The sequence below is a fragment of the Euphorbia lathyris genome, chromosome 3 (assembly GCF_963576675.1).
Source record: "Euphorbia lathyris chromosome 3, ddEupLath1.1, whole genome shotgun sequence".
In the NCBI taxonomy this organism is placed as follows: Eukaryota; Viridiplantae; Streptophyta; class Magnoliopsida; order Malpighiales; family Euphorbiaceae; genus Euphorbia; species Euphorbia lathyris.
The window spans coordinates 24,429,932-24,574,110 of record NC_088912.1 but is presented as its reverse complement, the minus strand read 5'-3'; the positions used below and the strand labels follow the sequence as shown (position 1 = coordinate 24,574,110).

Genomic DNA, 144,179 nt, shown 5'->3' with positions numbered 1-144,179 from the left:
AATCGAAATAATCAGAGAGTCCGATAACGCTTTTTTACCAAATTATATCTTGTTTAGAATCATTGAGATCTCCAATGGTTAGCCATTTCAAAGCCATTTCTACTCAAATGATAATCAGTAATAGTCTGTTCAATTTCCTCTTGAGTGTTCATAACAAAAGGACCATACTGAACCACTGGTTCATTAATAGGCTCTCCTGCAATCAGAACAAATCTGAGTGTCTTCTTTGATGATTTATTCCACACTGTAATTCCTTCTCCAGGGCTCAAAACCACCATATGATTAGCAGAAACAGGTGAGGTTTCTTTAATGGAAAAAGTTGCTTCTCCTTCAATTATGTATGCAAAAGCAGTCCATGATTCAGGTATGTTTTGGTCTACTTGGGTTTTGGGTTTGAGAGTGAAATCAAGATACATTGCTGGTGTTCTTGTGTAGACTGGTGATCTTATTCCCATTGATTCTCCTGCTATGATTCTTACTTCTACTCCTTCTTGTTCTGCTCTTTTTATGTCTTGGTTCATTATTTCTTGGTATCTTGGCTTCATCCTGCATTTTGGATTGTTGTACTAACTATTAAATAACTCTAAACAAGTTTAATAGTTATCTGTTATCTGATGATAGGTAAAGAGATAATTAACAACAATTATCTCCAACATGGTCTAAAAATACCAGCACCCTTAACCGTCAAAAGCGATTTTACTCTGAATGTTTTAAAAAATTGTGCAATTTTATGTTAAGCAAGTTAATGGGTATTTTTGAAAATTCTTACATTTTGTCTTGAGAGGAAAGATTAATCCAAAGCTGCAAGCCCCTTTGTGTTCCTTCTCCTGCTGGCATTTCTGAGTGGATTATCCCTCTTCCTGCTGTCATCCACTGTATCCCAAATATACAACTAAATATTACTAGTCATTTTTATTTTTTGAATAACTGTCAAATTTTCTCCCAAGTTATTGGAGAAGTTCATTTTTATCCTCTTCATATAAAATTAATAGTTTAATTTTAGGGTAAATAATTTATTACTTCCCGTCCTTTTACTTAATACACTGTTTAGTTCATCTATTTTAAAAAACATATTTTAAGGTCCATATCTTTTATTAATATTAACAATTTGGCCTTCTATCTAGTTTTTTTTAGATTTTTAACTGAAAATATCTTAACTTTCAGGACAACCATAGTCGATATAAAATGGTCATGTTAAATGGTTAATATTGATAAAACATAGAGACTTTAAAATGTGATTTTCAAAGTAGATAGACTAAACAGAGTGTGAGATAAAAGGACAGAGACTAATAAATTATTTAGCCTAATTTCATTCTCATATAGAAATTTCAGCTAAATTTTACTTTTATAGCAAAAAAGCTATAGTTCAATAAAAAAAAAAAAAGCGATGGAATTCGTTTGAAAAGGGTAATACTGAGTGACAAGTTTTATTAAGGGGCAAAATTAAGTTAATTTATATAATAAGGACAAAATTGAACTTTCCCAATAATTTTGGGGCCAAAATTGACTCTTATACTTTTTTTTTTTAATTTTTTTTTGAAAGAAAATGGAGGAGGGCAATTATGAGTTGAAGTGTTGTCCAATGATGTCAGATTTGTACTTTGACTCCAGAAATGAATAAAGAATTGAGGATTGAAAATGAAGTTTACCTGCACATCTCCAGTATAGATTGTGCCTTTATGCCCAGCAAAGTCTTGATGAGTTATCCCTCCCTATATTTTATAAAATTTCACACTTTTAGTTTCTTTTTTTTTTGAAGTAACACTTTTAGTTTCTTATAAATCAGATTTTGCAACTCAATTTTGACACCAAAATCTCCCTTTACCTCAAGCATGTATGTAACAGTCTCAAACCCTGTCAAAAATAACAGATTTTGTTATTAGAATACTAAATCCCAGATCGTCAAATTAATAGATTCAAATGGCTGCAAAATATATTACAAGTACCTCTGTGTGGATGATCAGGAAATCCAGCAGGATGAGCAACTGCAGAGAGAACAGAATATGACTAATTAGGGGACTAATAATAAATTCAGGGGCCAATTGGATTGTTTCCTAAAGTAAAGGGATCCCTAATAAAATTGATACCAAAAACAGTACCTGAAAAATCATCCAACATAAGAAAAGGATCCAATGACTTGAGTTCCCTACTGAAAACAGCAAAATTATATTTTTTTTATCAGTACCCACATAATATTTGTTCAAGAAAACAAGAACCCAATAACCAAAATCAAGAATTAAAATTTAGGCGGGATTCTTGTTTTATCCCGATTGGCTCTATAAACTTTGTAGACATCTCATTAGCGCCTGAAAGTTTAGACATCTTATTAGCCCTTGAACTTTGAGACTTCAAAGTTCAAAAAGCCCGCGCCAATCCAATCCGATAATCTAGACAAGTATAAAACCCGTGACGAAGAATTAGAAGAGAAGAAGTAAAATTGAAGAACCTTCCAATGGCTCTTCTAACAACAGCTCCATCACCCTCATGTTGGGGGAGAGCCAAGAATTTCTTGGAAACAAATCTTGGATTTTGAAATGAAGTGGTGGAATTAGAAGAAGACATGATATTAAAGGAGGAAACTTTGGTGCTTTTAGTAATTAATTTGCAGAAAGTAGCTAACATATAAAATTGAAGAAAAGAATAAATGAAAAGAGGGGGTTTGTTTGTTATTTTGTTGGTTGGAAATGGGGGGTTTTAGGAATTAATAGAAACTTATGTGTGTGTGAAGGGGTATTTATAGGAATTGGAATTTCAAGAAAATGAATAGTTGTTTTTTTAGAAGGAAGGAAGGAAGGAGTTAGTTGGGGCTGGGGAGATGAGATTCACTTTTTCTATTCATATGACCAATCATCATGATGATGTCAACATATTGTCATCATGATAAAACCAAAGGATATGAGTTTTTTCACTTTCTATATTTCATATCAAATCTTTCCTATTATCTTAATTTTCTATCTATACTTTTTTTTTTTTTACCATAATGACGTGGTTGAAGAATAAAGGCTTAATACATATTGGGTCCTGAATTTTCAAAGTGTTCCGATAACCACTGAACTTGTATAAAATATTCAGTTAAACGATCAAAAATCAGGATATGCGGTTCTTATATTAGAGAAGACAAGTTTTATAGTTGAGCAAGTAATAACTTAATTTTTAATCTATTTTTGAATTATGTAAAAACATTCTAAGATGCGTTATATCTTCCGCATTTAACTTAATTTTTTTGCAACCGAGTGATCAGTTGATTACATTTCACACAGGTTCAAGAAGCTAATTGAATATTTTATATAGATTGAGGAGATTATCGGAACATTTTGAAAGTTCAAAACGCCAATCAAGCTTTTGGACAAATTCACTATACAAAATGATATATTAAACCAAGAATAAATAGAAAATTTTATGAAAAATAGAATTTTGTACAAATTCAGTGTACAAATTAAACCAAGAATAAATAGAGAATTTTATGAAAAATAGAATTTTGGACAAATTCAGTGTACAAATTATATATTAAACCAAGAGTAATATATTTTGGGAATTAATTACATTCTCTTTTTTGTTTTAATTTAGTATTAATTATAATTAATTTCGTATTAATTGTAATTTACTGTTTTTTTTTTGCTATATCAATTGCAATTTATTATTTTTTAGGAAGAATATTAATTACAATGAATCTAATATTAATGGTAATTTACTATTTTTTTAGGGTTTTCTGTATTTTCGTTTCCTATTCAGTTTCTGTTTTACATTTGGATTTAAATTTGTGTATGTTTAAAGACTTATTTTCATTGTAAGAAGAAGTTTTTGATTGAATGAGAAATTGATTTCAATTTTCTAAAGTTCTGTTGAATTTTCAAGGTTCATTAACAGGTATTCATGCGATGAATCAACGTTCTTTAACGTCTTCTTGTTATTCCTATATCCATGGTATTCGTAGAATCAACAAGTTTATAGAACTGTAGCTTTTTGATATTCAACCAAATCAACAGACTGCTATTAAAACTGATTAATTCCACCGCGTCACATAACCTTGGTAGTTAAGAGCAATTTTTCTCTTGACAACCAAGAACAATTTTTACTCTAATATTGATAAGTTATATGAATCTGAAACGTAATTTCTCAAATTGTGTCTTCTCAGTCATGAACCTTATCAGCTCCACTATATATGTACGTTATTTTTATCACTCATTAGTAACAAATTACAACATTATATATATGTGGACAAAAATAAAAAATAATAATATGTTTTATAAGAGTTGGATAAAAAAATTCAAATATTTTATCGAATTTAAAAATATTAATTTTTAATTCGATTATGAAATTATAAAACATAAAAAATATATTTTAATAATATCTTGAATTGACCCGACTTATTCACATTAAAAGAATAATTACATCATTTTAAACTTTAAAGTTTTTTTTTTGAGAAATGCTTGTAGTTTCATTATATAAAACATGAAGAAGTACAACAAGCAAAATGTAAGGAATAAAACCTCACATGATTACAGACTAAAGCAAATATAATATCCACGAAGGGATGTAAATAACTACAAAGAGCAAAAAGAGCCCATAAAATGCACAAAAAACACAAAACAATAATATTTTTTTTTGTTAATCCAAATCTGTAGAAAGACATCTGCAATCCAAACTTTATCCTTTAGATCATTCCGAACTATATTAATAAAAACGGGAAGCTGTAAATTTTGCTAAAAAAAATTAACAAAAATTCAAGGTAATTGGTGACGAGCCCTAGATATTTGGCTTCATAATGGATTCCATTTTTTTTTAATTTTTATGTTTTAAAATATAAAAATTATCATTTTATAAATAAAAATTAAGGTGAGAGTTAACTATATATTGTTAAAAAAAAAGAAGGAAATTTAGAGCTAAAACTGAAAGTTTTTTTTTTTTTTTTATAGAAATTGGGACGAGACAGAACTTGGGCGGAGTGAACATCCATGGCCCAAGAACTGACAAACCCACAATATATAAATAAAAGAAAAGTGAGTGTTTGAACAAGAGAAGAGGAATGAGAACAAACAAAAAACAAAAGAAGGGGAGAAGAAAAGATCGGAAAGTTAGTCCAAAGATAAGGATTAAATATTGGAAAAATTATAAAACTGGGTCAAATGGGAGACCCATTTACATATTAAACTCATTTACTAATTCTACTACATATCTAGACTGATTTTGTGTGTTCCAAAAATACCCCTGACCTTCCCACTTCCACCACTTGCGAATCGCCGCTCCCTCTATCTCCTTGGTTATGCGAAAAGTTGCTCCAGCATTAATGATTTCAAGACTTTTGATCTTCCTTTCTTCCTTTAAATTGCACGAAATCTGCACCATTTAGTCAAAATCACAATGAATTTCTATTTTTCCCCTCTTCATCTCTTGATTCTGCAACTTCCCAACCCTAGAAAACGAAGTCATGGTTTTTCATCTTCTTGTTCGCTGCTTGGTTTCTTTCTTCTTATTACCATCAAAGAAATGGTTTTTCTACGTTATTTCCTTCGTTCTTCCCATGTTATCATATTGTTATTGTCGCTTTTGGGGGTGAAAGGGGCAAAAAATGTAAGTATCTGTTTTTTTTTCTGCGTTTTTTCATGAATTCACTTCGCAATCGATGGTTTCGCTAAACTTTGCGAAGAGAACGAGTCTGGAAAGTGATGATCTACTTCGTGAATTGATGATTTCGCGGAGTTCTGCGAAGAGAAAGAGTCTGAAACGTATGGATCTACCTCGCGAATCGATTAGTTCGCGAAGTCTGCGAATAGATCCTCACGTTTCAGACCTCGCAGACTTCTCGAAAGCATCGATATGCGACGTAGATAGTCACATTTCAGACCTCGCAGACTTCGCGAAAAAATCGATATGCGAAGTAAAATCACCTCTTCCGTTGCACATTTACATTCGCATGCTTCGCTAATTTTCATTTCGCGAAGCCAAAATCGTCCTTTTTCATAACTAACACGGTTAATTTTTTCTGTAGATGGTTGAATACGTGACATCCCTTTCTGGAAGGCGGCGTACTGGGCTGCAGGGAAGATGATTTTCCTTCCTGTATAGGGATGAACTTCCCCAAGATTGACACATTCACTCCTGAAATGATTCGTTAGGAGAGGTTGTGTCAATCTCGGGGTGCACCATGGGACACGTCCATCCCATGGTGCCAATCTTCAAAGTGGACCTAACTTAATCCGGTGCCAATTTTGAAGCGGATGAGTAATCTTGGTACCGGATTAGTTAGTTTCACTTTAAAATGATTGGTTAAAATGATTGGTTAGTAGAGTTCATTGTGGCAATCTTGTTGTAAATTTTGATAATGTTATGATTTTAATGTTCGAATCCGTTGTTGTTTGCCAATTTTTGTTATATACCACTTCGCGTATTAGCTTCAACTCATATCCAGCATTCGCATATGCGAACTAAATTCATCAAGCAAAACAAACTTCAGCTTCGCAGGCTTCGCATATGCGAACTAAATTCATTAAGTAAATCAAAACATTAACTTCGCAGGCTTCGCATATGGGTGAATATGCGAAGTCAGACGGGATGGGACGAGCTCCGCGTAAATATTGAGGATATTTTTGGAAAGTCACACAAAATCAGTCTAGATACGTAGTAGAATTAGTAAATGGGTTTAATATATAAATGGACCTCCCATTTGATCCAGATTTGTAATTTTCTAAATATTCCCTTAAATTAATTTGTTCACATGATGCAAATTTTTAATATTTATTACTTTTAGCCTTTTAATTTTTACTGTTTAATCTTTTCTAATAATGATTACTCATGACATGATTAGAATATTGACAAAAATAAAATTATTTCTTCTTGAATTAATAGTTTATTTTAGATTTTCTATATATTTTATCTAATAAGTAGTATACTAACAAACAAATTTCACCGTAGTTGAAATTTTGAAAAAGGGTTTAACTACAGATCAGATATCAATCATATTTAAGATATTCTGTGTTGTTAAAAACCTATTAAAATACTAACAACTAGAGAAAAATACTAACAACTATTCGTATATGTTAATGATAAATTTTTTTTTATCAAAGTGTCATAAAATGTTAATTTTGTTATTAGTATAATTATAAATAACCAATAAAAATATACGAAATTGTTTTAATTATTGATAAATATATTTAGAAGATCCGATATAACAGTTAAATAACTGTCGAATTAGTCCATTTTTCATTAAATAAGGATAAAATTAATTTATTATAAAAACGATAGGGTTATATTTGTATCATTTCAAATGTTATAACTGAATTTATGTCCGGCAATCTTCTCTTCCGAATTTTTTTTTTTTTTGGATAAAGTACCAAAGTAAACCTAAAGTTTTTAATGAAGTATTAATTTAGGTTTCATCTGTAAAATAGCACCAATATATGTTTAACTTTTACTAATTTATGTTTCGATAATAAAACGTAACAAGTCATTTATATTACTCCGTTATATTCTGATTTCTCTCTACGTACAATTGGCAGAACTTAAAACGATCATGTTCTATCATCAGAATCTAAATTGACACTCTTTTATAAATGTTAAACCTACGTTAATGTTATTCTGTACGTGGAGACTAAATTGATATTCTCAAAATCTTTATACATTTATCCCTCCTTTTTTCATTAAAAAAAGGTACAAACAAAACAACTAATTATAAAAATAGGAAAAGAGAAGTTGATGACATCTCATCAGCAATTAACTAATTTAATTATTTTAATTAATTGGGTTTTGGGTCAAACCTTATAATGTTTTTAAAATACTTTGCCTTCAAAACTAGCTCTCTTCTTTTAGGAAAAAAAAAAAAAACTAAAAATACCCAAAAAACGACCTGAAGTCACTTATTATTCCAATTTTTAGTGGATTAACTCTCATATTTTATTTCAATAAATCAGATTTCATACTTGTGTTAATTGTGTAACTCACTCTTATTATAATGATGTGAGATCATCTAATTCAAGCTCTTTTTTACAATATTGTCAGAACGGATCAGATCGACCGGTCGGATCAGGAACCAACCAAATCTTTGATCTCTGAGTTAGACTACGACTCAGAAAGAATGTTATTCCGTCCTACCAATCACGGGATTGAGGGCATGTTTGGTTCAGCTGTTAGCTAATAGCTGTTGCGGTTGCTGTTAGCTGTTTGCAGTTGCAGTAAGCTGTTAGCTGTTGCTGTTGGCTGTTTGTTATTAGTTGTTTAATTACTAGTGTTTGGTAAAATTATATTGAACTATTGCTGTTCGGATTTAAAATGTCTAAAATGGACATGTTTTAAATTAATCAACGATGAAATTATAAAAGGAAAAATGTGAAAAAATGCACATAACGTTTACAACTAGAAATAATTTTACTCTTAATGTCTAAAATGATGCAATTTTACCCATAACGCTAGCAGTTAAGAGCAATTTTACCTCTAACATTGACAAGTTGGGTCGATTTTAGATATTATTAGAAAACATAGATATTTTATTTCTTATTATACACCAATTGCACATACCAGCAGTTCTAAAAAGATATTTCATATTTTTTTTTGTGATTTAATAATAAAATTGAAAATTAATATTTATAAATTCGATGAAAATATCAGAATTTTTTTGACCAACTTGTGCAAAAGACAATATTGGGGTATTTTCGCACCTTATCCTATTATAAAATAAAAGATGTGTTACACAAATTAATAAAAATAATCTATATAAAAAATAAAAAATTTATTGAACGCAACAAAATCTTGTTTTCCGATAATTATGTTGTAGAAATATAAATAATGTTAAAGAATAAATATATTTTGTGGAAATAAGAAGGATAATTATGTCAATAACAATTAACTGCAAACAACTGTTTATGAAAAGCTCCAAATATGAGCTTTTCGTGAAACGCTTCAAAACGCTGCAGTTTCCAGAGAAAATGCTAAACGCTGCGGTTATATAAACCTAACCAAACACTATATTTCCTGCGGTTTTAGAGTGAAACGCTAAACGCTCATCCGAAAAGCTGAAATAAACACCCTCTGAATCAAGTGATCTATATCTAATTATAAATTCGATTTGACGTCGGATTCAGTTTTTACAATATTTTTTTATGTTTTGATTTTCTATTTTATCACATTCAACTTTTAAACATTTAGGAACTAAAAATAAATAAAATTACAACTGAGAGCTTAAATATGACTAAAACTAAATGATAAATTTTTTTAATATAAATGAAAAATCAAGATTTCAATCATCAAAATTAAATAATCATTAGCTTGAGGAATTTTTTTTTCCCATTAAAATAAGCAAATCTTACGCCTCCTTTGAACATTGAACTTGAGCAATTTCATCAAGAACATAAACATGTACTTAATTCAAGTCAATTTTATGGTGCTTTAATGCAAAACCTTATAATAAAATAACATTTTTACAATAATAATATGTAAATATAATTAGAAGGTGTTTGTTTCAACTTTTTGGAAGAGCGTGTAACGTTTCACTCCAAACCGTAAGAAATATAGAGTTTGGTTATGTTTATATAACGGCTGCGTTTAACATTTTCTTTAAAAACTGCAGTGTTTTGGAGCTTTTCACGTGGAATTTTTCATGAACAAATGTTTATAGTTATTCGTTATTAACAAAACTATCATTCTTATTTCCACAAAATATGTTTACTCTTTAACATTATTTACATTTCTATAACATAATTACCGAAAGAACAAAGTTTTGTTGCGTTCAATAAATTTTTTATTAATTTGCGTAATACATTTTTTATTTTATAATTTATTTATTGATTAATGTAAAACATGTCCATATTAGACATTTTAAATATTAATAGCAACAGTTTAATATAATTTTACAAAACACTAATAACGAACAACTTACTGCAACCACAAACAGCTAACAATAACCGCTATTAGCTAACAGTTGAACCAAACAAATCCCGGTATTTAGCTAATTAGTTTCGAATCTAGTAAAATAAATATGTATTATTTTAAAATTAGCATTTATTTGTATCCTAATAAATATTATTATCTAGATCCACATTCAAATAATATTGGACAACAGAATCTTCAAATTGGATCTATTAACTTGTCCACAAACCTAAAATATGCTAAATTCTAATTAGCTTGCAGTATGAATACTTGGACAAAGATTCTGTTTTGTTCAAATTTGGGAGTCTAAGTATGAACTCAAATTATTATTCAATATTATACCTAAGATTATAAAGAGTTTAATAAATTAGGGCTCCAATCCAAAGCTTTTAGTTTGAATAATTAATCCAAAGTTTATTTTTATTGACAATAAAATAATTATTGAGATCACAATTATTAAAATTTATCTATATAATTAATTATTATCTCATACCTGAATTTAATAATAATTATATATAGAAAACAAGAGTGCGATTATAGAGTTGCGACTGCTTCTCACTCATCTTACCTACTCTTCCAGTCATGGAACCCTATGCTGGTCTACCTTCTCTGAAGTTGGATCTTAGGATAGAAAAAGAGAGTCCGCTATCCCGGAACTGGTTGCCACCTTTTTTGGTCCCATCCTCCCTTTCTTCTTCTAATAACAGACAACAAAAGACGCTAGGCAAACTCTTTTTTATTAAAACCTTTCCTTCTCTTTCAATAGTTTCCAATCCCTGGTCAGCTTCAGATCGAAATCCTTGCTAAAATCAAATTGAAAATCAACAACACACGTTTTTTTCAATCACCGTCTCTCAGGAGTAGAAACACAGTAGGGGGGTCTCCAAAATTTATTTCACAACCTCTCTCTCAACAATAAGTGTAAAGTATAAGAAAAACTTATGTAGTTTGTATGATTTGCAAACACAGTCTCGTGGTTTAAAAACTGTAAGAAAGAATAAACTAAACTAGTCGTTAACCCATAAACAACTAGTTAGAAGTATATTAATCTTTTTATTATGCATTTCTCATATTTTCTATATTCTTCTTTTTGTTCTTCAGTCTATAAATATAGCGTACACATTGTATTTTTCCTTTGATGATATATGAAAGAGCATCAAGTTTTCACATGTTCTTCATGGTATTAAAGGTTTAGATCTAAAACTCTAGCGTTTTATTCTTCTTCATCAGCAACTACATTATTTAGAAACTACTTAGAAGCTCTTCAAGAAAGCGGCATTAAAGAAGACAACGACAAAAATACAAAAGTTTCTTCACATGACGCATAAGATCAAAATCAATAAATGCTACTATGTCTATTTTTCATAGTTCAATAGATGTTATAAATGTGGTTATAACTTATGTAGATGCATAGTTATAACATCTTAAATTAGGTCAGATGTCTAAGGATAGAAAACATGTTCATTTCCTTAATTCTATAGAGAATTTACTTGATTGTGATGCGTGTCACCAATCAAAACAAGTAAGACAATCTTTTAGTACTCGTTCTATTCAGTCCAAACATTGTTTTGTAATAATATTGCATTTGGATTATTGGGGTTCTTATAAGAGATCTTTTTGTAATAGGTTCATGTTGACTATAGTGGAAGATTTTAGTGGAGTTATTTAGACTATTTTGTTTGAACACAAGACACAAGTTCCTTTGCATCTTGAAAGTTCTATCAAATTGATAAATACTCAATTTGATGCAAAGATTAAGTTCATTCCCATATATAATGATAATGAGTTTGTTGGCAAGGATACATAAAAGTTTTTAAAGATTTTGGTGTTGTCATTAAAAGAATTATATATACACCCCTAAACAAATGAGGTTAGAGAGAAGCCATATGTTTCTAGTAACTATAGCTCAAACTTTGCTCAATCAAGCTAATTTGTCTACTAAGTTTTAAGGGTAAGCCTTACTTCATGCAACAACTTTGTTGAATGTTGCTCTTGCTAAGATTTTACATTGGATTACTCCTTATCAAACAATAAACTACCCGATTATTTAGCTTTTTAAGGTGTTTGGCTGCAAAAATTTCATTTCACATGTTCAACCTCATAAGAATAAGTTTGTTATTGCAGCAAATCCAGGAGTTTAGGAGGTTCACCTGGTCAAAAGGGTTAGAAATTATACAATCTAGTTACTTCAGTTGTGTGTTTCTAGAGAAGTGGTATTTTGCGAAGATGTTTTCCCTTTTAAGCATCTAGATTCTCCTTAATGTCAAGCAATTGAGCTTCCATCTTCATCTACTAATGTAATCATGCCTTTTGTGTTTGATGAATTTGATCCTAGTGTTCTTGTATTATTAGTTCTATAAGAATGAGAATAATATATATTTTTGTAGTCTATTTCTCTTAATGCTTCTCCTGGTTCTTCATCTGTTGTACCAGAAGTTAGTGCTACAAAGTATGTCTAATAACTACTGAAACTCAGACTCATGAAACATCTGAGTTAAGGAAGTCTATTTGTGTTATTAAACAACCGGTCTGGATGAATATTTTTGTAATTAATCCAGTTCATTATTTTATTGATCATTTAGTGCATGTTTTTTCTTTTACAACATCTCACAATGCTTTCCTAACCAATATTACTAAAGTACACGAGCCTCGTACTTATAGAAAATAACTCAAGATCTAAATTGGATTCAAGCAATGGCTTAAGATACATACTTTAAAAGTTAATAACGCATGGGAATTAGTTGCTTTAGTACAAGGAAAACAATTTATTTCATCCAAGTGGGTGTTCAAGGTTAAATATGCTCTTGATGGTAGTGCGTCTCACTACAAAGCTAGGTTAATGGTCAAGAGTTATGACTAGATATGTGTTATTGGTTAACATGGTAGTTTTTTTACTGTCGCTAAGGTAGTCTTTCTCTCTATTACAACATCTAAGGATTGGCCTATATATCAATGTGACATAACAATTGAGGAATAGTTATATATGCAACCACCTACATGTTGGAAAAATAGGTTAAGGTATAGCAGCGGAAATATAAAATTTTTAACCTATTTCCATTTAACCACAAGATCTGTTAACCGTTATTTCAATAAAGAAGGATAAGAAGAAATACCTTTTAGAAGTTCTATCTACCGTTGCAAACGAAGTGCCCACAACTTCAAAAGAGATAGAAACTGTCTACCAATCTGCCCCCATCCGAAACAGACCTTCCAGACCACCGAACGACAATCCATTCGGTGGAAACGTGGAAGAATATGTCTAGAAGCTCCTGTCCAAATATCGCGACAATCCGACGGTTCAATCTCCGGGAATCCGCGAAATCGTGAACTGACCTGATGTAGGAGTAGTAAAACGAATTTCTCCCTTTTGTTTGTTTTTCTTCTTCGAGTTCCCAAACACGAAATAAAACATGGGAGGATTAATTTGGAATCAACCGTTGAATAGCAACCAAAGTAGATTGCCTCTAACTAATCAACACAAGATCAAGGACAAAACAAATAGATGAAAATCAATTGATCAAACGAAGCCGTAGAGAAATCTCGTCCTCGAACTAGGGGTGTCGAATTGTCTCTCTCTTGGACTAGGTGAATTTCGAAAATCACAAGTAGGATATGGCTTTCATGGGATTTCAAAAATCTCAAGGGAAGGGGTATTTATAATCTCTTGTATCTAATCCCTAGTTAGATAGAATTAGGTTACTGAATAGGAATTCCATTCGGAATAGAATTCCTAATTATTATCTCACTATATATCTAAGATATTAAGGATAATAATAATAACCTTATTGGATAATAATAGGAGTATATTAATCTAATTAAAACTCCTAACTTAATTATCTCTTAATTAATTTAATTCATATTCCTAATCTAATTAGGATTAACAAAATCAAATTAATTATTCATGTATATCACTACATGAATTTCGACCCCCTTATGTCCATGGATCTTATTGGGCTAAATTGGGCTTCTATCAATTAATTAACATCTATCTCTCTTTTAGGTTCCAAGTCTTATGTGTGATCCATTAGGTTCTTATTGCTTCTAGCCGTATGCAACGTTATTAAATTAATTTTCAAAGAATTATATTTAATCTTTGCATAACGGAATGATGTACAGAGTATGTGATTAGCAAGTCCGTAATCATTCCCCCAGAGCTATAAGAAGACAGGTTGATTCTGTCGTTAACCTTTCCGTATTAGTTACAGTATAATTCGATCCTTTATCAACTACATCCTTGAACTGAATCTTATGACTATGGGTGATGTCAAGTCACATATAGCGAGACGTTCGTTTTACTTGTACAGGCCGAGTCAACTCAAAAAGATAGGTTAAGTGAAATCTGTATTTCTTACTCTTAAGCTATCACCTTGCAAGGATTTAGAGTTGAGTCTTCCACAAGCGATCCATGGATGTATCTCCCATTTATCGGGAGTGATAAATGCTCAATCCAATATATAACGACTCCGCAATTACTTCATGTGATACCCAACGTCTACTGTTCACACTCCAGAGTCATCTCTGTTAAGGATCGTGTTACACCAGAGTCAAAGCATCACATTCTGCAATCCAGAATACCAATTAATATTCCTTTGAGTCTGAGGATTAGTTATACCTATTAATACCGATGAGATGAACAGGTGACAAGGATGAATCTATCCATCCTGTTATCTCAAATCGGATCCCCAATCCTAATGAACAACGTTTCATCAGATCTATGTAACTGTCCAGATATCTGTATATATGAAGCTTGTGAGATCAGCTTTCTGTCGAACAGAAGACATTGTTACATACAAGTCTCAACAGTGATATGTCAATCCCAAACATATCACTTGACTTGGGGTGGTTTTAAGTTTATCAGTTTACTATAAAGTTTTGTCTCACTTCATGCTTGTATGAACACTTTATAATCACTTTAAATAAACTTACGGATTTCCTTTTATTAGACTTTATTTAGTGCTTAAAAGGGATTGCCTTTATATAGTTATAAAACATATATTTCATTAAACAAATGATATAAAGAACAATTCATTTATATTAAGTTTGTATCCTAGAACAATTGTCTATAGGACACTAAACCCCAACATACTCCCACTTGGACTAAAGCCAATTGTTTCTAAAACTTATCCCAGTAGAAGTTAAATGACGATCATGTATTCTCTGGGTTAAAGGCTTTGTCAACGGATCTGCAACGTTGTCCTTTGTAGGTACTCTTTCTATTCTCACATCTCCTCTAGCCACAATCTCTCTAATGATGTGGTATCGCTTAAGGTAATGCTTGGATGCATTATGAGACCGTGGTTCCTTTGCTTGCGCAATGGCTCCATTGTTATCACAGTACAGTGTAATGGGATTGACAATGTCAGGCACCACACCTAGTTCTGTAATGAACTTTCTAATCCAAACCGCTTCCTTTGCTGCTTCCGCAGCTGCGATATACTCTGACTCGGTCGTAGAGAAAGCTACGCTTCCCTGCTTGGAACTCTTCCAACTGACCGCGCCCCCATTCAAGATAAACAGGTATCCTGATTGAGATTTATAATCATTCTCATATGTGAGATGACTTGCATCTGAAAATCCTTCTATTTTCAGATCACCTTCTCCGTACACTAGGAACATATCTTTAGTTCTTCTCAAGTACTTAAGAATGTTCTTGACGGCAATCCAATGCTCGTCTCCCGGATTCCCTTGGTAACGACTCATTACAGATAACGCGAACGCTACGTCAGGTCTAGTGCATAGCATAGCATACATAATCGAACCGATTGCGCTGGCGTACAGGACTACAGCCATACGTCGTTTATCATCATCGGTTTTAGGACATTGATGATTGTTTAACTTTACTCCATGTAACATGGGTAAGTTACCTCGTTTCGATTCAAGCATGCTAAACCGATTTAGCACCTTTTCAATGTATGTAGCCTGTGAAAGACCAAGCAGTCTTCTCGGTCTATCTCTATAGATCTTTATACCAAGTATATAAGATGCTTCACCAAGGTCTTTCATTGAGAAGTTACCAGATAACCATACTTTCACTGATTGTGAGAGAGCAACGTCATTTCCTATTAATAATATATCGTCCACATATAGTATGAGAAATGCTATAGAGCTCCCACTTGCTTTCTTGTAAATGCAAGCTTCTTCGCAATTTTGTTCGAAACCAAATTGTTTTATGGTTTCGTCAAAACGCTTATTCCAGCTTCTCGATGCTTGCTTGAGTCCATAAATGGATCTCTGAAGTTTGCAAACTTTGTTTTCATCCTTTGATATGAAACCTTCAGGTTGCATCATATATACATCCTCAAGCAGGTTTCCGTTTAGGAAAGCTGTTTTCACATCCATTTGCCAAATCTCATAATCGTAGTGAGCGACAATAGCAAGCATGATTCTGATTGATTTGGACATAGCCACAGGAGAGAAAATTTCGTCATAATCAATTCCTTGCTTCTGACGATATCCTTTCGCTACTAACCTAGCTTTGTAGGTGCTAACCTTTCCATCCACGTCAGTCTTCTTTTTGAAGATCCACCTGCACCCAATGGGTTTTATCCCTTCAGGTGGATCAACCAAAGTCCACACTTGGTTAGTATACATGGAATCCATTTCAGAATCCATGGCCTCAAGCCATGCTTTAGAATCTGGACTAGTAAGAGCCTCTTCGTAGTTTTCGGGTTCGTCGTCTAACACGGGAACCTCATTATCATCTCCCACTAGAAAACCATATCTAACTGGGAGTTCACGAACTCTTTGTGATCTACGAATAGGTGGCACTGGAGTCTCATCTAATGGGACTCCTTCGGGTACCTCAACCGCCTCTGTTGTTTCAGTCGGTGTTTCTTCTTCTTGAACTTCGTCAAGTTCAATCATGCTTCCCTTTTGTGTTTCTTCGAGAAACTCTTTCTCTAAGAAGGTTGCGTGCTTGGATACGATTACTTTATGATCATCTGGATGATAGAAGTAATATCCCATAGTTTCCTTAGGGTATCCAATGAAGAAACATTTATCAGATTTCGAATCTAGTTTGTCGGACGCAATGCGTTTGACAAAGGCTGAACAACCCCATACTCTCATAAATGAAAACACGGGTTTCCTACCAACGAACAATTCATATGGTGTGGAACTAGCGGATTTAGTTGGTACTCGATTTAGGGTGAGGAGGGCAGTTTCTAAGGCATAGCCCCAGAACATCTTTGGAAGTAAGGTCATGCTCATCATGGATCGTACCATATCTAATAGGGTACGGTTTCTCCTCTCGGACACACCATTGTGTTGTTGTGTATAGGGAGGTGTCAATTGTGAGCATATCCCACATTCAGTTAGATAATTCAGAAAATCATCTGAAAGATATTCGCCACCTTGATCAGATCGAAGCGTCTTTATTTTCTTTCCTAATTGATTTTCTACTTCATTGTTGAAGCATTTGAATTTCTCAAAAGCTTCTGACTTGTGCTTCATCAAGTAGATGTAACCATATCGGGTATGGTCATCTATGAAGCTTATGAAGAATCTGAATCCTCCTCTTGCTTGGACTGACATAGGACCACATACATCTGAATGAATGAGTCCTAGAGTGTCTGATACACGCTCACCTTTATTGCTAAAGGGTGTCTTTGTCATTTTACCTTTTAAACATGATTCACATGTTTCCAATGATTCGGGATCGATTGGATCTATAAGCCCATCTGAATGTAGCTTTAGCATGCGTCTCTTGTTTATATGGCCTAAACGACAATGCCACAAGTAAGTTGAATTATCTAGCTTATGTCTTTTGGTATCAATTGCAAAAGCAGGAATTTTGTTATCTAACACATAAATCCCATTTTGTGAAATTGCTGAAAAATAAAAGATCGAATCTTTATAAAAATTGCAACTCTTGTCTTTTATTGAAATATGAAAACCGTCGTCAACAAGGCGGCTAATAGAAATAATGTTGCGAGACATTTGAGGAACGTATAAACAATTCTTTAATTCTATTACAAGCCCAGAGGGCAAATTTAAAACATAATCTCCAATTGCGAGGGCGGCAACTCTTGCTCCATTTCCTACTCGCAAGCTTATGCTTTCTTTCTTTAGTTCCCTAGTCTGTTTTAGCTCCTGCATATTTGTACAAATATGAGATCCACATCTGGTATCTAATACCCAAGATTCAGACAGTGAAACTGTATTTATTTCAATATAAAACATACCAGATGTTGAAGCACCGCCATTTCCCTTCTTGAGGGAGGCTAGGTACTCCTTGCAGTTCCTCTTCCAATGCCCATCTTTACCACAGAAGTGGCACTCTCCTTTGGGCTTCTTCACTTCCTTTCCCTTAGCTTTGTAGGGCACGGCTTTCTTACCTTTCTTGGGATAATTAAGATTGGGATAGCTCCCTTTCCTTTTCTTTGATCCCTCAATGACAAGAGCCGGTATGGCTTTGTCTTTCTTCATATTGGGCTCAACTGACTTGAGCATATTTGCAAGCTCTTCAAGAGAGGTTTGCAAGTCATTCATCTGATAGTTCATAATGAACTGTGAATAACTTTCTGGGAGGGATTGAAGAATTAAGTCTATACTTAATTCGTTATCCATCGCAAATCCAATACTAGAAAGTTTGATAATGTAGCCAATCATCTTGACACAATGTGTCATGACAGATGTGCCCTCTTGCATCCTACTACGATATAGCAACTTGGATATCTCGTAGCATTCGCACCTGGTTTGTTTCCCAAACAATTCCTTTAGGTGCATGATGATGGAATATGCATCCATTTCCTCATGTTGCCTTTGTAATTTCGGTGTCATCGATGCAAGTATGATGCATCCGACATGATCATCATCAGCCTTATGCTTCTGGTAAGCATCAATTTCCTCAATGGGAGCATCATCAGCAGGGAGAGGGGGTATCGATGTATCAAGTACATACCCTATTTTATCGAACTTCAAAACAATTTTGAGGTTACGAAACCAGTCGGTGAAGTTTGAACCATTCAATTTGTTATCGGTAAGAATGTTTTGCAGATTGGTTTTAGTCATGATTATAAGAGTGGGTTTAATTAAACCTGAGAGTGAGAAAGAGTAAACATATGTTATTCATTTGCTTAAAGTATATCAATCTAAAATTATAGGCCTTTTAGTTTATTTTAGATTGCTCCCACTATTTTGCCAAATTAATAGCCCTCCATATTAATTCGAAGAATTTCACAAATCCTTTAGTGAGCTAGGATCCTAACTCCTGAGATTTCGCCTTGAGTTTACTCAACAAGCTAGTCTCATTCATTAGGTAGATTCATGTAATCAATCACATCTTTAATGTGATTCCTAGGTTATTGGGTTACTAACCACATTAGTAACTAATATGTTATTCATATTAATCCCAACCGTCTTGCCCATTAGTTTATGACAACATGAGTTTACTCATCCAATTATCATAATTTAATTTAAGTATTACCCCATATTCATGAAAAATTATTTTTGATAATTCAGGTGTTACCGAAAGGACCCCGAGCTTGAGTTTACTCAACAACCCAAAGGCCCTCAGCACTGCCGGCTGAATTATAATATTAGGAAGGGGAAACCGATTTTAATAACTTGTTTATTTACTTAACTTTTTAATGAGGGATTTTATTTTAGGTCTCATAATCTAACTTAGTCTTGATTTGCTTTAGCATACATCAGACACATACATTCACATACATTGGCGTTATGGATGTATCATCTAAATTATTCCGTCGAGCCAGAGACGGAATAAAAGGGCAAACCTAAGGAAATACTAACTATTACATATTTCTCTTTAGTTCCTCCGTCTTCTCCATGGCGCCTTGAAATTACATATTAATTTCTATACTACTAAAGAAAACTTCAATTGAATTGAAGGGAATCAGATGAGAGGAGAAATTACAATAGATAGTAGAAAGGCAGGACTCGCAGACCCTATTTCAAAAATACCAAAAGACTAAAGAGGGTCCAAATATGTCCATAACTCCAAACATGCATAGACTCAATTAAATAAATTTAATTGGTTGATTACATAACTATCTTATGTAATATTTATGTTAATCACATTAACATATCAAATTAACTTTCATCCAATTTTACTTCTAATAGTTTCGTATCTTTTATATTAATCTTTAGATTAATATAACTATACAAAACTTTAATTATGCACGTCCCAATTATTTTGATTTTAATTCATTTAACATTTTGATTTACAAATTGGTAAAACAAACTTTTAAACAAATTTTCATTCGATAATCAAAACAGAAAACAATCAATTTCTGAAACATATATATTTAAATATAAAAACGATTTTAAATATATATATATATATCAGTTTTAAAACGATTTTCAGAAAATAGGAAAAACTACTATAAATTTCCGTTTTATCTTTAGAATTAATAAGACTGATTTTATCAATCTAACTATAAAACTAATAGATTTCGTTATCATGATTATCAACCAAAATAATTAAGAACATACGCATAATCTATTTTAATTAACAATTAATTAAAACTTATTTATCCTTAGAATTAATTAATCAAAACAATTTGTTAATTAATCCTAACTATAAATATTTATTCAATCCTATTGAAAAACTTCTAAATTTTCATATATGAAATAACGGATTTAACGATGGCTCTGATACCACTGTTGAAAAAATAGGCTAAGGTATAGCAGCGGAAATATAAAATTTTTAACATATTTCCATTTAACCACAAGATCCGTTAACCGTTATTTCATATAAAGAAGGATAAGAAGAAATACCTTTTAGAAGTTCTATCTACCGTTGCAAACGAAGTGCCCACAACTTCAAAAGAGATAGAAACTGTCTACCAATCTGCCCTTATCCGAAACAGACATTCCAGACCTCCGAACGACAATCCCTTCGGTGGAAACGTGGAAGAATATGTCTAGAAGCTCCTGTCTAAAAATCGCGACGATCCGACGGTTCAATCTCCGGGAATCCGCGAAATCGTGAACTGACCTGATGTAGGAGTAGTAAAACGAATTTCTCCCTTTTGTTTGTTTTTCTTCTTCGAGTTCCCAAACACGAAATAAAACACGGGAGGATTAATTTGGAATCAACCGTTGAATAGCAACCAAAGTAGATTGCCTCTAACTAATCAACACAAGATCAAGGATAAAAGAAATAGATGAAAATCAATTAATCAAACGAAGCCGTAGAGAAATCTCGTCCTCGAACTAGGGGTGTCGAATTTTCTCTCTCTTAGACTAGGTGAATTTCGAAAATCACAAGTAGGGTATGGCTTTCTTGGGATTTCAAAAATCTCAAGGGAAGGGGTATTTATAATCTCTTGTATCTAATCCCTAGTTAGATAGAATTAGGTTACTGAATAGGAATTCCATTCGGAATAGAATTCCTAATTATTATCTCACTATATATCTAATATATTAAGGATAATAATAATAACCTTATTGGATAATAATAGAAGTATATTAATCTAATTAAAACTCCTAACTTAATTATCTCTTAATTAATTTAATTCATATTTCTAATCTAATTAGGATTAACAAAATCAAATTAATTATTCATGTATATCACTACATGAATTTCGACCCCCTTATGTCCATGGGCCTTTGGGCTCAATTGGGCTTCTATCAATTAATTAACATCTATCTCTCTTCTAGGTTCCAAGTCTTATGTGTGATCCATTAGGTTCTTATTGCTTCTAGCCGTATGCAACGTTATTAAATTAATTTTCAAAGAATTATATTTAATCTTTGCATAACGGAATGATGTACAGAGTATGTGATTAGCAAGTCCGTAATCATTCCCCCAGAGCTATAAGAAGACAGGTTGATTCTGTCGTTAACCTTTCCGTATTAGTTACAGTATAATTCGATCCTTTATCAACTACATCCTTGAACTGAATCTTATGACTATGGGTGATGTCAAGTCACATATAGCGAGACGTTCGTTTTACTTGTACAGGCCGAGTCAACTCAAAAAGATAGGTTAAGTGAAATCTGTATTTCTTACTCTTAAGCTATCACCTTGCAAGGATTTAGAGTCGAGTCTTCCACAAACGATCCATGGATGTATCTCCCATTTATCGGGAGTGATAAATGCTCAATCCAATATATAACGACTCCGCAATTACTTCTTGTGATACCCAACGTCTATTGTTCACACCCCAGAGTCATCTCTGTTAAGGATCGTGTTACACCAGAGTCAAAGCATCACATTCCGTAATCCAGAATACCAATTAATATTCCTTTGAGTCTGAGGATTAGTTATACCTATTAATACCATTGAGATGAACAGGTGACAATGATGAATCTACCCATCCTGTTATCTCAAATCGGATCCCCAATCCTAATGAACAATGTTTCATCAGATCTATGTAACTGTCCAGATATCTGTATATATGAAGCTTGTGAGATCAGCTTTCTGTCGGACAGAAGACATTGTTACATACAAGTCTCAACAGTGATATGTCAATCCCAAACATATCACTTGACTTTGGGTGGTTTTAAGTTTATCAGTTTACTATAAAGTTTTGTCTCACTTCATGCTTGTATAAACACTTTATAATCACTTTAAATAAACTTACGGATTTCCTTTTATTAGACTTTATTTAGTGCTTAAAAGGGATTGCCTTTATATAGTTATAAAACATATATTTCATTAAACAAATGATATAAAGAACAATTCATTTACATTAAGTTTGTGTCCTAGAACAATTGTCTATAGGACACTAAACCCCAACACTACATGTTATACAAAAGCTAAAAAAGGTGAAGTGCGTAGAGTGGTCAAGTCTTTGTATGCACTTAAACAAGATGGAAGACAGTGGAATAAAACCTTAATTGAGAAATTCCTCCAGTTAGGCTTTGTCGAGTCCATTCATGATTATTGCCTTTTTACCTGGACCATTACAAATGATTTTATGGCTCCCATTCTGATGTTGATGGTGTCTTGCTGATAGGAACTATAATGACTTTAATTCAACATGTGAATGATGAATTACATTCTAGTTTACCATAAAGAATACGGGAGAGGTCAAATATTTCTTGGGCGTTTAATTGGAACCGTCATAAGAAGGTTTGACTTTTTTTTCTCAAACCAAGTATTTAACTAGCCTATCAATAGATACATAAATGCATGTCACTCATTCACTTGTAAATCCTTGCTTTTCATAGATTAATTTACAAGATTTATCTCCACCATGTCAAGATGCCGAGAGATACACAAGGTTGGTGGGCAGACTAAATCTTGATTTTACTCGACCATATATTGAAGTTATTACTAAGAAGTTGATTCAATATATGCAAAGACCTACATAACTTCACATTGAAGCATCTCAAATGAACTGTTACACTTGGCATTTTTTTTTTATCAATACAAGAATGATTTATTTGCGTTTACAACCTTTTGTGACTCAGACTGTGTAAGGTGTAAAATCACATGTTTTTTTCTGCCATTGGGGTTTCTATCTTTTGGGAGGATCACTTATTTCTTGGAAATCCAAGAAGCAAAACAAAGTTAACAAAAGTTATGTAGAAACACAATATCTTGTCATGCCACAACTTTGTGTGAATTAAAATGATTGTCCTATTTACAACCAAGGTACTAACTCCTTAAAGCTTCCATCTCGACTTGCGTGACTTATAGTTGGTAAATACCAAATCTGAGTGGTCCTTTAGAGAATATGCTTCTAACATCATTTCTACACATGTTCCAAACATCATTCCTACCCATGTTCCAAACATTTTTGAAAATACTTTTAAACCTTATAAATATAAAAGGAAGTTCCGCGGACAAATACAACATTTTTTTTAAACAACCAAATACAACATTCTTAAATCCTAGAATTCTACTATATTTTTGTCTTCATCCTCAAAAATTCTATTAACTTAGAGCATCTACAATGGTTCATACCCACAACCACTCAATAGGCATACTACATCATTTTTCCAATGGTTAAACACTACAACCACTCAATCACATGAAACCCATTATCAAATTATATTTTTTATTATTATTTAATAATATATATTTTACATATTTTAGAAAATCATATTTAATTATATTATTTTTGACACAATTAAATGTAATAAAAATATATCATAAAATTATGTTACTGTTGTTGTATTTATTATAGTTTAAAAAAATTAATTTTTTTCAATGGATAATATACCTTTATTATAATTTAAAATAAAAAAAACCAAACTTTTGGGCTCTCCAGCGGTAACACAGTTGTTACCTTTGGAGAGCCCACTCTATATTATTGAGTAAAGGGCGGCCCGGTGCACTACGTGTTCTCGCTGAACGAGGGTCCGGGGAGGGGTCCCACCACAAGGGTGTACTGGAGGCAAGCCTTTCCCTGCCAATTTATTTGGTAAGAGGTTGCTCCTAAGATTCGAACTCGTGACCTCTTGGTCACACGATAACAACGTTTACCATTGCGCCAAGTCTAACTGCTCTTCGTAAACGATGAGCTCATTTGCGCCACCCGCAGAATGGGCTCTATTTTCTTCGCCCAACGCAACCAATTCGTAGGGCTCTCCGAGTCGGTACACCACAGATATCGCTGGCAGGTCTGCTGAGACGATTATACTATAGGCATCTTCGACCGAAAGGGATTCCGGCCTCTTAGGATGCTCGGCTCTCTCAAAGCGCTTACCATCGATACTAGAAGTCCCAAGAGATCGAGTCCACACCCTCTCGTGCATTTCCTCATAAATCGCGGCAAGGGGCCGCTCCGCAGTAATCAGACCCTCCGGCACAACCACTACCACCTCTAGAACGCGGGCAGCAACGCCTCCGGCAGGACGCTCAACGGTAGGCGGTGGGCGAACAACGGATTTCTTCCTTTTCTTCGCCGCACCGGCCACTGCGCTATTTTCACTATCCTTTTCCGCTCGCCTTTTTCGCGATACCGTTCACGTCCGCGAAGAGTCTCGAAGCGTGAAGTCACCAGGGGCAACCGACGGCAGTCTGCTTAGGGCTCCCCGTGAAGAACCCTCTGACATAATACCCCTCCCCAGAAAAGTCGAAATAAAGCAAAGAAAAACGCAAAAGCCAAGGCCAAGAGATTATACGACTAACCTTAGCAAAAGTTACGACAAACTCTGACGCAAGGAATCTCCCGAAGAGCAACAATTATCGGGTGACCGCCAAATATTCAGTGCACGGGCAAATGAGGGCAGGCCGACACGATCGCAGAAGAAAGACAGAGCCCACAGGAAGCAAAAGCAGACAGAAAATTTTTTCTCAGAGAAAATTGGAGAATGAAATAAAGAGATTTCATCTTACCTCTTCTGGTATTTATAGCTGGGGGGGGGGGGGTAAAAGGCGCCGGCACAGCTCATCTTTTCAATAAATTCTTACGGCGCACGCGGGGGATTTAATTACAGACGCAATCAATGCGGCGCTATAAACAAAAAACGCATGCAGTAATCCCAAAGGTTTCTTCCAGATTAGTCCGAAGAACCCTTCTTACGGTTGTCCACCATTTATCTGGGCGAGAAACAGATGCAGTCCCGTATCTTCTCGCATTAAATACTCGACTTAACTCTTCGGTGGGGGGATTACTTGATTCGGGATATGAATCAGGTCCTAAAGGCCCAGGAGGGCCCAAGGCCCAAGCACCCTCTATAAATACACAGCTCATATTGGGAATCGAGGCGGGTAACTCTTTCTATCTCTTACACAATTGATTAATAAACGCTCTTGAGCTACTAATTGTCTTGCTCGTCGGAGTATCCGCAGAGACCTTTCCCGGCGCAGGGACGAGCAATCGGCGAGCCAGACATCGTCACCGAAGGCCAGGATCACTGTGTTCGCATTCCCAGATTAAGTAGTTTTTTACAAAAATAAGGACTTCATGTTTTTTGAAAATGCGGTTTTTTCTAACAGGGAACAGCAAACCGTAATAGCAAACAATAACAAATAACAAATAGTAGGTAAACTAAATGTACTCTAAATCCATAAAAAAAAAAAAAAAAAAACACATACATGTTAAAATTGTGTCATCTATGGAATAAATTAGAAGCCATATTATCAAATAATACTATATAGACAAATTACCATAATTCGGATAGCATTGGAAGCATTATTTAATCTAAAAATTAATAAGCATGGGGGCAAATCATTATCCAAAAACAAAGTGTGGTTTATCCTTTCTAAGAGTATTACTTACTTGGCACTAATTAAACTCATTAGGACCTATTTTTTCCCAATTTGAAAAGGAAGTTCATATTTGTTTTTTAGTTGAAAAAAATGAAGAAATTTGGTCCTACACAGCATAAAAACAAGACAAGAGACAATTTCGAATGATTGTGGCATGCCAAACATTTGCTTCTTTGTCCGACTTTCGAACTTCCATACTACAAATCAGCAGCAATTTATGACTCATATTTCCTCGATATTATTCTTTCCATTTCAAAATAATTATTATTTATATATTAAATTGAATAATATTTTGTATAATGAAAATTTAAAATAATAAAATATATATTTTTTTTGGGTAAAAAAGGAAAGGAAAAAAAACAAAACCAACAAAAAACCTACACCGGGATCAGTCTAGGAAGGCTGACCCCAATCCTATCCTCTAGGAGAGAAGGCAAAAGAAAAGAAGGAGTAACAGAGAGGGTAGAAACACCTAACATTCTCCCATGCCCAGCAGCTGCTAAGCGATCCGCCACGCGGTTTTGCTCCCTAAAAATATGGGAGAAATTAAGATACTCAAAGGCAGGACGAAGCCTCAAAATAGCTTTGATGAGATTCTGGCTCTTCAGACAAACAGCCTGGCTATCTGAAATCCTGTTAATAGCCTCCAGATTATCAGATTCCACCGAGAACTTTTTAACACTCATAAAATATATAATTAATATTAAACTCATTAATAAAAGTAAAACAAAAAAAATTTATTTAAAAAATTAAATCTAATAAATAATATATGAAATAAAAAATATCAAATTTGACAATTATTTTAAAATTATTTAACATTTATTATTTATTTCAGTTCTATACTATCTACCGCTATATATAGAAGGCTTTATATCTAACCCTAATCAAGGGAATTCATTATATCTCTATACGTCTCTCTGTATCTTCATTAGACTTATATTCTCACTATATACTTATCACATGATCAACAGTACAAGACTTGAGAATTAGTATGATCTAGTTCGATCGAGTATGATATAAATATAATATAGATTTGACTAGATTTGAATAAGATTTAAGTATGAAGCGCAATTACTTATGATTCAATTCATTCCATAAATAGGTCTTATAAGGTCTTATATTATATTTTTTTATGAAACTTATTTTATATATTTTATTATTTAATCAAAACTATGTTAAAGTTAATGAAATTTGATTCTAAGTTAAAAAAAATATTATCTCTTTAATTATTATTTTCAACTATAAATTAAGGTGCAAATTATATCTTTATTCAAATCATCTCCAGAATTGACCGTAAAATGAAAAATAAGAAATTTAATTGATGAATTAGATATATATATAGCATTCACATTTGGCATCCTACAATTATTAATTCAAATGTTATTTTAATAAAAACCAACTCAATGTGAATGAAGTTTATAGAAAGAACAAGTGAGAACCCTATTATTTTATTCTTTCCAAAAAGCTGCAATTCAATCAATTACAGAGTAAAAACAAAGGATTATAATTCCACCTTGGCCATGTGACTTATCATTCTATAATTTTCTTTTTCCCGAGGGATTCTATAAATTCATTTAGTCATTGCTATTTTATTATTTTTAATTTGGAAAATATGCGGAAAAAATACCTAACATTTACATACAGAAGTAATTTTATCCTTAACGTCTAAAATAGTGTCATTTTACCTCTAACATTGATAGTTAAGAGCGAATTAACCCCTAACGCTAGCAAATTAGGTAAATTTCAAACACTTTTATAATAAAACACATATATTTTATTTCTTATTTTGCACCAATTGCACGTAAATTGATTCTAAAAAAAGATTTCACATTTTTATGATTTAATAATAAAATTTGATATTAATATTTTTAAATTCATTGAAATATTTAAATTTTTTTATTCAACTCGTATAAAATACACTATATATTTTTTTAAAATTTTTGTCACGTTTAATCATATGTTTGTGATCTGTTACTAATGAGTGATAAAATGACGCATATATAAAATATAGATGATAATATTCATGACTAAGAAGACAGTTGGATGAATAATTTCTCCAATTGACCCAACTTGTCAATGTTAGCGGTAAAATTGCTCTTTATTATCAACGTTAAAGATAAAATTGCACCATTTTAGATGTGTTATGATATGTCAAGAAAACCCACTATGATTTAAGGAATTCAGATGGGCCCTAATCAACGCAAGAGAAAGAAGAGTGATAGTCTAGGCCGAAGCTTTGACCTTAGTCAATGATTCGGTCATCTTCATGTTACCGAAGACAACTTCTAGATGAGCATTTGTGAAAGACACGTGGACCAATCAAAACGCTGGACTCCAAATGCACAAATATATTGGCATGTAAAGATAGGGTCCATTGACTTATCATAAGTCACCACGTGTCCAAAGAATCCACTTTAATTATCTATAAATAGTAGAAAGGTCTTCCGTCGGATAAGGATCACAAGCAGGATGTAGATGAGTTAGTTCGTCATTTCCTGGCCGCCGGTTACTACATTTGGAATCGATGGCGGATGGCTCAACTTAGAGGGTGGTCGGCTGCGGATTTTGAGAAATGGAAACGGGGATATAACTTCAAAGCTGGAGAATTGGCAGAATTGGAGGCGATCTCCGTGAATGTTGCCGTTGTAGGTGAGGGGCTGGGATTTTATTTTGCCTTGTGAATTATGTCGCACGTAATATGTTGTTGTGTATTCGGAATGTCTTATTCTTTCTCCCTTCTGTATGTGCAGGTCCAGGAGATCCCCGTGTCAGCATGGACTTTGACCCCAATGAATTCAGTGTTGGTCTGGAGACCGCTGATGAGGCGTTCGGAGGAGCTTCGGGTTCATTGGCTTCATTTTCCTCGCTCGAGGATGCGAACCAAGTGGTGCAAAGCATGGGAGGGGTTATCGATGTGCGAGAAGATGCTGACGGGATAGTTGATGTTCCGCAAGGAAAACCCGTGAATGATCCAGCTGCCAAGGAGCCTGAGGGCGATGTGGGGATGATAGTCCTTGAAGAAGAAACAGGCGGCAGTCCGAATCATGGGGTGCTTGCTCGGACGTGAAAAAGGGATACGGGGAAAGCTGTTGATGAATATGTGGCCGGGGAAGAGCCTGCTGGGGAAAATGCAGCTGGGGCCAGCGAGGGTACCAAGAAACCATGTTCTGACAGCGGGACCGAGCTGTCTGCTGATGTACCGGATCGAGTAGGAGATCATCCGGAAATGGTTAAGAGGCTGGAAATGAAAATCTCCAAGTTCAGGGATTATGTTATGAACTTGTCAGTGCACTCGGATATGATGACTTCCGATCTAGCTCGCGCGATGGCTCGCATTGCCAGGGTACCCGGGGAGCATCAGCGGATGGAGAGGGCTTCAAAAATGAACCTGGGCCTGGAGACCTTATCGGCCCTTGGTGTGGTGGGTTCTCCTATCCGCACTGTTAGCCTTGGTTTGCCTTTCATGATTTTCGTCTTCTAACTTGTGTTATTTTATGTAGGCTATCCAGAATGCAACCAGGGTTTTCGACATGTGCATTAATGACGATCAAGTTTTTCGTGATATGGAAGATAGTTTGCGGAGATCTGTCGGCGATCTCGAGGAGGCAAATAAGAACTTGGTGGCTGCGCGGGAGCTTCTGGATCGTCGTGCGGCTGAGATTACCGTTTTGTCCGAGAAGCTGAAAGTAGAGACGGCCGGTCGAGTGGAGCTCTCCCAGAGGTTGAAACAAGATGTCGAGGAGATTTGTGTGTACAGGGTGTTGCTCAGGATGGCTGTTGGGTGGACTCGTCGAGTAGCGGAGACTTTGAAGGAGAAAACGGGACGGGCGACAGTGCTAGCCGAGGAGAACGACTCTCTTAGGCAACAACTGGAAGCTGCGCGGAAAGAGGCTGCTGATCTTCGTGCTTTCGCTGGTCAGCGCGAGGAGAAACTCATAAAGCTGGATCGTATGATGCTGATCACCGCTGCTCATTCCGCAGGTTACAAAGTTCCCCCGGAGGTGATCTTTGCTCCGAATGTGTATGACAAAGCTGCCCAGGCGAAGGCTGTCGAATTTTGTGGTCGTTTCAAGAAGCAGTAGGTAGTTTGTACTTTGTCCATTTTGTTTTCAAAGATGTAATGATGATTCGTACAATCTGAATCTTTTTTGTGATATTGTATTGTTCTAATTATGTCCTGCATGTTGATTTGATTGTAGTTCATTGTGATGTCTTTCATGTCTTTTCTCCATTGCGCTATAAATAGGAGCCGGATTTTTCGTTGTGGACTTGCAATTTCTCTTTCACCCTTTCCTTTTCTTCTTTAGCTGATTTTCTCGGGGAAATGTCGCTTCAGGACGTCGTCGATCCAGCCCACGTGTTGGAGGTGCAAAAGGCAATATCGGCGATGCCACATCCCTATGTTTATTGTCCCCCGTCTGAGGAGAACGATCTGGAAAGGAAGGTGAGGTATTCGTCCCCTGTTTGGATGAACCGGGACTGGGCCTCTCAAAGGAGGAAAGTGGAGAGTGAGAATTCCGTTCCTTATACCGGATCTGTCACCGATTCCTGTGAGGTTGTTGTCAGTGCGCTTTCTTCAACAGAAAAGAAAATATGGTCTCATGAGGGCATCGGGTATCTCCACCCCAATGAAACCGTCGCTCCGGTGCTCAATCCGCATCCTTTCTGGATAAAGAGGCTTCTAGCCGATGAGATGGAAAGGGTGATAAACTTGCCTCATGAGATGGAGTACCGGCGAGTAGGGCGCCATGCCTCGCCAACGCGTCCATATGGACCGACGTTTGTCGATCCCATCAAACTTCGAAGTGTGGTTTTCTTGGAGTTTGTGAGGCAGGGTAGTCTTGGTCCCGTTCCTGCTAATCCTAACCATCGTGTGACCCATGTGGGCAAAGCCTGTTTGTATCATAGGCAGAACGGCCATAATACCGATGAGTGCGTGGACTGGAGAGCGATGCATCAAGATTTGATGGATGAGGAGGCTATCCCGAACCCTGATGGTCCTCAATCTACCTGAATGTGTTAGGGTTGCTTATCCGTTTGCTGTAGCCATAGGAATGTTTGTAATGGCTCTTTGTAGCAGGAGTGACCTTGTTTGTAGTTTTAATATCGTAGTTGACCTTGTAGTTTGCGAGTTTATTTTAATCTATGCGCCTTTCATGCGATAAGACTTGAATGTTGTGGAGAGACTCGAACGATAACATTCGGATGTTATACTCAGATGCTCGAGGAGTTTTATTATTTTATTTATAAATGAAATGGAGCGAAGAAAGGGGCAGAGTTCTGCGTACTCCAAATCGTTTATAATGTGGGATTGTGAGATGACGTATTAGGCGTTCGACATGTTCGAAGAGCCTGATGTTAACATTTGAATGATTGTTTAGTGGAGAACGCTATAGGGTTCTGCTCGCTCAAAATCGTTAACAAAATGATAGTTAGACGATGTAGGAGGCGTTCGATATGATCGAAGAGCCTCATGCTAGCATTTGAATGCTTAGTTGGCGGAGAACGCGATAAAGTTCTGCTCGCTCAAAATCGTTAACAAAATGATAGTTAGACGATGTAGGAGGCGTTCGATATGATCGAAGAGCCTGATGCTAGCATTTGAATGCTTAGTTGGCGGAGAACGCGATAGGGTTCTGCTCGCTCAAAATCATTAACAAAATGATAGTTAGACGATGTATAGGAGGCGTTCGATATGATCGAAGAGCCTGATGCTAGCATTTGAATGCTTAGTTGGCGGAGAACGCGATAGGGTTCTGCTCGCTCAAAATCATTAACAAAATGATAGTTAGACGATGTAGGAGGCGTTCGATATGATCGAAGAGCCTGGCGCTAGCATTTGAATGCTTAGTTGGCGGAGAACGCGATAGGGTTCTGCTCGCTCAAAATCATTAACAAAATGATAGTTAGACGATGTAGGAGGCGTTCGATATGATCGAAGAGCCTGATGCTAGCATTTGAATGCTTAGTTGGCGGAGAACGCGATAGGGTTCTGCTCGCTCAAAATCGTTAACAAAATGATAGTTAGACGATGTAGGAGGCGTTCGATATGATCGAAGAGCCTGGCGCTAGCATTTGAATGCTTAGTTGGTGAAGAACGCGATAGGGTTCTGCTCGCTCAAAATCATTAACAAAATGATAGTTAGACGATGTAGGAGGCGTTCGATATGATCGAAGAGCCTGGCGCTAGCATTTGAATGCTTAGTTGGCGGAGAACGCGATAAAGTTCTGCTCGCTCAAAATCGTTAACAAAATGATAGTTAGACGATGTAACCAAAACATTATGAATCGTGATTCGTGTACAAGTTATTGATAATATCTCTTTAACGTTTGGATATTCCAGCTATTGTCATAAACCATCCCGTCTAAAGAGGCGATTTTGTAAGCTCCATTATGGAGAACAGTTTCAATCTTGTACGGTCCCTCCCATGATTGGCCGAGCTTTCCTTGAGCTAAAGGGGATTGCGCAGCCGCGGCGTCTCTGAGCACAAGGTCTCCGACCTGAAAAGTGCGAGGGCGAACTCTTCTATCGTGATAGCACGCGACGTTCTGCTTATGGGCCGTGATATGCAAAAGAGCATTAAGTCGCTCTTCCTCGAGTCGGTCGCTGGCTTCCCTGAGCTCCGCGCTGTTGTCGACCTCTTCGAAACTGGTCTGTCGGGGGGAGCGAAGAATGACTTCAGATGGTGCCATTGCTTCTGCCCCATAGGCGAGGAAAAAGGGGGTACGTCCTGTTCCCGTATGAGGGGTGGTGCGGTATGACCATAAGATTGCCGCAATGTGATCGGGCCATGCCCTGCCTTGGTCGGATAAACGTGCTTTGATCCCTCGAAGGAGCGTTTGGTTGCTTACCTCCGTGAGGCCGTTGCTCTGAGGGTGAGCTACCGACGTGTACCGTCCTTTGATACCCCAGTCTGCGCAGAAATCGCGAAACTGACTGCAGTCGAACTGTTTCCCATTATCAGTGATAAAGGAGTGAGGGACCCCGAATCGGTAAATAATTGTTCATTTGAGAAAACTGATAACGTTGTCAGCGGTTATCTTGGCAAGGGCTTCAGCTTCAATCCACTTGGTAAAGTGATCGACTGCCACGACCACGAAACGCTTTTGTGCTAAAGCCATTGGGAAAGGGCCTAGCAGGTCGATACCCCATACCGCGAATGGCCATGGTGTGATGATAACTTTGAATGGAGCCATCGAGGCGTGATGGGTATTGGCGTGTAGTTGACATGCCTGACAACTGCGGACCAGACGCGTTGCGTCGGAATCCATGGTCTGCCAGTAGAACCCCTGGAGCCCGGCCTTCTTTGCAATTGTTCGGGCGCCCTGATGCGAGCTACATACGCCCTGGTGAATTTCCTTAAGATAGTGATCTCCCTCTTCCTCGGATACACAACGCAACCAGGGATGCGTGGCGGATTTGCTATAAAGTAAGCCATCATGTAATGCATAACGACAAGAACGCCGGACCACGAGGGATGCCGCTGTTCGATCTGCTGGGAGTGTCCCATCCTGAAGATATCTGATAATTGGGCTTCTCCATCCTCCTGCCGCGGTGTCTGCTGAGTCGATCTGCAGCGAACTCTCGGTGCGAATAGCTGGGGCACTTGCAATTAATTAAGGTGAGCGGGTCACTAGACTGTTCGCCTGCTGCAAGAGTAGCGATAGCGTCTGCTTCCTCGTTCTCCTCTCGCGGCACTAACACCAGGTCAAGGGTTACTCCTTTTGTTTTGAGATCATTGAGTAGGGATGTGGCGAGGGCCAGGTATTGGCACATTGTCGGGACCTTTGCCTGGTAAGCGTCGCTGACATGGCTGACGACAAGCTTCGAGTCCGAGCATATTATCAGCCATCCGCTCACTATTGTTTTCGATAGCCGAAGGGCGGCGATCAAGGCCTCATACTCGGCCTAATTATTAGTGCTTGGGAAATTTAGCCGGACGGCGTACCGCATGTGGAGATTGCCGGGTCCTTGAATGGCTATACCAGCGCCTGCCCATCCTGGAGCGCAGGACCCGTCAATGCTCATAATCCAGATGTCGTCAATGCAAGCTGCCGTTGTCGTAGGCTTGGTGTTAGCACATCCAGTAAATTCGACAATAAAATCAGATAACGCCTGAGCCTTGATCGTCGTGTGGGGCTCAAAACGGACGTCAAACTGGAAGAGACGAACGGACCAGTTGGTGATACGCCCGGAAACCTCTGGTCTCTAGACGGCCTTTTTTAGTGGATAATTGGTCCTGACCACGATCGTGTGCGCTTGGAAATATGGTCTCAGACGTTCTAAAGCTTGAGTGATGGCGAATAGGGCTTTTTCCACCTCGGAGTATCGGATTTCGGCTCCCTTCAGCACTTTGCTTAGGAAGTAGATTGGAAAAAGCTCCGTCCCCTCTTCTTGAGTTAAAACGACCCCTACTGTTTCATCCGTGATGGTGAAATATAAGTGAATGTACTGCTCTAGTTTTGGCACCGAGAGCAGAGGGGGTGTTGCGAGGAAAGTTTTTATGGCGTTGAACGCGGCCTGGCAATCTGTAGACCACCTAAAGGGGTGCTCTTTCTTGATTGCTTTATAGAAGGGGAGACATCGCTGCGCCGAGCAGGAGATGAAACGTCCCAGAGCGATGATTCTTCCATTGAGCCTTTGTACCCCTTGCAGATCGCGCGGTGGTTCCATTGCTAGAATTGCTTCGATTTTTGCGGGGTTAGGCTCGATGCCCTTTTCTGATACCACGCAACCCAGGAATTTGCCACTGCGAATTCCGAAGAAACATTTTTCCGGATTCAGCTTGAGGTTATAGGCTCTGAAGATTTTAAATACTTCTACTAAATCTTGCGAATGGTCGCCCTCTTCGGTGCTTAGGACCACCATGTCGTCGATGTACACATGTACTGTCTTACCAATGAGATGGGCGAACATCTTATCTACCAAACGCTAGTATGTGGCCCCTGCATTCTTTAACCCGAAAGGCATGACATTGTAACAATATGCGGCGTCGGCCGGGTCCAAAGGGATCTACTGGAAACCGGCGATGGCGTCAAACTGAGACAAGATCTTGCGACCGGCAGTTTGATCGAGGAGTTGATCTATATTAGGCAGTGGATAAGAATCCTTGGGGCAAGCTTTATTGACATTCGTGAAATCTACACACATGCGGTACTTTCCGCTGGCTTTCTTTACAAGTACAACGTTAGAAAGCCAGTCCGGATAGTTAACCTCGCGGATAAATTTTACAGCTAGGAGTTTGTCGATCTCTGCTTTTACTGCTGCCTGCTTGTCTTTCACCTGCACTCGCATCCTTTGCTTCATTGGTTCGACAGAGGGGTCGATATTCAGCTTGTGCATTGCTTTCTCAGGTGCGACCCCCGTGATGTCCCCGGTGCACCAGGCGAACACATCCGAATGCTCTGCTAGGACAGCCTTGATCTCTTCGGCCAGCGGGGAAGCGAGTTTCGTTCCCATTTTCACTATCTTGTTATCCCTGAGGATACAGTCATCGACTGGTTCAATAGGCACGGGATTGTAACCCCTCATGTCCATCAGACCATCCTCTAGGTAGAGCACTGTTCGAGGCTGAGTCGCCTCCCATTGCAACTTTTTGGCCAGCATACGATCTCCCTGGATGGTGATCTTTCCACGCGGAAGGGGCAAAGTCAAGCATAGTCCGGAGATATCCACCGTGGCCCTCAGGGCGGCCAGAAGAGGCCTTCCGATAATAGCATTGTAAGCTAGGGGGATATCGACCACCACCCACTCTGCGGTATCCTCGATTTCCTCGACCCCTTCGGCGAAAATAGTCGGTAGTGTAATAACTACTTTTACCGGCACTTCGATTTCTGAGAGGCCGACCAAGGGGAAAGTCCCGGCCCGGAGGGCAGTGCGAGTATTCTTCATTGCGCGGAGTGCTGCCCAGGAGAGCAAGTTCACCGAACTTCTGGTGTCTACAAGCACTCGGTGTGTTTTAAAACCTGCGATGCTAATGGTGACAACAAGGGCCTCCGAGTGGCTGGTACGGAGTGGAGGTTGCACCGTTAGTGTCTTCCCGATCGCCTTTCTCTTACGGGAGCACTCGGGCGCTGCGGAAAGTGCCGGTGCTCCTTCCCTTATGACGTGTATTTCCCCATGGTACCTTGGCCTCTTTGGCTCCTCTGCTTGCCCCGCTTCCCTCTGCTTCGGGCTTTGCTCCCTTTGCCTGCTCGCCTTTGGTGGCGCTCCCTGCTCCGTGATCCGCTCGATCTCCTTTTGTAGTTGATAGCAGTTCTCCGTGGAATGTCCGGAGGATCTGTGATACTTGCAGTATTCCTTTTCTGCCCGGGTTTTGCCCTTGTCTCCGGCCGGAACCTGCTGTGTGAATCGGCGAGGTTGACTCTGAATAGCGTAATGCACTTCCTTACCCCGGGATCGATCTCCCCTTCGCTTCGGATTGGCGCGCTCGGCTCGGGCCGGAAAGGGCATCGGAGCCTCCTTACGGACTCGGGCCTCCTCACGTGGTTCCGGGATCGTCCTGCCTCTATCCTGCTTGTGCGTGTCACCTTTGGCCTTGTCCCTTTCTGTCTCCTCGTAGCCGGCGGGATGGTCACAATCATCGTATCGGACAAACGTCTGTGCCATGGTCATCAGCTCTTCGAAAGATCTCGACATCTTTCGGAAACACTTCTGCTTTAGAGGCTCGCAAGTGGTCCCTTTCGCTAAGGCGTCGTGGGCCACCTCCAGGTTGAGGCCTTTAACTTGCGAGGCCATGTGATGAAACCTTGAGAGGAAATTGCGCAGAGGCTCGGTTGTTCGCTGCTTGAGCCCGTTGAGGTCCGAACTGATTTCCCTGACCTTTGCCGCTACGGTAAAGCGGGAGAGGAAAAGATCTTTTAGGAGATCAAAAGAATCAATGGATTCTGAGGCAAGTCCCCGATACCATTCCTGCACACTGGATGAGAGAGTGGTAGGGAAGACCTTGCACATGATGTCCTCATCCTTTGAGTATAAATTGATGGTGCTCATGAACGATGCCACATGGTCGTTGGGATCCTCAGTCCCTGAATATTGGGTTAGTCGAGGAGCTTTCCAGTCGCGCGGGAACCTCTTCTCGATGATCCTTTGCACCAGTGGTGTTTTGCTGGAGGTGATGCTTCTTCCCATTACGCCCCCGAGGGCTCTTTTGTCGAGAAAACGTTGAATCTTCAGTTCCAACAACTCTTCGCTATTCGCGACTATAGTCCCCTCTCGCCGCTCCTCGCCCTTTCTGGTCGCAACGGCCCCGGCTCCTCTTCCCGCGATGACCACCGCTTCTGGGGCTTGCTCTGGTAAGGTTCCCTCCTTCTGTAACTCTGCCGCCTCTTAAGGTATTGCCATATTTTGGCATTCTCCTCCTGCAGGCTTATATGCTGGTCTATGATCTTCATCTGAGACGCCGTGTGTACGGCCTGGGTCGTTTGAAAACCTTGGATTGCGCTGAGGAGTTGAGTGGTGTTAAAGGTCTCCTCCTCTTCAGGGCTTACCTCCTCCATCAAAGGCCCAAGGTTTCTGGGGGAGATCGGAAGGTTTGGGATCATGCCTCCGGCGTGCGGCATGGAGTTGGTTGCTCCAGCTTCGGGTACTACAGTTGGAGCCGAGTCATTAGGGGTTTGCATCTCGTTTGAAGCTCTAGAGTCACTTGTAGTCCACGCTCACCGTACCAAATAATCTGGGAATGCGAACATAGTGATCCTGGCCTTCGGTGATGATGTTTGGCTCGCCGATTGCTCGTCCCTGCGTCGGGAAAGGTCCCTGCGGATACTCCGACGAGCAAGACAATTAGTAGCTCAAGAGCGTTTATTAATCAATTGTGTAAGAGATAGAAAGAGTTACCCGCCTCGATTCCCAATATGAGCTGTGTATTTATAGAGGGTGCTTGGGTCTTGGGCCTTCAGGCCCTGATTCATATCCCGAATCACTACTTTTCATGTATAAAAGACGAACATAATAGGGTTGTGTATCAGTTCGGTTTAAACCACATACCGAACCGAACCGATTGAGTTCGGTTTTCGGTTCAGTTTTTTTAACATTTCGGTTCGGTATCGTTTTAATTTTAAGTGTATTTTAGTATTCAGTTCGGTTCAGTTTGATAAAAAAATGTAAAAACACCGAACCGCACCGAATTATACATATTTTACATTCTTATATATATACACATATATTTGATTTTACAAGTTTAATTTTTTTATTGATGAGATAATAACACTATATATATATATATATATATTTTGAAAGTATTTCAATTTTTGTTGTTTTTGAGATAAATTTAATGAAAAAATATAGTGGTTTTTATTTGTTTTTATTTTTAACTTAATTCGGTTTGTTTGGTTTAAACCGAATCGAATCACGTATTTCAGTTCGGTTTTAATTTGGTTTTATCTATTATTTGGTTTGGTATCAGTGTGGATTATTTTGATCATTTCGGTATTCTGCTTTTTCGGTCCGGTTCGGTTTTGTACCGATTCACACCCCTAAAACACTAGCTTCCTAATCAAATACCTAAAACTCTTATTTTTAAAGTGAAAAGGCAAATGTAAAAAGAAAAAAAGCTAAGCAAACATCCTCTTAATATGTGGATAAATAAGTGCTTAATTTTTTTTTAATAAAAGCTGAGAGCAGACTAGGCAATGGAGAAGGAACATGCCAACTAGGTTGGCACTCTCACACCGAGCCAACAACCAAGCCCAATATTATTAAAAGAAATAGAAGAATACAGAGGAAATGAAACTAAACAAAAGGAAGTTGATCAAAGGCAAAAATCATAAAAAAATGAAAGAATTACAGAAAGCACGAGCTGAGCTCCACCAAACAATTTGATCTGCGATGGCACTAAAACCAGTCAGAGTATCAGCTACTTTATTGCCTTCACAATAGATACGAGAGACGATCACTTCCATACTATTACAGTTATCAATACACATTAACTAATTTTGTCAGAGAGACTAGGGGACCTCAGCTGACCGATTCTTCAACAAATTACCATATAACCCTAGTCACACTCAATCCATAACGTCAACCAACCTTTCTCCCAAGTAATCCAAAGAACAAAAACCACAGCTTTGAGCTTTGTGTGCGTAAGAAAAAGGCAGCGGGAAAGCAAAATAACCACGATCGAAGCCCCATGAGGAGTGAAAAATACCTCTTGCACGAGCATCACCCTAGAAACCAAGCGTGTAACTATCTGTATTGACATTTAACCAACCCAAAAGGGGTTCTTATGAAAGGTGCTTCCGGAAGATGCGAAGGAATATGCAATTGCCTTAAAATCTTAAGCTCATTACAACAATTCTTTATAAAACCTTTATAAGAAAAACTTGCCTTTCCCATAAACGATGAAGAACACGGTGGAAGTTCGAGATTTCTCCCTCAAAAATAGCCAAGTTGCTCATCCCCCAAGTCAACCAAACGGTATGTTGTCCAAAGAACCCCAACTTGCCAACCGAAGCTAAAAATCAAGTAACTGTAAAGAAAAAGATCAATGAATGAGACATTACAGTTAATCATTTTCCCGACCAACAAAGCAACAACATTCCAAATTGAGCTAGTAAACGAACAATTAACAAATAAATGATTAATTTTCTAGCAATCGATACCATAAAGAGGACACTAGGACACCAAGTTGACACCGCGGACCTAAAGTTGCTCGTGCATCGACATGTAATCTAGAAGAACATGCAAGAAAATGAAGGAGCGAGGAGGTAAAAACCATTCCAAAATAAATTTCTGTCAGGGGACAACAACTAATCATAGGCTTAAAGAATAATAAAACTCCTTGACCGAGAAGCGATCGTCCTTCAAAATAGTAATGATCTTCCTCGTCCAACCAGCGCTTCACCAAGTAGATTCACTAGCGAACATTAGCTGGTAAATTCTCCAAATGAGCGCATAAATCACCAATTAAATGATTCGAAACACAAGAATAAATTGAATATTTGTCGTGCCTCTTATATTTATCTATATATTAAGTCTATATAGAAAAAAATAAATGTCATGTGTACATGTCACATGTCAAAAATTATACCATGTGGCAAGCGTTAACAAATCAGTTAACTTTTCATCTAAAATTGGTTAAACCTTACCTATAAAAAATACTTTAAAAGGAAAATATTACCAAATGATATAAAAAAAATGATAAAATTTTGGATACAACAAGGATCAAATATACGTTTATTTCTTAAATTTTTAAGTGGATTTTGTTGTTGATAATTAATCTAATCATTCAATTCAAACCCAATCAAATACGTTTTTATAGACACTTTTCAATTAAAGTTTATTACGTATAGTAATATTTAATTTGAAATCTGTAATTTAAAAGACTTAAGATTAACATATGTGGTATGTGTCTCTTTTTATTCCACATTTCTTGTTTAAAACATTTATCTTTACTATTTTTCCAATCACAACACTCAATTTTTGCATTCTCCTTCTTATTAAAAACGTGGTAGATGAAATTGGATTTGGACTTAATCTCAAGAATGTAATTTTCCTTTATTACTATAGACTACTAGGTTTTCTACACTTGGACTCATTTATTTTGACCAATTAACTACTAACGAGGTCTAACATATTCTCCCGAATCGAGTATCTTGAGTCTACTCCATAGCAACCGTATATTCGTGACTTATTTTGTTATATACAAGGATTCCAACACTGATAATGATAGTTTCCTTCCCAACTTCCTTCAATAATTTGTTCGATAGAAAAAAAAAACAGAGTTGAATGAAAATGACAACGTCTTTTGGTACTATTCTTCTCATTGCTCTTCCATTATTCTAGTAGGATTTGTACTTTTCTCCAACAACGTCTTCTCCTATCCGTTTTGAATGAAAATGACCACACTTAAATTTTCATAGACCAAAGTTTGTTGAGCATTAAATAATATCAAATTTCATTGAAAAACTATATTGTTCCTACATCTTGGAATCACCAATATTGAAACTAGGCTCAAATACCATTTGTTAGAATTTGGATCGTTTGTTAATTATATAAGCTTGATATGTGCACAAAAAACAAAATCAAATATGCAAACAAGACTAAGAGATTTATGTGTTCAACTATTCTTTTCCTACATCCACTAGCGAGTGACATAATTTATCAGTAACGACAAGTTGGTACAACAATAAGGAAATCACATCTTTTACTCAAATTCTAACTCTTGAATTCCATGTGACTCGATGATAGTCAAATCTCACAAATATACACATCCTATGAGCTCAAATTCCAAAACTCTCGGCGTAAATAAGAAAAGAAAAAACCTTACTTGTATAGGCTTGTATAACACATTTGCATAATTAAATAGATTAAAGTAAAAAAAAATGTGGGTTGAATTTTACAAATATAGTCTCGCGGTTTAAAAACTTGTATACAAGAGTCATGAGGTTCACACTTTTAGCAAATAGAGGAAAACATGAGATGACATTAGCCTGGGATGACATGTCACTTTGATAAGGGTTGGACATTTTTATCCATACCTTATCCAATTCAATATAAAAGGCTCAAAATCCGTTCAAACAAAAATTCAAATATCTAAATCTAATTTTTCTGAAATCCCTAAAATTGATATCAATTTCTCTAAAACCTCTAAAAATCCTATTTTTATTTCAATTCGAAAAACCAAAATCATCCAATCTACAATGGATTCAAGCAACTATTCCGATGGATAGAAGAACAAAAGAATAATCAAAAGTGATGAGGTGTCGATATGGTTTCATTATACTAGTGTAGACTACTTTAACAAACGCAGATATAAGAGAAGTTTTTTCGATTGTATGAAGTGAGAGAGACAAAAACATGCAACTGCTTTATATGAATTAACGCACCAACATGTAGTAAATGAAAAGAGGTGATTCAAGAGATGAGGCGGAAAATGGAGGATTTAGAGGATGAGATAGTTGAATATTGAACAAAAGGGGTAGAGATGGAAATAGTACTAGTTTTAGACCTTATTTATTTTCTTAAAATTTTGAGTTAAATAGGTTTATGGCATGATATGTTATCCTCGATCATAAAAAAATAAAATATTCTATTTGTTTTAATTTATGGTTATTTCTTCTTCTGATTATCATTTTATGGTTGTTTCTTCCTAAACAAAAGGAAGTTGTTCAAAGGCAAAAATCATAAAAAAAATGAAAGAATTACAGAAAGCATAAGCTGAGCTCCACCAAACAATTTGATCTGCGATGACACTGAAACGAGTCAGAGTATCAGCTACTTTATTGCCTTCACAATAGATACGAGAGACGATCACTTCCATACTATTACAGTTATTAATACACATTAACTAATTTTGTCTGAGAGACTAGAGGACCTCAGCCGATCGATTCTTCAACAAATTACCATATAACCTTAGTCACACTCAATCTATAACGTCAACCAACCTTTCTCCCAAGCAATTCGAAGAGCAAAAACCACAGCTTTGAGCTTTGTGTGCGTAAGAAGAAGGCAGCGGGAAAGCAAAATAACCACGATCGAAGCCCCATGAGGAGTGAAAAATACCTCTTGCACGAGCATCACCCGAGAAACCAAGCGCGTAACTATCTATATTGACATTTAACCAACCCAAAATGGGTTCCTTATGAAAGGTGCTTCCGGAGGATGCGAAGGAATATGTAATTGCCTTAAAATCTTAAGCTCATTACAACAATTCTTTATAAAACCTTTATAAGAAAACTTGCCTTTCCCATAAACGATGAAGAACACGATGGAAGTTCGAGATTTCCCCCTCAAAAATAGCCAAATTGCTCATCCCCCAAGTCAACCAAACGGTCAACAATGTTGTCCAAAGAACCCCAACTTGCCAACCGAAGCTAAAAATCAAGTAACTGTAAAGAAAAAGATCAATGAATGAGACGTTACAGTTAATCCTTTTCCCGACCAACAAAGCAACAACATTCCAAATTGAGCTAGTAAACGAACAATTAACAAATAAATGATTAATTGTCTAGCAATCAATACCATAAAGAGGTCAGTAGGACACCAAGTTGACACCGCGGACCTAAAGTTGCTCGTGCGTCGACATGTAATCTAGAAGAACATGCAAGAAAATGAAGGAGCGAGAAGGAGGTAAAAACCATTCCAAAATAAATTTCTGTCAAGGGACAACAACTAATCTTAGGCTTAAAGAATAGTAAAACTCCTTGACCGAGAAGCGATCGTCCTTCAAAATAGTAATGATCTTCCTCGTCCAACCAACGCTTCACCAAGTAGATTCACTAGCGAACATTAGCTAGTAAATTCTCCAAATGAGCGCATAAATCGCCAATTAAATGATTCGAAACACAAGAATAAACTGAACATTTGTTGTGCCCCTTATATTTATCTATATATTAAGTCTATATAGAAAAAAATAAATGTCATGTGTATATGTCACATGTCAAAAATTATGCCATGTGGCAAGCGCTAACAAATCAGTTAACTTTTCATCTAAAATTGGTTAAATTTTACCTGTAAAAATATCTTAAGAGGAAAATATTACCAAATGATATAAAAAAATGATAAAATTTTGGATACAACAAGGATCAAATATACGTTTATTTCTTAAATTTTTAAGTGGATTTTGTTGTTGATAATTAGTCTAATCATTCAATTCGAACCCAATCAAATACGTTTTTATAGACACTTTTCAATTAAAGTTTGTTACGTTGGTATGTATCTCTTTTTATTTCACATTTCTTGTTTAAAACATTTATCTTTACTGTTTTTCCAATCACAAAACTCAATTTTTGCATTCTCCTTCTTATTAAAAACATGGTAGATGAAATTGGATTTGGACTTAATCTCAGTATGTAATTTTCCTTTATTACTATAGACTACTAGGTTTTCAACACTTGGACTCATTTATTTTGACCAATTAACTACTAACGAGGTCTAACATATTCTCCCGAATCGAGTTTCTTGAGTCTACTCCTTAGCAACCGTATATTCGTGATTTATTTTGTCATATACAAGGATTCCAACACTGATAATGATAGTTTCCTTCCCAACTTCCTTCAATAATTTGTTCGATAGAAAAAAAAATAGAGTTGAATGAAAATGACAGCGTCTTTTGGTATTATTCTTCTCATTGATCTTCCATCATTCTAGTGTAGGACTTGTACTTTTCTCCAACAACGTCTTCTCCTATCCGTTTTGAATGAAAATGACCACACTTAAATTTTGATAACCAAAGTTTGTTGAGCATTAAATAATATCAATTTTCATTGAAAAACTATATTGTTCCTACATCTTGGAATCACCAATATTGAAACAAGGCTCAAATACCATTTATTAGGATTTGGATCGTTTGTTGATTATATAAGCTTGATATGTGCACACAAAAAAAAAAAAAAAACAAATAAGCAAACAAGACTAAGAGATTTATGTGTTCAACTATTTTTTTCCTACATCCATTAGCGAGTGGCATAATTCATTAGTAACGACAAGTTGGAATCACATCCTTTACTCAAATCCTAACTCTTGAATTCCATGTGACTCGATCATAGTCAAAGCTCACAAATATACACATCCTAAGAGCTCAAACTCCAAAACTCTCGGCGCAAATAAATAAATAAATAACCTTACTTGTATAAGCTTAAGTATAACACATTTGCATAATTAAATAGATTAAAGTAAAAAAAAATGTGGGTTGAATTTTACAAATATAGTCTCGTGGTTTAAAAACTTGCATACAAGAGTCATGAGGTTCACACTTTTAGCAAATAGAGGAAAACATGAGATGACATTAGCCTGGGATGACATGACACTTTGACAAGGGTTGGACATTTTTATCCATACCTTATCCAATTCAATATAAAAGGGTCAAAATCCGTTCAAACAAAAATTCAAATATCTAAATCTAGTTTCTCTGAAATCCCTAAAATCGATAACAATTTCTCTAAAATCTCTAAAAATCCTCTCTTTATTTCAATTCGAAAAACCAAAATCATCCAATCTACAATGGATTCAAGCAACTATTCCGATGGATAGAAAAACAAAAGAATAATCAAAAGTGATGAGGTGTCGATATGGTTTCATTACACTAGTGTAGACTACTTTAACAAACGCAGATATAAGAGAAGTTTTTTCGATTGTATGAAGTGAGGGAGACAAAAACATGCAACTGTTTTATATGAATTAACTCACCAACATGTAGTAAATGAAAAGAGGTGATTCAAGAGATGAAGCGGAAAATGGAGGATTTAGAGGATGAGATAGTTGAATATTGAACAAACGGGGTAGAAATGAAAATAGTACTATTTTTAGGCCTTATTTATTTAATTTTGAGTTAAATAGGTTTATGACATGATAAATGCTATCCTCGATAATAAAAAATAAAATATTCTATTTGTTTTAATTTATGGTTATTCTTCTTCTGATTATGATTGATTAATTGATTTTGTTAGAATTTAAGTGAATATAGATGATATTATATTGCGAAAGTTATTGATTTGGGTATTTGGTTATTGGATTGGTTATCATTTTATAGATAGACTTGATCACTTCATGTTTGAGTTCTCTAAATGCAACGATATTTGATTTAGTGAATGGAAGAGAGATTAATCACGTATTTGTTCATGAGATAATGATATAAATGAGTTTGTATACTGGGGGTTTCCATAATTATTGGGCAAATTAATCCAATGACCAATAAATTTTGTTCATTTTTACAATATGACAATTGAACTTCAAAATGTAACATGAGTTTTATATTTTGTTAACATAAAATCCCGCTGATAAATTATCACCATTGATTTCACCTTGAATTGATAAACACGTTCTTTCTTTCCTCCCTATTAATTTCCACTATCTCTATTTTACCCCTTTCTTTCTTTTTTTTAGACATTACATCTATTTGGATCTCCAAACTAAACCTTCAAAGTCAATTAGGATCCTAAACTATCAAAATCATTAATCATATCTTTGAACTAAGCAAAAATCATCAATTGAGTCTCTATCCTATCCTAAAATCAGAAACTGTGACTATTTGATATAGACTATAATCATCTCTGTGTTGGTTCAAAATGAGTTTGAAAAAGAGAATCTGAAACTGTTCAATCGAATAATTTTCGATAAGGCTTCAATTGATGATTTTTGTTTAGAATATGAACTCAATTGGTGGTTTTTATTTAGCTAAAAGATCCAATTGATGATTTTGATATTTTAAAATTCTAATTGACTTTGAAGCGTTAGTTTAAAGAGCCAAATAGGAATTATGCTCTTTTTTATTATCTCCATCGTTTGATGGGTATATTCAAGTGAAAAAGTGGATAACACTTTTTTGACTTTGTTACATTGACGCCATGATCTCAGCATTCGAATTCCTACAGGGATTAATGTGATTCCTTTCCTTTTACCCTTTCAATTGTTTGACGTGTAATATTTTTTAGGATAATTTACATAAAAACTCATTTTTAAAAATTTATCTATTCTATAAATTCAACTGATGATCAAATGAATTGTGGTTATTCACCGTTAGATCTAGGCTGATTAAAATGATTTTTAATCAGCCTAGATCTAACAGTGAATGACCACAATTCATTTGGTCATCAGGGTCCATATAAATACTACTGCTTACAAACTATGTCAAGTAGTAATTTTAAGAAAAAAATACAAAAATAAATCTTATGATTTGAATCATTTTCAAACATAAAGTACGTGGTTTAAAAGTTTGAAAATTGGTATATTGTGGTTTATTTCGTCTGCAAAAGCAGTTCTAACTGACTAACGGTGTTAAAAAAAAAAATCAAAAATCAAATGGTAAAGAGTTATTTTAATCTTTATATTTATTTATTTTATAAATTAACCTCTTTATTATTTAATTATCACAAATAAACCTTAAATTCTTTCACATCTGTCTCCCTTCTACAAATCTAATTACTAATTTCCTTCCTATTATGATTATGATTCACTTTTCTATAATAGAAGAAGTCATTGTTGGCATTGAAACTTGAGGTATTATAATTATTTTACATTTTCATTTTTATAATTATATATTAATTATGATTCATTAATGGTGATTTTGTAAAATAATTTTAATTTTGAGTTTCTTCTTCTCCTATTCCTTTAATTATCTCTCTAAACGCCATTGTTAAGAGCTTCTTGAACTCTCTTTCTCTCTCTATATTCTTTAATGAAACATCATGAACTAACCTGTAAAAGGTTATTAACTCTCCATTTCATCCAACAATAATAGATGAACAAAAATACAGAGATGATGATGGAACAAGAGATTAATTTCTTGTTTGAAAAATCGCAATTCTTTTATTCTATTCTCATTGAAATCATAAACCTAGCATTCTTTTACTTTTCATTTTGTAATTTTTGATTTGAATTTGTTAAATTTTTGATTATTCAGTTTTAGGGATTAATGGAGATTCAAAACCCTATGATGTTGATGATTGTTTTTGAAATCAGAGCATACTTCGAATATTGTTTGGGTTCTAAAGGCACACGGCATCTTTTTGCTTCAACACATGGAAAATGAATTTTTTTTAGAGAGAATAGCAAGGAAGAATGAGTTTGTTTGGAGAGCAAATGAAAATAAATAAAAGAGAGATTTGAGAGACGGTGAATTTGACGCTTTCTTTTTGTTTTAGAGTTTGTTTGTGATAATTAGATAACAAGGGGTTAAGTTATAAAATAAATAAATATAAAAATCAAAATAACTCTTTACCATTTGATTTTTGACTTTTGACTTTTTGTTAACACCGTTAGTCAGTTTAGAATGTCTTTGCTAACAGGATGAATCGCAAGATACCAATTTGTAAACTTTTAAACTACGTACTTTATGTTTGAAAATGACTCAAACCACATGGTTTATTTTTATATTTTTTTATCTAATTTTAATTATATCAAACTAAATAATAATTATTTTTAATATATGTTAAGGAATAAGGTTTATAAATTATGGATGTAGGATATATTTTTTAGGGTTTAAGATCTATGATTGGGGTATAGAATTTTTTTGAATTAGAATATAAAATTGTACTTTTATTTGTGATATATAGAAAAATAATATATTTAGAATTAATTTTGATAATATGATTTGATTATAATTTTATTTTTAATTTGATTTTCGTGTAAAAAGACGTATTTTTTTTATTTTCACCATCGAGTTAAAATGAAAGAGATCTTTAAATGAGTTTTAAACAAATCTTTTTTCCATACACAATACTCAGAAAACCACTCCAATTAACAACTTACCAGTATTTCTTTTCCAGAGAATGAAAATACTATAATTCACTTTTTTTTAACAGAAGGAAGGGCCTAGGCCCCGGAAACAAACAAACCAAAAACTAATCTAGATTCCGAGCTCTCCTGAGGATGCCCGAACCAGAATTGTCTGAATCAATGATGTCCATTAAGCCTGCAGGGGGATTCTCACACTCGTGATACCCTAAACACCTTTCGCCTGCGAAATTTGCCATAAAATCCGCTGCTCTATTCCCTTCACGAAGGACATGAACAACTTTGACATCCCAATTCGAACCAATCTGTTTCCGACATTCCTCAAGAAGCCAATCATACCGATGTACCCGATACCCTTTTGTTCTGATAAGCTCCACCGTTGATTGAGAATCGAGCTCAAAAATTACCTTCTTCCACCCCTTTCTCCTGGCAAGTTCCAACCCGTAATAGAGGCCCCAAATCTCCGCCAGATCCACGGAGCAGTTACCCAACCTGCAGAAAAATCCCCCTAACCAGCTTCCGTTATTGTCCCGGGCGAGCCCGCCGCAAGTCGCGCGACCTGAAATGTTACTCCGAGCCCCATCGCAGTTGAACTTGATCCATCCCTCCGCCGGTGGCAACCACTGAACCAGACGATCCCGCGTATGCGGCGGCGCAGCACACGCGTTCCGATAGTTCCTCACCGCCTCAGCTTGCTCCGACGCGGCGTGAATAACACTGTCAATCTTTTCCGTCAGCCCCCGACCGACGCCTTTAAACACCAATTCATTCCTCCATTTCCAAAGTAACCAGCAGCAGGTTCCAAAAACAATTGCCCAAGAAATACCATTCCACTTCCCTCTATCTTGTAAGTTACACAGCATCCACGGTTTAACCTCCCCTGAGAAGAACTCCGCCTGCCGATTCAAAGGAATGAAGAAAGTCCAGATTCTCCTTGCTTCACTACAATCCCGGAGAAGATGAATTAGATCTTCTCTAGATCCACAGATCCCGCAATCCTCATCACTGCTGATATGCCTCCTGACCCGGTCGGCATTGGTAAGAACAGCCTCATGCCCCATAGTCCAGAGAAACATTTTAATTCTCTCGGTTACCTTAGCTTCCCAGATACACATCCAATCTGCAGCCGACCAACTCGTTGCAGTAGCAGCAGATTGATTGAATTGGAGCGCATAAGCCGTTTTCGTCGAGAAGCTGCCTGTTTTGCTCGGTTCCTAACTCCAACTGTCCATGTTATCGTCATTACTGAACAGGACTATAGAGGCAAGATTGTGCAGCTCGTCCTGAGGAAGCACACTACGTAATCTGTCCCAATCCTAGCCATGCCCTTCAACCCAATAATCTGCCACATTCTGACTCATCTCCTCCTCCGACAAGGGGGAAAGAGCTTTGTCAATAAGTTTACCAGCCTGAAGCCAGTTATCTGACCAGAACCGAGTGTTACGCCCATTTCTAACAAGATGGCAAATGCCTTTTTTCAGAATATCCGCTCCTAGGACAATTCCCTTCCAAACTGCGCTTTGCGGGTTCCGTTTTTTGAACATATCCAGCCCGCCCTTGTTCCCCCCATAAATACCTTTGAGCACTTTGGCCCAGACGCAGTCATGTTCAGTGAGCATCCTCCAGCCTAATTTCGCAATATTCGCGAGATTGGCTTCTCTGACCTGGCGAACACCGAGACCCCCTTGATCCTTAGTTTTGCATACCACCTCCCATTTAACCAGGTGAGTCTTCCTCCTACTACTCTCATTCCCCCAGATAAATCTTCTGTTAATGATGTCCAAACGTTTGCTAACGCTTACTGGAAAGACCGAAGTTTGCATTGCATAAATGGGCAGGGTGGACAATATTGCCTTAACCAGCGTAGTTCTCCCTGCAAGTGACATACTCTTCTCCTTCCAACCGGTGAGGCGATTCTGAACTCTATCAATCACATAGTCAAAAGAATGTTTGTTGACCCTCTCATGAGCAAGATAAATGCCTAGATACTTTCCAAGGTTCCTGGTGCTTTTGATCCCTAGGGCCCCTGATATCGGTTCTTAAGCTGGTCCTGAACGCCATTGGAAAAGAAACAACAGGATTTTTCAAGACTAACCTTTTGGCCCGATCCATCACAAAACAACCCCAGGATGTTTTTAATGACCTCCGCTTGCTTCACGAACGCTTCAGACATCAAGACAATATCATCGGCGAAGAAACAATGAGACAGTTTAGGCCCATTCTTTGACAGAGTGACTGGGACCCACTCCCCTGCTTCCACCGCATCCTGGATGAGGTGATTCAGCCTTTCAAGACAGAGAACAAAGAGATAAGGAGACAGCGGATCCCCTTGCCTAAGCCCCCTAGACGGCTTGAACCCATCCCCTTTCTCTCCATTCCAAAGAACATGCATGGTCGGGGTAGTAACACAGCTCATGATCACAGAAATTAGCCCTGGGGGAAGGCCAAGCCTGTTCAGGGTATCTTGTAAGAAATTCCAGTTAATCCGATCATAAGCCTTTTCAAGATCAAGCTTCAAGAGCATTTGCTTCTTCTTGTTCTTCTTGCGTTGGAAGGAGAAGATAGTTTCCTGCATTAGAACCACATTATCTGAAATCTGATGACCCGGGACGAAGCTGCTCTGCATAGGACCAACCACCTCAGGTAAGATAGTTTTGAGTCTGTTCGTAATACATTTTGTGATAAGCTTGTAGCTAACATTGCATAAGCTGATTGGTCTGAATTTCGTGAGGCTGTCAGGATCCTTGACTTTTGGGATAAGAGAGATAAGGGTACTGTTCATTCCCTCCTCGAGGACCCCGGTGTTCAGCCCACGAAGAACACACCCCATGGTGCTTGTTCCAACCGTGTCCCAGAACCGCTGAAAGAACCCTGCTTGGAACCCATCCGGCCCAGGGGCTTTCCAGGGGGCCATACTCCGGAGAGCATTCTTCACCTCTTCCATTATAAACGGTTGGTTCAGCTTTGTGTAACTCGAGCTAGTGATCTCAGGAAAACCATGAGCCGAATGGATGGGGACCCTGTTAGGCATCTCATCTGAATACAGCTGGAAGAAGAAGCTATCAGCCATAGAGCGCAAAACCCGTGCATCCCAGATCCAATTACCTTCGTTACTCCGCAGCCCCATCTTCCAGTTTCGACGATTTCTAATGACCGTTGATAAATGAAAAAACTTGGTATTCCTGTCCCCCTCCTTGAGCCACTGCACACGAGATCGCTGCGCCCAGAAGAGTTCCTCCTGCTTAAGGATGGTATTTAGCTCTTGCCTAACTTTATTTTCAAGCCGGAGCATCCCATTAGTGCACTGAATAGCCAACTTCTTCTGAATCCCTCCCAAACGAGCAAAAGCTCTCTTTTTGCGGTTAACAAGGTTTCCAAAATCCATCTTGTGCCACTCCAGGAGCCTCTCCGCCAAGCTACTCAGAGTGCTTCCAAGGGGGGCCGTATCATTCCAGTGGTGGTTAATCAAATCTTTCACGGCAGTACCTTCCAGCCAGGCGTTCATAAAGCGAAAGGGGCTTTTGATACTGTGAGAATTATTCAGAACATCAATCAAAATCGGAGTATGGTCAGACTGTGATCTCGGTAGATTTCTCACTACTGCGGAAGGGAACCGAAGCCGCCATTCAGAGTTACACGAACCCCTGTCAAGTCTGCAGGCTACACGGGTTCTTGGGTTTGAGCCCCTGTACCAAGTAAATTTTGGCCCCTCGTACCCCAAATCCACAAGCTCAAGGTCATTAATCCAAGAGATGAAGGGATTACACCTGTTCAGCGTTCTGATCGACCCTCCCTGCTTCTCACTTCCATCCTTAATATAATTGAAATCCCCGTAAAGAAGCCAGGGACCCGTAGTGTGTCTGCTGAGCTGACAAGTATCCTCAAAGAATTTTCTTTTATGCACCAGCTGAGGTCTAACGTAAACCGCCGTCAAGTCAAAAAACTGGTCCTTCCATTCCCCTTCTTTTAACGCAACAGTACAGTGAATAAACTGATAGTTCTTCTCCTTCACATTAACTTGAACCTGGGCTTCATCCCAGAACAGCCAAACTCCTCCACTAAAACCCTCCGCTTCCACTATTTCGCATCTATTGAACCCCATCTTCCTACCCATAACCAGCGCCCGAGAACCCGAGATCCGAGTTTCAAGGAGGCCAACAATATCAGGCTTATGAACCTTTACCATGTGTCTTAAAGATCTCTGAAAATTAGTGCCACCGGCACCAAAGCAGTTCCAGATGATAATCTTCATAATCAAGGAGATAACAGGAACGGGGTGCCCAAGGCAGATCAATTCAGATTCCGGCCTGGAGGCTGATCCTCCAATCTTACCGATTTACCCAAACTTTGCACTACAGATCTCTCTCTTAGCTTCTGAATCAACCTATCATTCCCTTTGAAAACAAGCTCTTCTTATTGCACATTAGAGTTGAGAGAACTGAGTGGTTCTCTGTGGTCCAAAGAAAACCTGGATCTCTTCCCTCTCCCAACCACAGCATCCGACGATTCATTCTCCCGAAATCCGTCAATAAGCACACTACCTTCTTTTTCGATGTCCATCGAGACATTGCCCAGGGTTGCAAACTTGTTTGGGTGAATATCCAACCCTTGTCCCTTATTTTCCTTCTGTTTACTAGCAAGCTTACCCGTCCCCTTGTGTTTCTGCTTTTGGGTGATCTTGCCTCCTGTAATCTCCTTCTCACTTCTATCTGTCACCAAAGCACTAAATCCAGTGAATTTTCCTTTGCTTGTGCTTCCCTGTTCTAGACCCTGCTTCCCTGCGAATGGATTTGGATTTGCTTCATTCCCACTATCAGGTTTCCCTTTATTAGCATATCCCTGCATCGAGTTTCTGGCAGGATACTTCCGTCTAGGCACAAGCATCCAGGGGCCATACACCTCCGAACCTGCATCCTGGTTATCAATTCCGGAATCAGGCATCGCTGGGAACTCCGTGGCACGGGGTTCACCATCAGTTCTCTGCTCCGTCTCTCCCACAACCATATCGCAAGCCTCGACGGGATTCTTTACAGGGACTGCACTTTGCCAGCAACATTCAGTTCTAAGATGGCCGTATCTACCACAGAAGGTACAAGCCGTATGGAGGCCTTCGTATTCCACCCTCTGAATTTCCCCATCTAACTCAAACTGAGCAATCAAAGGCTTCAAGAGATATATTTCCACACATACTCTAGCAAACCGCCCTCTAGTTTTCTTGGCTGTATTCTCATCCACACGCACTGGTTTTCCAATGGTGGCAGCAATTCCCAATAACACATCCACATCATAAAATAAAAGAGGAAGTTGAGGAAAGCGTACCCAGACCATAGATTTGTCCACGCTTGCTTCAGTTGGGCTGAACGTTGCAGACCAGGTTCGGACAGTCAAATAGTGCCCCTGAATCATCCAAGGGCCATCATTAATCACGTGGCTTCTATCCAGCTCGTTATCAAATTGAACCAAGTGGAAGCCCTCTCCCAAATCCATCATGCTTACTCCTGCTATTGGTTTCCAAAGCTCCATGGTTCTGCGTTGTAGAGCTACATAGCCTAGGCTCCGTCCCAGAATTTTGATGATTAGTGCATTAGCCCAGGGCACCGCTAACCTCTTTTTCAGCTCGGGATCAATTGTGACAATCGGGATCAGGGGGTCAGCAGAATTGGGGCTAATTCGGATTAGACCTTCAGCGCAGAGATCCTTTCGGGGCCGAGGGGGGATGGAATCAGAGCTAGCAGCGGCGATGTCCTTCCAGCACAGCTTTGGTGGCGGCGGGTCGGTCGCAAACGGGGGAGAGTGGCCGTCCGGAGGGACGAACACGGTGTGGCGGAAGGAGTCCGGCGAGGAAGGCCCTAGGGCAGACGCGGGTTCGGTCATCGCGATTACTATACTAAATTTAATTTCGATTAAATACTATAATTCACTAATCCGCTCTAATATATTAGTGAATATTTTACCCCCAGGTGCTATTTGTGTAAATTTCACTGATATTTCAGTAAATAAAATTTAAAAATAGACAAATCAAATAACTCCTCATTATGCAAACAAATTCGAGAACCATGATCATGTCTAAATAATAAAACAGTTATTATTCTTATAGAATTATGGAAAAACCTCCCAACAGAAAAAATTAAGTTATCGAATAGAGCTTAAGTTGAGTTTTTTTCTTTTTATAAAAATAAAAATAAATTAATTTATCCTCACGTTCTACTTCATATTGGAGTAATTTAATATTCAATAAAAGAAAAAAAATAAAAAGGAGATAATAAATTTGTGGAGATATCTAATTAATGTAATTGTGGTTATACTATTGCTCTATGTGTTTGCATTCACCAAGTGGTGCTCACACTCACAGAACAATACTTTTAAGCATAAATTCTAATTTTATTATCGAAGAATATATATTATTTTTGAGATTTGATTTTTAAACCTGAATCTAGCACTGTTTAAGATCCCTTAAGCAAACAACTGACTGAGTTAATTTGGACTATGAAAGATATAGGTATGATAAGACATCACTTCCGCCTATTTAACTGTGTACTCACAGGAACAACGACACATGTTTATGTATCGTCTCGTCGTACATCAACTCCTCGGATTCTGCCTATTCGTTGGTCTGCGTCTCCCCATGGATGGATTAAGGCCAATTCTGATGCATCAGTTACCCTAGTGAATTTTGGTTGCGGGGGGTGTTTTCAGAAATCATTCTGGCCACGCGGTTGGTTCTTTTGCTTTCTTTTCGTCTTGACGTTTGGTGCACGTTGCAGAGCTTTATGCTGCCCTTTACGCGATCCGCACGGCTTTCAACCTAGGTTGGCAACGCCTGTGGTTGGAGAGTGATTCTAGGTACGTGGTTGCTCTTCTTCGTGATACGAGTATCACGGTTCCTTGTGAATTACGTCAGGATTAGATCGAGTGTCGACGTATGATTTCTGAAATGCATTTTGCGATTTCGCACGTCTACCGCGAAGGGAATCAGGTTGCTGACGCCCTGACAAACAATGGTAGGACTTGCTCTGATGATATGTGGTGGGACTCTTTTCCGAATTTTTATTCTAGCTTTATCTGAAACAATTTTAACGGTCGAGCCTTGCATTGGTTCGTTTAGTTTGTGGGTTGTTTCTTTCTCTCTATTGACTTTTTTGTGACTTTTTGTATCTTTTAATATATTCAGGTTTAGGTTTGGAGGATTAGGTGATGCCAACCTTGTTGGGATTCCTGAATCTTCTTCCTTCGTCCCCACTTTCAATAAAAAAAACTCCACATGACAGTAAATTATCGATAATTGTTATAAAGTATGAAAATCTTATTATAATTTATTACTTTCTTATCATAAAACAAACAAAAAGACACAAAAATTTATTTTATTTTGTAACTTTTTCAATAGGGATGAGAGTATCTACAATTAAAGGCCAGATAAATCTTCAAGTCATCGAGAATCTTACGAGAGAACTTACATATCGTTTCACCTATGATGACGCCAACAATGACAGTGGAAATCAAACCCAAGTGAAAGACGTTTTCTTATAAAGTTTTTTATTTTATTTTTTTAAATAGCTAATTTGAAAACAGAAATAGTCATTATTATTTTGATTGGGGGATATGGCTTAATAACTCATTAATCATAGAATCACTATGAGCAATCCATAAAATAAAAGACATAGCACTAAAATGACATAAAATCCATTAATAAGATTACATAAATGGATTAAAGAATCTAGACCCTTTTAAAACATCCCATTTCTTGCAAAAGGGAATTTGATTGAGCATATGAAAGGAAGTCAAACCATAATCATCATTTGAGAAAACTAAAATGAAAATAGAATATTATCCTTTGGAACATTCCAAGTCAACTTCTAGAAGTTTTTGTGTTGGTGCTGATTCCACAATAGTAGTGGGATACCTTAATGTAATAGACTAACCTCTCCCATTTATTTATTTATTTTGTTTTCTACTTATATTATGAATGGTAAAGATTAGATATGTTGTTTACAAGAAAAAAAACAATAACTTATAATATGAATGGTGGAGATTAGATACGTTCTCCCTAGATTCATACATGAATTCTTTGGAATGTGTCATTTCGTGGATACGAAATTCACTCTTTACCTTACCAAGTGGATATGTATTAAAACTGAAAGTTTTAAGTATTTGGTTAAAAAAGTATTGCTGTTTTATACATAAAATTCGATTTTTTTTTTCCAACAATAAAGAATCTCTAATTTTCCAACTGTAAAAAGCAAAAAAAAAAAAAAAAAAAAAAAAAACAAAACAAAACAGTAGATAAACCAAATAAGCCCTTATTTTACCATAAAAATATCTAGGTAAATTATGCTCACAACACTTCAACTTTACTTATACTTCGATTATGATCCTGAACTGGATATTATAGCCTCGTATACTTTATACTTTATTAATATAATAATTCTCTTTTACTTTACTATTGACCAATGACAACCACAAAATAAAAAAAGTTCAAGTCCGAAAATTATTTAAAATCGCATTTTCGATTTCTTTAACCATTATTTTAAGGGTTTTTTTTCTCTCCAACTAACTATTTTCTTATTCCTAACCAAACAATATCTAAATAACATCAAATTCAAAAAATTCAATTATTGAAGTTGTTTAGAAAATCATTTTCATAAACTATATAGTAAATTATTACATGCTATTGAAATGGTTATCTCGATCAATTCAATGATAAAAAAAAATTGTTAGTAAATTACAAAATTCAATGGATTATTCCTAAGCTTTTATATATATATATATATATATATATATAGAAATTGGGACGAGACAGAACTTAGACGGGGTGAGCACCAATAGCCCAAGAACTGACAAACCCTTGGTTATTCTAAGCTTTGAAAAATAACAAAGTTCAGTAATTATAATGAAAGAAATGACAAAGTTAAGAGCCTATAGATATAATTTAGTTTAGGCTTTTATATTAAAATCATATATGACTATAAAATTACAACTAAATTATATTACTAAAATTAATTTTAAATATATTAGTATTTCCTATATATATCACAAATAAAATATAATTTTATACTATAATTTAAGATTTAGACTCCAATTTATAAATCCTAAATCCTAAAAAATAAATTCTAGATCCTTAATTTATAAACCTTAATCCTAAAAATATATCAAAAATAATGATTTACTTAGTGACATAGTTGAAATTCTTACTTAATATTAATTGTATATAATTTTTCAAAAATTAATTTCCATGTAAATTTTCCTTTAGTTTACTCTAAAATATATATTAATCTCAATTCATTTAATTTTTATATGGGCCCGGGCTTGATTCAGGTTTGAAGATCAATTCCTTCTATTTGGTTCATTCAATAATGAAGATAATTAATGATTTTTAATTCAAAAAACAATTATATAAATAATAATAATTTTTCAAAAACAGTAATAAGGGAAAATTAGAAAAATAAAGATATGGTTTGACCAATTTATAAAAACAGTCCCATAGTTTAAAAATTTACAAACAAGGATTTTATTCTTTGTGCAGTTTAGAAACTCAAGCATTCTTTTAAAAATTGTTGTCGCGATTATTTACCCCAAAAAATGAGCGACTTAAAACAATTAAAAGAATTGACTTTACCAATTACCCAAAATATAATGTCTATATTTACAAATTAAGTAAACAACAAGTAATTATATAATTGAAAATTTGACTTACAAATTCTTTAACTGTAAATTTCACGCAGCTCATAACCCATTTTTGTAAACTTTTAAACAGCACGTGTCTTTGCAAATCATTCAAAATACATGTTTATTTTTATAATTTTTTTAATAATAATATATGAATAATACAAGTACATATTTTTTTTTGATATAATAATACAAGTACATATTAAATACAGTACATAACTAAATTATCCTTTAACCAAGTAAGAATGAAGCATAGGCCCGTTGCCATTGGTTTATCCAACTCTTTCCCCCAATTCATGTTAATTTTGTTTCAAGTTGCTCTATCAGATCAGAGTAGGTAAAATAAATTGACTTCATCACACAATTCCCATATCTATACTGAACTTTCACAATTTTAATAGGATCTTGTTGCAAATAGGGTGAGATTTATACATCTCCAACGGGAGTTCACCCCAACCGCGATGAGAGATTTCCATTTATTTTCTCCAAAGACGGGCTTTCCAATCCCCGTTCCTATCATATCCCGCCACAGTGATTTCCATGAAAATTTTTACGGTATTGCTATTCACCGCACCCAAATTCCGCTCCACCGCCCCCTCTTGATCATATTGCCCTTCTCATTTTATTTCATCCAAAACCTTAAAAGCTCTCTCTCCCTTTCTCTCCCGAGCAAAAATCCCGGATTTTACAAAAATGAACCCAAGCATTCCCGAAGATAATGATTTCGAACACAAGGTAATATTACGATTCTTAAATACGTGTCTGATTATTTTTTTTATTTTTTTTCGGTTTTTTCCTGAACAGGTAGAGAGTACTCCCGTTCCGTAGGCCGAACGGATGAACTACCCGTTCGGCCTAGGGAACGGGCAGTATGCGCCACCCGTTCCACCGATGGAACAGGTGGTATGCGCCACCCGTTCCACCGATAGAACGGGTGGTACGCGCTGCCCGTTCCACCTACGGAACAAGCAGTACGTGCTGCCCGTTTCCACCCATGGTGAAACGGGCAGGCTGCCCGTTTAGGCAAAAAATGGGGAGAAATTGCCCCGAACTATTTTTTTTATTATTTTTAATGTACATTATGATAACCTATTATGCATTTTTTGTATATTCAGGTACCGAGGATTTGAGAGAATTTGAATTTTAGCTCGGTTTTTTGAAAATCCTGAGGTAGAGAGGATTTGAGAGAATTTGAATTTTTTTGTTAGAAAAAGTGAGGAGGGCAAATATGTCAAAAATGGACGGTGGACCGGAATTTGGATGCGGTATATAGCAGTCCACAATTTTTAAAATAATATATTTACATACACTTTTAAATGCTTATTTTATATTTGAAAAACTTTTATTTATTTTTATATTTGATAGATTGATGTACACTCATGTTTTATAAATTGCATTAACACAACTATATTACACAACAAAATTTTAAATTTGCTTAAGAATTTAAAATCTCCACCCCGCTCCATTTACAACCCTACTAAGATCAAAGGGTTAGGGCAAATTTCACAAACAAATTTTAATCCGTTCAACATTTATTTAGAGTCTATTTAATTCAACTGTTCATATCTCAATAATATTAGATATAATTATTATCTCTGTTGTTTATTAATTTTGTTGTTACTCCAAAATAACTAATTCGTCTAACTATTTTTCAATTCTAATCAAACACTTCTATTAGAAAAAAAAAACTACGAAAAAGACAAGCGAACAATTTCGGTTGTGCATTAAGACTTTTATACCCTGTCATCCAATCCAATTGTAATATAAATTATAGTCCACAACAGTAAATGGATAAGATATAATTTACCCCTAACATCTCCCTATACCGTAAATGGATAAGATCTAATTTACCCCAAACATTTTTTGAAGAAGTCAAATATACCTCAAACGTAATAATTGGTCAAATACATCCCCACAAATTTGGCCCTATCAAAACCAAAATGACGTTATTCTGGTCTCGGTTAGAACTAAAAAAAAAAAACAGATCTTCATCTATTGGAGATGCAATCAACACCCTGCATATAAAGATGGGGTCAGAGGCAAAACTGCCCCCGTAAGGAGTGGCTCCCAACAGCCGAGGGTGCATCGGCATCCCTGGCCCCCTTTGCCTTCGCTTTGTTATATGTGCGCAAAATTATTCCAAGTTGAAAACTTTAAGAATTTTTTTTACCATTTATTACGATGTGTGAAGGATGTGGACCAGAAAGTCCTAGTTGGAGATAAGGATTTCAATGAACGATGGAGGTCCTATTTTGATGACTTATTTAATGGAGATCGCCAACAAGATGTTGGAGATATAAGTATCCATCACGATATGATAAATCATGAATGCCTGCGGAGAATTCAAAAGGGTGAAGTCAAAATGGCATTAAGTAAGATGAAGTCGAAGAAAGCAGTAGGACCTGATGGCATCCCTATTGAGATTTGAAGATGTTTGGGAGAAAGAGGAATCGAATGGTTGACGACGTTTTTCAACAAAATTTGGAGAAACAATAAGATGCCATCAGAATGGAGGAAAAGTACCTTAATCCCTTTGTATAAGAACAAAGGCGATGTCCAAGATTGTGCCAACTATCGGGGAATCAAATTAATGAGTCACACTATGAAACTTTGGGAGCGAGTGATCGAACAAAGGCTAAGGAGGACGGTGAAGATCTCGGAAAACCAGTTTGGCTTTATGCCGGGAAGATCAACTATGGAAGCCATCCATCTAATAAGACAATTAATGGAGCACTATCGAAATAAGAAGAAAGATTTGCATATGGTTTTCATTGACTTGGAGAAAGCATATGATAAGGTACCAAGGGAAGTACTTTGGTGGGCCTTGATAAGGAAAGGCATTTCGCGGAAATATATTGACATCATAAAGGACATGTACGAGGGAGTATGCACGAGTGTACGTACTAGTGTTGGGAAGACTGAAGAGTTTCCTATTACGATTGGAGTGCATCAAGGTTCCGCACTAAGCCCATTTCTTTTTGCCATCGTTATGGATGAACTAACAAGTTCACTTCAAGATGGTATACCATGGTGCATGCTGTTTGCAGATGATATTGTGTTGGTTGATGAGACGAAAGAAGGAGTGGAGAGAAAGTTGGAACTATGGAGACAAACTCTAGAATCTAGAGGCTTTAAGTTGAGTCGAAGTAAGACAGAATATTTGGAGTGTAAGTTTAGCGGCCATAGGAGTAGGGAGGCAGGGACAATCACCCTAGATGGGAGAGTTGTTCAGGCCTCGGATTGCTTCCGGTATTTAGGATCTATTATCCAAACGGATGGAGAAGTAGATGGAGATGTTGCTCATAGGATTAAAGCTGGTTGGTCGAAGTGGAAGAGTCCTACGGGTTTCCTTTGTGATCCCGGCATGCCTAATAGATTGAAGGGAAAATTCTACCGGACGGTAATTAGACTAGCATTGTTATATAGTACGGAGTGTTGGGCAGTGAAATACTGCCACATCCATAAGATGTCGGCGGCGGAGATGCGTATGTTGAGATGGATGTGTCGTCATACGAGAAAGGACCGGGTGCGTAATGAAATAATTAGGACAAAAGTAGGGGTCACATCTATTGACAATAAAATGAAAGAAAACCGACTAAGGTGGTTTGGCCATGTGAGACGTAGAGCGCTTGATGCGCCGGTTAGGAGAACCGAAGAGGGGCAAAGGGATGTAGTGGTGAGGGGTAGGGGAAGACCTAAGCAAACTTGGAGGAGGGTGATCGAGAGTGATATGAGTTTACTGGGAATTGAGGAAAATATGGTAGTGGATAGGACGGAGTGGAGGGAGCGAATCTATGTCGCTGACACGACTTGATTTTCACGGTTTTATATGACGGTTCATGTTAGCCGACCCCGAATCATTTCGGGACTAAGGCTTTGTTGTTGTTGTTGTTATTACGATAAGATATATCCGCACTTTCCCCCAAAAACGTGAGGCAAAATTGACCTTTATCCCTACAGTAAACGATAAACATAAAACGTGGGCAATGATCTTCCTCAATGACAAGAAATCATACATCCGATTTACCTTCTTCCGAAAAGGTCAGTATCTGCTGCTTAGAAAAAGGAGTAAGACTTCACATATATCAGATTTAGACCTTCATAAACTAAATGCTCCAATGTATCAGGCGATTCAATTTTCACCTCAAGTGATATTCAATTAACAGACATCAATATATAGCAGTGCATATTTTGGTAAATAAGCATATTCTTATAACCAAATTTACATCTACAAGGTCTGAAAAATGATCCCCATATCAGTGAGCTGAAAACTCACAGTTATCTTGAGAATTCCCATCCCCCGGGACTAGCTTGTGCAGGACGGTCTATATCATCCGTCTTTCCAGCATCCAAGCTTCAAAATGAGTGCTAAAATTCTCCATTCTGGTCTTTCCAGGATCATATTAATCTTTTATATTCTCCCTAATTTTCTGGATACGTTGATATATTATCAGTAACTAAATTGCAGATGGAAAGTGATTAGCAACACAGATTTAATTTCAAATTCTACATAGGCTTCTCATTGAGAAGCTAACCACCTCTTCATAATAGCTGAAAACAATATCGCACCAGCTTCCCGAATATAGCATATACGTTATCTCATACCAGTATAGATGAAATCGAAGTGGTATATCTCTAATTCATTGTTATCAAGAAATAAACACCAAGAGTAATAAGGAAAAGTAAAGACAAAATGAAGTTCAAATGTACATCTATGGTTATGGCATTCAGTAATTTACCATGTTTGGTGCAGAGAGTATCAAGCATATCTTTCACATTTTGATAGCAGCAGATAGCTCCTCACTAGAGCTCCCATTCTTCATTCCTTTTTCACTCATTTCTGAGCATATAAGCGCGGCCTCTTGCAATCTTCCCTCCACTTTGAGCCCAGCAGTAAGCTCATTGCAAATGGTGGCATCAAGGAGAAAACCATTTCCAAACATTTCTCTATACCAAGTATATGCACCAAGATAATCCTTCAAATTACAATGTCCCTTGACCAAAATGTTATAGGTATCAGCTGTAGGGATCATATCCTTGGCTTTCATAGCTTCAATAATATTATCTATTTCCGACAACTTTCCCTCCCTGAAATTTCCCAAAACCAAACTATTGTAAGTCATCTTGTCAGCATGAATTCCCCTTTCTAGCATTTCATTGTACAATGCATATGCCCTTTCAAGATTTCCATTCTCAACATAGCAATGAATCATTGCATTGTAGACAACACGATCGGGAGCCAGATTCATACATAACATTTCATTAAATAGTTTTTCTACAAGTTCTACCCCTTCCTTGCCACATCCACTGATCAGGGGATGATATGTATGTACAGTAGGATTCATGCCCAAACTTTTCATAGTTTCATATAGCTCCAGACATTTCAAGGCATTTCCTGAATTTGCATATCCCGAGATTAATGAGTTATATGTGATTACATCAGGGCTATGACCTGCAGCAGAAATCTGGAGAAGACATTCTTCAGCCTCTGTCAACTTCCCCATTTTGCAAAATCCATTAATTAGTAAATTGTAAGTTACCAAGGTAGGTTTTATTTCACTTTTTAGCATTTCATCAAAGAATCTCAATGCATCTTTCAATTTCCGACCTACGAAACTCCCATCAACAAGCATATTATATATGTGTGTATTAGGGAAAACACCCCTGCCAATCATATCCCTGAGGAGTATTTCAGCCTCTAGGATCTTCCCATCCTTGCACAAACGGTTTATAAGAGAGCCGTAACTTTTAACATTTGGCTTCACGCCAATCTGTTCCATCTCTTCAAGAATCTCAAAACACCTATCAAAAGTTCTCAACCTTCCGTAGCCATCAATAAGGCTATTATATGTCTCAATAGTTGGTGCGACTCCCTTCTCTGTCATCTTCTTTACCCATTCCTCTGCCTTGTCCATATTCTGGAGTCCACAGAACTTATCAATAATAGTGTTGAAAGTAATGCAATTTGGTTTCAACCTAAGATCTTCCATTTGCTCAACAGTCATAATAGCTTTATTCATGTCACCTATTCGACAATACCCTTTAACAATAACGTTATAGATAACCTCATCTGGAATAAGCCCATTCTCAATAAGTTTCTTCAACATCTCCTCTGCTTTGTCAACATTCCCTTTTTCACAAAACTTGTTCAACAAAATGCTACCAGTATAATTATTAATCGTAACTCCATTTCCAATTGCGAGCTCGTAGAAATCTGTGACATCCTTATCTTCATGACACCTAGACAACCCATCAAAAAGGATAGAATGAGTAAAACCATCAGGCACAAATCCATTGAATTCCATCTCTTTTAAGAGTTCCCTTGCCTCGTCCATTCTTCGAGTTTTACAAAGCCCACTAAGCAATGAATTAAAAGTAATCAAATTCGGCTTCACATTCTCTTTCTTCATCATCTCTCTCAATTTAAATGCATTTTCTACCTCCCCTACCTTGCAATACCCATCTATAAGCGTATTGTACGTCACCGTACTCCCCACTAACCTCTTCCTACACATTTCATCAAACAGCATCTCTGCATCTCTTATCCTATTCTCCTTACACAAGCCACCAATCAGTACATTGTAAACAAACACATTAGCTCTTACTTCTCTCTTTTTCATGGAATCCAGTAACTCCATTGCCCTCTTTATGTCCCTCATTTTCACTGCAGCCTGCATAGCCTTCCCATACATAATTGTATCAGGTCTATAACCAGACTCCAATATCTCCAGGAACAAATGAAGAGTCTTGTCAAATTGCTTTGAGTCCGCCAAACAGGTAAGAAACATCTTCAAAGAAGCAAGAGAAGGAACCTTACCATTACTCTTCATCGATTCATATAACTCGGTGGCTTCATTGAGCATTTTCAACTCACTATACGCATAAAGCAACATGTTTGAAAGGCTGAGTTGCAAAGGAGGAGCGCACGAGGAGAAGGAGGAGAGGAGATCATAGGCTGAAGAGAATGACGATTTTGAGAGAACAATAGATTTGGTAAGCCTGTATGCATCTTCTTTGCAGTCTTGTTGAAGAAGAAGTCGAAGCTTGTCCAGTTGTTCTCGGCATTCGTGGCCTTCACGGCCATTTCTGTTGCTAGAGTTTGGAAGTATTTCACAATCTTGGGCTTGTTCAAATTCGGGTGTAGAAACAGCAGAGTACAAGGAGACAGGTGATGAGAGAAGTTTTGTTGGATTGTTTTGGGAAATAAGAGTGCATCTGGAAAGAACTTGCCTAGCCATTGATGAGCAAATTCAAATATCGATCATTTTCGAGTCTTGTTTGCCTGCCAAAAATAGTACAGTATATTACTTTATCAGACTGAACAAGAATCAAGCAAACCAGTGAACTGAGAATGTCTAAGTTAGATTCAAGGGCTCACAAGCCCTGAGTGAAAATTTCAATCCCGAACCTATAAAGCAATACTCAAAACATTATCAGAACAACACGAAATTCAAAATCCCCAATTTCATAGACATAACAGAACATAAATCCCCAATTTTGAAAACCTGAAATTTTAATTGAAATACAATTAATTAAATTAACTGACCCTAAAAAGCGAAGGTGATGAGCAATGAATAAGATCAGCCCTGCTGCTGGACTATGATCCAATTCGAGAGAGGAAAAGTAGCGACAAGTAGAGGCCTGAACTGCTCCCTGCGATAGGACTTCGCGGCTGCTGCTGGAAGGAGGAAGACCCGAGGCTACTCGAGCGAGAATGGACGAGGAGGAGGAGGAGGAAGCGAACGCGAGGTGTTTATACCAGAGAGAAAGGGAAGGAGTTGAGAGAGCGAGAGAGTCTATAACACTGTCTGGGAGGGGATTAGAAAGGGTTTAATGATAAACATGTTTGAGATGAAAGTTTAGTGATGTGTTGAATCATAACTTTCATGGGTTAAGCTGCAAAAAATACTTCTAAAAGTCTAATTTTATCTCTAACTTTGAAAAAGCAATTTTAACCCTGATACTGATAAATTAAGTCAATTTAAAAAATAGGATAATTAATTTATCAGTTCCTATATTTTGATAAAACATACTGTTTAATCCCTGTATTTTAAAAAACACACAGTAAAGTCTCTAACCTTTTTCTCGATAAACTGTTTAGTCCCTAAAATTTTTCTCGGTGAACTGTTTAGTCCCTGCCGTTAGACTCTCATGAAGATTCTATTAGTCAATTTGGATTTGCGTTTTTCATTTTCTTTAAATTCTACTGCATCTGAAATCGACTTTGAGTGTTCTTCTTCTTGATTTTCTTCTTAATCGTTCAAATTCGTAAGCATTAGGTCTGTTCTTTTTCTTGTTCTCCATACACATAGTTTCTTTTTCTAAATTGGATTTCCTCTTCTAAAATTTGAAGGTAAATAGTAAAGGGTAATTTAGTCATTTTCCGAATTCATAAACGGTAAAAAATCTAACAAACAGACGGAAGGACTAAACAGTTAACTGAGAAAAAGGTTATGGACCTTACTATATGTTTTTGAAAATATAGGGACTAAACAGTGTGTTTTGTCAAAATATATGGACTAATAAATTAATTACCTTAAAATAATAAGTCATCAAATTGTCTTATGGTCATGAATTTTGTCATCTACCGTTCTTACGTGCGTCATTTTATCAGTAACAAATCACAAACATATGTTTTGATGTGGAAAAAAAACATACTGTCTTTTTGTACGAATTAGACAAAAAAAAATTATCAAATTTATAAATATTAATCTCCAATTTTATTATTAAATTATAAAAAACATGAATTTTTTTAGAACAAATTGTTATGCAATTGGTACAGAATAAAAAACAAAAATATCGGTGTTTTATAATAGTGTCTGAAACTGACTAAATTTATCAATGTTATAAGTAAAATTGTTCTTGACTTCTAACGTTAGGGGTAAAATTGCACCATTTTAGACATTAGAGATAAAATTGCTCCTAATCCAAAAAGTTAGGGGTATTTTTGCACCTTAACCTTGTAAGTTATTGTAAAGGCTTACATCATTCCCTTGAACTTGTCCAAAAAGTTTGATTGCCCCTATGAACTTTCAAAGTGTCTAGATAGCTCTTTAAACTTGGATAAAATGTTCAGTTAGCCACTTGAATTTGCGCAAAATGTAATCAATTGATCACTCGGTTGCAAAAAAAAAAAGTAAGTTAAATGCGGAAGATTTATTGCACGCATCTTAGAAAAAATAAAACGACCAAGATCGGAATATACGGTTCTAATATTAGAAAAGACAAGTTTTATAGTTGAGCAAGTAATAACTTCCTTTTTAATCTATTTTTGAATTATGTAACAACTTGTATAAAATGTGTGGAATACATCTTCTGTATTTAACTTACATGTTTTGTAACCGAGTGATCAATTGATTACATTTTATGCAAGTTCAGGAGACTAACTGAATGTTTTATGCAAGTTGAAAGGGCTGTCGGGACACTTTAAAAGTTCAGGGACCAATCAAGATTTTTGGACAAGTTCAGGGGCAAATGATGTATTAAGCCTATTGTAAATATTCAATTAGACAAAAAAAAAAAAAAAGGTTAAAATGGGACCGGATTCCGGCTAATCCGCTCTAATATCTAAATCAATTTAAAGGTAAAACTTGAGGATGAACATAACACATTAAATAAATAAAAGAATGTAATGTAAGCTTGATGAATTGATAAAGTAATGTACCTTGAGATGTGCTTACTCTATTTATATTATGATCGGGCTATAAAAGACGGTTATGAATTTAGGAGCAGGACGTGTCATGTGTCACCTGTTGATAGGTGAACGTGTGTCCGCATATTGAGGCTCGATACTCCTCAAGCCTGTGATTTATGAGATCGGGCGTGATTGCTATAACGGATGGAAGCGGACTTGCGTAGAGAGAATAGTTTGCTTACGGATGCTCGGAGGGCTCACGATCAATAAAGTCACACATTAGACATAAAGATCTATACTTTCTAGATTATAAATATTAGTCACACATTAGACATAGTGATCTAGATCTTTTTTCTCACTTGAATTATCTAATTTTTTCTCCAAATTAACGTTGGTGATGACTATAATTTAATAAATATAATGTTTAGAAGTTGACGATGATAGGTAAATTGCACAGATGGTCATTAAAATTTGAAGTTACTTTTAAAAAGTTAATAAACTTCATTTTGTTTTAATAAAGTCATATAATAACTTTATTTTTTATTTTAATGAAATCATTCCGCCTGTTTCATATAGAAAAAATCACTTGAATAGTGACATTACAATTACTTTGATTAACTTTTACATATTAGATGACAATCACATGATAGTAAAAATAAAAATTGTATTTGCTATTTATTTGATTCAGGTGCTTGAAACTGATGCATAGTATTCTACATGTTAATCATGCTTTTATTAAAAGGTTGAATTTTATTAAATTAATAGAAAATTTTAATAGGAGTCAAATTCTGTAATGTCTTATGTGTTGAAGAAAAGTTTGCTTAGACGATCTCTAACGGTAGAGATTTGGTTGTTACTCCCTGTGTGGAGTAACAACTTACCATTAGGGAGATTGTAACAAAAAAGAGTTTATTACTTATTTTAGTTATAAATAGTGAATTTATTCTTAAAATCCAAAATTTTGCTTTCTTAAAACCATGGAAGGTTCAGAGGTGTCAGATCTGGCGTAGGGCTTACAAGCGCCAGATTTGGCAAGTGAGGCGCCTCGTGCCTTTAATAATTTTCTTCTTAGAATAGGATAATTACAGGTTTGGTTTGTGAAAATTACAATCTTGGTCCTTATTTATAATTAAGAAAAAAATTTGACCCTACAAAATTTTAAATAACAACTTCATTCTAATGGGATGTTACTAAACCTTGTTAGATCATGTTCTTTTTCACTGAAATTAAATAAACTTAACTGAACTGAATGATACTGAATTGAATTGAATATTACTGAACTGAAATGATAAATTTTATATATAAATAATGATGGATTATATAAAGAATGATAAATTATATATAAAGAATGTTAAATTATAAATAATATATAAAAAATAATAAATTATATATAAATAATTATAATAAATAATGATAAATTATATATATTAATAAATTATATATAACTTATAATAAATAATAATAAATAATATATTAATAATTATAATTATAATAAATAATGATAAATTATTGAACTGAACTGAAACAAATGCTATTGAATTAAATTGAACTAAATTGAATATTACTGAACTGAATTAAATTGAACTGAATATTATTGAACTGGATTGAAATTACTGATACTAAAATTAAATAATAAAGTATAAGTATTAAGACCTTTAAAGTCACAATGGTTATTACCAAACCATTATAGAGAATTACGAGATGTAAAGAAGTATTATATTACTTGTATGGATAAAATTTCTAGATATAATATATAGATAAAAAATAATTTGAATTGATGTTGGCGTTTCTCTAATTAATTTTATTTCTTGAATTTAATCCAAACACAATAATTTTTTATCGATTTAATATATAGATTCACTGTTATATTTGACATGATTAACCCCAACCCCACCATAAAAATAGATGGACTTTCATATGTCCAAATTCGGCCAATTGAATGCAGTTCTAGGAGCAAAGTTCAAGGTTTTGAGGTGCAAATTTATCAATTGCACTAAAAAAACAATATTGTTATTTATCGCTCCTAAATTATTTATCGTCGTTTTTATTTGGATAATTTTACTCTTTTCATAAAAAAATTCGAAAACTAAAAATTTGTATTTTTAGGAGAATCGGCCAAATTTTGGCCTAGGAGGATGCAACATCTGCCCTGTCAATAGCCAGGTGGATGCAGCATCCAACCCGCCATTGACTGGGCGGATTTCTGCATCCACCTAGTCACTGGCTAGGCGGATTTCGGCATCCTCCTAAGCATAATTTTACCCATTCAAAATCGTCAAATTTTTTTATAACAAAAAATACTAAATCGTCCAATTTTTGAATATTCCAATTAAATTGAATATTAACTAGAATTTCAAATTAACTAAAATTTCTATAGAAAATATTTAATAGATTTAATAGAATTGAAATCTTTAAATCGAATTTAAATAGAAATTAAAAATTTAAATAGAATTAAATATAGAAAAAAAAAAGAAATATTTAACAATCGAACATTTTAAATATATTTTATTATTTGATATTTAAATATTTTTTATTTAATTAGTTATTAAGCTAACTATTTATTTCTATATATTCTATAATATTTATCTATAATATTAAAATTCTTTATTTAATTGACTAAGTTAAATTCAAATTTTGCAAATGAACCTCTATTTTTCTTTATAAGACCTTTTAGTATAATACCTTTAATTTTTTTAGATTTTCATTTGAAAATCTAAAAAACCATATGACGCAAAAATGCAAAATCGTCAAATTTGTTTGTGACGATAAAATGCAAAATCGTCACAAAAAAGATACATTATTTTTATGATTTCTTTGATAAAAAACGTAAACTTTAATGTCACCGACTTGTAATCATCCATTTACGGGGTTCTCAGATTGTCACACATCAATTATTTTCATAATTTCAATTATTGTTGTTCGTGTTTGTGATTTTGGAAAGGGAATTTTCAGTTTTTTATCAAAATTATGAAAAGACAAAAAAAGTCAAAATGGAAGCGATAACTAATAAAAAGGGGACGATATTTAACAATCCACTAAAAAAATTGCACATTCACATGGAAAAACCACGTCATTCTACATATAATTCTAAATTGGTTGCAATGAATATTAAAATAAATAAAAAATTGAAATGAGTATCAAAATAAAGCCACGATTTGTTCAGAAGAGCGAATTTAAACTATATATAAAACAATACAATCTCAATTTAACAGTTATCATATGTTGTGACATTAGATTCTCTATTTTCCAATATCGTTTTCATCTTTTATCATTACAAATTGACAAATCGTTATGCCAACTGATGCATTATTTCCTCCTCCTCGCAACCCGGTCGGCCAATATGAGAGTGGAGGGAGAGAGTTTTCTTCTTTTGTACCATACAAAGAACTATTTGATAATTGTGCAATCTGTGTCTTTGGTCCATTAAAATTTTGCAATTAAAGTAAATGTGGCAAAAACTTACCTCTACAAATAAGCAATACTATAATATAAAATCTATTGATTAAAAATAGGTTGATCCATTAAGAAAAGTTACTTAATTTGAAGCATACATAAATATAAAATTAATAATGAGGAAGAAGAATCCATATTGGTGGAGGAATTGCAAGGACGTTGTTTTTATAACCTGGTAATTCCTTCAACTCTCCAGTTTCCAAGTTGAACATGCCATTATCATACCCTCCAAAGCCCCCATATTTTCGAACCCAAAGAAAACTATCGGTGTAATAGATAACGTTCCTTCTAACTTCGGGAAATTGAGATATATGAAATGACAATGAAGTATTTAGTCCCACAAACAATGCATAATCTCCTATATCCTTTACTAACTTCCATTGACACTCAATCATATCAAACTCATATACAACGAATCCATTGATAAAGTACATATCATCTATATCCGGATGAGGGTCTTCTCCATCATACGGTATGACCATCAAAAGTTGACCACAACATTCTACTAAATACCTTTGACTCCGACAGACATCAACCTCAACGTGAGGAGGTCCAACAAATTTGTTATCTTTTCTCGTTCTCTCGGCGAGTGACACTCGTCGAGAAGTATCAATGTCAATGAGTTCAGATTGGAAAGTAAAAGCTTGAGTCACTCTTGGAGAAGTATCAATCTCAATGAGTTCATATTCCAAAGTTAAAGCATGTAACTCTCCATTGTAAAATATTATATCAGCAACATCAGAAACACCTACAATTTCGCTCCATTTATCATCCCCAGGTTTACAAAATGCTAAGCCACGGTTGATACCATGTATGGCGACAGCGATGTAATCCGTAGTTAAACTAGGATTGGATGACAAAATAACCTTACGTGTCATGAAATCTCTCACAAAAGATGGAGTTTGAGTAAAGTCATGACCTCTAAATCCAACCAAATGATACTCATGACGTTCATGAGAAGGCTTGGAATACTCAAGTTGTTGATCAGAAGGATCTACAACTTCTCCAGCCCCATACCCTAAAACATCAGGAAACTTGAATCTCGGTGGAAGTTGAATTTCAAACTTTGTAGAAGGATTAATGATTGAAATTGAAGGTGAAGTCTCAACTGATATCAACCAACCATACGATGATCCAACATATATTCTATCTTTAATCATATGATTCTGCAAATCAAGAAAGCACAAAGTTTCCTTCTTCTCTACCACGTCAATTAATGCATGTGATGCTCTATAATCAGCATCAGCATCATCATCATAATCAAGATCAACATCTTCATCATCCATAATTGGCACCAGCAAGAGGCACTTGTTATCACTTATCTCTGGGAATACAGGTCTCCATGATTTACAAACACAAGCTACTCTAACTTTGTCATCGTATAAACTTAATCTGTCAACGATCATTCTCAATAAGTCGAGTGGAAGATCTTCCCATTCACCCATAGTTTTATATGATTCAGCTATAATAAATTGATAATTAACAGTCAATATGAATCAATTATACACTAGAACTCTTAAATCTAAACTTAATAAAACTTCAATTGCAGAGTATTCGAGTCGACTGCATCAAATACTAACGCACATGGATCGTATCTAGCTATGAAATCTTAAATCGTAAATTAAAGCATATGGAACTCTTAAATAAACCCAAAACCCCCAATTTCAGAAACAGAACACAATTCCCCAATGAAAACACAAAACTCCTAAATCTGTATCGAAATAGAATTAACTAAAATAAAAAACCCTAAAAAGTGAATGAATCGCAAGTGATAGAGGAAAGTACTGAATGTATGCTCACTGCGATCGGGATCGGCGGCAGCGGCTGGTGAGAAAGATGGCCGATGAGCGTACGAGAAGGAAGAGAGGCTCTGATTGTGTTTGATGTTGTAAAATACAAAAGTTATTCTATATATAGTCCACTCAAAACGGCAGTATTTTACTAGAACTACAATTCTTAATCGACAATAATTTGACAGATTTATTTATTTATTTATTTTTCTCGTGTGTTTAGAACTTAGAAACCAAAAAACTAAATTTACTAGTGTGTTTCTTTGCAACTATTCTTCTAGCATCTCTTGAATGGTTGGCATGTAAAGTGTCAAAACATTTCAAATTAGTGTTCATATTTATGAACTACTATACGTCATGTATAAATTGTTTTTTTTTTTTTTGTTACACTAGTGTTCGACTTGTCCCAGAGACCGCAAGGCGCGGTCCCGAAAAAAAAAAAAGAGTTTTGCTATTTATCGTCCCAAATTACTTATCATCGCCTCCATTTGGATAATTTTGCCTTTGCATAAAAAAATTTCAAAACCGGGGAAAAAAAATTTGAGAGAAAATTTCAAAATTTGGCCTAAACGGGTGTGGTATCCTCCCCATGGGCCGGGCGGATGCCGCATCCGTTTAGGCCAAATTTTGAAATGTGCAACATCGTATAATTTTTAGTGATGAAAAATACTAAATCGTTCAATTGTTTGTGACGAAAAATACAAAATTCTCTAATTTTTTGTGACGAAAAATGGAAAATCGTCATGAAAAATATGTATTATTTTCATGAGTTCTTTAATAAAAAAAATGTAAATTTTAATGTTTCCGACTCGTAATCATCCATTTTCAAGGTTCGGGTTATCACACATCATTTATTTTCATAATTTCAATTATTGTTGTTCGGGTTTATGATTTTAGAGAGAGAATTTTCAGTTTTTAATCAAAATTATGAGAAGGGCAAAAAAGTCTAAATGGAGGCGGTGATAAATAATTTGGGAGCGGTATTTAGCAGCTCACAAAAAGAACCTACTAGTCAAGGGAAAGAAATCTCCCACCTATCACTAAAAAATATATCATGGATGCCTACATGAGGCACGACACACTTGTGATGATCTAAAGCCACGAATCGCACAAAGTTAGCCATCCAGTCAGCTATTTGGTTACCTTCCTTGTAGACGTGATGAAGTCTAACGGTCCAATTGTGTACCAACAACTCTTTGCACTTTCTGAGTAGCCAAAAATACCGATGTCGAGACCCATCGTGATGCATAAGGTGTACCACAACCTGTGAATCAAGTTCCATAATGATTTAATGGAATCCTTCCATCCAAGCAAGCTCTGACCCAAAATATACCCCCTTATAATTCAGTTAATACTGTCGTGCAAATTCCCAAGTTAGTCAAAAAAAACCAATCCACTACCCATTATAATCCCGAATCAGGCCCCCCGTGCTTGCGATTCTCTCCATCGGATTTTATTTTAACCCACCCGGACTCAAGCGGCTTCCAGCCTATATGGACCTCCACCTGCACCTTATGCCAGAGCCCCTTAGAGATTGAAAAATCATTGCTGAAAGGATGTGCTTGTTGTTGAATAAATTATGGGCAAGCAACCGGTGATTTAGATAAAAAAACTGCCGCCATTGCTCCAACACCAGAGCTACCAAACGACAGTGGCAAACCACAAGCCCCAACGAATGGCATACCTTTGATCTCATGGCTCCAAATTACAGCAAACTCAATCTTTTAATTCTACAATAGAAAATCTCGTTACAGAACGCTCCGATTGCTGGAAAAGCCAGACATTCTTCACGCGCTAACAGTCCTAGACGATGTGTAAGGCAGTTCTCCAGTAGAGAACAAAATTGACAAGATGGATCAGCAACAATATGACGCCATACCTGTTGAAACACAATTTCTGTGAAGTTTTTTATTATGAGAAAAATCATAATTAAGGAATAAGATCCCTAAGGTATTAAAATTCAGAGTTAAATTAAATATGTTTTATTTCTAATATGTTTGTTAAGTGTTTAAATTTATTAGAAGCATAAAACACAAGCAATCAAAAGGCCTAAAATGAATTAAAGGCCTAAACCGAAGCTGGTCCAAGACCTAGAATTCGAAACCAGAAGCCCGTAACAAGAAGTCAAATCAAAGTGTTTCATTTATAGTAAAAACCCAGAAGACAGAAGATCTTGTCAGTCACTCATCTCTTTCGATCATCCAAATAAGGAAAGACGCAGATTGCAAGACTGCGAAGTCAGAATTCAAAAGACGATCATTGGATGCGCTTCTCAATGATCGACAAAAGTCTGAATTCGGAAACAGAAACTTTCCTTAAATGGCTAAATTAGCATAGAGATTAGAAGGACACAAGAACAGAAGCCCTTTGCTCATAATGGCTCTCTTCAATTCAAACTGACAAGTTTGAAGACTTCACCTATAAAAGCCAACCTCAAGCTTCATTTTTCACACTTGATCTTCACGCAAAAAAAATAGATAAAGCATACAGGTGAAAAATAAGAGCAAATTTCCATACACAATCAATTCGATATTTGTGTAATCAAAATAGAGAGAGATTAGTTCATTTGATTTTCATATAGATTGCCTCTAACGAAATCAACACGAGATCAAAGAAGGAATAAACGAGAAAGGTAATTATTCGAGTGAGAGTCGGAAGAAAATTTTCTTCCTATTAATTATGCTTGGCCGAATTCCTTAGGTTGGGGAGGGTATTTATAGTGTTTCAATTTCCTAACCCTAGTCTGATTAGGTTAAAACATTTAATTAGAATCTCAATCCGAATAGATTTACTAATTAAAAAAAATTAAATACAATTATCTATATTATCTATGTATCATATAAATATAATTAATAATTCTAAATTCTAATTTCATTAAAATATTTATTTATGTCAGGATAATAATTTAATTAGAGATATAATCTCATTATACTTAATCAATTTATTATCCTGTAATAATTTAACCATAACTATAATCCAATTATAATTATCTAAATAAATCAATTAATTAAATCACCTCCCTACTATATAGATTTTGGCTCCCATAGATGTCAACTCTAAAATTACCATTTCATCCTCTGGTCCAAGTCTCATGTGTGACTCATTATGTTCTTACCGCTACTAGTTGTATACAGTTATTGGAATTAATTTAAGCAAATTAATTTCAAATAAATGTATAACAGAATGAGTGCGCATACTGTTACTGATAGAACCATAAACATTCCCCCATAGCGATAAGAAGTCAGGTTGATACTGACGTTTACCTTTCCGTATTAGGTTTATTATAATTTGATCATTCATTAACTATATCCTTAAACGAATCTGTAAATATGGATAGGTTAAGTGAAATCTTCATTTCTACTCTTAACATTATCACCTTGCAAGGAATTCAAGTCAATTCTCCACAATAGGTCATGAATATATCTACTATCTATCAGGAGTGATGAATGCTCAATCTAACATTAATTATTCTGCATTTACTGGTGCCTTACAAAAAGTATCGGTACACGACTGAAATGTTACGCGTATCCAAGTTTTCCCAGTTTTCCCAAATAACCGCCGCCACCTCCGATCTGTAATCTCCTGCCGCCTCGCCGCCGCGAGTCCGATTGTCCCTCCTTCGCCGCCGGCGCTATGAGAGTTTGTTCCTGCCGCTATGTGTTGCTCATCGTCCTTGTTCTCTCCTCTCGGGTTTTTCGACGCTAGGTGCGCCTTTGCCGCTCGTTTCACTTTCCGGCTCCGGCAACCGCCGTTTCGCCTTGCTTTGTGCTCTATGAGTCCATCTGATCCTGTAGGAAAATAGACAAGCCTAGGCATAGCTGAATAATAAAATTTTATCTATTTTATCTATTTCCTTTTTCCAAGATCTGTTAATTGTTATTTCATATAAAGAGGGATAGATAGTAATACCTTTATTGATGAACTATCTACCGTTGCAAACGAAGTGCCCACAACTTGTTATTATCAACTCGTGAACCACGAACGTTTGATTCAACACAAAACCAAAAGATAATCAGTAATCAACCTTCAATGAATAGCAATCGCAATGATGGCCTCTAACAGAAATCGATACGAGATCAAAGAGGGAGTAAGAAATAAAGTGAATTAGCCGAGACGAAAGACGGAACGATTCCTCCTCTTCTAGTTTATGTGTGTCGAAATTTAGGGGTTAGGGGAGTCTATTTATAGACTTTTTTTAACCCTAATCCCAGTGTTAGGTAATTAAATAATTGGAATCTTATTCGGAATAGGATTCCTAATTAGATAATTAAATAAACACTTTACTATTATCTAAATAATAACTAATTATATCTAGATAATTATTATTAATCAAATTAATAATTAATTAATGTTAGGGATAATTAAATAGAGTTTTAATCACATAAAACTTCTAATTAATATTATCAGATAATCTTTTAATTTAATTGATAACCATAATCAAATTATAATTATTAATCAAATTAATTTATCCCTAAATTAATGTAAATTTCGGCCCATATGTGTATGTCCCACTAATTACCTTTTCGTCCTCCGATTCCAAGTCCCATATGCGACCCATTAGGTTCTTTATTGCCACTAGCCGTATATATCATTTGAAATTATTCATCACGATTAATTCCAACATATATATAACGGAATACCGTCGAGAGCTGTTACTAGCAGAACCTATGATATTCCCCCAGAGCAATTAAGAAGTCAGGTTGATAACTGACATTCACCTTTCTATATTAGGTACAGTATAATACGATCCTTCATCAACTATATCCTTTCGGTCAATTCCTTATAACCATGGAACGTGTCAATGTTACATATAACGAAAAGTCCGGTTTTACTTGTACATGTTGAATTCACTCTGAAAGATAAGTTAAGTACATGTTGAATTCACTCTGAAAGATAAGTTAAGTGCAATGTTTATTTCTACTCTTAACTGTATCACCTTGCAAGGATTTCAGTCAATTCACCATAAGCGGCCCTTTGGATATATCTCCCATTTATCGGGAGTGACGAATGCTCAATCTGACATTAACCATTCTGTAATTACTTCGCGTGATACCCAACCCTGCACTCACACACCCTAGGCTCTCACCTATTAGATCGTGCTCGCACAGAATCAAAGTATCAGACTCCGCAATCCAGAATTACTAATTAATGAATGTTTGAGTCTGAGGATTAGTTATACCTACTAATACCGATGAGATGAACAGTTGACACATTAGATAAATCATTCCATTCTGTTATCTCAAGTCGGGTCCCAATCCTAATGAACTCCTTCATCAGATCCATGTAACTGTCTAGATATCAGAATATCTAAAGCTTGTGAGATCAGCTTTCTGTCTCGACAGAAAACACTGTTACATGCAAGTCTCAACTGCAATATGCCAATCCCTATAACATATTACTTGACTTGGGTTTACTTTAAGTCTATCAGTCTATTATAAAGTATAGTCTCACTTCATGCTTGTATGAACACTTTATAACTACTTGAATAAACTTAGGATTACTTCCTTTGCGAAAGATTTGTGCCTTTATATATAGTTACATATTAATGATATATATCTGATTAAACAAATGACCAAATAAACAATTTATTCATTAATATTAATATCCAAAACAATTGTATTTAGGACACTAAATTCCAACAGATCTTGCACGCCCGACTGTAACCCGCTCTGCTTGCACCCGATTGGGGTGGTCCGGTGAGTTCTCTGTTCCTTAATCTTGTGGTATCGATTGTGATTTGGCCTGGTCTGGATTTGTGTCATTGCTTCTCTGGTTTTTAGTTGTGAGTAGATTGAGTATTGTGATTCAAGATTGTGTTTCAGCCTTGTTGCTGTTGTTGGTGGTTTTGTGTTTCTTGAAGTGCAGGGATCTTTGGTTTTCTTATTAGTTGCTCATTACTGCCCTGTTTGGATTTTGGATTTGCTGTGTGGTTTGGTGTTCTCTGTCTTGCTGGTTGTTCTTGATTTATTGTCTTGAATCCCTTCATTGTTATGGCTGGGGTGGAGAAAGCGATAAACAATCTGTCTCTTTCTGTCGGGGAGGAAGAGGAACTTGATCTCAGTGGTCCCTCTTCCAATCCTATTACTAAGAATAGTGGATTAACCCTGGTTGGTCGTTTCCTCTCGGATCGATCAATAAATACTGTCGCCATGAAGGCCGGGATGGCAACTATTTGGAGACCTGGGAGGGGTGCAGCAATTTCTGAACTATCTGCAAATAAGTATGTATTTGAATTCTATCATGCAGTAGATATGTCTCGTGTTGTGGTTGGGGGGTCCTTGGTCCTTTGACAATCATTTACTTGTACTTGTTGCTTGGAAGGACGAGCCTTCCCTTGAGTTGGTTGAGTTGAACATTGCATATTTTTGGGTCCAAATATATTATTTGCCTATAGGATCTATATCTGAGGGGTAGGTAGACAGATTAGGGATTTCATTGGAAAGTATCTGGAGTATGATCTTAATAACAATGCTGCATTGAGAAGGGAGTTTATGCGCCTTAGAGTCTCTATTGATGTGAGAAAACCTCTGAAGAGGATGAAGAAGATTAGGAAGGGTAAGGAGGAGTGGGCTTATATATCTTTCAAGTATGAGAGATTGGGTAATTTCTGTTACATCTGTGGGCTGTTGGGACACACTGACAGATACTGTGAGAAAATTTTCACATTGAAGCCTAAGATTACACAGGAATGGGGAGACTGGTTAAAGGCCCCAACTCATAAGGTTGGGGAGGTACTGAATGTGAAGTGGTTGAGGGAGCTAAGGAGCCAGGCTATAGTTCCAACACCAGGTAGTGGGAGCCATAAAGAGAACACGGGCACTAAACATACGATAATAGGAAAGGTAAATCCAGAGAAGGAGGCAGGTAAGGAAAATATTCCTGCGGATCAATTAAGTGAGAAGCAGAAGGGCAAGAAGGTAGTGGGGTGTGGGGGTGCGAGCTTGCAGAGTACTCGAGAGGGGGAGGTAGATAATATGGCAGTGGATAGTGATGAGGAAGGATTAGAACTGGCAGATGACCGTAAACACAGACGTGTGGGCCCAGATTCGATCTTAGTGTAAGCAATAGTGAGCAAATTACAAGGTAATGGACCTGAATTGAGTTTGAACATTCTGAAGGTGACAGTTTCTATGACTCTGGTAGATTCTTCCACTTCTCTTAACATAAAAATGGCACGACCTGGGGAGCAGGTCCGCCGAGGATTATGAATTGCCTGAGCTGGAACTACCGGGGGTTAGGGAACTCTCGGGCAGTTCGGTCTTTCGGGGAGCTCGTTAAAACAAGCAAACCGGATACGATATTTTTGATTGAAACACTGGTGACTAGTTCTGTTATTGATGGATTGAAAAGAAAGTTTGGTTTTGAAGGCTCTTTCTCTATTGACTGTAAAGGTAGAAGTAGGGGCCTTTCCCTCATTTGGAGGCAGCCGTACATGGCTTCAGTGGTTTCTTTCTCGGATCACCATATTGAAGTTCAGATGCATGATATTGAGAGAGGTGATTGGAGGCCGGTGGGCTTCTATGGTCATGCTAACCGGGCTAATCATGGTGGCTCATGGAGTTTACTAGCTCAGTTGTGCTCCAGTTCGATTCTTCCCTTACTGGTCATTCGAGATTTTAATTGTATTCTTTCTGATTCAGAGAAAGTGGGTGGGCTTCCATACTCTCAGGGGTTGATAAGGAAGTTTCAGGAAGCTGTTGAGGAGAATATGCTTCTTTATATACCGACTCAGGGTAGTCAATTCACTTGGGAAAGGAGCCGAGGTACGAGATTGTGGGTTAGAGAGAGACTGGACAGGGCTTTGGTCAATACTATCTGGGCAGATAGATTCCCCAATCACAGGCTGCACACGTTGGTCTCACCCTATTCAGATCACTCACTGATTTTCCTGAACTTTGCAAATCTGGTGAGGGATGGGGGTCAGCGACACTTTAGATTCGAACAAGAGTGGCTCCAAGATCCGGATTTCAGAGAATTTGTTCGTGCAGGGTGGCTGAGTAGTAGGTGTTGCAATCTGGAAGACAAGTTGTCGGCTTGTGCTAGTAGTATAGAACAATGGGGGAACAAATATCGTATGCGGTTCAGAAAACAGATTGAGGGGTGTAAGAGGAGGCTGGATCGTCTTGTTGACAGCAATGCACCCGCCGATGTTGACAGATTCCTTCAGGCTCGGCAGGAGCTGAACACCCTGCTTGAAACTGAAGCTATCCATTGGCAACAAAGGGCTAAGAGCTTCTGGCTGAAAGAGGGTGACCAGAATACTAAATTTTTCCATGCTTGTGTCAAAGCTAGAAAATAGAGAAATAATATTAGGCGCCTCAAGGATAACAATGGCCTATGGGTGCAGGGTATGTAGGACCTTGGATCCCTGGCTAGTGTGTACTTTTCTGATCTGTTTGCTAGCCCTATAAGCCCATATTACGAATCAGTTAATGTACTGGACTCGCTAGTCACAATTGACATGCAAAGTGAGTTGTGCTCCCAATTCACTCATGAAGAATTTAAAGTTGCCATGTTCCAAATGCATCCGGACAAATCCCCAGGTCCTGATGGGTTAAATCCGAGTTTCTTCCAACACTTCTGGGATGTTATTGGTATGGAGGTTGTTCGTGCTTGTATGGGTTATCTGGAAAGGAAGGAATTCCCGGCCCATCTGAATGATACAATTATCGTCTTGATCCCCAAAATTGATAAGCCTGAAGGGATGAAGGATTTTCACCCTATCTCCCTTTGCAATGTCCTCTATAAATTGATTGCCAAAGTTCTGGCCAATAGGCTTAATGTAATGACCCGGTCCGGAGTGGGTGGCGCCGGGGTAAGAAGGCCTGAGCAAGGAGCGGCCCTAAGGGATGGCGATGGGGACAGGAATGAACCGAATCCCACATCGGAAATGGAGAGGGAGTGATTGGGGCTTATTAGTAAGATGAGAATCCAATACATGCAGACGCGTTTTAAAGCCGTGAGGCTCAATGTGTTGGATTTGGGCCAGAGCGGACAATATCTACATGGTATTGGATCAGGGTGTTACAATTGGTATCAGAGCCGACTCTCCACGTACGATGTGTGGTTCGGGGACGAACCAGGCGGAAGCTGGTGGGCTTGTAACGACCCGGTCCGGAATGGGTGGCGCCGGGGTAAGAAGGCCTGAGCAAGGAGCGGCCCTAAGGGATGGCGATGGGGACAGGAATGAACCGAATCCCACATCGGAAATGGAGAGGGAGTGATTGGGGCTTATTAGTAAGATGAGAATCCAATACATGCAGACGCGTTTTAAAGCTGTGAGGCTCAATGTGTTGGATTTGGGCCAGAGCGGACAATATCTACATGGTATTGGATCAGGGTGTTACACTTAAGAATGTATTACCGGCTTTGATTTCTGAGATCAGTCGGCTTTTGTCCCTAGAAGGTCTATCTCTGACAGTATCATGGTGGCCTTTGAGTCATTACACTTTATGAAAAGGAAGAATAGGGGCAGATTGGGAGAGATTGCTCTGAAGCTTGATATTAGCAAGGCCTATAATAGAGTTGATTGGACCTTCCTGAAGTTGGTTATGCTGAAATTGGGGTTCCCTGAGACATGGGTTGAGTGGATTATGTTGTGTATATCCTCTATGGAGTATTCTGTTTCACTTAATGGAACGTTTGTGGGTCCAATTAAGCCTAAGAGGGGTCTGAGGCAGGGTGACCCTCTATCCCCATACCTTTTTATACTGTGTGCTGAAGTCTTATCTAAACTAATTAATAAAGCGGCGATTGAGGGTTCCATCCATGGTTGTCAAATTACCAGGGGTGCCCCCATCATCACTCATTTGTTTTTTTTGTAGATGATAGCTTTCTGTTTTTCAGGGCGGATATGGATGAATGCACAAAAATTGGAGCAATTTTGTCTGAATACGAGTTAGCTTCGGGTCAGGCTGTTAACTTGCAGAAATCTGGGATTTTCTTTAGTCCGAATGTTGACCCTGGGCTGCGTAGGGATGTCTGCACGTCTCTTCAGGTCTCTAATCCATTGGATACGGGTCGATATTTGGGGCTGCCTTCGCTAATTGGGAAGTCTAAAGTGGCAATTTTTAGCTTCCTCAAAGATAGGCTACGGAAAAGGTTGAGCAATTGGACTTTCAGGTTCCTTTCAGCTGCAGGTAAGGAGGTTCTGATTAAATCTGTCGCACAGGCTTTGCCTACTTTTTGTATGAGTATTTTTAAACTGTCTAAGTCCCTATGCCTGGACCTTGAGAAAATAATGAATTCCTTTTGGTGGGGTATAAAACCGGAAGTTAGGAGATCGATCCATTGGCAGAGTTGGGATCGCCTTTGTAGAAGTAAGAGTGAGGGAGGCATGGGCTTTAGGAGCCTCCAGAAATTCAACCTAGCATTGCTAGGTAAACAGGCTTGGAAGTTATTAGTTACTCCAAACTCCTTGGTAGGGAAGTTGTTTAAAGCTAGATATTTTCCTAGAGATCCCTTCCTATCCTCTAAATTGGGCAATAATCCTAGTTTTGTTTGAGGGAGTGTTTGGAGAGCTATTGAAGTGTTGAAGTGTGGTGTAAGATGGAGGATTGGGGATGGTAAATCCATATCTGTGTGGAAGGACCCGTGGTTGAATATTGTAGCTCCGTTTATGGTGCAGGGGAATGCTGGGGTGCAGCAGAGGGAGGAAAGGGTTACCGACCTCTTTGTCCAGGGGAGGAAGATCTGGGACAGAGGTAAGATCGAGGCCATGTTAACTGCTGCTGATGCATGCATGGTCAACAGAATGATTCTGCCCATTAGAGATGTGGAGGATGGTATTATGTGGAGTTTCACCAAGGATGGTTTGTATTCGAGCAAATCAGGCTATAGAGTGCAGTGTGGTGGATACAGTGGACCCGTTCCTGATGGGGGATGGAGTAGAATCTGGAAATTGCATATTCCACTGAAAGTTAAGATGTTTGTTTGGAAGCTGGCCTCGGGCTGTTTAGCCACACAGCATAGGTTGGCTGGACGGGGAATGACTATACCAACCCATTGTCCGTTCTGTCATACCGATGTTGAACATGATTATCATCTCTTTGTGGAATGTCTCTACGCCCAGGAGTGTTGGAACCTATCCAGGATCAATACGGATGTATTCCAACTTGATTATATAACGTGTTCTATTTTGCAGGTTCTGACGTCTAATGATGATGATTTCCTGACGAAGGTGGCAATGACCCTATGGGTAATATGGAATCAAAGGAATCAAATGGTGTGGGAAAGCAAGATACAGCTCCCGGAGACGGCGATCCCGCTATCGATCACTTACCTTGCAGCTTGGTGTCAATCCCAAGTTAAGGCGCCGAACCATAGCAACAATCAAAGCCACCCTGACAATCCGACGATGGCCCATTCTTGTCACGACGCACCTCCTACCGCAGCTATGTCATCGACGCTGTTGCCTCCTGCCGTTCCTTCGTCACCATCGCTGCTTCCCCCTGCCGCAGCTCCTACCCGTCCTCTTTCTGCTTTGCCGCGCCAACCTCGTTGGTCTGCTACGCATGGCGACGTCGGTCAGCAATCCCCTGATGCGGGCATCACGAGCAGCGGCAGGCTGGTCCGGCAGACTACTCCTACCGCCACTGCCCAGATCAGCGCCAGAATCGCTCCGGCTGCGCAGATGCATGGGAGAAGGTGGACTCGACCTCCGTCAGGTGTAGTGAAATGTAATTGTGATGCCGCCCTTTTCAGTTCCGAGTCTCGTAGTGGGGTTGGGGCTTTACCCTGCTCCTCCGATGGCTCATTCATGGCATGTCGTAGCCGTCTCCTCCCATTAATTGAAGGAATTAGAGAAAGTGAGGCATTGGCTCTACGCGAAGATATTTTATGGTGTGTTCACTTGAACTGTATTAATGTCTGTTTTTGAAAGTGATTCCTTGATTGTGGTTAACAGTATTACTTCTGTTGCTTTAGATTTCTCAGTTTTTGGTTCAATTATTCAGGATTGTAAGTTTCTCTTAAGTAACCGACACGATTACACTGTGTCTTTTTCTCCGTGTCTAGCAAACAGGGGGGCCATGCCGTTGCACGGTATGCCCTGTCCAACGCTAGCGAGTCTGTATCATTTTCTGCTCCGTCCTGGTTGCAGGAAATTATTTCTTCTGATTTGGTTTAATGAATGCGTTTTTCTTCAAAAAAAAATTATTCTGCATTTACTTTATGTGATACCCAATGTCTACCCGGACACACCTCATGCATCCTGCATGTATGGATCGTGTTAAAACAGAGTCAAAGCATCACACTCCATAATCAAGAATCACTAATTAATGTTTGTTTGGGTCTAACGATTACTTATGCCTACTAATACCTTTGAGAGGAAACAGGTGACATTAGATAAGTCCATTCATCATGTTATCTCAAGTTGGGACTCCAATCCTAATAAACTCATTCACCGGATCCATTTAACTGCCTAGATATCTGAATATTTAAAGCTTTTGAGATCAGCTTTCTGTTCACAACAAAAGACATTATTACATGCAAGTCTCAACAGCATTATATTAATCTATAAACATATTGATTGACTTGGGACAGCTTTAAGTTTATTGACTTATTATAAAGTACTTATTATAAAGTACAGTCACACTTCATGTTTGTATGAATACTTTATAATTACTTAAATAAACTTGGGATTTTCTTTTATTTAACTTGTTTAGTTATGATAAAAGATCAATACCTTTTATTAGTTAAACATACTGTATCTCATAAAACAAATGATAATAGAACAATTCATTTACAATTAATTTATATTCTAAAACAATTATCTATACCTCCAACATCTTTTAGTGTTGGATCTCCACCACCCCTGAATCAATATTCAGTACTAGTTAAAACGATCCATCCTAATCCACTAGAAACTAGAAGAGTCGGATATTCAACCTTCTCAAAAAGAGGTGAATATCTCCATTGCAAGGAACATTGAATTGTTAGTTGAATGCAATTTTAAAATACCCTATGCTAAAGTAAAACATATATCCACCAACAACAAAATATAAATTTGGTATAAAAATAAATGTTAATTATTAATTTTAACTTTGTCAAGGCATATAGGTAAGCATCTCTCAAACAAATTACCGTTGTTAATTATTAGTTGGTTTAATACACATATTTACCCTTATATTATCACGGAAAAACAAATATACCATTATATCAAATAAACTCACAAAACTATCCCTGAATTTTCCACAAACCTGCAATTATACCCTAATCTAACAGACATATGATGTGGCATAAACGGCGTGCCCTTTAATGTGATAAAACAGCCTATCTGAACTAAAAAAAATCAGGGATAGTTTTGTAGGTTTATTTGATTTAAGGATATATCTGTTTTTCCGTGATAATACAAAGGCAAATATATATATTAACCCTTATTAGTTAGATGGTTTTAGATCGGGTTGGATTGGATTTTTAAAAATGAGTTCTCTTAGTTTGGCCAAATCCAATATAACTGTAATACCCTTAGCTTGGACAAAATCATTATGTATTAAGCCCGCCATTCCAATCTATGACCAAATCTACCCCAACAACATCATATTGAATTTGACTCATAAGCTCCCAAATAAAAAAAAACTCCTTAATTTGTTAGATTCGGGAGAAATTTTGGATTACTTCCAGTGTACGCTGTTTCTTAATAAAACAAAGGTTAAAATGTTACTACTAAGGATTTTTCTGGTTTAGGGTATAGTAAAAAAATAATTACTTTCATAAATAAAAGAGCATATTCTATTATCGGATGCTGAATTGTTATTGTGATAAGTTGTTTTACTTTGTTTTTTTCCACCATTGGATGATGAATTCATTCAATGGTAAAAACATATAAAGTAAAACTTACTTTAAACTTTAAATAACTTTAATTTTTAAACTTCATGATTTTGAGATCTTTTAAATATTTTCAATTAGAAAAGAGTTATAAATATTGTAATTTTGAAAATAAATAAATATATATATATATAATCATAAAAAATATAGTTATAATCAACTTTAATTCAAAATTGAATTAAAGTATATCAGTACACGTTAAGTCATCTTTTTTTCTGTTATAAAACGCGGGTTTATGGAAATTAATTAGAATAATGGACTTATTATAGAATAAATAAATATTGGAATCAATAAATAAGGAGCAACAATGTCTTTTTTCCAATATCATTAATTTCTATACAACTCTCTAAAAGGTCTAAAAAGACATGTAATATGAAACGGAGGGAGTAATTGTGAACTCCAAACTCAATTAAAATACATTATATATTTCATCTGAGTATGAAATTCTATTTTTCAAATTATATATATTGTCTGATTTCAAAGCTCACCAGGCACCCTTTAAGACTCAAACACGGGATCTCCAGCTTAAGCGACTCGTACACTAGGACTGCTAAATATATCAAATTAAAATATAAAAAAAATAATTAATAAAAGTCAAAGACATTATAGACGTCAACATGCTTTTAACCAAAAACGAAGAAAAAAACTGAAATCCATCACCAAAACACATCAATTTGTTTAATGTCATTCAGATTTTAAATCTTAATATTTCAACAATTAATCAACCAAATTTTCGGGTTTTCAGACACGAAAATGTGACAATGGAATGAATAAAACTATATAAGATCTCTATCAAATGATTAGTTAGAACCATGTCCTCACAAAATTGTATGGCACCAGAAGAACCATCTACCTCTTTCATTCCTCAACAACTTTCTTCTTTTTACCTCTTAATATGTTCTTTCCATCTGGTAGCGGACCGAAGAGACAGATACGAAGATGACCTTGCAAAATTCTGGGGTGAAAGTAGTTCTTGTACAAATCCCAGAACTCATCTCTGTCAATAAAAGAAAAATTTTCAGTTTTATTGAGAGAAAGAGCGATGTAGGAATTAGACAATCTGAAACTCCTAAACATACCTGACTTGTGGAAGTGTCAACAATGAATAGCCCTTCACATCTGTGTGAATATCAAGTACAAGCAATTGTAACCGTGAAAGACCTAGCGCCTCGATGTCGATCAACTTCTTCACCCTTGAAAATGAAATCAGAAGGTCGAATCACATAAAACAAATATTGCATCATGAATTTATTTGACGAAAGAAATTGCTAATGCAATAAAACAAGTTGAGAGACAAGATAGCTGCAGAATATTCTCATTATCTTTCTACAAGTTTGAACTCTACTTTACAAGTCAACTTGAACCCGAAAAGCCAGGATCCTAGAAGCCAATACTAGAGTGCATAAGCTACCAAATACAGCAATCAGGCTGAGGAACCATAGCAAGTGAAAGATATGCTCTTAGATGTTAAATAGCGGTTTGCTTCAGCTATTTATTTATTTGTTTGTTTAATTACCTTGCATTATAAATGTACTTTAGCTAGATCAGTTTCAGCTGTAACTCAAATGAAATCTGACATGTTATCAAATAATACCCACAGATTTGACCCAAAAGAGATAAAAGGGTACTGATGTCTACCTGCTTGGTGTGCCGCTACCAAAATTCACACGGTTTTTTAATAAGGCTACCTGCATTGACCATAAAAGACAGATAAAAAATTAACAGTTAGAAACCTGTATCGGTAATATGTAATCATGTGAAATGAATAGCATAATTATAAGTCCTAAAATCACAGTGGCACAAATTTTAGTAAAGCTCCAAACTATTGATTATATTGAAACCCCTAAACCATTGATACTGTTTTATAAACTTTTCGCTTTCTATGCCAACTGATGAATTTAAGGCAGGATATCGTAGATTCCTCAATGTGTAGAAAAATAATCAGCGTAAAAGTTCAAACAATTAATGTCAATATAAGTGCACACCCTCCACTTTGGACATCAATTGTCAAACATGAAAGGCACTTTTTCTCATCAGTTTAGCAATGCAGCAACATATGATAAGAATTACAAGCATTGCAAATCTAGGATCAGACTGACGTGCAAAATCAATTTTCAGCAGAGCCAATGCCTTTGATTTTGAATATCCTCATCATCCCCAAAACATTCAATTTAAAACAAAAAGAAAATCCAGCTACCTTAATGACATTATTCTTTTGGGATCAGACTGACGTGCAAAATAAACATTCAGCAAAGCCGATGGCTCTGATTTCGAATTTATCATCATTTCCCGAACACATCATATTGATTATTATATTTTTAAATCAAGCGATTAAAGCAATTATGAACACTAAAAATCACCAACAAATACAAATTGAAGGGGGGAAATGGTTTAGAATTCAAACAAAACATTCAATTTAAAACAAAAAGAAAATCCAGCTATCTTAATGACATCATTCTTTTGGGATCAGACTGACGTGCAAAATAAACATTCAGCAAAGCCGATGGCTCTGGTTTCAAATTTATCATCATTTCCCGAACACATCACTTTGATTATTATATTTTTGAATCGACCGATTAAAGCAATTATGAACACTAAAGAATCACCAACAAATATAAATTGAATTGGGGAAATGGTTTAAAATTCAAACAAAGGTTATGTACAAAACCGAAATGCAAAAGGCGACGCAATCATAGATGTTGGCTTTGGAGATCTAGTCACGATTCAGCCCACAAACACATCACTATCCATATTCCCAAAATATGTTTTTCAAAAAAAAAAGAAGTAAAGAAAATTACAAAAAATCAATAGAAAGAAACATAGTCAGAGTGTGGTACAGTAAAGAAAACAAGTCAACATATGCATCTGAAAAAAAAAAAAAAAACAAACTAAAGATGGGGCTGGAATGAAATAATCTGGAATTACATATTGGCTATTGCATCATATCCAGAAACAAATGAAGCCATACTGTCCAACATTTGTCATTACAGATCCACAAAACAAAGTCAAAAAAAGATACAATAAACTCAGAATTATCAGTGACATTTGGGATCAGACTGACGTGCAAATGAAAAAGTTCAGCATAGCTAATGCTTTTGATTATGAAAAGCTCATCATTTCCCAAATTATAGCAGAAAGAACAATGCTGAAGATTTAGATATAACATATACATGTCAAACATAACTCCAAAATAATATAAAAATAGAATATGAACATACGTGTTAAAGGAAATTAAAACAGTCGCCAGAGCACCAAGAACTCACCTGCTCTTCGACCTTCATATGCTTTGAGAATAGCTTCACAGCATGACATTCTTTTGTGAATGAGCGCAGACCCCTGAAAAACATCATTTATCAGAACAGTCGTGCAAAAATGAACAATGAAATAAAGCAAAGGCTCAACATTTCAACAAAAACATTAATCAATGTGTGAATGTACCTGAGGAGTTCAATAGCTCTTATGGCAGATGTACTAAGAATAAGAACTGCTGGACACCCAGCATCTATTTTTCCTTCAACAAGTTGACCTTCACACATCGCTTCTCTCCATTTGGAGCCAAAAGCCACCTTGATTTGTTTCCCCAAGGAATCAACATCTTGACCCAGTTCATTGGATAACCCTAGAAAGCTTGATTCTGTATATTTTTATAAACCATAGCTGCAAATTAGAATGGAATTTGAAATCAAGGAAACCATTCAATAAATCACACCAAATTCGTTTATTAGCTAAACAATTCGTTTATAGATACATAAATAGATACATACCCTTAATAGATTCGAGCTCGAGAGATGAAAGCTGAACGCCATTGGCTGATTGAAATTCATTCAGAAAGAAATTAAGATGATGTGAAGCGGATGCCGGAATCTCCTCCTTCTTCTGCTTCTGCTCCGTAGGCGGCTGCTTTTTATTCTTAAACTTGGCAAGGGTTTTAGGGTTTTTGGAAGAGGTGTTCTTCTTCTTCGGGGGCTTTGCTGCTTTCCCGCTCACCATTTTTATGGGCCTAACTGCTTTCTGAAAGGTTTCAACTCCTCTTTTTATCTAAATCTTTACCCGCATTAGGACCCGGATCCATATATTTTGAAGGGTCAATTACATGAATATCATAATTAACTATAAAATTACAATTAAGTCATATTACCAAACTTAATTCTTAATATGTCATTATTTTCTATATAGTATGATTTTACACCATAATTTAAAAATTCTAGACTCTAATTCATATATCATAAACCCTAAAAAATATATTCTAGACTTCTAATTTATAAATTCTAATCCTTAAAATATATTAAAAATACTGATTTTACTAGTTTGATATAATCCAAAATTATGACTTGATATAGTTGTAAATAATTTCTAAAAGATGAATTTCTATGTAATTTTCTCTATTTTGAAATCTAACCATATATTCCTTTTTGGTACCGTCCAAAATTGGTAAATTATACCCATGACAAAGTTTAGTCCCGTTTGTTTGGAGGAAAATATTGTGTTCTGGAAAATTTTATGCAGGGAAAATATTATGCAGGAAAATAAAATATTTTCTTCTGTTTGGCAACAACACTGGAAAATATTTACGGGTATTTGGCTACAACATTGGAAAATATTTTCCAACCACAAAAAACGTGAAAACACATACAAAAAAACGTGAAAATTTGTTAAAACACAAAAAGTGAAAAAATGCGAAAATCACGAAAAGTAAAAAAATATTGAAAACATGGGAAAAAAAGTGAAAAAACACGAAAATGTGAAAAAAAATTAATGTTAAAAACACGAAAACTGTTTTTTCATATTTTCACATTTTGGGCATTTTTTTGTACATTTTCTCGTGTTATTAACATTATTGTGTTTTTTTTGCATTTATTCTTCATTTTTTCGTGTTTTCACGTTTAGTTTTTCGGTTTTTCCCTTTTTGACGTTTTCTTTTTTTCATGTTTTTTATTAGGGTAAACTTCAAATAAAACCTCTGTGGTTTCACTAATTTTTAGATAAAGGACTGTGGTTTACTTTTTGTCAAAACGAGGATTGAGGTTTTCAACTTTAGCAAAATAAGGACTTTTTCGATTGATACTATTAAAATCACCATTGACGACTTCAAAAATGACATATTTTAAGAACTACTAATATTCTAAACAACTTTAATTCTTCAACTTTTTTATTTTGAGATTGTTTAGATGATGTTTGGTAAAGAGAGAGAAAGTTAATGTTTAGAGAGAGAAAGTTCTAAAAAAGATGATTTTCGAAAATCGAAAATGTAGTTCCATAAAAAAATATGACAATGAACAACTTTAATTCTTGAAAATTTTCATTTTCAGGTCGTTAAAGATGGTTTTAATAGCATTATTAAAAGTGCGAAACCTCAGTCATCGTTTAGATAAAAAGTAAACCACAGTCCTTTATCTGAAAATTAGTGAAACCACGAGGGTTTTATTTGAAATTTACCCTTTTTATTATTCATATTTTGTTACTTTTTCGTTTTTTCATGTTTTTCGTATTTTTCATGTTTTCGGGTTTTGTTTGCATTTTTTGCCTTTTCATGTTTATCGCATTTTACACTTATTCTCACGTTTTTGTGTTTTAGCATTTTTCACGTTTTCGTGTTTTTCGTATTTTTCCAAGTTTTCGTGTTTTTTGTATTTTCATGTTTTTGTATAATTCGTGTTCTCTCACTTTTTTACGTTGTTCATGTTTTGTGCTTTTCAAGTGTTTGCTTTTTTTTTTGCGTTTTATGTTTTTCACGTTTCATGTTTTTTGCGGGTTTTTTTCATATTCTCGTGTTTTGTAACATTTTTCACGTTATTCATTTTTTTCGTGTTTCATATTTTTTGTATTTTTACATTTTTTAACGTTTTCCCCATTTTTCTCTAAACGCATATGTTTTGGGGAAAATGTTTTACCCTTTTGAAAAGGGTAAAACATTTTCCCTTATTTCTTCATTCCTTTTCCATTGACTTACCACTTATTTTCCTTTGACTTATTTTCCTGCCCAAACAAACACTGAAAAATTGAAAAAATATTTTTCTGCAGAATATTTTCCCCCAAACAAACATCGCCTTAGTCTTAAAAATATTACTCAACCTCATTTTATTTCAATAAAATTATTATACACCAGATTTGATGTTGGAAATGCACTAAATATATGACTAAAAATAACTTCTTAGTATATGGTGGTCATGAGCGGTGCTAGCTTCCAAACCAATAAAGATGAAAAGAAATCACAGATTGGTTGTGTTATTGTTGAACAGAGGAGCTATCAACTGGAAGAGCTCAAAACAAGACATCATTACAGATTCCACATCAGGAATCTTCAAAAAAAAAAAAAAAAAAAGTGTCATATTATTCAATAGATCATCTAGAGAGGAGATGTGAACATCATTTGGGTTGTATCAGAACTAAATGTTGTAATCCTCTAGATTTCATTATCCAATTTGGCCCTTATTGATAATTTTTAGTTGACTATTTATAACCATATTAGTAAGACAGTAAATATTGACAAAAAAAAATTTATGATTAACTTGTATGTAAAGCTAAATATCTTAAACATAATTAATGTTTGAAAAATCTGATGAGACAGTTAAATAACAATCAAACAAATATTTTTAAATTTTCAATGACGTAAGGTTAAAATTGATCTTGCATAAAAATATTTGAATTAAATTTGAATCATTTCATACGTTAGTTAAATCTACACTTCACTAAAATGGTTATAGTCAAATTTGATATTTATCCCTATAATAATAATAATAATAATAATAAAATAAATAAAAAGAATCCCTATAGCAATAACAAAGAATCGTTAAGTGATAATCAGCATAAGATGTCTTTAAGAGGAGCAAATCAAATGAGCACTTGGTAAGGAAGAAATGTTGTGTTAAGAACAACTTGGTAAGGAAGAAGCAAATATTTCTATTGAAATTTATAGTTTATCTTTACCTTCTTAAAAATAAGTAAACTAACAATAAAACAATAGAAAGAACAAATATTTCACATAAATCCCTTGACCCATTAGGAGCTAGTGTAAAGCGGAAATAAGGCTACCACACATTTTTGCAAAAATGTTACACAACTTCTCCATGGGATTGATTGACTTCTTTTGTAGCCCCTCAACCTAGAGCTTACAACAATTTCTGATACGAATCCTCCTGACACTACTATTTGACACGGTTATCATTTTTGTTACATCTTGATCATATATAATCATGTGGAGTATATATATATCTCGTAACATGATTATAACACAATAACCCGTTTTGACACCCTAATTCTATTTGCAGTGGCAGATCCTCTACTACTAGTATATATACTAACCTTGTATTTTTAGCTGATTTATTAGATATCATATCACTAATAGTACAAATTAGATAATTCTTTCTATTCAAGGTGGTATTTTTAAGGCCTTCAGGAAGCTACACTTCTTTGCCTCATCCATTTTGTAGCAGACCACTTCTCCCCTGACAATACTTCACATCCTCCATGTAAGCTCTTAGGATCTGACTGTCCATCTAGCCCCTGAAAATAAATAATCCAATAAATCTAATAACTCTATTAAAAGATTGAAGACTAAAGGCTTGATATATCACCCCCTCTAAACTTGGACCAGAAAACCGATTGGCTCCCTGAAATTACAAAGAGTCTCCTTAGCCCATCTGAACTTACTTAAAGTGATATTATTAGCCCTCGTGCAAAACAAGAGAGGAGTTGAACAAATTGAATGTATATCACTTTAAGTAAGTTTGGAGGACTGATAAGTCACTGTAAGCAAGTTCAAGGAGTCAATAGACCATTTTAAACAAATTCAGGTGGCCAGTAGGTCGCTTAGTAAGTTCAAAAAGCTAACGAGACACTCGGTAAGTTTAGGGAGTCAATCGATTTTTTGAACCAAATTCAAGTATGATGAGAGTTAATTACATCCTCTAACTATTGACAATGGAACAAAAAAAACATAAACCTTAAATACTTAGAAGTTAGATTTCACCTATGGTCCTTTTGTCCGGAAACCATCAAGCACATTTGAAGGAGGCGCCACAAGGATAATATATCAACAAAAATTTGCCATGTGGCAAGATTTAAATGCCATTTCATCCACCACGTGGAATATTCGGCGATTGTGTTTGTTAGTTTCCAGACATAAGAACCATAGGTGAAACCACAGATGGATCCAAAGAGGGGATAGGGAGCTTGAGGACCCACTAATAGCCAGAAAACTCTATGGAAGTTGGGTACGAAGCTTTAATTTTTTAAGCAAAAACACCTAAAAAAACATCAATTGAGCATCCATAGATCACCAAAGAGCACCCCAAGCACGCTCTGTCAGTGAAAACCTAGATCCGTCACTGTGAAACCAAAGTTAAATGGCGATAGCTTTCTTGTTAATAGTTAAATGACATTTTTATTTCATTTTTTATAGTTGAAGAACCATAGGTGTAATTAACCCATATGTAATTATCCCTAGAATTCTGTAGGCATAAAACTTGATAATGTTTGAAAACAAACCATGCTCCAGAAAAGAACTGCATCTCCTTTATTTGGCTTTATAGACAACCCTTGTACCATTTTCCCACCACAGGTACATTCACCTGAACCAGCCTGCAGTCAATCACAGATCAGATTGCATACCACACTATATTGGGAAATAATTGGTGTAAAGAAAAAGGTTTTACAGTTGTCAGTTGTCACATTTTCATTGGTAAGTTCCAATAGACTAGGATCATAATAGAATTTCTCAAATTTCACACACAGTACAGTACCAGCTGAGTTCAGCCGATTGACACACTGCAGCTTTAGCCAAAGAAAAAACCTCATACTGCAAAGTTATTAAAGTAGGAATGCGAGGCTGAAAATCATAAATTTGTAATATCCCCAAATTTTTATTCCTAGTTCATAATTTCACCTGTAATATGCATTTTAGTTTTTTTATTCCTCAAGCATGTGTATTGTGGGGGTTAATTACCAGGGATGGAGGAGGTGGCAATGGTGCAACCATTGTACCCTCCTTGCACTTTATTATTCCCATGTACTCATAAACGGAATGAATGTGTCAGATATTAATATGAAGTGGACCTTTAACTATCAGCTTGAGCTTTTAGTTCAATTGGTTCCATGACATGGTATCAGAGCCAGGTTGACTAAGTGGTCTAGGGTTCGATTCGTGGCAACCCTGTTTGTTTATTAAATTGCAGGACATGGTAATATGGGCATGTGCACGTTTCAAGCCCAGTGGGTATTTGCGTGTGGGAGTTTGTCAAATATTAATATGAAGTGGACCTTTAACTATCAGCTTGAGCTTTTAGTGCAATTGGTTCAATGACAGAATGCAAATCTAGTGATCCAAAAAGAGACTTACTTTCACTTCAAATCCTTCATTCAACAGGGAAATAATGATGCAGTCCAACACCAAAGGCTATTGGCATTAGAACTAGGGGTCCATTTCTAAATATTCAGTGTCCAGCATTCAAGCTAGTCAGTTAGAACTAAGGGAGTTCGACGATAAGTCATTTTAATATCTCAATTAAGCATCTTTTCATTGATGTATATGACCATCAGACAGTCATTTTATACAAAAATTTAGCCCAAGTTCCCGACATGCTACATTCTAAATCCTAGCCTAAAGTTTAAGTTTGTGTTCCCTTCAGTGTTCAAGATTGGAAGGGGTTAGAATTCAGAAAACGTGGAACCATTTTTTATGAAAATATGATGCCACCAAAGGAAACTCCTTCTCTCTTCCTCACAAGGTCCACCAAGTTGTTTAGCTTGTGAACTATGAAAAAGTAGAAACACAATAAAGATGTGCAAAATACAGTGTAATAATAACATATTCAATGTCCATCAATATGAACTGAAGCTTGGTTTCCATGCACTGAACAGAGTATATCAATACAAGGCATTCATATGAATGAAGCATCAACTAAAACAAATTAATAAAAAAGTTACCCCAGGGAAAAATGTTTCTCCTCCCTCAACATTGTCACTTAAGTACATCAGCATTGTTGCCACACGCTGACCGCCACGCTTTATGTTAAACTACAAAGGGAGAAAAGAAAAGGAAAGAAGAGATATCACAGGACTCCTTCATATTAGGGGACTTTTTGAAGTAAGATGAAGGACAGAACATTTATGAATAGATTTAAAAAAAAAAAAGGTTAACTCACTGTATCAGAAAAGTAGTCATGATGAGGCCTGTAAAACTGATCCTTTTCATACCTGTGCTGCAGCAGATGTTAGCTTTGGCTGAAATGCATTAGTTTCCCCCTTTTTACAAGTATGCATTACTGGTAAAAAAAGTTAGATCCCCACCTTAAAATCTGGAGACGCTCTCCATTTTCTACTGGCACGTGAGAATAGACTGATATCCTTTTTTCAATTGCCTGATCATGTGAGGAATATAAGAAATAAAAACAATAGAAAAGTAATTCAGCATAGTAACTTATATTGTAGCTGACATGAAGCAAGGTCAAAGCCAATTAAGGTAAACATAGATCGTGATACTTAAATGCTTAAAGCAATTATAAGGAGACATAATATGCAAGTAGAAATGCACACTCAAAGAAATACTCCATGAGATGCGATATGACCCGGGTTGATTCACTTTGCACTTTATTGGATACAAAAATATAAAGTAAATTAAATTCCAAGCTACTACATTTAGAAGGCTCTTCCTCAGGAGCATCACGGCATAAAATGCCTCCAATCTGATGCTTCAATTTTCACACAAGACAAATGACACAATATATATATATATATATACATATATCAAATACAGGTCTCTCGCTGATGAGAGTTTCAGTGATGTACTACACTAATTGGGCAGATACGGCATGGCAATATATAAAATTAAATTCAAAAAGACTTTTATTCAGGCAAGTGGCAAGAATGTGACTATACATCTGGAGGATTAGCATTCCTTGGCTGATTGGTAGAAGTCATAGACATGCTCATCTTGAATAAGCTGAAATGGTCCTCCAGACGATGTAATCACAGCTGAAAAAGGATGTGCAAGGAGAAAGGTTTTACACAACTATTGACCAAGCTATAACTTAAATGCCGCTACAATCAGAACTGGAAGGGATAACAAGATGGTAGTGAGGAAAACTAGTTGAAAGCTAACATCAAAACATGAAAAGGAAGCAGGCTAATTAATTAAGAGCCGTCAAACCAACGGCAAGGTGATACATGGAAAAAGAAATGTATCAAGTTCACAGGGTTCCACATTGTGGGGTTTGAGAGAGTTGCAAGTTTTCAGCCTTCTCCTGCAGCGGAAGGATAGACAAGGACTTCTCTAGCCTTTGAAGGCTGCAATATAAGTGCAAAACTTTAAAAAAAAAAGACAAGTGGTTACAGCTTGTATCAGATCTTTGACATCAGATCCAAAACAGTATACTTCAGAATCAACAAATTATGGCATGTTATTAAATGTCCAACACTAATAGACAATATATTTTATACTTGGATGTCAGTACTTTGAAGAGTTTTTCTGGTACTAAATGTCAAACAACAACAACAACAACAACAAAGCCTTAGTCCCGAAATGATTCGGGGTCGGCTAACATGAACCATCATATAAAACCGTGAAAATCAAGTCGTGTCAGCGACACAGATTCGCTCCCTCCACTCCGTCCTATCCACTACCATATTTTCCTCAATTCCCAATAAACTCATATCACTCTCGATCACCCTCCTCCAAGTTTGCTTAGGTCTTCCCCTACCCCTCACCACTACATCCCTTTGCCACTCTTCGGTTCTCCTAACCGGCGCATCAAGCGCTCTACGTCTCACATGGCCAAACCACCTTAGTCGGTTTTCTCTCATTTTATTCTCAATAGATGTGACCCCTACTTTTGTCCTAATTATTTCATTACGCACCCGGTCCTTTCTCGTGTGACCACACATCCATCTCAACATACGCATCTCCGCCACCGACATCTTATGGATGTGGCAGTGTTTCACTGCCCAACACTCCGTACCATATAACAATGCTGGTCTAATTGCCGTCCGGTAGAATTTTCCCTTCAATCTATTAGGCATGCCGGGATCACAAAGGAAACCCGTAGCACTCTTCCACTTCGACCAACCAGCTTTAATCCTATGAGCAACATCTCCATCTACTTCTCCATCCGTTTGGATAATAGATCCTAAATACCGGAAGCAATCCGAGGCCTGAACAACTCTCCCATCTAGGATGATTGTCCCTGCCTCCCTACTCCTACGGCCGCTAAACTTACACTCCAAATATTCTGTCTTACTTCGACTCAACTTAAAGCCTCTAGATTCTAGAGTTTGCCTTCATAGTTCCAACTTCATCTCCACTCCTTCTTTCGTCTCCTCAACCAACACAATATCATCTGCAAACAGCATGCACCATGGTATACCATCTTGAAGTGAACTTGTTAGTTCATCCATAACGATGGCAAAAAGAAATGGGCTTAGTGCGGAACCTTGATGCACTCCAATCGTAATAGGAAACTCTTCAGTCTTCCCAACACTAGTACGTACACTCGTGCATACTCCCTCATACATGTCCTTTATGATGTCAATATATTTCCGCGAAATGCCTTTCCTTATCAAGGCCCACCAAAGTACTTCCTTGGTACCTTATCATATGCTTTCTCCAAGTCAATGAAAACCATATGCAAGTCTTTCTTCTTATTTCGATAGTGCTCCATTAATTGTCTCATTAGATGGATGGCTTCCATAGTTGATCTTCCCGGCATAAAGCCAAATTGAACAAAAATCAAGGAGGCACCTTCAAGTTGCAGACTGAGCATATTTGAAGTAGCCACAACATAATAATACTTTCAGTATAATAACATCATAGGCAATTAAACATGATCAATGTAACCACAAGTGCAACAAGTCACCTCATGAACTCAAACTTATATCTGTTGACGTCCCATGCCACATTCTATGTATTAGAATGTGAGCAAACTTTTCCCACTTCAAATTTAGAATCTCAAGCTTTGCATTACGCCCTAAGACTCGGTTCATTATATTTGTTGAAGGTGAAGTATCTTTACAATCAAACAAAAGCATGAAGAATATAAACTAGTTGGGCCGTATACATGAATATTAGGATTGGGAGAGTTGTTCTCATGGCTTAATGCATGATTACACACCTAAACTCATAACATTTTTTATTTGGCACCCTGTACTTGTACTTAGACCTATCACACACCTAAACTTGTAACTGTTTACCGTTTGGCACCTTGAACTTGTCAATTTTGGGCCTCTGAGACCCTCATTTGTTGATTTGGCAAACTTCAATTAAAATCCACATTGCATGCTTGGACAAATTTGAAGTGTTCCAAATCACCAAATAAGGGTGCCATAGGCCCAAAATTAAGTTTCGGGTGCCACGTTAAAATGTTACAAGTTTAGGAGTGTGATAGGTCCAAGTACAAGTAGGTGCCAAACGGCAAAAAGTTACAAGTTTAAGTGTGTAATTATGTATTAAGCCTTGTATCATTTTACATGTATAGTTGATAATAGGACACAAACAGATAAAAGAAACAGTATGCAACCTATGCACAAAGTATTGCCCCTTATTTTTCCTTGCTCAATCTCAAAGAGGTGTTCTTGACAGAAAAGACACAAACCATGCAATAGGTTTTTAACAATACATGATTTGTTACAAGTGTGAAAAGGCTGCACTTTGATGAGCAAGCATACTAATTTAGCACCAGATCTAAGTTGATAGTTGCGCGCTAATCCAGACAGATACATTGAAATCATACAAAAAAAGGGCGGCCCGTTCGCACTACGCGTCCCCGCTGAGCGAGGGTCCGGGGAGGGGTCCCACCACAAGGGTGTAATGGGGGCAAGCCTTCCCCCGCCAATTTATTTGGCAAGAGGCCGCTCCTAAGACTCGAACCCGTGACCTCTTGGTCACACGACAACAACGTTTACCGTTGCGCCAAGGCTCGCCCTCTTGGTCACACGACAACAACATTGAAATCATACAATTAAGAAAAAATTATAACGCATTTTGAAAATTCAAGGGTAACTCAAACATGAATGAAAATACATACTCTAGCTTTTGAAGATAAGAGGAAGCAAGCACCAATAAACTAACCTGCACCATTGGATACTCTCTCTCATCAGGATTTAAAAACATGCCAGAGCTTGTTCTTACATTGCTCTTTATCCCCTGAAATAAAGATATTTCTAACTTGATAATCTTTGAAAGATCAAAAGCTCAAATTACAAGAAAGGAAGGAGATAACACTAATAAGATTATATACTTATGTAGCAGAACACATAAAAGTAACATCGATGTAAAAGAAATACGCTTGAAGCATGGCACTTAAAAGAAAGCAAGAAGCTCAAGGAAAGCACAAAGCTGTCAAACTTTTGTAAATATCTCAATAATTTAAATACCAAATCTTAACTAAAACGCAACAAAACTAACTAAACACTCGTGGACTAGTATGTAATCTTACTACAACTAGGATAAGAATTTCCAAAGTGGAAAGGCCATTACTAAATAAGATGAAAACAAAAAATAGAAGTATAAAATAGTCCTACATGACATTATATGTTCCAAAAAAATCATAAAACTGAACTCTAAATTGGTTGTACATCTAGACTTCCTAAACAGAAATGTGTAACAAAAATTAATTTCAGAATTAAGATTATACCAAAACTAATCTGAACATAGTTTTTCTCAACTGCTTCAAATACATAGACACAATAACAAACTCGGACAAGCATAACTAAATAAATAAATAGCGAATCTGTTGTGCTGTGAGTTGGTTTCAAAATTAACTTCTGGTAGTACAACAAATTGAGCAACTTCCGTGGTAATTAATGGCATGCATAATCTCTTATTGAACTAAGGGGGCATTTGGTTCAAACTCAGAATACCTATTTATTTCTTTTGTTTGGTTTACTCCGGAATCGGAATCCATTACTTTTAAAGGTGTTTGGTTCTCTTATGACTGGAACTAGAAGTCTACAAAACTTATTAAATAATAATATTAATAATAGTAATACTAATAGCAAAATGATATTATCATTTTCAAAAGCTAAATAAAATACTGAAAAACATCAATAATAGTTATGAAAATCAATCGTACTATTAAAGATATTTTATATTATCAAATAATATAAGAAATTAATAAAGGTTTAATTGTTATCAAGAAGGGAATTCTAAGAAACATTTTTCAATATGGACTGTATTTAATAAAAGGAATATAATTTAAAGTAAAAACAAAAAATATTTATCAGCAAAGTTACATGGAATAGTTTTTAGGAAAGAGTAAATGCAACTTTGATTTGATTCCTGAGGAATCAAAATTGATTAACCTAGATTGAGGGGGGAATAACTCATTTCCCCATTCATCAGAATCTTATTCCCATTCTATAGCTAATTCTAGCTAACCAAACATTAGGAATTGGAATGTTTCATGTCCATTCCGATTCCTTGGTGTTTCTTATCTAAACAAACACTACCTAAGAGTCTTGGTTGCTATTCCCTAGTAATCTATTTGTGAAATTGTTTGGCTAAGAGTACAACAATTTTTCTCTTTAGTTATTCCATCTTTTCTTTCATTTCATCTATTCTCATACTTGTTGGACCCAAATCAAATGAAACAAGAAAAGAAGAACTATCCAGAAAAGGAAACAACTCATATTAGCATTATTGTGAGAACACAACTTTGAGATGATAAAGTTGAGACATGGAAATCCTTAAACATTGACCAGGTTCTAAAGAATATTATACTTTAGTTAGCATAAGTGAGAGCATGCTTACTTTTAAAAAAAAAAAAAAAAAAAAGTGAGAGCATGCTTGACATGTACATGTTAATAGAAACACAAGCAATGAACACATGAAAGTGCTCATCACGCAGTATACCAACACATACCTTCCCTGTTTTTGAATCCACCACAGTGGAAACTTGCAGGCGAGGGGAGGCTAGAGCTCTAAGATAATCACATTCCTGCAATGAGTATAAAACTACAAGTTCAAACCCTGTGAAACTCGCAATGAGGTTGTAAGTCAAACTATTCAACAAATGTCATTAATGAGGAGGAAAGAAGATCATAAATAGAATGCTGCAGAAATAAGTTTTCCTAGAGAAAAGCAAAAGCAGCAGCTTATAGGTTTAGAGATTTAATCAACAGTACTTATCACACAAAAAGAATAGCACTGAAAGGTCAGCTCCAGCAGCCCCTTAATTTATAAACAAAAACTTGTATCTACAACAAATACTTTCAACAATAGAAAACAACAATTGATGGTAATGCGATAACATTGCAATTAGTGAAATAAATTCTTTGTAACAAAAGGATAAAGGTTGATTCCCAAATATTGTGATAGTAACATTGAAATCATGAATTACAAAATCCTTCTGTTCATGAAGGTCAAATATCAGCAGATTTAGGCCCAAAGACGGAGAAGTGAGGAATTGCAGACCCAACTCCTATTTATAGACCACTTTCCGTGCAATACATTAAATACCAAATAAAGCAAGCCAATAAAACCTATCTGATGGGATGGAAAAAATCTAAGGAAGCACAAAGAGCTCCAAAGTTATGACAATCAAAAGAAACTTCTCTAGTTGACTGTAGAGAACAGAGCCTCATTTTCAGGGAAAAAGAAACTCTTCGTAAAAAATTCAACTATCAAATAATGAATCTAGAGGTCTTCAATGATCCACCAAGAGAAGATACTATAAATATGGATATAAAATTATGAATTGTGGTCCTCATCGAAAAGTTTAAGCTTTTAGGGTGAAATATTCTTTGACATCATCTCAAAGTCTTCCAAACCGAAAGAGTCCAAAATTCAAAATTTGACCATTTCCATCACATTAATTAAGAACTTACCAATGGAAGTTCATGTGAAAGATGTATTACAAATATAAAATTACTCCTGACACACTCACCTATAATATGAACTTTTGGGTAGTGTGGCACTTTGACAACTACTAAAAGAGAAACTCAACCATCTTGCAAGGACTTGCGCCCAACAAAAAAAGGGCGGCCCGGTCGCACTACGCGTCCCCGCTGAGCGAGGGTCCGGGGAGGGGTCCCACCACAAGGGTGTACTGGGGGCAAGCCTTCCCCTGCCAATTTATTTGGCAAGGACTTGCGCCCAACAAAGCTAAAAAAAAATTGCTATCGCCTTTTAGAAAAATAGGAGGGCAGATAGCATTGTTGACTCATACGTCTTTTGAGTTGTTACATAGATGAGAGTAATATCATGGAATTTTAAAATACCACCTCATATATGCATAAAAGACATTGAGTGGAGACATTATTAAATAAGAAAGCCAGAATAATATGCTAAATATCACAATAGTATGACTTTTAATAGTCCGCCAATTAACCCATTTTGATGAACATCTCTATACCCTAATATTTAACAATGAAGTCAAATGCCCAGCTCTCTTCTCAGACCAGAACTCTTTCCCTTGGCTCCCAACCCAATATCAGCACTTCCTCCAAAGGTAGTAAGTACCACATAGGAGAAACTGCAGATGCTTTGTCATCTGAAATTGAGCTAACTACACCCAACATTACCCTCTTAACAATTTTACAGTAATTACCACAAATGTCTAAGCAGTTTGTATTTTGCAATTTTCAGCAGAAGATGGAGCTTTTTCATATTCTCCAAGGGTGAAAATTGGACAAGGTAATATTTTCTTTTGCTAAAAAATTACTGAAATTTCCCCCTTTCAAAGACCTTAACACAGAATTCAGCAGCATCATAACAATAAACAGAAATTCATTTAAATCTTACGACGGGCAATAAGGATACTCCATGCTTAGAAAAGTATGCATAAGATGGAGCCTTTTCATATTTCCCAAGGGTGATTATTGACAAGGTAATATATTATTTTGCTAAAACAAAATTATTGCAGAATTCCTTGAAACTCCCCCCTTGTGAAGATCTTAACAAAGCATTCAGCAGCATAACAATCAAGGGAAGTTCACTCAAATCCTAGGACAGGCAATTAGGCATACCTCCACGCTTAGAAAGTTGTGCAATACAATAATTCGAGGTGACCAACTGACTATTTCAGGTTTGACCTGCATCAACAAACGAGTTGAAAGAAATCATTTGTTGCTTTCTATGAATCCATCCAATTCATAAATAAGAATCACATAAAATTAAAAGTTAAGATAAATCCCATATTCAGAATTACAGCAATCATAAATGTTCTGGTGTTACACATAAAACAAACTGATAACAAGGCAAAATTAAATCATTTCTACCTTTTAGAAAAGATGTTTGTAGGCATGTTCAGGTGACACGAGCAAAATTAGACTCTATAAGGGCGTTAATAGAATTGTATATCATAAAAATCTATGACCCACGCAACATGATATTGAAATCGGAAGAGGAAAATTTTCATTACAATTGAAAGAAGAATACCTCTTCTCCATCCATCCATTTTTGGAGCTCAAAATAATATTTCTTCACACCCATTATCAAAAAGTAAATATGGAGTTCACTCTATTGATGTCTTACATTAAAAAAACAAGCAGTCGTTGTTAACATGGCATCATTTACGAACAACCAGAGTTTATAAGAAAAGGGCTTAGTCATGCAGAGAGAAATAATATTTGATGAGTAAAACAAATTGGTTATCGGCAGCGAACATAGAAAAGAATATCCAATGTGAAATTTATTGAAGATATATGAGACTATGTACCATGATTATATTCCAGGATGATACATAAAAAAGTTTCTTAAAATATCACCAAAAGGACATCTAATATGTTTGCAATTTTATCATATTTTTTCTCATTTGTTTTCCCCCATATGACATTTCTGTCCCTACATACGAAAGATATTCACATTATGTTCACTTGTATTGCATTTTCACTTCACCATTTTAGAAAGCAAGGACATAAGATAGCGAACCTACATGACCAATACGTAAAGTTTCTGCTTCCCTGTCATTAACCCAATGAGAAACACCTGAAACTAAAATTATATAAGAACGGAAAGAATTAGAAAAATATATCGAATTATAATTGTTGAAACATAAGATGATACCATATTAAATGATTTTATAAATAAATATTTGTTTTACATCCATGAGAACATATTCAACGTACAATCAAGCAGCACTCATTTGCCAAGGTAATTCTTTAACGTACATATTTGAAGCAGACTATTACTAGAGGAACACCTGATGGTAAAAGGGCAAGGCACTTAAAAAGAAATCATCAAAGACAGCTCTCCGTATATGATAGGCACAATGAAAGCTTCAGAAATCGTAATTGTGGTCCTTTGTCCAAAGTAACTTGCTATATTTAGCTAACATTAAAAACTCATTATGCAAACTACCATTTTGGTGTACTCATATTCTAAACGAGATTAACAGGAAATATACCAACCTCTGGGCAACGGAAGATAGCCATCACTTTGAATTTTGTGCAGTCTATTAAATGATGGAAACTTGCTGCCTATAATAATGTGGTTCAAAACCAATAATGTTAATCTTGTTCTAAAGAAATTCATCTTCCTAAGAATAATAAACAAAACTTTTGTAACCATAAAACACTATCAATGACCAGCGAGTTCTAACCTCATTGGGATCTGACAAGATTAAGGAAAGAAACTGGTCTCAACTTTAAACTTATCATAAATATGCAATTTATAGAAACAATTGAATTACTTCAAGTACCCATACGAAATTAAGAAACTGAAGAGTTATCCCATAATTTAGGTAGGAATCATAGCCTGTTTGTTTATGGGTAAATGCAGAAAATTATAGTACTTTTAAGTCTTTTACTATTATCGAATAACATAATTTATATAAAACTGGCTTGTCTTTGAATAGATTACTTAGAGAAACAACACCATTACACATCATGGGCAGATGACAATATGAATGAAGGTGCATGTGAAATTAATTCTGAAATTTGTGGTTGGACTTTTTGCAAGATTTGAACTTGTGAGATAACTAAAGAGTTTTCACTTGCAGATTTAGAATGGGATATGATAAGAAAAACAGTGTCTCTTTAACCTTTCTCAGTGGACTTGAATGTCAACCGTGTAGTTCAAGAACAATTGCACCTTCTCATCAGTTCCATAATAGCACTTGGAACTCACCTCACTAAATTATTCACATTTTCACTTCTTCTATAATAGCTCTAACACAATCAATTTGCCAAACATTTTTAGCTCATTTATGAATTAAGCATCTTTCCAAGCATTCAACTGCGAAATTCATGGAAAATTAATAGTAAAAGTTAAAAGAGATGGTACAAGGGAGCCAAAGGGTATTTGATGACTTGTACATGAGACCTCTATTTCTATAATTGGAAAGAAGGAAGCTTCACATGTTACAAAGGGAGTGAAGTGGGAAACGACAGTTATGCAATAAAAAATATTGAACACTCGTCTCTACTAGGTTTGAGAGGGGGGGATGGATGGGGGATAGACCAAGAGAATATAATCTTACTATTGGGCTTGAAGTACCAAAGCTAAGACATAGAGAGGTCCATCGGCCCTTCTCATTCTATTATATTATACCCTATTTATCATGGTTTTAAATTACGAAGCTTAATAAATTAATTGCCTTATTAAAACAATTCATTAATTGAGGGGATATTAAGAAAATATCAATAATATTTAACAGTTTCTTATTCTACGTGAAATTATAAGTGTGTGTATATTCGGAGAGTATTAAAAGTGCAAATGTTTACTTTATACTTCTTAAAATTTTATATTTACATTATGATAGAATATGAGAAGAACTCTTATAACAGAAAGCTATATATATATAAAAGTTGGGTTTCTTTCAAGGACTGCCCCCCGCTGCAGTCATCCACAGGCAGAGCAGAGGTCATTGGTTTTTGTTGGGGATAATGAGTGATACAATATGAATTGCCGTATAATATTTAGTTTCCTTACATTTAATTAAATATCCGAAAAATAAAGCTTTCCTTCTTGAAAAAGGCAAGTTATTTTCCTCGAAGCTAGTTTTCTTTTGACCGGGAAATGTTTTCCATTGACTAATTTTGAGATGCTCACCAAACACTAAAGGATGTGAAATATTTTCTTGGAAACAGAGTTTTGGTTAGTTTAGAATTTTCCTAGTTTATGATTCCAAATCTTAGTAGTAGGACTATAGGAGTAGTTTTTATGAGTATACAGATAATTATGTAGTTTTTCCATGCTCTCCTTTGTAAATGATGTTAAATTATTAAGTTTCCAAACTATAAGCATAGTGTTGTCTTTTAAATTAGTGCTTTTGAGTTTTTTCCCTTTTGAGAGTTCTACATCTGTTATGAGAAAAAATAAAGCTTTAACAAGCACTTCAGGTGATTAAACTATAGTAATACGTATTACATCAATGATTACCCTAGAAATAGGAACCATCAATACCTTGAACAATGCACTGCAATAGTACAAGAAACCAATCAAAATGTCCTAAGGCTAAAAAATGGCGGACCGGTGCACTACGCGTCCCCGCTGAGCGAGGGTCCGGGGAGGGGTCCCACCACAAGGGTGTACTGGGGCAAGCCTTCCCCTTCCAATTTATTTGGCAAGAGGCCGCTCCTAAGACTCGAACTCGTGACCTTTTGGTCACACGACAACAACGTTTACCGTTGCGCCAAGGCTCGCCCTCTCAAAATGTCCTAAGGCTAATAGCAATAAATTAAAACAACATCAAGGAACCACGCTCATTGAACACAATATTGTAGCACCATGATTTACAATTACATCAAACTCTTCCAAATCATGTGCAAGTCAATGTGACCTCCACGACTCAATGATCTAGTTCCTCTCAAATATGTCCTAGCTCACGATTCTTTTGAGGCAGAAGAACTTCAAAGGCTCAAAAAAGTTGCAAAAAGATAAAAGAAACGAGAATGGAACATTTCGCGAGAATATTTGTTTTTTATGATGAGATAAATGTCAAAAAATACAAAAAAGGACATGCATGTTAACATAGCATTCAAGTAGGGAATGTATAAAAGTGCCTCAAACGAACAAATTGAATGAAAAGAACATAAGAAGTTACCATAAGAATCTTCTAACTTGTGTATAAGTGCCAACTGAAATAAAGCACCTGCAGTTCCCCAACAAAAATATATAATATACATGAATTCGTAAGGCTATGAGCAAATCATGTTTCTGAAAGCAATTCTAAATATAAGGGCCCATTTAAATCTTTTTCTCATATGAAATTTCACTGATTAAATCAAAAAGGGTTATGCAGTTTCATAGCAAAACATTGCATGTAAGCTTAATATTATAGTCAGATTTCCGGTCAAAACTGGATCAAAAGCTGAAATAAGAAATGTATTGTAAATTAAAAGACAAATGGATCAGATCCCTAACAAATCTTCAACAAAAAATGCTGGTTCGGAAGTTAAAATCCATGCGTAATCCAAAATTTAACACGGAAATTTTCAATGTTTCTGTTAATTCGTGTGCATAATAAACGCATATGTATAGTATAGGTATAGGGAAATGAAGAAGCAGAAGATTACCTATGATCATTCCAACAGTGACGAAGGTAAGAAGACCAATTACGATTTTCATGGCAGAGGCCATGGCCTTGTCCACAAGACAGCGCTAAAAGAGATGGAGAGTGACAAAAAGAGAACAGAGAATGAAATATATACTGCAAGAAAATTGCGTCGCACCAAAAGAAGAATTTGAGAAAACTGCCATTTTTCTCGTTTTTAATTGGAAAATAAATAGTACGAAGCTCAGTTCTGTCTTTTTCTTTTTTTTTTCTTTTTGTTTTTGGTTGTTTTTATTAAATTACACCTATGGTTCTTGAACTTTATATTTACATTCGTTATAGCCTCTTAACTTTGCACTTACTTTCGTTATGGCTCCTAAACTTTAAAACCAAGCATTATAACCTCTAAACTTTTACACTTTATTAACATAATGATCCATTTTAATGTTCATCGTTATCACTCCAATAGCAGATAACCCTTTATTATAGAAATGATAGTCTGAGCAACTTAATTTGGTTATTTAGATGTTATTTGATCAGGAGAGATAAAGTAATTTTTTAGAAAGATAAATATTCAAAAATTATGATTTGGAAAATAAAAAATGGTAGTTTCATGGAACATATGGTTTAAAACAACTTTAATTCTTAGATTTTTTTTCATTTTAAGATCATCGTTAGTAATTTTGATGTGGCTAATAGGATTATTATGTTAGTAAAGTGTAAAATTCAAAAACCATAATGTTGAGTTTTGAAATTCAGTGTGAATGTTTTTTGTTGTTGACTGGGTCTAGGGTTATAAATGAGATAAGTCGTCCATGAACGGCTCGGTTCGACTGTGTTCGGATCGATTTATAAACAAGCCGAGATTGAGCACGGCAAAGCTCGGCCTGAAAGCTCGCAAGCAGCCTCGATTATAGATTCATGAATAAGCTCACGAGCAAGCTCGATTATAATGTTCATGAATATACTTGTGAGCAAGTTTGGTTCAATTATTTTTTGATAATAACATTTCTATAAAGGAAAATGTAAAACAAAGTAATTTTATGTAAACTCTAGTTTTATAGATTTCAAAACTACGTAGTTTTGTGTTAAAAAAAATTCAAATTAATATAATTAATGAACATAATTAATAAGTTATTCATGAACTGAATCGGTGAGCTTGCGAGCAAAGCTCGTGAACAGCTCACGAACAGAATATTGAATGTTGAGCGTTCAGCTCATCATTTTTCTAAGAGCCGTGAGCCTGAGCAGGCCAAAGTCCTAAGTGGCTCTTATTATTTAATTAAAGAAACATTTTTTTCTTAACAAAAAAAATAGGGTTAAGGTACAAAAATACCCCTAACGTTTTGGGCCAAGAGCAATTTTACCCTTAACGTCTAAAATGGAGCAATTTTACCCCTAACGCTAATAAATTGGGTCAATTTGAGAAATAATTCATCAAACTGTCTTCTCGGTCATGATTCTTGTCATCTACACTTCATATGTGTGTCATTTTATCAGTAACAAATCACAAACATAAGTTGGGATGTGAAAAAAATATACTGTCTTTTTATACGAATTAGACAAAAAAATTCAAAAAATTCACCGAATTTATAAATATTAATCTCAAATTCTATTATTAAATTATAAAAAACATGAAATCCTTTTTTTAGAACGAATTGTTATGCAATTGGTGCAGAATAAAGAACAAAAAATATATGTGTTTTATAATAGTGTCTGAAATTGACCCGATTTATCAACGTTAGGAGTAAAATTGCTATTGGTTTCCAACGTTAGGGATAAAATTGCACCATTTTAGACGTTAGGGGTAAAATTGCTCCTGACCCAAAACGTTAGGGGTATTTTTACACCTTAACCCAAAAAATATATTTCTTCTTTGATAATTATTAGGCTATGATTTATCAGGTAACCTCTTTTTAATTAAAATTTACTCGAAATTTTAACTTGAAAAATTGGAATCTTAAGCGATATTTGATAAAAATTGAAAATTAAGTGTGGAAAAAATAAGTACTAAATTTTAGACATTAAATATTATAAATATTAAAAGAATTATTATGTTAATAAAATGTAGCATAAATCATAATGTTCAATTTTAATATTCAGGGTCAAGGGGTTTTTTTTTTACCGACTCTAGAGCTATAAATGAGTTGAGTCATCCATGAACGGCTCAGTTCAATTCGATAAAAACTCAATCGTGTTCAACTCAATTTATAAACAAGCCGAGATTGAGCGCGGTGAAGCTCGGCTTGAAAGCTCGCGAGTATGTCAATTATAGATTCATGAACAAACTCATGGGCAAGTTCAATTATAACGTTTATGAACATGCTCGTGAGCAAGCTTGGTTTAATTATTTTTTTAATAATAAGATATCTATAAAGGGATATATAAAACAACGTAGTTTTGTATATTCAGAACTATATAGTTTTGTGTTAAAAAAATTCAAATTAATATAGTTAATGAACACAATTAATAAGTTTTTCACAAGCGAAGTTTATGAACTAAATTAGTGAGCTGCTCGCGAGCAAAACTCATGAACAGCTCACAGACAGAATGTTGAGCTCGTCAATTTTCTGATGAGCCAAGTCTAAGCAAACCAAACCCCTAACTGGCTCTTATTATTTAATTTAAAAAACATCTTTTTTCTTAACAAAAAAAAATATATATTTCTTCTTTAGTAATTATTAGGCTATGACTAAAACTGAAAATTAAGTGCTGAAAAAATAAATATTATATTAAATTTTAAATGTTAAATATTATAAGTGTTAAAATTATTAAAGGACATAAATATGATAAATATTAAAAATAAGTGATAAATATAAAAATAAGTGCGATAATCTTTAACTTAAAATTTTAAATTAAATATTTTAATTTATTAAAATAAGTAATATGTAGTTTAATTAAATAATTTGAGTGGGTATCACTCAAATTAACTATGCTCCACAGGAAAAAAACTCTCGTTACCCTGAGCCTAGGGTTTTGTTGATTCTACCCTAACTTAGGGTTCACGACAGCCTGAGTTTCTACTCTCCGATCATCTACCCTGCACAACCCTACCACCGTTTACGCCCAAACCCCTCCCCTTACTCTCCATTCCCCCATAATCGCCCCTCTCCCATGGATTCTTTGACGAAAGATTGCCTGCAACTGTCGTTGGCGGAGGAAGACGAAGCTCCGATAATCATCCCAGAACGCAATGCGGGACCGGAATATGACTTACGATGGAGTTGTGTGGGTCGCTTTGTCACAGATAAACCGATAAATATTGAAGGGATGAAAACTACCCTGTCGAAGCTGTGGAAACCAAGCGGGGGGATCGCTATCGTAGACCTTGAAGAAAACAGGTTTCTTTTCCAATTCAACCATGTTTTCGACATTAATGCAGTTCTAAACGGAGGGCCGTGGTCTTTCGATAACAAATTACTCGTGATCAAACGAATTTTCGATAAAGAAGAACTATATTCCACGACACTTCAAGAAGTCGCGTTCTGGGTGCAATTACATGATATTCCGGGGGGCTTCAGATCAGAACAAATTGCAGTAACTTGTGGCAATTACATTGGTACTGTTCTCAGGACCGATCCTAGGGATTATGGAGAGGCGTTTGTAGGGTATCTCCGGGTACAAATTCTCATGGATGTTAGTAAACTCTTAAAACGTCAAATGAAACTGGGCACGACGTCATCCACATGGAGTTGGGTCAATTTCAAATATGAACGCTTGCCCCACTTTTGTTTCTTCTGCGGACTTTTGGGACACCATGATCGTGACTGTGTTGCATATAGGGCAATGAATGACCCGGATCAACCTACTCTTTATGGAGCGTTCCTTAGGGCGGCACCTAAGCGATTTGCCCAAAATTCTTCTCCATGGCTGAAAACGGCTCCTTTACTCCTGGGTATTCCGAGTAACGAGCAAGAGAAGCAATCAGAGTTATTGATCAGACAACAAGCCGAGAAGGATAGAGATGAAGTACTGAGGAAAGAGGAAATTGTACAGAAGGCGTTAGATCCAAAGCGCAAACGTGGTAATACAGATGAAAGTAGTGATGAGATAATGGGAGACTTAACTGATGAAACAGAGATATTGGCGGGTGCCGCAGAACGGCCCAGCCGGAAGCCATGATCGCCCTCAGTTGGAACTGCCGGGGCATGGGTAACCCCGAGACAGTGAGAGAGCTAAAAGAGCTCGTCTTGACCCATAAACCCGCCGTTGTTTTCTTGATGGAAATTATGGTGGGTTCGTTATCTGTTGCAAATTTAGTATAATCAATTGATTTTGATAGGCACTTCTCTGTAGACAGTGTTCGTGGAGGTGGGGGGTTAGCTCTGCTATGGAAGCAGGAGCTATCGGTTAGCTTACTGAAATTTGGCAATAACTTCAACGATGTCAGAATATCCTGTCTAGGAGTGGATGATTGGAGATTGACGGGGTACTATGGCTACCCTGAGAGGAATAGACGAGGCTTGGCGTGGCAATGTTTAAAAGATCTGTACCGCATCTCCAACCTAGCCTAGGTCATCATCGGAGATTTTAACGACTTGTGCTTCGGTTTTGAAAAAAGAGGTGGAAGAAGTCACCCAAGTCATTTACTTGCCGGCTTTAACGAAACTCTTAACTATTGCGAGCTTACTGAAATTCCGATGCAGGGTTATCCGTTCACGTGGTACAGACAGAGGCAAGGATAAGAGCTAATAGAAGAGAAACTTGACAGGGGCCTTGCAAATGGTTTGTGGCACGACAGATTCCCAACTGCGACCGTTTTGAATATCATGACCACTCGGTCAGATCATTCGGCACTAATACTAAGGTGCTGCTGTTCGAGTCCCGCGATTAATCCGCCCTTCAGATATGAGAATGCGTGGGGGAAGGAGGATAATTGTCGAACTACGGTCAGTAAGGATTGGAGCGAAAACAGAAATTTACCAACCATGGCCCGATTATAGAGTTGCCGAGGGCGACTTCAGATTTGGGGAACCAGTTATCGTCTACGGTTCAGGGGGCAGGCAAAGAGGTTACAAAACCGATTAGAAGTTGTTCGGGGGTCAGTGGGAAGCCCAGAATTTAATCAGATCAGTTCAGAACTAGAAAGAGTTAGACAGGAGCAGGAATTATATTGGAAACAACGAGCTAAAACGAAGTGGCTCCGTGAGGGGGATCGAAATTCAAGATTTTTTCATGCTCAGGTCCAGGGTCGACGAAGAAAGAATGATTTCTGCAGATTAGCTGACAGTTCGGGGACTATCCGTTCGTGGCAGGAAGGCTTAGCGGAAGCTTTACAGACACACTTCCGTACCATCTTTTGTGCTCAACAACACCTAAGACTTGAAGCTGTGGATACGATTCGGGCTAAAATTTCCGAAAGAGATAAACGTCAGTTGTTACGAGATTATACCTCAGCAGAGATCAAACAAGCGATATTTGATATGCACCCTGATAAATCCCCGGGCCCGGATGGTCTAAACCCGGGATTTTACCAACAACATTGGTCAGTGATCGGGGAGGATATCTCAACCTTTTGTACGACTTGCCTAAACACGGGCGACATCCCAAATCAGCTGAACAGAACAAATCTGATCCTCATTCCAAAGAAATCATCTCCAAGGGAAATTTCCGATCTTCGGCCAATCGCACTCTGCAACGTCTTGATGAAGATTATGACCAAAGCTGTGGAAAATCGTTTAAAGATGATCCTCGACCCTCTCATTTCATCAGCCCAGAGCGCTTTTATCCCCAAACGATTAATAACTGATAATATTCTAATAGCCTATGAGGTGGGACACGCCCTCAAAACCGGGAAAGGTGGTCGGTAGGGATATACAACGTTAAAGGTCGACATGGCAAAGGCCTACGATAGGATGGAGTGGCCCTACTTGAAGGCGGTTCTGAATAAGATGGAGTTCCCTAGCCATTTTGTTAAACTCATTATGACATGTGTTGAATCGGTTGAGTATCAGATCATAAACAGAAATGCAGACTTCCCAGCTTTCAAACCAACGAGAGGGCTCAGACAAGGGGATCCACTATCCCCCTACTTGTTCATCATCTGCACCGAAGGGTTGACATCGTTACTTAGACAAGCAGAGGTTTTGGGGTTGATTCACGGGTGTCGAATAAGCCGTGGAGCACCACCGATTTCGCATTTACTGTTCGCCGATGACAGTTACTTTTTCTTCAAAGCAAACTTATCGGAAAGCGAGGCTGTTAAGGATATTTTTGAGAGATATGAAGGGGCGTCTGGTCAAAAAATCAATTTCAACAAATCAAAACTCTCCTTTAGCAGCAAAGTCCCTTATGACAGGCAAAAGGAAATTGCGGATTTCCTACAGGTTCAGGTGGCGGATACAAATGAGTTCTACCTTGGGCTCCCGTCAACAATGGGTCGAAGCAAAATCGCCACCTTCCAATATGTAGTGGACCGCCTACAAAAACGCATTAGGGGATGGCAAGGAAAGAAGCTTTCTCAAAGTGGTAAGGAGACGCTAATAAAAGCGGTGGCTCAGGCTATTCCGGCTTACATCATGCAGGTATTCATCCTTCCAAAAACTATCTTCCATAAGTTAGAAGTCCTCCTAAATGCGTACTGGTGGGGAAGAGGCATCAAATGGAAAGCTTGGAAAGGGCTGTGTCAGAAACGCGAGTGGGGAGGTTTAAACTTCCGTAGATTCCATGAATTTAATATTGCGCTGCTGGGCAAAATAGCATGGAAATTTTTAGCCAACCCTCAGGCCTTGGTAAGCAGATTATTCAAGGCACGCTACTTTCCCAGATCAGATTTTAGGGAAGCAATCATCGGTTCCAACCCGAGCGCAACATGGAGTAGCATAATGCAAGCTCAGCAGGTGCTCATTACAGGGTCGACAACGCGGATCGGCAACGGGAGAGACACAAGAGTGTGGTTAGACAAGTGGATTGACACGCCTAGTGGTATACTGACTGAACCTCAGATTCCCTTTAACAGAAATTGGACGGTTAGCCACTTCATACAAGACGGTAATTGGGATTTAGAGTTACTGGGTTCTTTTTTCACTGAAGACGATAGGCGGTGCATACTGCAAATCCCCATCTCTTCACATGACAGAAAGGATCAGATAAGTTGGCGGAAGGATAAGAAAGGTTTATATAGTGTTAAAACGGCTTACTATTCTCAAATGGAAGCTCAACCGAGTCCCTCGTTGGACATCCAACAAGCTCCCTGGAGTAAGCTCTGGCAAATATCTTGTCCTCCGAAGGTGAAAAACTTCCTCTGGCGCGCAGCCTGGAATATTATCCCAACAAAAGTTACTCTCTATAACCGCCGGGTTGACATGGATGGCATATGCCCATTCTGTAGGGTGGAAAATGAGTCGATTTCACATATATTGCTACATTGTTCTGTTACCACTAGAATATGGAATTCCTCCTTGCTATCTCGGTTCAGCGAAGCTTTTTCTCAGGATTTCGGTACCTGGTGGTAGAACGCACTTAACAACAGTTCAGCAGAGGTGGCCGGTCAATGGGCTTCTTTACTTTGGTATACTTGGTTCTGGAGAAACCAAAAGGTTTGGAACAGAAACTTCATTCAACCAAGGGAAATTGCATCTCGAGCTGCGACGTTTATAAATGATTGGAAAGTTGCCCAGTTGTTGAACTCGGAAGTTGCTGGAATTCCAAGCAACGATCAGCGGGACTGCTGGGTGCCGCCAAGTAGGGGCATAAAAATAAATTTCGACGCTGCGATTCGGAAGGAAGCTAATTGTATAGGTTTGGGGGCGGTAATTCGGGACAGCAATGGCAGATTTATCGCTACCAGGTACAGCTGTGTGCAGGGTTGTATTGATCCAACTTTAGCTGAAGCTGTTTCTTGTAGGGAGGCCCTAAGCTGGATTAAGGACCTTTCGTTTGGTCCCGTCTGTGTTGAAGGGGATGCGCAATTAGTAATCAAAGCGTTGTGTCAGAATCAGGGGGAAGATTACTCGAGCCTTGGGCTTGTGTTAGATGACTGTCGAGAACTAGCAGCAGCAGTACCAAATTGCTCCTTCAACTTTGCAAGGAGATCAGCCAATAAAGTGGCAGATGAGGCCGCTAGACTAGGCCTTAATACCCCTATTCCGATTACTTCATACTCTATTCCCGATTCTTTTGTAAGCCTATTGGCTATTGATTGATTCTTTGATGTTAATACAAATTCTTTCATTCAAAAAAAGTAATAATTTGAGTGGGTAAAAAATCATTATGTTTTTTTGGTCAACTTTGGACTATAAATTGTATATTTATGACAATGTTAAATGCAGTCAGTCAGTCACTCTTCGTTCAACATTCCAATTGGACAAATTGTCCAAATTGCACATAAAAGTTAATTTTAAATTAAATTATCCTGTAACTTTTTTTGAAGCAAACTATGGTTTTGTACACAAGATAAGCTTTTTTTTTTTTGAAACAAGTACACAAGATAAGCTAAAAGCTTAAAATGACAATAAGGCTGAAGACTGAAAATATGAAATTTTGCAACGTTGATATGCTTTGGCAGTTTGAGTTTGCCTTGATTGAACCACTCACCAAGGCAGCTATAAAGAAGATCAAATATGGAAGACATAATTTAAGGCTACTAATTCAAGGAAGAAAACGCTACTCTATGTTGCACAAAGCTCCTCTTCTATAGCACTTGGGTGTTTCGTGTCCGTTTCCGTGCTACGTTTTAGAAATAGCGTTTCTAAGTGTCTGTTTTCGTTTTCATTTCAATTCCCGTTCATGCAACATACCAAATGCCTGCTACTATATAGTTTAGGCATTCTCAAAACCAAATATCCGAAAGACACCTGCAAATGCATAATTGAAATGAAATTAGGAATCTCTAACATATTTAAGATTAGTGGTGACAATTTCAGGTTATTGTCAAAATCGTGTCATGTTGTCGATATATTTCATATGACTATATATGATATAAATGCAGGAAAAATGAAAATTATGTCGTGTCAATAGAGTTGTTTCTATAAATCATGTTATTGAGCCCATGACTCCCAAGTAAAGGATAATGATAATTATGCTTATAACACAGTATAAGATGACAGTTTGTTTTGGTAAGCTGGAAGGTTTTGGGTATTGAGCCCATGACTCCCAAGTAAAGGATAATGATACCTTCATCAGTTTGATATTTGTTCTTGTCATCCCCAGCATATGCAAGCAAATTGTACTTGGGATTCCATTCCACGCTGTTCATGGCAGCTCGACATGGGATTTGATACACCGAGCGTCCAGTATATACATTCGACTGTTTCATCGATTGTAAATATTATCAAAATTCAATAGCTTCATGATGTCATAACAGTCATAACACAAGAAAGCATCATAAAAGGAAAAGGAAATTAAAATAATAATAATATAAAGAAAAATTAAAGATTGGAGAGGGAATATCCATGATCACTTACGATGTCGATGAACAAATCTTCACTGGCAGAAGCAATATAATCTCCGGTGTGGTTGAAGCTTATTGTCCTAACAGGCCATCTGAGAGCATATAAAAGAATTACTGTGTCATTTGATGCAGTCAAACACCCAACCATAATATAATACATTATAATACACGAAAAATTTACTAACTGGAGAACTGTGGTGAAACTTACTCAAGCTTGGTAAAGGTTCGCACACAAAGCATCTCCGAGATATCCCAGAGACTGACCAATGAATCAGCACTCCCAACAGCAAAATATCTGTGCAGGGGGAAGGGTTATTAAATGGTCCCAAGATTTCACATAATGTCGGTTCAATAGCTAAAAAATGCTTAAAATCTATGCAGTTCACCTTCCATTTGGATCTATTGCAATGCAGTAACAACCAGCTGTATGAGCCATGACCGTGTCAAGTGGTTTAAGGGATGGATAGGATAGCACTTCAACGGTACCTGAACAGTAAGTGACCAATTAAAATTACTAATCATAATAGTTTTGCTAATGCAGAAACATCATAGCATCAAAAGAATCGTAATTCTACCATTGCCAGTTGTCAAGAGGAACATCTCTCCAGTCGTATTCCAAGCAATCTCATTTACCTGTAAAAATATAAAGTATCTAAAGTAATTATGTCTATAGACCAACTACTAATGTAAGATAGATTCATTATGTAAAACAGCTCAGGCCCATAGGTCAAGTCCATATTTTAGAAGAAGCTAGGCTTCTTCTGCCTCTGTAGGTGTCAAAATTGCTCCCCCGGATATAAGATGAAAAAGTAATCTTTCCTTTTGTTATAAGAAATCTGAAAGGAGTTGGTTTCTATTTCAACGTTTTCCTTCTTAAGGAAAATTTCTCCAGATCTTACAATTTACACAAGAACTAAATACAAATCAAGCAAATACGCAATTTGCTCTCTTCAATTTAAACTCATAGCTTACCTCATAATTAAACTTGCGCTTATGAATAGGCTTAAATTTGCGAACATCCAATATTGTAAGTTCATCATCCTACAATAGATTAAACAACATAAATGGTTTGTTACTGCTGCAAGAATTTTGGATGACCAAATAATTGAGCAGAAACTGATGATTATGCTTGCTCATAATACAATGAACTCTATACATTAAGGATAACTGATGGAGAAGGAGCAAAAATCATTCAAATGTAAGCCATACCCTGTTCCCAACAGCTACATGGGTACCATCAGGCCGATAGGTGATGTTTATATTCTCCCCACTGAGTTCTGCCTGCTGAGAGCATTTTCCACCTGTGGTGAACATGACACCAAACTGATTAGATAAAAAGAAGTTCCAGTTCAGAAGTTGAAATACCATGAAGAGCAGAAGTACTTGAAACTGAAATTACTCCAAGTCACACATATGCTTGCAATATCACTTTAAATTCATTGGACCAATAAAACTAGCAAGAATTTTCTAGTTATTGAGCATCTTTTCGATGTTAGATGCATGCTTAGAAGATCTTGAATATGAGACCAAAGAATCTTGTTACTTTCTTCAATGTAGAAAGCTTTAGATATAATGCAGGCTTCCAATTCCTTCTGCCAAATCACATTCAGCCTACATTAAACAAACATTATGTTGTTCAAAAATTGTCTGGAAAGCTCTGTTCATGGGCACCGTCAATTGCCACAGGGTAAATCTACATCTTAAACAGATTAAACCCCATAATTATAATTCCCAACTTTTCCTGTTTAGTTTAGAATTAAGAAATATCCTAATTTCCTTGCTATTCAGTGCAATGAATTGAAGACCTTTTTTTGTTTAGTTTTTGCGTGCCTCAACTACTTCCCCATGGAAATCATAACTAGTCATTTTGCTACTCTAACTAGCAGTGCCAGTGATGTTTATCAAAGTTAAGGTTGTGTTTAATGCACAATGATCCTCACTTTGTGTGAGGTGGTGTTATCAGTGGCATGCAACCTTACCCTTAAGGGGATCTTCTGATAACTTGAACTTGTGATCTCAAGTATCTTTTCATTGCCATTGACATGCAAATAAAGTAATTCACAGACCCTTATAAGATTGAAAAGCAGTAAAAAAAAATTAGGAGATGATTAGTCGATAGAACATGACTTACTACGAGCATCCCACAGACGAACAGTCTTGTCACCAGAGGCAGTTGCTATTAGCTCAGCATGTTTTGGGTCCCAACACAGCTGATCGACACTATCAGTATGACCCTTTAATTCAATGTCTTTAATTTTACCCTGCAACAAAACCATCCTCTTGAGGAATACTTCTCTAAGAAAAAAAATGCAATTCATTTCAACAAAATTGGTGACAATCCATCAAGAACTACTGCATCTCAAACTTTAGCATCAAAATATCACATAATCAGTGGAGTTGTCCAAACATATCCTTCTGATTTTAAAATCCCAAATCAATGTTCAGCCCTAGACAACTTAGACAACAGATTACTATACCTATTAACAGATAATTCAAACGATTCACAAGTGACTCATCTAGTAAAAATAGGAGCGCTTCATAAATCATTAAGAACCGCCCTAGCTCACTAATCACTTTGAACCTAGCACTTGGTCCAGATTAAAATTAAAGACTAAAAATTCAGATTGACAAGACCATTCTACAGAAAAGAAAAGAAAAACAGTAAGATAAGAAAGCAATAAACAAGGAATAGATCATATCAATAAAAACCTACATGTCCGTGAGGCTCGATGAGCCAAAGACGAGCCGTTTGATCCACAGAACCAGAAGCAAGCTTGGTGCCAGTACAATTCCAAGCGACCGAGTGTACCTATCAGAGTAACAGACAGAAAATTACAAATAACAACAGCTTCGGCAGTGCTAGGTTTTTTCTATAAAGAGATTATAAGAAACCTTCTTCTTGTGACCCTGATACTCTCTACTGTGTAAATTCTTGAAGGGTATTGTTTCCTCCATTTTCACAAAATCTTTCTCAGATGCTTGAATTTCCAGATGAAGTAGATTACGGAAAACAGTTTCACGTTAGAAAAGGACGGCCGTCGGCAGGGGAGGTTCCAGGGTCTAACCGGCGACTGAAGCGCCGGGAATTGGAGACGGAAAGTGGTAATACTCGAATAGGTTAGTTACTCGATGGTTAGCCAATGGTAAAAGAAAAAGTTTGGGGAAATATTTCAATTTCACATTTTAGTTTGGAAATATTTTCTTTGATAGGCGCCAATACTTGAAACAAAACAAATTAAGATGATTTAATAAATCATTTCAAGCAAGAAAAAGGTTAGTAATAGATTTAACAAATTGTTTCTTCAAAAAAACGAAATGTTGGTACGATCCTTATATTTTTTTTTTATAAGCAACCAAAATAGTTCAATGGTTTTGTTAGGAAATATTAATTTAGGTTATATCGTACAAAATAGTACAATATAGATTTAATATTTAAAAAATATATAAATTTAGACTTCGATAACGGAATGTGACATATCATTCATATTAATCCGTTAAATTCTGATTTCTCTTTCCACGTATAATTGACACATATTTCCCTAAAAACCATAAACCTATTTTTATACGTGAAGCCTAGATTGACATTTTTCCAAAATCCATAGCTATAATCATATATATGGTTTTTACATCATACCCAATGGTTTGAAACAAACTTTGGTTGGAGAAAATATTCCATTTTCTCATTGACATGATCATCTTGGTCATTATCATCATCGTACCATCTTTCAAGTTATTCATCAAAATAATATGTCATCCACCAAAACTGCTCCAGAGTTCACATCTTGCCTTATAGGCAAGTTATCTAAATCTATTTTTCATTCTAGTAATTATGTTTTTGAAACTTTACATTCTAATCTTTGGAGGCCCACTCCCATTTTATCCAATTTAAAACGGCAATACTTTGTTTTATTCGTGGATGAATTTAGTTATTTCAGTTGGGTTTATTGCATTAAGAATAAGAGTGATATGTATTTTATGCTCTTAGACTTTTGGTAGAGAATTCCATCTCATGTCCCTTCACTCTTCAACCTTAAATTCGAAGGGTCGCTTTGTAGATATGTCAACTTGTCTTGAATCCAACACCGGCGGTCCCACTTAATTTTCCAAGAGGCTCACAAATTAAAAGAATGGGGAGAGGCCATGTCTAGCGAGGTTAAAGCTCTTCTAGATAACCAAACCTGGACACTTGTTCTGAGACCCAACAATTGCAATATCATCACGTGTAGTTGGCTTTTTCGAGCTAAAAAACATGCTGACGAGAGCCTTGAATGATGCAAGGCACGCTTTGTTGCTAGGGGCTTCACTCAACAATATGGTATTGACTACAAGAAGACATTCATCCCTATGGTCAAAACAACCATTGTTCGCATCATTTTTGCCTTAACAGTTGCTCACCAATGGACTATTTGTCAATTAGATGTTTCTAATGACTTTTTACATGGAAATCTCATAGAAACTATCTACATATGGAGCAACCACAAGGATTCAGAGATTTAGATAAACTAGATCATGTGTGTCTTCTTCAAAAATCCTTGTATGGTCTTAAACAAGCCCCAGCCCCCCCCCCCCTCCGAGAATGGTTCACTCGATTAAAAACATTTTCACGATCTCTGGGATTTTCTTTGTTCGATGTAGATAATTCCATCTTCATTCATCATACAAACAATGACAAGATCTTCATCTTGTGCTACTCGATGATATTCTTATTACTACTAGCAATTTCTCCCTCATACATCATACCATTCAAGCTATTGAACGAGAATTCCCAATTCCAAATCTTGGGCAAGCTTCTTATTTTCTTGGCATCAAAATCAAATACACCACCCGTGGGATTCACCTCTTCTTAATAGAGTAAAAATGACTGAGTGTAAACCCTGCTCCACACCGATGGCTACCACACCAAACTTGTCCAAAGAACATGGCAGTCCTCTTGAATCTAGCGATGAATATAGAAGCATTGTTTGCGCTCTTTAATATCTCACTCTAACTCGTCCAGATATTGTCTTCTCATTCAACAAATTTATCGGTTTTTGAAATTGTCCGGCTTATGAACACTAGAAAGGAGTCAAACGAGTTCTTCGTTACATACATGGCACTCAGGACTTTGGCAGAATTTTCTCCCCCAAAGCAATTCAGACTATGCATTGTTACGCAGATAGTGATTGGGTGGGTGCTCTGATGATAGACGATCAACTGGAGCATTTTGTATCTATCTCGGTGACAACTTGATCTCCTAGAATACTCGCAAACAACCCACGATCACATGTTTTTATATAGAAAGTGAATACAAGGCGGTTGCCAATGCTACTACTGAACTTCTTACGATTTGATCCTTATAGTTTGAATTGCATCTTCCAATTCCTCGTCCTGTTTAGCTTTAGTGTGACGATGTTGGAGCTATTTATCTCACCATTAATACAGTTTTCATGCTCATACCAAGCACATTGAACTTGACTATCACTTCGTGCGTGAACAGGTCTCAAATGATTTTCTTTCTGTTTGCTTCAATTCGATCGAAGATCAAGTTGCAGACATTCTAACCAAGCCTCTTTCGAGCACCCATTTTTCCATTCTCCGAGATTGTCTCAATATATGCTCTCAACATCGGTTTGAGGAGGACTGTTAGTGTTAATAATACATTGAAACTCCTTTTTCTCTGTAACTCATTGAGATAACACTTACTATCCCAATGACTACTCTTTCAATTATGCTCCTATTAGGAGTCTCTCTTGTATGTGTATTTAAAGGTTTCTTTACGTTAATTGAATCAATAATTTAATTCAAAGCTCTAACTCGCAATAACAGATCCATGATTTGCTACTCAGGTTTACATTCTCTCTCCTCAAGTATTGACGTTATGCAGGCAAATATTGCAGATTGCTTTCCGATTCTAGAGGTGAAATTTCATCCTCTATGTTATGGTCCATCTTCTACAAATAATAAAAAGAGAATACTTAACTTCTAAATTAACATTAACATGTTTATTCTTTTTCTGGTCTTTTTTCTTTAGTTCGACTTAATTCAGAATATGAAAATGTTGAAGATGCACTATAAGTAACATTTGTTTTACAATTCTTTTCAACACTATGTTATATCGGTTTAATTTCACATTCACTTAGTTGTTAACAATTTTGGACTTATATATTTCAATAATATTATGCATTTCGTCACTTCAAGGGTTGAAGTTTGTGTTAACTATTTCATTTTGAGTTTTCTTGTAAGTTTCATGAATTGAAATGACAAATTTTTTCAGTTCATTTGTGCCAAGTTATAGTGAGAGATGCTATGGCTTCTCTCTACCTTTTGCAAAACTTCTATCTTTTTTTTTTCTTTTCAGGTATTCATTTTTTCAACTCCCCGACATTATCATTGTCGCCGCTCAACTTCCGATCTAGCTTCCTGATCAGGTTTACTTAGAGGAGGAAGAAAGAAGTTTGTCTTCCTTCTTCCTCCTCCCGTTTATGTTTTAGAGTTAGTTTTTAGCTTCAGGTCTACTTTTTCTTTAGATCTACTTTTTCTTTTTAGTTGAAGTCCATATTTCTTATCGAACTTCTTTTTCAGTCATATCTACATTTGCTAGATATACTTCTTTCATTTATTTATTTTTTCGGTCTTAGCAAAGGTTCATCTTATCCATAGATCTAATCTACGTGGTTGTAAAAAAAGAAAGGACTCATATCGGAACGTCCAAAAAAGCCTCAATGAAGAAAAATGAACTATAATATTTTTCCTACGGAATTCGACTTATGAGAAGGATATGATTTATATTTTTGTTGTATTTGTATATTTGTTTGTTTTTATTGCTCTTTGCAGTCATTTTATTGATCTTTGTAGTCTATTTTCTCCCATTTGTGAATCTTGTACTGACTGTAGCCTGTATGGGTAAGAGGTCTTATTTCTCTTAATTGTAATGATGTATATGTATTTTTTATTCTATTGAAATGATATATGACATTTTTTTATAAAAAGAACAATAAGACGAGATGAAAAATAATCAGAATTGTATGTACATGTAAATGATTCATTTTTTTATAAAAAGAACAATAAGACGAGATGAAAAATAATCGGAATTGTATGTACATGTAAATGATTCATTTTTTTATTAGTAGAATAAAGTAATTAAAAGGGAGAGATAGAAGGATTGGATGAGATGATTGATATCTCGGGTTACAACAATATCGATTTTGAAGTTGATGTAAAAAGAGTGGTAAATATTTGGTGCTTGAGCCATTAGGATCGAGACATCAATTTTTTTTTTCAGAATCGTCCAACTTGTTTGGTGACGTTTATTCCTCGATTAACAAACGAAATTGCTCATGAGTTAGCTCGTCGTTTTTGTTCTAATGTTAATCCTTTTATTGCTTTTTGTGTTCATGATTTCTTAGAGAGTGTTATATATATATATAAAGAGTTGTGTATATTTTCTTTTTTTTTGAAAATAACGATGTGTATGTTTAATCTTAATATTTTTTTTCAAAAAAAAAAATAATTGGTAGCAATTTTGTTTTCTTTTATGTATATATAAAAATAAATATGAAAAGTGAAAAGATTGGGTGTTGAAAATGTAACTTTAGGAATTTTATGTGTGAATTTAAAAGTACTGCGATGGATTGTTTGACAAATGAGCGTTTGATTGCTCATTTTCATTCTCCTGTTTGCCTTTTTACTTTGAAAAAGAGAATTCTAAGTGTTTGATTATTGACTTCATGTTTGTTTTTTACACCTAAAAAGTAGCAATTTACAAAAACAGATGATCCATACTTCTTTTGGAAAAGCAGTTTTTTCCAACAACAAACAACAACAGCAAATAGTAGGTAAAACAAACAGTACAAAATCTTAAAACTAAGGGTCTGTTTGTTTTACCTACTGTTTGCTGTTTGCTATTACGGTTTGCTATTTGCTGTTTTTTCAAAAAAAACATGGATTCTCTGCTTTTGTAAAAAGATACTTTTCACGGATAAAAAGCAAACAGAAAATCACTAACCAAATATTTAAAACTCTCATTTTTTAAATGAAAAGTCAAACGGGCGCATAAAAATGAGCTACCAAACACCCCTAATTTCTTTTAATAAATTACTAAGTACCCATTTTATGGCGTGCAATTGAGTCGGTATTAGAAATTTAAGACATAAACAAGGAAAAGGACTTGCAGTCTTTTAAGAGAGAAAGAAGAAAGAAGGGGAGGAGAGATGACGGGAGGTAAAATCGTCGGTGATTGAAGGAAGTGGTGGCCGATTATCTATTGTTTTCGGATTTGAGGAGCAGAGGGAGGAAGAAGAGGATAGCCGGCTGAACAAATGAGAAGAAAAATCCTAAATCCAAATTTATATCCCATATTTTTGAATTGAACTCTACTAATTCCGTCCATTTCAATTTATCCCAATAGTTATTGTTTGTTTTGATTGGGTCCCTACTAATTACATATTACTCCCCCATTTTAATTAATTCATGAATCTAACCCCGTTTAGTTTATTCCATTCAGTTAAGTCCCCCAGATTCTAATTAAGTCCAAATTATTTAATTTAAGTTCAATCAACCCCTCTCCATATTACAATTACCCTCCTATTATTTTGTTTAAAATTTAATTTAACCCAAAACATTTTAATCTATTTTAATTAGGCCCCTCATTTTATAATTATCATTTATTTCTTCGATCAAGTCCTTTTATGTGACACGGGTACATTTCATTAAGATTAGCAATAATTTTGTTTTATAAATTTATGCGCACATAATTCGTTAAATAAAAAATAATATAAATGTATCGTGTATATGTGATATGCACGATTTTAAAACAAAATAAATCGATTCGAAATGTTATTTCGAATCGATACGAAAACGTCATTCGAATTTATAATATATATTAAAAAATATCCTTTATTGAAATTCATATTCTATTTATCGTATATGTAATATTAGTAAAATAAAATGGGAGTTCAATTCGATACAATACAATTACGTGTATGTTATATATGTAATTTCAAATTAAAACAAACATAAAACCCAATAACCATAAAATATACGAGTATCTGATCTATACCGACAATTCAAAGCAAAATAAATATCAAACACATAATATCACAATAGTACTAATATATCGGGCTGAGTAGGGTGAGATCACATCTCTTCCCTACACGTAACCGGAAAAAAAAAACTCGGATCTCTCTCAAGAAGGTCCTTATCAAAATCAAACCATACAGAGTCAATCCAAACAGCAATAAAAACACCTCGGAAACTCCCACTACCTCTGGCCACTTGTTTCTCTACTATCCGTTTTTTTTTCTTCGCTTCCGATCTCGGAGTAAGACAAGGAAGGCGACGGTGGAGGACCGACTACGACTGGAGCTATCAAGGGAGACACCATGGTGGACGGACCTAGACAGGGCGGTAGCCATGGGAACAAGGAAAAGGACTTGCGGTCTTTTAGAGAGAAAGAAGAAAGAAGGGGAGGAGAGGAGAGATGACCGGAGGTAAAATCGCCGGTGATTGAAGGAAGTGGTGGCCGATTATCTATTGTTTTCGGATTTGAGGAGCATATGGAGGAAGAAGAGGATAGTCGGGTGAACAAATGAGAAGAAAAATCCTAAATCCAAATTTATAGTGAATTACTATACCTAGCCATCCATTCTCATAGATAGCCCCGGGAATAGACCGAAATACCCTTTACCTAAAATTTCAAAAATCTCAAAACCTCTCAAACACCCTAAACTCTATTCGATCAAATCCGGACTAATTTCTCAACCAAAACATGGATCGTGAGAGGGGCAGAAGAGGTAAAGCACTAATGATACAAATTACGGTTTTATTTTATCGATTTTTGGTACGTTTTTTGAATCTGTTCGTTATTTGGGGATTTTGCGGATTCAGGGTGGGGCGTGAGCCAATCACGCCCGCACTATAGGTGTGACGCATGAACATCACGCCACACCATAGGTGCGTGCATGAGGCTATCTCGCCCGCACCTATGGTGCGACGTCATAGGCTCACGCCCATCCCTATTTCGGGCTTTTTTATTTTTTAAAATAAATTTTATTAAAGTTAAATTTTAATAATTGTTATTCGTTTAAATTAATTTGATTATAATTTTTATTTTTGAGAAATTTGTATGTTGTATAATGTTAATTATAGTTAAATTTAGTTGTTGTAAAATTTATTTTGTTTAATTTAATTTAGTTTAAATTTTTATGTTGTATAATGTTAATTATAGGTAAATTTAGTTTTTGTAAATTATATTTTTGTTTAATTTAATTTAGTTTAAATTTTTATGTTGTAAATTGTATAATGTTAATTATAGGTAAATTTAGATGTTGTAAATTATATTTTTGTTAAATTTAATTTTGTTTAAATTTTTATGTTGTAAATTGTATAATGTTAATTATAGGTAAATTTAGTTGTTGTAAATTATATTTTTTTTAATTTAATTTTTTTTAAAATTTTTATGTGTAGACGGAGCAGGAGACTATCGCGGGGAAATCTATCCCGTCATCAACTCGTCGTCTAAATATGGACGCAGAGGATGATACACCACGTCATATGTGACTACGTGGTATTGATGTATCAGGCCGTAGACGGAGAGGGACTGCGACGCAGCAGGTGCGGGGGGCTTCGATTGAGCAGGCTATGTTGGATCAGCCCGAGATTGGGGGAGCGGAGGCGGATTATTCTGATGATCGAGATCTTGGTCTTGATATTGTGGATGAGTATTTCCAGGAGGTAGTCGAGGCACAGCGACGGCCGAGATCTGATGGTGATGGTGATGATAATGGTGAGGGTGAGGTGACGATGTGCAGCTGACCCAAGGCTCGAGCAAACAGCGCAGAGGTGGTCGCTTTGCTAGTACATGTATTACTTATAGTTTTAGTATTATTTAAAATTTTAGTACATTATTTACAATTTTTAGTATAGTATAGTATTTATAATTTTAGTATAGTATTTATAATTTTAGCATAGTATTTAGTATAGTATGATTTAAAATTTTAGTACATTATTTATAATTTTAGTATAGTATTTATAATTTTAGTATTATTAAAAATTTTAGTATTATTTAAATTTTTAGTATAGTATTTATAATTTTAGTATAATATTTATAATTTTAGTATTATTTAAATTTTTAGTATTATTTAAATTTTTAGTACATTGTTTAAATTTTTAGTATAGTACATCAACATAGACTAGCGAGTAAAGTGTGGTTAGTCCATGATGATAAATAAAAAGTGAAGTATCTGCAACTGAATTTTTGAAGCCTATAGACAATAAGAAACTCCGGAGTTCATTATACCACGCCATTGGGGCCTGCTTTAGACCATATCTTTCTTTATGGAGTCGGCAGACATGATCCGGATGAGATTTGTCAACAAAACCAAATGGTTGGACCATAAAGACTTTTTCATTTAAAGTACATTGAAGAAAGGCATTGTTTATGTCAAGTTGGCAGAGCGACCACCCTCGATGAATTGCAAGAGTCAAAATTACACGAATTGTCACTGGTTTAACAACAGGACTAAAAGTCTCATTGTAATCCCACTCAGGACGTTGATGAAATCCTTTGGCAACCAAACGAGCCTTGTAGATCAATACTCATGTTAGGGTGGTGTTTGATGTGCCATACCCATCTACAACCAACTAGATTTTGATCCGAGGATGGTGGAACAAGATCCCAAGTATGGTTGGCATGTAGTGCATCAAATTCTTGTTGCATTACGGAGCGCCAATCTGAGTCACGAAGAGCTTGGGTAATGGTTGTGGGATCGGTTGGTGTTTGGGCGTGTAGATGGAGATTCATTTTGGTGAGAGGTTTGGAGATGTTGTTACGGGATCTTGTGATGACACTCGTGGGAATGGGGGGTTCGAGACATGGTCGGGTTCTTTGTGCAGGAGGGGTTGAGATTGGTGAGGTCTCTATTCGAGGTTGAGATGTTGAGGTAGTTGGATGTGATGGTGATATAGTGGGAGATATAATGGAATGAGGGTTGGAGATCGGATGGTTTGTGTGGGGTGAAGTATGTGTTGTATTAGGTTGTCGAGTTGGTGGTTCTACTTATTGAAAAATAGGTGCAGTGAGGGTAGTTCATGATGATGGCATGGGCGATGTAATCTCCGGACGTATTTCCAGTTTGGAAAAAGGAAATTCTGTTTCAACAAAGCGAACATGGTGAGAGACATAAACTCTTCCTGTTTGAGGATCAAGGCATTAATATGCATATTGATCAGCAACATAACCTACAAAAACACACATGGTAGACTTTGGGGAAAGCTTATGATTAGTATACGGTTTAAGCCAAGGAAAGCACAAACATCCAGAATTCTTAAGTCGATAATAGTCGGGTTTTTGATTAAGTAGTTTGGAGTAAGGGGATTCATAGGCAAAGATTGGTGTGGGGAGACGATTTATGAGGTATGCTGCTGTTGTCATAGCAAAGGGCCAGTATTTAAAGGGAATTTTGGAGTGGTGCATTAAGGATAGTCCGGTTTCGACAATGTGTCTATTTCGGCGTTCAGAAATCCCATTGTGTTCGGGTGTATGAGGTGGTGTTGTGTAGTGTGTAATGCCATTATCAATAAGGTATTTACGTAGGCCAATGTATTCACCTCCCTTATCGGTGTAGAGAATTTTTATGATTTTGGAGAAAAAAATTTCAACAAGATTCTTAAATTTAGGAAAAATAAATTGCACATCATATTTTCTTTTCATAGGATAAAGCCAAATATAGCCAGTAAAGTGATCAATAAACATGTAATAATATTTAACACCATCAGTAGATATGACAAGCGAAGTCCATGCATCAAAGAAAATTATTTCCAATGGATAAGTTGAAACAAGAGTTGATTCATGAAACAGAAGTTTGTGACTTTTGCTTATTTGACAAGAATAACAATCTGATTGTTGAAATTTTCAATGGCCTAAAGAGAAATTTTTCTGAATAAACTTAAAAATTGAGGAGGATGGATGACCCAATTTGTGGTGCCAACTACTGGATTTTTCTACATGTAGATGATTGACAGGTGGAGATGCAGTAGGCCACACATAAACACCATTGTGACATGGCCCTTTAAGTTTCGTTTGACCGGTTCGGAGATCCTTCATAACAAAATAGTTCGGGAAAAAGGTTAGGGCAGTGTTTGTTTGAGCTGTGAGTTTAGATACTGACCAAATATTTTGTTTCATGGTAGGCACAAATAAAACATCAGACATCGACATATTATCAAACTTAAGAGTGCTAGAGTGAGAGATGTGCAAACTTGAACCGTCACCCATGAAAAGCGAGTCTGGACCCGTGTATGGATGATAGAGGGCAAGATTATTTAAATCCGTAGTGACGTGATGTGTTGCACCGCTATCAACAAGATAGGCAGAATCGGAGGGACCTGTGTTCATCGTGTTTACTTGTGGATGAAAACTGGGCTGTCTGACCGGAGGTGACGATAATGGAATGTGCGGATGCTGCTATTTGAAAACTGGACATTAGGGCATGAGATGACCAGGAGTTTTGCACCATTGGCACTTGCCTAAATAAGGCCGCGGAGTAGAACCACGCTGGTACGAACGGTTAGACAACCAGAAAGGGGGACTGGGAGGAATGACTCGAGCCCTAGGTTTTGAGTTTTGGGATTGTGCCATGGGTGCATGTCACGACCCATCTCACGGACCGTGACCGGCGCTAGGGAACGGGTAAGCTCAAGCTACCGGAACCCGTAGCAAGCCTTAATATAATATATGATCAACCTTACTAATAGTCTTAACTTCATTTAAGTTTAAATCCTTCAAGAAAGGCTCAACATAATCCTCATACTAGTACTGCGGTCTAGAACATAAACTTTAACATAATTCTTAAATGTCCGTACATAATAAGATAGATGTGCTGCCCGGAGAAAGGTTGTGGGCTGCAACAGACTTCTAGTCACCTGAAAAATTAAAGGAGTCAAACCTCCTGTAGTGAATTAATTATATGCAATGCATGAGTAATTTAACATTTATTTCACACATAATAATAATAATAATAATAATAAAATACAATATAAGTGAACACACAATATGCTTTTCATAAAATTGTTTTACCAATAAATAGATAGGTGGTTTAATACGTGCGTTGGACCCTAAACCTCAACACCAAGTCTAATAATCCATAAATAATCACAATTTCACTTATATCCAATAACTGGGGGACCGAGAATAACTCAACCGACCACACGCCAGTAGCTGGAGGACCGAGAATAACTCAACCGATTCCGTTTCCAGCCTCACTTAAATCCAAATTCACATATCATATAGCCCGAGAATATCTCAACCGAGCTTATCCATATATCATAACATTCACAAAATCAATATCATCAACATCCAATAACCCGATAGTACCCGTGCGCACAAGGTCCTGATGCCGCTCACCAGGAAGCATGTCCATAACACGTATTTAACCACAATTAATTACGTATAAACTATTATAAATAATAATACACTTTTATAAGTGAAAATAATACTTAACTTGAAAAACCATGAAATAATTTATTATGAATGCAAATGCTAAATTAAAAATACATAACATATAATTAACTCACTGTTGACTCCTAGCTGACAATCCTAGCTCTCTGGTGGAGCTCCTCCTCCTATCGGATGTGTATCTAAAAGGTACATAATATATTTAGAATTTATCTATGCTTAGCAAATATAATATTTGAATTAATTAATTGTGTTTTACATAGATTCTACCGAAAATTCGGCAGAATCTCCTATGTAATACGGACATTCCCCCTAGTAATAACTAGGTCAACCCTGCAATAAAACACACTTCTATATTCAAGAATATCCAAAGTCCAAACCGGGAATCCATAGACTGCAATTTATCAACCCGGTTGGACATCAATCAACCAATAACTTTATAATTAACTATACATTATCAAACTAATTCATCATCGAATAAAATCCCAACCTAAAATTCTGAAATTTATGTAATTTAGACTCTAATTATAAATCTCATATCCTAACAACACAATTTCATTAACTTTTAATTAACAATTTCACTTCTATGATTTATAGGGACCAAACAATGCATAATTTGATGATGGTCCAAGAATTAAAGTTGCTTTAAAGACTATTTAGAGTATTCTGAAATAAAAAGAAAAATTTTCTGTCAAACTTCATACCTCACCGGAGCCGGTCACCGGAATCCGCCGGTCGGAAAACTCGAGTTTAACAAATGAAGAAACTGGTTACACCACCTTACTCCTTACACTTTCATTGACCTAGAAACACCTTCAAAACTTCTAATTTAACCGGAAAAGTTGAAAATTGGAGAAGATTGTCGGTTTTCCGGCGAGTCTCCGATCAACGGAAAATCACCCTTGCATGCCCCAATTACCGACCTACCCAAAGGTTTTCTGACCTTCTGAGTCCGTTTTTAGGGTCAGAATCACGAAAAGAAGAGCAGAAAATGGAGAAAGAGGAGGGGCAGCCAAAGTGACGAATCTTCTTCCCTTGACTGCTCTTGAAACACATAAAATCACTTCCTAAAACTTACATAAACTTGAACTACATGATGAGAGCTTCGTTTCGGTATATGGAATGCAGAAAATGGTTAAGAATTGAAGGAGTTATGGTGTTTTGAAGATGGAGGAGCAATGGAGTTTAGCAAGAAATAAGAAGGAAGGGAAGAAGTCTTCGAATTCAGGTGAGTTCCTCTTCCTTAATATAGGGTAAAGTGTTTTTTAGTCCCTCCTTGATTAAAAATATAAAATTTGTAACCCAAAACTAATTATAACTTGCAATTTAGTCCCTAATTAAATCTTAATTTAGTTAAATCACACTCAAACTTAGATTCAACAATATTGGGTATTACAGTGCAGTTGCAAGACATGTTGCGAGGCGATGATGAGATTTGAGTGTTAGCTTATGATGAATAAGCTTTTCATGAAGCTCATCAAAGGCGATAGGATTATCCCTTGCATTCACGCCGCCAATAACGGTCTGGAAAGAGTCATCGAGCCCATGAAGAACATGATCTATAACATCCTCAATAGGGATAGAATGACCAATGGAGGGAAGAAGGTCTACGATAACCTTGGTGGAGTTCATGTATTCAGTAATTCAAAAATTGCCTTTTATTGTTGATCGAAGGCGGTCCTTTAATTGTTTGACATGACCACAAGTGGCACAGGCAAAAGTTGTGTGCAATACAGACCATAAGTCAGTAGAGGTTGTGGTTTGAGTGACTAAAGAAACCACGAAATCTGATAGAGTGGGGAGGACAGCACCATAGACAAGGCGATCCTGGCGTTTCCATATAAGAAAAGCCAGATTTGTTCGTGTGACTGGTGGTGTGGCTGTGTTCGTAACAGTTGGTGGAGGAGAGGGATGAGAGCTGTCAACAAATTTGAAAAGATCTAGCCCCTCGAGAATTGCCTCAACCTGAAGTTTCCAATTGATGTGATTGGAAGGTGTTAATTTGACAACGTTGCTGAGATTGACGAAAGAAAAAGGTTTCGATGCGTCATGAGGGTTAGGGATTTGGAAAGAGCCATCACCGGCCATGGTTAGGGTTGGGAACGACGTCCCTGTGGAGAAGATGAAGAAAAAGAAGAAGGATCAGAAATGGCTCTGATACCATGTAGTGCATGAAGCGATGAATTTTATTAATGAAGAAGAACCCTTTAAATATACACAGATAACCACTAAACATATTGTGGAGATAATTGAGGGATTTCCCTAATATCTCTCAACAGTTATGACTAAGCCAAATATTGACTGAGTATAAGGTAATTACAATTAATTATTTACTAATACACTGAAGTAGAGCTTGAGACATCCACCTTCTCTGTTAGCACGAAACAGATCATGATTATGGATTGTAATCTCCTCAACAACTGGCCCGTTTTCTTGTCGGGTAAATGACAAGTATGAGCAAGGTCGTCCTTTCTTGAATAATTTCAAGCAGGTAATTGGTGGAAGATATGTCTTTTGTGTATTATTCAGTATTGGTTTCTCATTTTTCTTATTCTTCTCACTCTCAGTTTGAAAGAAATGAGACACCAAAGGAGGAGGAGAGAGTTTGAAAGAAAGGATCAGAGACACCAAAGGAGGAGGAGGAGGAGGAGGAGGAGGAAGAAGAGCCCATTCTATACTGAAAAGCAAGGAACTAAGGATTATATGATTATTAGAATGTTTAGGTCTGTAAACAGAGCACTAAGGATTATTTATTAGAATGTTTAGGTTTATATTGTTGTTGTCAATGTACCTTCAAAATTAGTATAATTACTCCATATTTGGTAAATGAATCCTAAAGGATTTCCTTTACGTTATGCAATATAATCTCATTCATTCAAAATTTGTATAATTACTCTATATTTGGTAAATGAATCCTAATATTTTTGTAAATGAATCATAAGATATTTGGTAAATGAATAATAAGGATTTCCTTATGCAATATAATATCCTTAGGACGTAAACTGAATAATGTTTTCAGTGAAAATAACAAAAGAATAATGCATATAAAAACATTTAACAATTAAATAATGAATAAAGTTTTTTTTTGGTTTACAATAATGAATAATTACCTATATGATATACAAAAAAAACAAGAATAAACAAATAAAACATATATTATATGCTTGTAATTTTCTTAAAAAATGATTACATTTTGAAAGTAGTTAATTCCTTGAGAGCAGGGGCGGAGCCAGAGGGAGCGGGGAGGGTCGGCCGATCCTCCGGCCCCGCCGAAAAACCCCAGGGAGGGGGGTTTTCTCCCTAGCTCTGTCCAACCATGACGGCTGAAGAAGACGATGCAGAAGATAGAAAACCTATCTTCTGCATCGTCTTTTTTTTTACAAAGCAGCTGCACAAAACGACGTCGTTTTGTGCTGCTGCTTTGTAAAAATAATTAGATGGAAAGGGCGAAATTGTCATTTCCATCTAGTAGCTTTTTTCTTTTCTTTTACACGTACACAACTTTTTTCTTTTTTTTAGATACACACATACACAAGAAAGCCTTCTTTCTTTCTTTCTTTCTTTTTTCCATTATCATTCGAACCCAAACATAGAAAGTTAGGGAAAATATCCTAAATTTCTCATCACTTTTTTCTTAAAATTCTTTGACCCAACCATTCTTTTTCTACTCTCACTCAACTTCCAATTTTCAAATAAGTTTTTTATTTTTTATTATTTACTAGTATGAACATCCGTGATTGGAAACGCATTATAATTTTATATTGAAATAAAAAATTCAAATTATTTTACTAAAAATTATGGTAGATTTTGGACAAAATGATTTATACAGATATAATATCAAATTAGAATTAACAATTTGAGAATTTCTTACCTTGTAAAAAAAAAGAGGACTAAATTATTAAATTAAAAGTGTTGGTTAAAATTTAAAGGTCATACAAGATTTCTTTACACCATTAACTTGAAAAATATATCAAACATATAACTAAAAAATAATAATATGAATGAAATCTGTGAGGTGAGACGTTCGCTGCTTACACTATCTTCATTTTATATATTTTTCGATTTTAAAGTAGCAAGACCATCCTCATTCTACCTTCTTTCATTTCCAATCACTTGTCTTTTTTCCTTCAGCTTCTACATGTTTCTTGGATTATGCTTAAACAAATACAAAACTCATGAAAATTCATATGAAGAAAATTAAAGACAAATTTAATCTACTAAGATAATAGGTTATTTATATATCATGTGAAAAGAATTAGCATTATAATTTATAAGATGCATCTTACTCTTTTGCTACTATTAACACGTCAAAAACACTCAGTAATGATTAGAAACTTAAATACTCTAACAACATAATGGATCAACCAAACCATGGGCCTCCCTACTATCCTAATGAATCAAACATCAGGAGCAACATGAACATATTCCAACATTGATGGATGCTAATATCATAAAATTCTAAATAATTTTCAAATGGTACAATGTCTAACCAGATGGAAGTTCCATTTTACACTGAATCATTAAAAAAAACCCCACTAAAGTTAAGCCTATCTTCCACACAATCTAAATATGAGGAGTTTCACATAGATGAAAATACTTGGAAGAACCATGTTAATTTTTAATAATTGTTGAATTCAATTAAGCCAACCAAAACTGAATCTAATTTGCAATTTGAACATGCAGGAGAAAATTAGATACAAATTAAAAACACGGATGTTACAAATGGGAAAATTTGAGAAATAGAAAATATGAATTAGATAAATCTGAAGTGAATAATCAGATTTCTAATTATGGAGCAGAGTTCTGAATAGCCTTTCATAGATGAGGTACATGTCAACTTTTGGTTCCTTTTTCAATCTCTGACCATTAAGGCAGCAAAATTATTAGCAAGGGAAAGAAATAATGTGAGGGTAAGCTATCATAGAATGGGTAATTATCAATGTTTTAAAAACCGAACCGGCCATCAAACCGGACTACTAAAAGGGTCAAGGGTCAATGGGTTCAACCGGTTAACTCGGATTGGTTGAACCGGATAATATTATAAAATAATATTAATATAAATTCATAAGTATATTTAACCAAAACATTATAATAAATAAAATAATCTCCCTTGCATCTTATTATAATAATGATAAATTAAATTCAATCAGTGGCATTAATTAACCATAATAAAAACAAGTATAAAGAAAAAAATTTAACGAGCCACTAAAGGATTGAAGAGCATATTTATAGTTGTTTTCTCCTTTTATTTCTTGAAGTTTTCAATGTGGGATATTGATATAAAGCTATAAATAAGCATGAGAGAAGCACAATACATCCCACATCAGAAAAATCAAGATTAATGAGGGACAAAATATGCTATAAATAAGCAAATGGCTGAGAAAAAGTTTAAGGCAGCTTCAAGGTGTTTAAATGTAAATGCTAACAGCCTTCAAGTACTTCTAGGAGATTTTCCTTAAAGTTTTTTTACAGACTTTTCATGAACTGGGATTATGTAGGTTTGCTGATCTGACTCCGGTTCGTCGGTTTTTTCCGGTTCAAAATGGGTCATTTATATTGACCCCTAAGTGGTAAAACCGGTCCGGATGTCTGACCGATTTGCGGTTGAACCGGTTCAACCGGCCGGTCCGGTCCGGTTTTTAGAACCATGGTAATTATACTCCAAAAGCAAAACATACACTGAGACTAACTTATCATAAAGACATTTATACCGCAGTAATACTATGGATGGAGCTGGTAATAATTCATAAACCATTAGTGTGAAATACCATAGGCTCAACCTAGAACTTAATTGCTTCCATTTTCAAGTTATTTTATTGAAGTTATTCCCTAAATTCATTAAAGACATAACACTCATTTTCTCCTCAAACTAAGACTTTAAAGTCAATTAGAAGCTTAAACTATACCTAATTTATGCTAATAAAATCCATGAAGACCACAAGATAAATTAGTGAAAACAAATACAAATGTCGTATCGCATGTTCTATAATCACTTACCAATTGGGAGAATCAACGTATATGACTCTTTATTATCACTTGCACATAGGAATATTACAAAGAGAGGAGAAAATTAGACTACAAGAAAAAAGGTGAGTCATAATAGACTGGACTAACAAAAACATCCCTATAAAGAAAATGAAGATTACATGAAGATGAGAGAAGATGCATTTGAATTCACATCTCAAAATGGAGTAATGCACAATATCTCTAAAAGACCATAATCAGAAAGTCAAAAGAAAAAGAAGAACTAACAAAAAATTTAGGAGTAAAAGAAATTAAATGGTAAAACATATTAGAGAGACGTATAACTAACATTAATTTTGATGATTTAAATGGTAAAATACATAAATGAAACAACTAAATTTCATTGGCTTTATCTGAAGCACTTCAATTGTCAGATATAATCTCAAATTTTCTTCTAGAAATTGTATATGCATTGTCATGTAAATCCTCCCTTTCCTCTACATTCCAGGACTCCCAAGGTCCTTGTGGCTTTCAAGGTCCTTTGCTCCATAAAAGAAGCAGTTCCCTTCCATGCTGATCATTTAACTTTCGCTTTGTTTGCCTGCAAAATCATGATGAGGGCATCTTTCCTCTAGCAACGACTCTGAAGCCGAGGGATGAGGAGCTTAGTGTCAAAGATAGCGAGGGCTATTGAGAGCCACCCAAGGAGGAAGGAAGCATCGACAGTCATCCTAACACGCGGGGCGTGTCTATCGTTACGCGGGACGTACGGAGCCCAATCCGGAAGAGAGTCCAGAAGCTTATCCACGCGGGGCGTGCTTCCTCATACGCGGGGCACAGATCAGGCGTCCGGAAATAGTGCTACCCAGGAGGTTAACTACGCGGGGCGTCCTACCAGATACACCACGCGTAAACCCCATCAACAAGACGCCCCAAGTTTAGGAGCTTCACCACGCGGGGCGTAGCAAGATCCACGCGGGGCGTGTCCCGCCAGGAGAATACTTCTTCCCCAAGTTCTTCATACTATGGACCACTCTTTATTTACACTACTGCCACTCCCTATTTACATTCTATACCACTCCCTATTTACAACCATGTCACCCCTTTACCTTCAACCCATTTTACCCCTAACCTTGCTCTTTAATTAATTAGGTTAAGCTAGCCTTTTATGTAATTTGACAATTAGGTTTTAGATGATATAAATTCATCTCTTTGTCATTGTAATAGGGAACTTTTTTATGAATCAATATTAAATCTTCTTCAAGAAGCTTGTTAAGGTTTTCACCTTCAACAATGAGGATTTCATATTCCTATGGATTTTAGTCCATGAAAGGGATTCACTCCTTCTAGTTTAGCTAGAGAAGAAATATCTTTGTAAGTTTATGATTAAAACTTTCAGATAAAACCGATCTGTATCATTTGGTATCAGAGCCGATCATTTTCTTTGAACGGAGACTTATTTCGACTATGGTTCAACCAAGTTCCTCTCATAGATCCGAAGACACCTTCAATAAGGCGTTGGAGAAACTCGAAGCCCTCGTGAGAAGGCAACACGCGAGTTGTAAGGAAGATTTTCGGGTGATAAACAAGCTAACAAGGAAGCTTACGACATCTGTAGAGAGTCTCAAGCAAGTATGCCGAAGTAGCTCCCAACCAACCATGGAAGTTCATCCTAAAGATTCATCACCAACCTTTTCTCTATCACACCTTGTAAAGGTAAATCCTCAATTTTCAAATTCTAATGTGGAATTTAGGGATAGTCCTATTGCTAGGGAGAAGTTGGATGTTTGTGATGTTGTTTATGATGTTGAAGTGGATTTAGATTCTAATTGTGGATTTGTTGATTATAATGTTATGAATGAGAATGTGAGTTCATGTATGGATGAGGAGGAAGGAGAGTTGGTAGGTGAGAATGTTGGGAAAGCCCATATAGCAAGTGATGCTCCCCAAGTGTTTGATGAAATGCCTCTTAAGCATAACCTTGTTTGTAAGTTTGAGGAAATTGAAGGTATTACTCTTGAGGAAAGGGAGAGTGACATTGGGCTTATTAACCTCTTTGGGAAGAATGATGAAATTCCATTATGTGTGGAGGTTGATGACTATAGAGATGGGAGAGATGTTGGTGGTTCAACTATAGTTGGGTGTAACATGTCGTTTGGGTCGGGTAACTATTCAAATGGGTTAGCCAACTTGAACTATAGAGAGAAGTGGAAGGAAATGAGAGGTCGTGGGAAAAGACAGATCGTTGATGAAGATGGAAATGAATTTGAATACAACCATAAAGAAGAGGAGATTGATGAGGAGGAGAACCAATCCGAGAATGAGCTAGAAAGAAATGAGGAACGTGATTATTATGAAGGCGAATTCGAGGATGAGGTTAAAGAGAGAGAGCACGCTTCCGAAGATAAGATATGTGAGGATGGTGAACTTTGTCATAGTGCATATGAGTTTGATTATAATGAAGATGGTAGAGTTTACCATGGGGAGGATGAACGTCGAAGCATTGAGTGGAACCAATATGGGGCCGCTCATGAGGAAGACGAAGATGGGGTCTACTATGATGAGAATGGGCGTCGGTGTGTTGAGTGGGATCGACACGGGGCTCCTTGTGAAGATAATGAAGGTAGATTCTATTGTGATGATGAATTGGAGGATGTTGAACGGAACTACAACGAAGATATCTATGAGTATGATGGAGGTAGGTTCCATCATGATGATGAGTTGGGAAATGTAGAGTGGAACCGAAGCGAAGAAGTTTATAATGATGAAGATCGGTTCCGAGAAGACTATGAGTCGGGAAATATTAGGTGGGACCGAAATGAAGACACTTATGAGTATGATGAAGGTCGGTTCCGAGATGACTATGAGTCGAGAAATGTTGGGTGAGACCAAAATGAAGATGCTTATGATGAAGAAGAAAATCGGTTCCAAGATGAGGATGAGGCGAGAAGTGTTGAATGGAACCAAGATGAAGACACTTATGAAGTTGATGATGATGGCAATGAGCATAATGTGTATTTGATGACTAGGGTGCCAATGCCTAGTGAAGAGGAGTATAGCCAACGTCATCGATTATTTAGAACTCGATGCTTAGTTCTTGGGAAGAAGTGTGAGATGGTGATCGACGGAGGAAGCCAAGTGAATATCATTAGTCGGTTCGCCATGAGCAAGTTTGGGTTGGTTCCCGAGCCATATCTTAGACCTTACCACCTTGGTTGGGTCAACAAGGTGGAAAAACTTCAAGTTACTCATTGGTGTAAAGTTCATTTCACTATTGGAGCTTATGGGGATGAAGCTATGTGTGATGTTGTGGAGATGGGCGCTTCTGATGTGCTACTTGGTAGGCTATGGCAATTTGACTGTGATGCCTCACATGCGGGAAGAAGCAACACCTACACCATACGCAAAGGCGGAATCCGATATGTCCTTACACCTTTGAAGAGTTCTCCTAGTAAGAAAATGAAGACCACTTTGGAAGATTGTCCAACTCGGGAGTTGAATGTGAATGGGTGCATTGGTGGAACGGTGGAGACATTAAATCATCTTGACTTGGGTTCCATAGGTGAGCTAGCTAGCCACTCTTCTAATGAAGTCAAATCCAAAGAGGAGAATGAAGTTGAGAAAGGGGAGAGCAAAGTTGGAAGTGAGGAAGTTGAGCCGATGTCCGAGGGTGACAAGTACGTGTCTTCCAACGAGCCACCTAAAGGGCTTCCACTTTTAAGAAAGCTACCACGAGACATAGCATGGGATCCGGGAGATAGTGCACCTAGCTCTACATATGGTGAGTTGAGCTCTAGAGAGGAGGAGGAAGGTTGCTCTATGAAGCCTATTGATAGCACCGAGATGCCTAGCACATACCACATGCAAAAGAATCGAGTCACTCATTGGGTAAAATCTGAACTTATTCTTTTGTGCTTTGTTGAAATATATGTGTTGGAAGCTTGGTTGTGTATGTTGAGGGAGAACCTTTCCAATGATGAGCCCATGAGGGGTGATCTTGTCATGAGGAATGGGAGTTTTATGTTGAGGGAGGATCTCTCCTATGATGAGCCCATGAGAGGCGTTGGAAGACCATCTAAGCATTTGATTGGGAAATGGTTTGACAAGTTTCGCCAAGACATACCATTCGATGTTGGTAGAGGATTCGATATTGGTGGAGATTGGGAAATGAGTACCATGGAAAATGAAGTCCGGGGTGAAGCACTTGTGGAGATATGGGGAAAAGCTCGTGAGAAGAAGGTGAGTCCGGCAATATTTGGAGTGGACTCCTTGAATTCATCTCGAACAACACCTTGGTTCGATTTGAGGGCTTGGGTCCGTTCACAACGAACACGTCTCATCAATATATGGCAAGCAACTTGGGGTCAAGTTCTTTTTAAGAGAGAGCGTATGATGAGGGCATTTTTCCTCTAGCAACGACTCCGAAGCCGAGGGATGAGGAGCTTAGTGTCAAAGATAGCGAGGGCGATTGAGAGCCACCCAAGGAGGAAGGAAGCAGCGGCAGTCATCCTAACACGCGAGGCGTGTCTATCGTTACGCGGGACGTACGGAGCCCAATCCGGAAGAGAGTCCAGAAGCTCATCCACGCGGGGCGTGCTTCCTCATACGCGGGGCGCAGATCAAGCGTCCGGAAATAGTGCTACCCAGGAGGTCAACTACGCGGGGCGTCCTACCAGATACGCCACGCGTAAACCCTATCAACAAGACGCCCCAAGTTCAGGAGCTTCACCACGCGGGGCGTGTCCCGCCAGGAGAATACTTCTTCCCCAAGTTCTTCATGCTATGGACCACTCCTTATTTACACTACTGCCACTCCCTATTTACATTCTATGCCACTCCCTATTTACAACCATGCCACCCCTTTACCTTCAACCCATTTTACCCCTAACCTTGCTCTTTAATTAATTAGGTTAAGCTAGCCTTTTATGTAATTTGAAAATTAGGTTTTAGATGATATAAATTCATCTCTTTGTCATTGTAATAGGGAACTTTTTTATGAATCAATATTAAATCTTCTTCAAGAAGCTTGTTAAGGTTTTCACTTTCAACAATGGGGATTTCATATTCATATGAATTTTAGTCCATGAAACCCGGGATTCACTCCTTCTAGTTTAGCTAGAAAAGAAATATCTTTATAAATTTACGATTAAAACTTTCAGATAAAATCGATCTGTATCAAATCAAAAGTATAAAAACATGTTGTCCTGAAAGCAAAAGAAGAAAGACATCCAACACAGAAAAATCAAAACAACATTGCAATGAGAATATCCTATAAAAACCAAAGAAGTAAACAAATAAAAATTATCAAACAAAAAGAAAAATTTCCAGTTAAAATTTGGTGAGAGGATAAGAATTAGGTACGTTTCCAACCGATTAAGGAAAGAAGAAATGGAATGCGAGATTAGAGGTATGAGGATATATAGGAGTTAGGTTATCTGAAT

General features: G+C 36.3%; 6 protein-coding genes, 1 long non-coding RNA gene and 4 other non-coding genes across 14 annotated transcripts in view; all 11 read right to left on the bottom strand.

The window, feature by feature from the left end:
* Positions 1 to 2,697, bottom strand: part of LOC136221540 (pirin-like protein) — a 2,963-nt gene extending 266 nt beyond the window's left edge. Inside the window, exons 1-7 of the mRNA XM_066008910.1 lie at positions 2,447 to 2,697; positions 2,100 to 2,149; positions 1,947 to 1,985; positions 1,826 to 1,854; positions 1,650 to 1,712; positions 770 to 873; positions 1 to 546 (exon numbers count right to left, since the gene is read on the bottom strand). The exon at positions 1 to 546 is cut by the window's left edge and continues 266 nt beyond it. Coding sequence (XP_065864982.1) covers positions 60 to 546; positions 770 to 873; positions 1,650 to 1,712; positions 1,826 to 1,854; positions 1,947 to 1,985; positions 2,100 to 2,149; positions 2,447 to 2,622 — 948 coding nt within the window. The 5' untranslated portion in view covers positions 2,623 to 2,697 and the 3' untranslated portion in view covers positions 1 to 59. The remainder of the gene's footprint in view (positions 547 to 769; positions 874 to 1,649; positions 1,713 to 1,825; positions 1,855 to 1,946; positions 1,986 to 2,099; positions 2,150 to 2,446) is intronic.
* A 59,254-nt stretch (positions 2,698 to 61,951) lies between these two features.
* On the bottom strand, positions 61,952 to 65,689 carry LOC136223152 (pentatricopeptide repeat-containing protein At5g12100, mitochondrial). Of its 2 annotated transcripts, XM_066011009.1 has the most exons (3): positions 65,371 to 65,689; positions 62,564 to 65,106; positions 61,952 to 62,254 (listed from the first exon to the last, which is right to left on the bottom strand). In XM_066011009.1, the coding sequence occupies exon 2, from the start codon at positions 65,060 to 65,062 to the stop codon at positions 62,597 to 62,599; it is 2,466 nt and encodes an 821-aa protein (XP_065867081.1). In that variant the 5' UTR covers positions 65,063 to 65,106; positions 65,371 to 65,689; the 3' UTR covers positions 61,952 to 62,254; positions 62,564 to 62,596. The 2 variants fall into 2 exon arrangements, with proteins under 2 accessions (XP_065867081.1, XP_065867080.1); XM_066011008.1 differs by lacking the exon at positions 61,952 to 62,254 and having other exon boundaries at positions 62,435 to 65,106.
* Positions 65,690 to 70,798: 5,109 nt separating this feature from the next.
* On the bottom strand, positions 70,799 to 72,774 carry LOC136223778 (uncharacterized). The gene is made up of 2 exons (XM_066011938.1): positions 72,697 to 72,774; positions 70,799 to 72,373 (listed from the first exon to the last, which is right to left on the bottom strand). The coding sequence occupies exon 2, from the start codon at positions 72,354 to 72,356 to the stop codon at positions 71,022 to 71,024; it is 1,335 nt and encodes a 444-aa protein (XP_065868010.1). The 5' UTR covers positions 72,357 to 72,373; positions 72,697 to 72,774; the 3' UTR covers positions 70,799 to 71,021.
* A 14,410-nt stretch (positions 72,775 to 87,184) lies between these two features.
* On the bottom strand, positions 87,185 to 90,528 carry LOC136221561 (uncharacterized). Its single transcript, XM_066008936.1, has 6 exons — positions 90,293 to 90,528; positions 89,967 to 90,162; positions 89,792 to 89,864; positions 88,167 to 88,216; positions 87,608 to 87,721; positions 87,185 to 87,525 (listed from the first exon to the last, which is right to left on the bottom strand). Exons 1-6 carry the CDS (start codon positions 90,516 to 90,518, stop codon positions 87,387 to 87,389), a joined length of 798 nt encoding a protein of 265 aa, XP_065865008.1. The 5' UTR covers positions 90,519 to 90,528; the 3' UTR covers positions 87,185 to 87,386.
* LOC136225295 (small nucleolar RNA Z122) lies at positions 88,611 to 88,691 on the bottom strand. Its single transcript, XR_010687017.1, has one exon. It is a non-coding gene; the product is annotated as a small nucleolar RNA Z122 (small nucleolar RNA).
* On the bottom strand, positions 88,743 to 88,822 carry LOC136225292 (small nucleolar RNA Z122). The gene has a single exon (XR_010687015.1). It is a non-coding gene; the product is annotated as a small nucleolar RNA Z122 (small nucleolar RNA).
* Positions 88,988 to 89,067, bottom strand: LOC136225294 (small nucleolar RNA Z122). The gene has a single exon (XR_010687016.1). It is a non-coding gene; the product is annotated as a small nucleolar RNA Z122 (small nucleolar RNA).
* Positions 89,573 to 89,653, bottom strand: LOC136225291 (small nucleolar RNA Z122). The gene has a single exon (XR_010687014.1). It is a non-coding gene; the product is annotated as a small nucleolar RNA Z122 (small nucleolar RNA).
* A 3,012-nt stretch (positions 90,529 to 93,540) lies between the features above and the next one.
* On the bottom strand, positions 93,541 to 109,166 carry LOC136223498 (prolyl 4-hydroxylase 1). 3 transcript variants are annotated; one of them, XM_066011524.1, is made up of 12 exons: positions 108,975 to 109,166; positions 108,503 to 108,550; positions 105,867 to 105,935; positions 105,392 to 105,450; positions 104,484 to 104,549; positions 102,380 to 102,454; positions 100,588 to 100,662; positions 96,816 to 96,886; positions 96,671 to 96,722; positions 96,453 to 96,542; positions 95,016 to 95,108; positions 93,541 to 94,031 (listed from the first exon to the last, which is right to left on the bottom strand). In XM_066011524.1, exons 1-12 carry the CDS (start codon positions 109,036 to 109,038, stop codon positions 93,921 to 93,923), a joined length of 873 nt encoding a protein of 290 aa, XP_065867596.1. In that variant the 5' UTR covers positions 109,039 to 109,166; the 3' UTR covers positions 93,541 to 93,920. The 3 variants fall into 3 exon arrangements, with proteins under 3 accessions (XP_065867596.1, XP_065867598.1, XP_065867599.1); XM_066011526.1 differs by having other exon boundaries at positions 105,392 to 105,444; XM_066011527.1 differs by lacking the exon at positions 105,867 to 105,935 and having other exon boundaries at positions 108,975 to 109,165.
* An 8,216-nt stretch (positions 109,167 to 117,382) lies between these two features.
* LOC136224897 (THO complex subunit 3) lies at positions 117,383 to 121,560 on the bottom strand. The gene is made up of 11 exons (XM_066013327.1): positions 121,236 to 121,560; positions 121,057 to 121,152; positions 120,475 to 120,604; positions 119,553 to 119,644; positions 119,316 to 119,384; positions 118,919 to 118,976; positions 118,730 to 118,829; positions 118,552 to 118,638; positions 118,357 to 118,435; positions 118,067 to 118,199; positions 117,383 to 117,747 (listed from the first exon to the last, which is right to left on the bottom strand). The coding sequence occupies exons 1-11, from the start codon at positions 121,296 to 121,298 to the stop codon at positions 117,713 to 117,715; spliced, it is 942 nt and encodes a 313-aa protein (XP_065869399.1). The 5' UTR covers positions 121,299 to 121,560; the 3' UTR covers positions 117,383 to 117,712.
* Positions 121,561 to 131,427: 9,867 nt separating this feature from the next.
* Positions 131,428 to 133,975, bottom strand: LOC136224257 (uncharacterized). Its single transcript, XR_010686343.1, has 3 exons — positions 133,479 to 133,975; positions 132,894 to 132,956; positions 131,428 to 132,242 (listed from the first exon to the last, which is right to left on the bottom strand). It is a non-coding gene; the product is annotated as an uncharacterized lncRNA (long non-coding RNA).
* Between the last annotated feature and the right edge of the window lie 10,204 nt (positions 133,976 to 144,179).

What these genes read in the sequence shown, in the direction of transcription:
- LOC136223152 (XM_066011009.1), bottom strand. Translation starts at nt 65,062, where the DNA reads ATGGCTAGGCAAGTTCTTTCCAGATGCACTCTTATTTCCCAAAACAAT.
- LOC136223778 (XM_066011938.1), bottom strand. Translation starts at nt 72,356, where the DNA reads ATGGGTGAATGGGAAGATCTTCCACTCGACTTATTGAGAATGATCGTT.
- LOC136221561 (XM_066008936.1), bottom strand. Translation starts at nt 90,518, where the DNA reads ATGGTGAGCGGGAAAGCAGCAAAGCCCCCGAAGAAGAAGAACACCTCT. An exon ending in CGAGCTCGAATCTATTAAGG is followed by an intron (nt 90,163 to 90,292) that starts GTATGTATCTAT and finishes AAAAATATACAG; the next exon opens with AATCAAGCTTTCTAGGGTTA. An exon ending in AGAGCTATTGAACTCCTCAG is followed by an intron (nt 89,865 to 89,966) that starts GTACATTCACAC and finishes GATGTTTTTCAG; the next exon opens with GGGTCTGCGCTCATTCACAA.
- LOC136223498 (XM_066011524.1), bottom strand. Translation starts at nt 109,038, where the DNA reads ATGGCCTCTGCCATGAAAATCGTAATTGGTCTTCTTACCTTCGTCACT. An exon ending in CTATCTTCCGTTGCCCAGAG is followed by an intron (nt 105,451 to 105,866) that starts GTTGGTATATTT and finishes ATATAATTTTAG; the next exon opens with TTTCAGGTGTTTCTCATTGG. An exon ending in AAACTTTACGTATTGGTCAT is followed by an intron (nt 104,550 to 105,391) that starts GTAGGTTCGCTA and finishes TTGTTGATGCAG; the next exon opens with GTCAAACCTGAAATAGTCAG.
- LOC136224897 (XM_066013327.1), bottom strand. Translation starts at nt 121,298, where the DNA reads ATGGAGGAAACAATACCCTTCAAGAATTTACACAGTAGAGAGTATCAG. An exon ending in TCATCGAGCCTCACGGACAT is followed by an intron (nt 120,605 to 121,056) that starts GTAGGTTTTTAT and finishes GTTTTGTTGCAG; the next exon opens with GGTAAAATTAAAGACATTGA. An exon ending in CCTCTTGACAACTGGCAATG is followed by an intron (nt 118,830 to 118,918) that starts GTAGAATTACGA and finishes CTTACTGTTCAG; the next exon opens with GTACCGTTGAAGTGCTATCC.